Raw genomic sequence first — 144,179 nt, 5'->3', positions numbered from 1 at the left:
GAGGAATATCGCAGTTAGTGCACAGTAAGAAAGCGGTCGGGACGGAGTTTACACCTGGGAAGTTGGACTCTAGAATCCTTGTTTTTAGCCACTGTATGATAATGCCGCTAGAGAGACAGACTGTATTGATGAGGTAGGATTGACATTATTTGCCAATTAAAAAAGATAAATACTTGAGGGGAAAGAAATTTAAGATGATTCCAAAGTTTCTGACTTGGGTTGGAGGTTAGAGAGTAGAAGACTAATTTCACTGAGAACAGGTTGACTATAAAATGTACATGAGGCACCAAAATGAAATTTGTAGGAATGTGATCTATCGGTATATATCTAGCAGAGAAGTATGAGCTAGAGATTTAGAAGTTACAATTCCAAAGGCCAGGGCTTTGTGTGTGGCCATTCAGATGGTTGATAGCCTGAGAATGACCCATAACGAATGAGGCTTTCTAGAGCACGCAAAGCACGTAGCCGTTCTCTTGGTTAGGATGCTTTGGGCTGCAAATATCTGGAAGCCTCAAATTGGCTCAAAAACAAGAAAACAAAATTCCTCAAATAACAACTTGATAGTAGTTTTCTAGATTGTTGTAATATTTTAATCCTGTCATCAAGGGCTTGGATTTTCTTTTTTTTTTCTAATTATTATTATTTTTTAATGTTTATTTACTTTTGAGAGAGAGAGGGAGGGACAGAGTGTGAGCTGGCCAAGGGCAGAAAGAGGGGGACACAGAATCTGAAGCAGGCTCTAGGCTCCCAAGTTGTCAGCAAAAAGCCCAACGTGGTGCTCGAACCCACAAACCGTGAGATCATGACCGGAGCCAAGGACAGATGCTTAACTGACTGAGCCACACAGGCACTCCCAAGCTTGAATTTTCTTTTATGCCTGTGCTCCACTGTCAGAGTGCTTCTATCATGGTTACAAAATACTGCAACAGTGCAGGTATCATATTAAAATAAGGCAAAATCAGGGGGAAGAAAAACATTAATATTTATGACCTCAGATATGTTTTGAAATTTGATTGAATATGACCACAACACATGGCCACCTTTAAATCTGTTATTAGCCAGGAAATGGAAACACTACAATTGGCTCAGTCCACTTAGTGACTACCTCCCTGTCAAGGATGCAGTAAATCTCAATAAATGTGGGGAGAGATTAATATTTTAACAAAGTTTAAATTTAATTATCAGGTATGAAGAATGGGAATGATTGTTGGGTAAGCAACAAATGTTTTTTCTACTGCTGAAGAGCAGGCAAAAAATAAGAAAAGGAGTCAGCACGAAGACAGAGGTAAAAAGAAAATGATAGAATAAAAAGAAAATGATGGAATATAATGGTTCAAGGGAAAAAAATACTCTCATACAAAGCCTGAAAAAAAGATTAAGATTTTAATTTACACTGAAAAGATGATGTATTTTTATTTTCCTTTTCCTTTTCTCTCTTTTATTTCTCTCTCTCTCTCTCTCTCTCTCTCTCTCTCTCTCTCTCTTTTTTGCCTTGAAAAATTATGGTGAGATAAAGTACAAAGGGAAAACCTGGTTTGAGGAAGGAATGGAGGTGAAGAATCAAAGAAGAGTGAAAAATATTCTTTCAGTTTCAGTAAGAAGGAAGAGAGAAATAAGGTGGTGGCTAGTTCTTGAGGTCCTTAGGGAAATCAGTTTCTGATCTCAGAAGTAGTATAGGTAGTATATATATAGTATATATATAGTACATATATATATATATATATATATATATAGGTTTCTGATCTCAGAAGTAGTAGCTATAGCTTCAAAAATTCAATGATTACTAAAATGTATGTTATATAAAGTGATATTCCCCCCAGACTGCAACACTAAAAATGCAACTATTAAGAGTTGGTTGGAGTGTCTGGGTGGCTAAGTCAATTAAGCATCTGACTTAGGGTCGAGTCATTATCTCACAATTTGTGAGTCTGAACCCCATGTCGGGCTCTGCACTGATAGTACAGAGCCTGCTTGGGATTCTCTGCCTCCCTTTCTCTCTGCCCACCCCCCCTCAAAATACATAACTAAACTTAAAAAAAAAGAGTTGGTATAAATTCCTCTTGTCATGGTTATGTATACACTTATTTAAGTAAGTATAACCATAATCTTTGACGATTTGCTTCTTAATATATTCTGGATACCATTTTATATCAGTGTAGATACGTTTCACTAGTTCCTTTTGATAGATGAATAATGCACTATTGCCTGAGTATAGCATTCATTCTATAACCAAATCTTTCATAGTAGATATTTCTTATTTTTTAATGATCTATCCAGTGAGGCAATTACATACTTATAACTATCATAATATCCCCAGAAATTAATTTCTAGATGGAAAATTATTATTCAGGAAAAATAACTTTTACTATTTTTGAAGATTTCATCAAATATATCTCATTGAATATATTTAGAGATGGACAAGACTTGAAATCTTTCAATGTCAAGAAGCGACCCCTCCTCTACAATCTTCCCTAATATCACCAGAGAGAATTGATCTTTCTACGTTTGTCTTTTTGTTATTGTAGTTTTGCTTACCTACAGCATGCTGTTTATATCTCCTAAGTAACATGTGTTCTTCACTCAGCATTATAAGAAAAGTAGGATGAACTTGTCTGGTCCAGTCTGTCTCTTTCAACAGCTCACATATTAAAGACTGTGTAAATATCCATTGAATTGACTTCAGTACATGAGTGAGTAAAGCCAATAAAAGCATAAAGCGATGGTGGAAAAAATACATACCTTGGGGTAGAGTAAATAGCATAATTCTATCCTAATTTGATCACATAAAGATGTTAAAAATCACTCAAATGTGTATTCCATAGGTATAATATATTGCAATTTATATATAAAATTTTCTTGATCTCTGAACAAGTAGGCTCCATTGTAAAACTCATGCCATAAAAATAACCAAAATGTCCTGGGTTACTCAAGAAGCGGCATTGATCTTTTGATCGTAATGTGTTTAAAAGAGAAATAAATTAAGTTATAATTAGACACAAAGATGCCCTTTTACAGAAAACGTATACAGACATTAAGCATTTTCACTGTGAAGTATTTGTTAAAAAATTGCTTGTGGTAAACATGTTCCACTTAAAGCGGACATTCTCCCTTGATCTCTGTGACTGTGGATTTGATTACAACATGTCTTGATGAAACTAATGAAAGGTTTAATAAAATCAACTCAGTTGGAAAGTGTAATCCAGAGAAATGGTGTTTGTCTTCTATTATTAAAGCAGGTTGACCAATGTCTACTTTTTTTAGCCTGGGATGAGATCAGTACAGAGCATTCAAAAGGGCCTCACAGTGAAGCCTTTTGCTTTATGCTAATAAGTATACATCTTATAATTAAAATGAGGAACTTTTATCATTCCACAAATATTTAATTGTCACACTAAAATCAAAGTCAGCTTTGTTCAATTCCCCACAAGAAACCTTGAGTCATTGAGCCCAAGCTCCAGTTGAGACAACAAATTGTTGTTGCCGCTGGATTCAATCACACAATTGTAACAAATATGAACAAAACTGTGCAGGTTGTCAGGAAAGTTACAGACTAAACAAGCGTCTCTCTCCATTTTACATATTTTTGTATATTGCTTCTAATTAAAATAACATGAGTTACTAAAGGAAAGATGCCTAAAGGTAAAACGTACTATATTTTTGTACGGCTTCATTAGATACAACTTCAGATTGTCTGTTTGATCTATAAGATTATGTGAGCCCACCTGTACTTTCCTTTACCTGTGCGTTGCCATTTGCTCTTGTCCAGGCCTTCCTTATGCATCATAGCTGGAATTTGTAACTTGGATTTCCCCAATATTGCTTTGTCTGTTCTCTAATTTATTGAATATGAAAGTGCCAGTCTACAGAAGAGAGGGTCATATGTCCATCCTTGATCCTGTCCCTGTAGCCATGCTGTGACAAGCTAGCTTTCAGCTACACACTCACCTCTGTGAGTTGAGTCAACAAATTCTGCAAAACAAAAGACTGTTCTGTAGGGATATTCAAGTACTACTACTCCAAAAAGGGGAATGAATATTAGGTCAAAACAAAAAATGGCAACCCACCCCTTGAGGAATGCTGTAATATTCATGTTTCAGACATATATTTTGTTCATGTTTTCAACTTCTTATATTATGATGAAATATAATTAGTACACTTAAATGATAAAATGAGTAAATATGAAATTTTTGAGATATATGTTCATATATCTAATACATCTATCTACTCTTGGAACTTCCTTTTTTATTAAATCACATACTTATGGTTGGATTGATTATGCATTACATCATAAAGTTATCCATGAAATCCATTGATAGTATCTAATGATAGAGCACTTTTGATCCTTGGAGTACAAAGAACAAAAACTATATATTATTTGAAATTTAAATAGCACTTGACATTTCATCTCTGTTTTAGCGTCTTTAATTAGATATTTTCTGCCTAACAGCACAATTTTGATCAAAACAATATACTTTTAAAGATTAAAGTTATAGGAAGTTTGCTATCTTTCTTAAAACGATATTAAATATATTACTAAGACTTTATACAATAAGTTAATTTGTATGAAGTGCTTTACAAAGAACTTTCTCTCTCTCGCTCTCTCTTTTTTTTTTCTCATTTAGTACTTGTAATTACCCTGAGGGGATGCAAATGACATTTCTAAATGCAGTTTTTGAAAAACCATATCTAGGATGCTTAAAATTGTGGTTGAGGAAATAAACTAAATAAGGCATGAGACTCTATCTGACTCAATAGCCCAAATTGTTCACAAAGAATTCTTGAAATATTCAGTTGGGTTTTTTTAACTAATTTCAATTATAGAATAGCACAGTAGAGAAGCATCGAAGACTCTACCACAAGCTTCACTTCTAGAAAGTAATTCAAAGTCAGTCTACTTTGAGAACTTCATGATTCTCAACTTTGAATCGTTTCGTTAAAAATACTTTTAACAGGGCGCCTGGGTGGCTCAGTTGGTTGAGCTTCCGATTTTGGCTCAGGTCATGATCTGGCGGTTGAGCCCCTTGTCAGGCTCTGTGCTGACAGCTCAGAGCCAGGAGCCTGCTTCAGATTCTGTGTCTCCCTTTCCCTCTGCCTCTGCCCCATTTGTGTTCTCTCTCTCTCTCTCTCTCTCTCTCCCTCTCTCTCAGAAATAAATAAAACATTTTAAAAAGTTTTAATTAAAAAAATAAAAATACTTTATCACCTCTCTAGCTAATAAGAAAATAACACTATTTAAAAAAGACATTGTTTAATATTTTCCTTCAGACTACCAGTAAATTGTTAAAATATGTCCTATCTCATAAGGAATGCTATTTTTTTTTTGAGCAATCAAATCATACACCTTTTTTTCTTTGAATCAGAGAAGATATTAGGGGATCAAAAAGAATTTATTCATGTTGGTGTTCCCTCTCTTGATAGCCCAGACCATGTCGTCTTCCTTAAGATTGAGATCAGTCTCAGGAAGTAGTCAAAAGCTCCTCAACACAGGAAAACCATACTAATCATTTTGGAGTTGGGTCAAAGTATATTCAGTAAGAAAAATACATATTTCGTCCTGTGCGATAACATTTCATAGAATTTTGAGAAAAATCAATGCATTTATAGTGTTTTTTATTCTTCAGAAATTTATACAGAAAATAGATACAGCTTTCACCATTTCCCCTCTTCTCATTGGATCAATTTTCTGTCTTCCACGTTATTTTTAATGAATTCCGGGCAAAATAACCTTTCCACTAATAACTGCTTCAGGTTTGATGTGCCAGAGTTAGAGTTGGAGGATTTCCCCATGCGAAGATACAGAGGATCAGTCTCTGGTAGACGTGGATTCTTGGAGCCGGGTCGTGGGAGGAAGATGGCAGGCGCCCACGAGGTAGAAAACGAGAGCAAGAGAGCTGCCATCAGGCACACTCCCAACTTCAACACAGAATAGCATCCTTCCCGTCGTCCTCTTACTTCCCACAGAAATACATAATAAAATACAGAATAATAGATGGAATTAACATAGCAATATTTCTTTTCTTTCTGAATCTGTAGCAAAAAATTTTGAGAAGAAGTGTTATGATTGCTAAGGTTCAGTATTAAAAGCTTTGTTTAAAAGAAAAATAAGCCCTCGACGTTAGGGTATTCTACAGTTGTTAATGAGCTTATATTTTGGGTACAAAACAGTAGTTGACATGGCCTACTAAGCTGTGAAAAGTGTAGTTTTGCTATTTCACTACCATAAAAATAAAAAGTGCCTGCCTCAACATCCTTTATCATTTTCAGTGTACCTAAAAAACTGGATGCCATCACTTACCAGTCTGCAGGCAATGTGGGGATTAGGAAAGGTCTCTTTGAAAGGAGCAAACCTGCGGTTCTTCACCTCACTCTACTGCTCAGAACTGGATGTGAGTTTGAAGGAGTAACGGCCATCTTGGACTACAAAGGAAAGGACCAGGCGTCAAGTGTCACAGCAGAAAAGTGAAAGTAGCTTGTGTCCCTAATGGTTTTGGAGCTGCCTAGCAAGTTAAAGACGGCCCAACCACTAGACAGATTTAATGGGATAACTAAATAAGCCTTTCTCTTGTTTAGGCCAATTATTTGGGTTTTCTCTTATGTGTAGCCAAACCTAATCTTAATTAATTACCTTATCTGGAAATAGATAGCTACTATTTTTTTTTTTTTAAACGTGGCCATGTAGAGGTCCCAAGTGAATCTAAATTAATGATGTGTTTATAATATATCTTTAGTATCTTTCCAATTACACGTCTGTGAGTGTCTCTAAAACTTGAGTGTTATAAAAAGTTATTTTAATTTTGTTTCATTTTCAGTAACAATTATTTCCATTGCAAACTCATTTACACCACAAATTTGATCTGTAAATAAAAGAGTAACTTAGACATAAATTTCAAGACATGGGCCAAGCCAACTGTCACCAAATCAGAATTAGCAAAAATTGAGAATCACTAAGATTTTCTGAAATAATTATTTTCCTGTCCTTTCTCTAAAGCAATTTACTGTGGGATGCAGAGTCTACAATTATTTTTCTATATCGCTGAGTGTGGTGTTGATGAGAATTACTATTCAAATAGCTTGGTATGAATGCAAAATCTGCTATTTCTTCCACAGTGCTCTATACAATAGTCAGTGGAATAGATATTCTAATGAGGATCAGCACTGCTGGGATTCCAAAAGCTAAGTGGGGGGAAATGGGTTGGAATCAGTGAGTTTCCACTCGAATTCTTTTTGAGAAATTGCATCTTTGTCACTCATAGTAGTTATACTCTTATTTCTAAAATGATTTAAAATATTGAACAAGAAGCGATGCCCCGGTGGGGAGAGGGAAGTGTTGGTAGAATACGTCCAGGAACAGGAAACATATAGCTACTCTTTCCTTAGCGTTCTTCTGACTGCCAGGAACATTTAAGATATTGAAAACTTATTTTTTCTTTTTTAACATCATTATCTTATTTTCTTTAGTGTAAAAGGCAAGAAAACTTCATTCATTTTGCAGAAATGGCAGTCGCATACAAATTATGTACTTGATTCTAGAAATATTTAAATATTAAAATAATCTAAAATGTCTGAATTAGTTGAGAAAATTGTTTCTCTTTTTCAATACTCAGGTATACAAATTCCAGGTTAATACAAGCACAGTTTTACACCAGAGTTCTCTAAAAAGTTAATGACAAAAGGTAATTGAGCACCTTGTATGTGATGTTCTATGTACACAGCAAATAGATTGGGCAATTCTGAAAGTGAAGAAGATAAAATCAATGCTACAGCACCATATTTAATATGTTTGTTATACTAAGTCACATAGAAATCATATGTAATTGAGGAAACAAAGATATTCTCTTAGTTTTCAAGTTTGCACAGAGAAAGAAAATGGGAAGTAATGGCAAAGTCAGAGCATGATATCTATTTGTATAATATGTCACAAACTTCTTCAAATACATGATATTACTTCGTGCAAAAAAGGACTGTTTATATGAGCAGATTGAAAATTTTTTTACTATTATCAAATGTGTCATTGAAATATTTTTTCTAGTAGTATAGATAGAAGCTAGTAATAAATATACAGATTTATTTATTAGTGACAGTAGGGCCGACAGATGATTACTCCTATAGTTGTGACCACAGAAGCAGAACACTGGTGTGTAAACAAATGTTTAACACAATCATTTTTTTCTATTCTTTAATGTGTTTTTATTGAATTCTAACTATCAGAGAACGCAGAGATTTATTCTCTAATTTTTCTTAAAATTTTAGCATTTCTTTTGAAGAAGGGATTGAAGATCCTATGTTGGTTTCTTTCATTAAGGAAGAGTGTTTTTCAATTGTCTTTCACTAAATAAAAAGTAGGACCCATGATACAAGCAGGATATAATTTTAAATTTTTTTTAATGTTTATTTATTTTTGAGAGAGAGAGAGAGAGAGGTGTAGAGAGAGGGGGAGATACAGAATCTGAAGCAGGCCCGAGGCTCTGAGCTATCAGCATAGAGCCTGATGCGGGGCTCGAACCCACCAATCGTGAGATCATGACCTGAGTTGAAGTCTGGCGCTTAACCAAGTGAGCTACCCCAGGTGCCCCAAATTTTAAAAGACGATCATACAAAGCCACAAGATTCAAAATTGATGACTATTGGTGGGGGGAGCATTTCCAAGTTTTAGCTTTTATGAATAAAGCTCACATGGACATTCTTGTACTAGCCTTTGGTGATCATTAGCATTCACTTCTTTTGGGTGTAAGCTAGATTATTTTAAAACAAAATATACAACATATGACACTTAAAAAAGTGCTCCTTTTGGGGTGACTGGCTCAGTCGGTTAAGTGTATGACTCTTGATTTGGGACCAGGTCTTGATTTTATGGTTCTAACCCCATGTTGGGCTCCTGCTTGGGATTCTCTCTCACTCCCTCTCTCTCTGCCCATGCCCCCTCAAAATAAATAAAGTGCTTCTTCTTCTGTATCTATGTGCAATACTTCAGGAGAGAGATGCTAAATAGAAAGATACAAAATTTGAGCCTGTTAATGATATAGAGAAAAATACTTGAAACTTTAGGTTAAGATACATGGCAGAGCAATGCTTTAAATTTTAACTACTTGTCTTAAAATCTAAGAATAGAAAATTATGTAACTTTCATGGGTAAAGACCTAGAAAAGTAGGCAGAAACTAGTGTCAGGAGCCTGCAGAAAAGAAAGAAGCAGACCTTTGATTTGTGAGGATGATGGAGGCCAAAAATTTACATGCATGGGAGGGGCCAGAGATTCACTTCATAAACTAGGGACTGAGATGGGGCTCTGTCACCTGTGAAATAAGAGTGAATAAACAATTACTGCCAACTCTAAGGAAATACCCTATCTGTAAAGATGCATATCTGTAAAGGATAGAGAAAATAACCCTTTCAGCATCTGATTTAAGGCTCAGTATATCCTGATTTAGTCTAGGGCAAGAGCCTTGAACCACCAGTTTAAGAACAGTTTCTGGATGGGCAAATAAAGACTCTAGGTAGATTTTCTACAAGCCCACTAGTGAAGACGATGAACACACTGAGGAAAAAGTACAAAGACTTCTTATCAAGGTGACCCTAAAACCTAACAAATAAAGAACATGAGGAAAAATTTTAGCAAGAAATATTTTTAAAAAATTGATTATCAGGAGATTAAAAACACTCCCAATAAAGTTGTACCAACAGCAAAATGGTACTATATGCAATACATGTATCCCTTTAAAAAAAAACACTCTATAAAGAAAAATGTGTAAAAAACAAGGACTTATAAAAATGCCTATATATATCAAGAACATAAAGACAAGAAAACTATACCATTACAGACTGTATGTGTGTATATTTTTAATGGTAATTGATTTATAAAACTTAATGAATTGGGGGGCACCTAGGTAGCTCCATGGGGTAAGCACCCAACTTCGGCTCAGGTCATGATCTCACAGTTCATGGGTTCATGCCCCTTGTTGGGCTCTGTGCTGGCAGCTCAGAGCATGCTTTGGATTCTGTGTCTCCCTCTTTTTCTACTTCTCTCTCTCTCTCTCTCTCTCAAAAAGAAAAAATAAACATTAAAAATAAACTTAATGAATTGGGGTGCCTTGGTAGCTCAGTTGGTTAAATGTCCATCTCTTGATTTTGGCTCAGGACATGATCTCATAGTTTGTGGGTTTGAGCCCCTTGTGGGGCTCTGTGCTGACAGTGCAGAGCCTGCTTGGGATTCTCTCTCTCCACCCCCCTTCTCTCTGTCTCTCCCCCACTTGCATGCATGCTCTCTCTCTCTCTCTCTTAAAATAAATAAAGAAACTTAAAAAAAAAACAAAAATATTTTGGAAAAAAAACTTAATGAATTAATATGTGGTGCATTTTCTATTGAACAGAATAAATAAAACAATAGTGACTAAGGCGTTATTATTGAATATTTGATGACAAAACAAAACCGAGATAAACATATGAAGAATATGAAGACAACAAGCTGAAATCAAGAGGCCTCAAGTGGTTCTAAAGCACATTTTATAAATAATGATAAAAGAAAAAAGCAATAATCAAACATACAATCATTACGAGCTTTCTAGTACTGAAAAATTGCATTATTTGTGTTGAGAGTGCAGCAAGTACCAAGTGGTATAAAAAAATGAAGTCACAGAAATCGGTTGTATTCCTATACACCAATAATGATGCAACAGAGACATCAAGGAATCGATCCCATTTACAAAAAAACCATAAAATACCTGGGAATAAATCTAACCTAAGAGGAGAAAAATCTATACACTGAAAAGTATAGAGAGCTTATAGAAAGAAATTTCTTATAGAAAGAAATTGAATAAGACGCAAAAATATTCCATGCTCCTGGATAGGAGGAACAAATATTGTTAAAATGTCAATACTACCCAAAGCAATCTACATATTCAGTGCAATCCCTATCAAAATAACACTGGCATTCTTCACAGAGCTAGAACAAACAATCCTAAAATTTGTGTGGAACCAGAAAAGACCCAAATAGCCAAAGCAATCTTGAAAAAGAAAACCAAAGCTGGAGGCATCACAATCCCAGACTTCAAGCTATACTACAAAGCTGTAATCATCAAGACAGTATGGTACTGGCACCAGAATAGACACTCAGATCAATGGAACAGAATAGAGATCCCAGAAATGGACCCACAAACCTATGGCCAACTAATATTTGACAAAACAGGAAAGAATATCCAAAGGAATAGACAGTCTCTTTAGCAAGTGGTGCTGGGAAGACTGGACAGCGACATGCAGAAAAATTAACCTGGACCACTTTCTTACACCATACACAAAACTCAAAATGGATGAAAGACCTCAATGTAAGACAGGAAGCCATCAAAATCCTCGAGGAGAAAGCAGGCAAAAACATCTCTGACCTGGGCCGCAGCAACTTCTTACTCAACACATCTCCGGAGGCAAGGGAAACAAAAGCAAAAAAGAACTATTGAGACCTCATCAAAATAAAAAGCTTCTGCACAGCAAAGGAAACAATCAACAAAACTAAAAGGCAACAGACAGAATGGGATAAGATATTTGCAAATGACATATCAGAGGAAGGGTTAGTATCCAAAATCTGTAAAGAAGTTATCAAATTCAACACCCAAAAAACAAATAATCCAGTGAAGAAATGGGTAAAAGACATGACTAGACAGTTCTCCAAAGAAGACATCCAGATGGCCAACCGACACATGAAAAAATGCTCAACATCACTCATCATCAAGGAAATATAAATCAGAACCACAATGAGATAGCACCTCACGCCTGTCTTAATGGCTAACATTAACAACTCAGGCAACAACAGATGTTGGCGAGGATGCAGAGAAAGAGGATCTCTTTTGCACTGCTGGTGGGAATGCAAGCTGGTGCAGCCACTCTGGAAAACAGTATAGAGGTTCCTCAAAAAATTAAAAATAAAACTACCCTACGACTCAGCAATTGCACTACTAGGTATTTTTCTAAGGGATACAGGTATGCTGTTTTGAAGGGGCACATGCACCCCAATGTTTCTAGCAGCACTACCAACAATAGCCAAAGTATAGACAGAGGCCAAATGCCCATCAATGGATTAATGGATAAAGAAGATGTGGGATACACACACACACACACACACACACACACACACATACACATACAATGGAGTATTGCTCAGCAATCAAAAAGAATGAAATCTTGCCATTTGCAAGTATGTGGATGGAATTAGAGGGTATTATGCTAAGAGTAATTAGTCAGAGAAAGACAAATATCGTATGACTTCACTCATATGAGGACTTTAAGATACAGAAGAGCTGAACACAAGGGAAGGGAAACAAAAATAATATAAAAACAGAAAGGGGGACAAAACATAAGAGACTCTTAAATATGGAGAACAAACAGAGGGTTGCTGGAGGGGTCGTGGGAGGGGGGATGGGCTAAATGGGTAAGGGGCATTAAGGAATCTACTGAAATCATTGTTGCACTATATGCTAACTAACTTGGATGTAAATTTTTAAAAAATAAATAAAAATAATAAAGTATACTCTTAGAAACAGCTAAATTAAAAAACAAAGTACAGAGGGAATAAAAGGCAAACAAAACAAATTTCGTGTTTGATTTACTTCGTCATGTCGTCAACAAATGGATAAAGATTATTTTGCCATCCAGGTGAACAAAGTCCCCAAGATGGGGTGCAGAATTTACAAGTTCATGGTTGGATTAACTCATGCAGGAGGCCTCCGTGCCCCATTGAGACAATCCTTACTGAAAAAGAGCAGATTGTTCCTAATCCAGAAGAGAAGGTTGCACAGAAGGATATCCCAGAAAAAAAACTGAAGAAACAAAAACTTAAAAGCAGAAAAGAAAAGAAAAGCACCTACACAAACTGGAGGGTGATTGGATATCTGTCAATACCTGGTAAATGTTCAAAATGTTTACCTTTTATCCTCAGTTACTTCGTTTAATCTTCTCTTCTTTCCCAAGGGGTATAGTCCAACTAAAGTGCATTAAACATCTGGGGTAGGATTTGTAGAATCAGATGAAATATGTTTTCCTATTTCTTAATTGGTAGCAGAACAGACAATGTTGTTAACTTAATACTCTGTCACTTAAAATGCTTCTTTCCTGTTACAATATATTAAAGATGTTTTTCTGAAAATAAATATCAACAGATGTATTATATTCCAATAAAGTGTTATGCCATCATTTATTTTACCAGTTACTTGTGTTTGGACATTAGATTTGTTTAATTTTATTATTGCTAAAATTGCTGGGTAAACAAGCCTCAGAATTAACTCTCATCACATAATTGTGATGATTTAATAATAATGGATTCATAGAGGAATGATGAATAATAATTTGTGAATAATTAAGTAGAAGAAAATGGGAAGTAGGATTATAACCTATTATAAAAAACCTGATCATAATAGTAACTTATTTCAAGTTGAGTAAAGAAACAAGACCAATCGAGAAGTATGTATCTGACTAGTGCTTAGCATAAATGTTAGTGCATAATATGAACAACTAAAAAATTAAGAAATATCTATATAAGTATATTATTATTTAGAAATATGGAAATATATACTAGGGGGAGAAACTTAAAATAATGGAAAAAATCTGCCTCTGAGGTGTGGGAATCAGGAGTGAAAAGTGTTGGAACTGAGAAGCTCCATTTTTCTTACAGTCCTTTCAGCCTTTTGAGCTTAATTTGTTCCTTAATTAAATAAAATTAAGATCAAATAAAAAGTGGAACCATGTAACAGGGAGTCATGCATTTTAGAGTGCTCTGTTCTCCTAGAGCACGTTGAAAATATTCTAGAAATTAAAATGGGTTATGGTCTTGATATACCAGAGAGACAAGGAACTAATATCAGTACATTCGTCTTCTATTGTCGGTTGGATTCTTGAATAAGATTGCAAATTTATATTCAACTTTTAGTGTTTGGTTTTTGTTTTGGAGTCTACTGAAAATAAGTTAAAACTTCACTTTATAATTATGATTATGAGAAATATATTTTTTATTATATTCTAAACAATAAAGTTTGCCATGGACACTTTAAGTTCTTCCTTTTCAATAGCATCTCTCTCTCTCTCTCAGTCTCTCTCACACACTCACATAAGCACACATACACATGCACACCCACACCCTCACCACCTGTGTCTTCTGGTTTTGTTATTTATATGTTGTGATATAGTATAACATCAAAATTACTCTAGTATTAAAGAGAATGTTGTTCTTAGAGAATCAACCAGATGACAAAATAGATCAACAATGTTATTATTTTTGCTGATTTAAGATCATGCAAAAAATTCTAAGTGTCCTTTGTTTTAAAAATGCACTGAAATATTTATGCCTGTGTATTATATTAGTGGCCATGACTAAAAAGATCTTGAGATATTAAAAACCTGACTCTTGCCTTGTACCCACCTGCCCTACAACACTCAAATATGCAAGACTGTGTTTCCTATTGCTTCTTGACTCCAAGTCCTACTTTTATTTTTCAAAGTTTTCCTGTAGTGCTCTAATATCTGATTATTATTCAATATAGACACCTAAAGAAATATGTTTTAAAATGTGCATTTTTTAAACTTACATTTTGAACTTTTTATGCTAATATGATTAATCCAATCTCTATCCCAAGTGAGAAAGCAACAATAACCTTCTAAAGTGCAAAATACTTTAGGAAAATTCTTGATTATCTTTCTGCTATTCAGCTGAATTTTCATTTAAAGGATACAGCATTAGAAATCTATGATTTATTCAAACTTCAGTTAAGTTGCATTATATATATATATATATATATATATATATATATATATAGCAATATATTACCCTGAGGAACTACCCAAAAAATTAAAGGAAAAAAAAAGAGCCTGTCAGGAGTGGATGACAGAAATGAAATGCATCCTTTTCAGGAGAGGTATAATATTATTCACACTGTGAAGTGTTTATCACTGTCATCAAGATATCTTCAGGGAAAGTTTTTAAATATATTTTTGATACACATTTTCGAATGGAAATGAAAAATGATATATGTGGATTTTACTAGTAGTCATTTTAGTGAAAGAAAGACCTTCACAATTATTTATAATTTGTTGTTAATGAATATAAAATGAGAGCCGTCTGTGTTCCCAATCAGGTGACCTCTCTCCATTGTCATCCTATCTTACCACACTACAGTATTCAATTCTCTGATCACACATTTTGCTGGAAATTATGTCCTCTGTTTAATTCCAGAGACTACTTTCTTCTATTTTTTTCTACCATTCTGACAATTATTTTCATGGGTATTGTTAAAATTTCTAGTTTTTTACACATAAAATTCCTACATATATATAAAAAAATTACATCATAAGATTTTTCTTATATAACACTACATCAAATATTGTCTATGTTAATGTAAAAAATGAAGAGTCCAACAGCAAAATAAACTTGGAGAAAATGTGTCTAACTCAACTTACATGAGGTTTTCTATTGCAAGCCTTCTCAATGTCTTTGACATTTTGAATCATCAAAAGATGCACTTCTAAGTAAAATAATAAGCTGAGAGAAGTTCAGTACATCTAAAATAATAAGTTAATACAGTTACTTCATATAGTTATCTTATAAAAGTATGCATTTATAAACTCTGGTTGAAAATGGTTTTAAAAAGTATACAAATTTCCCAAGTCCAATATAATATTTAAAAATATTCCATTTCTCTAGTAATCAATATTATTATTAAACAGATGCCATTAGATGGAAAAATTAATAAAACAAAATCTATGGTGTCCATATTTTTAGAGAATAGGAATACTTAGGTATAAGTTTCATGCAGTGCCTTAGAGAGTCTAAATTGCTACTCAGGTGAGTAATTTTAAAGACAGATTAAGCTTTAAAATATGCATTCTAATTGGACAAATTACTCTGCTATAATTTAATAATATATCACAGCTATATGACAAAATTTAATTTGGAGGTTGCTTATCCAGAACTTTTAATAATAAAAATTAAACAGATCTAATGTCCCCCAAACAAATGATTGGTTAAATAAAATACAGCATCATATTACAGTGTAATGCAAGATATTAGTTACCATTTATTTTGTGAAAGAAATATTTATGATATATTACAGAGTAAGAGAAGCATTTTTTTAAGTTTATTTCCTTATTTTGAGAGAGAGCATGCATGCACAGGGGAGGAGCAGAGAGAGCGGGAGACAGAGAATCCCAGGTAGCCTCCATGCCCAAGTTGGCACAGAGCGCAATGCAGGGCTCAAACTCACGGACGGTGAGATCTTGACCTGAGCTGAAGTTGGACGCTTAACTGACTGAGACACCCAGGTGCCCCAAGAAGCATTTTTAAAGGAAGAGGTACAGTATTGTCTTAACTTAACAATATTTATATGTATATTAGTGTGCAGAGAACAAAGTGCCTATGTACCCTGAAATCATTAGCAGTCATCTCTGGGAGGAGGGCTAACAAGTGATTTGCACTTTCTTCCTTGTGCTTATCTGCATACTTCAAATTCTCTGTAATGAACATGAATTAATAGTCATCTGCTAAAATGTATCCACGGATATTGAACATTGTCATTCTTATGATTTCCTTTCCATATTTTCTCTCCAGTAAAGTTTAAGAAGCATTTGAGTACTTTATCTGTACCAGGCACTACAGTAATTACTGGTGACAAAACAATGAAAAAGACATAGTTTTCATATTTATGTACTATAAATATATCATGGTAGGTGCTAAGAGAAAACTGATCGCAGGTAGTATTGGAACACTAATGAGCAGGCCTTGTCTAACCCAGGAGCTCAGGAAAATATTGCTGCAGGAATGATCTCTGAGTTAAAATTTAAAGGTTCAATCATAGTTCACAGGGATACAGTGGAGATAAATCATTTCAGACTGAGAGAAAAGCACAAAGGTAGACAAGGAGCCACACAACAGAGGGCACTGTAGAAATATGAGAAGTTTCTTATTAAAAATTGAAAACAGAGAGGCAGTGACTGATGGGTAATAAGACCGGGGAGATACCTAAAAGTTAAGGTAACAGTGAGTCCCTTGACTTATGCAAAAAAATGGTAATGTAGTCTGTTTTGGAAAACAACATTTTAGAAGCAGAGATTTTCCTTTTAGTGCTTATTTCAGCATCTGTTCCATTTTTCCAATCTTATATTATAAAAAAGTTAAGATTTTAGTCTACAACTTGTATTTCTCTCCCCTGAGCTCTACGACTGCATATCGTAGCTAAATATACTGATCCCCAAATCCATGAAACATGTACATCTTATGGAAAGAATGGCAACAATTCTCTGCCTTCCACCCTCCTTTGTGCTCAGCTCCATCTTTGGTCATGGCATCTCCAAGTCACCTCATCTCCAAATAAGAAGTCTTAAATTCATTGCGTCTCAATGCCTTTTCACCTGTTCTGCCTATTTTCCTCTTCTTGACTTATGAATGATGTCTTCTTCTGATTCCCCATCACTGTCATCTACACCCTCATTAATCCTCGCCCAGGTAACATGAATGACATCTTAACTGGTGTCCACAACTCATCTCTTCGATTTTATTTCATTTTCCCAGTTGATGCTTCATTGTACCTATAGCTCCAAGCCTATTGCTTACTGTTTTTAAGTTACTTTCCAACTGATTACATTGTTACGATTTTTATTCGTATTATTATGCTTTTATTTTTATTTATGTTTTCACGGAATTGTGTACTGCCTTTACATTTCCTTATTATTTTTTGCTGTTATCGTTAGAGACATCTGTGTCTTCTTGTGCCATATTGAAAATTCAAGATAGATCAGTAACATTTTTTTTTCGGATCATCTACTTTAACCGTGTCCATAATCATGTCCACACTCATGCTCTTGCTGAAATGAGGTTTAAGGATAGCTTTTCACATCTCTTGTCACGCGAAAGTTTTTCATAAAGCACTTATTGCTGTTTCAGATGCGTAAAAGCAAAGAACATGTGCTCCTTATTCACGTTCGTTTTCTAAATGCAGAAGACAGTGCTTGGCACATAGTAGATGGTAACCAAATATTTGGTTAAAATGTAGAGGAAACATGATTTTTTTCTCTTACCATCCTTGAATGAAGAGAAACATCTCATCAAGAGGGAGCACTTGTAGGTTGATTGTTGATACCATTTTTTTTGTGTAGGTAACTTCATATTCGGTACAACAATGCAGCATGATTGAAGTAGAAAATGTCTACCAAATTCTGTGTTTCACGGTCTTTGCCTAATGCTGAGCTCAATCTATTTTTTTTTTAAGGAAATCTAATTTTCTAACAATTTGAAGATATAGGCCATATAAAAAATATTAAAATCCTGTGTGCTCCACCCTTATGACAATATAGCTACTTACCTTTCTGGTCCATCAGGACATAGGAAGAGAAGTACTTCAGGCAGTGAAGATGAAAGCAACATAAAGGAATTCCATTTTTCTCAAAAAAAAATAGAGATTGTAAACTAAAATAATTGATAAGCCATGTTTTGTTTGTTTGTTTTTAAAAAGCTATGTATAGACAAGGGAAGAGAAAGAGTATAGCTGCGGAAGGGATCAGTAATCCTTCTTAATAGCTTCAGAAGGGCAAGTCTGATTAGTTTTTATTAGCATAGCACACTTTAATCATGAGTTTTTCACTCAAGTTCTACCATCCTAGAATTTCGTGCAAATTATTCTTATGTTCTGGCAGAATATTAATTCCATCATTCATTTGCTTACTGAACACATATTTATAGACTGCGTGCAAACCACTGAATAAAATGCAGTCTTACAATTGTGAAATAGACAGGTTTCCTGGCTGAGGGTCCGTGGTGACACAAACAATAAATGGGTAAAACAAAGGTGAGATGTGCAAGTCCTTACACATAAAGAAGCCACAGAGGAGTAAAGTCAACAATTTCAAGATATAAGAGGGGCACGCGACTGGCTTAGTTGGTAGAGCATGTGACTCTGGATCTCAGGGCTGTGAGTTCAAGTCCCATGTTGGGCGTGGATCCAACTTAAAAAAAAATCAGAGATATAAGAAAGAGTGGAGGATCTTCTATGGATTTGAAAGTATTTCCTTCTTCATTGATACAGGTGGTACTCAATTCTGTGGAGTTCGTTTGTGAGAAGCATCAGGCCACTGGTGTGAGATTTTCTGAGGTTTAAGTAAAATCTGATATCAAGATTATTACGTGAAATGTCCTAACTTTAAAATACTGCCAGTAAATGATTTTTTAAAAAAGATGTTGTGCTACCTAACATTGACTATGGTCTAAGGAAACTCATTTTATGACCGTATTTGTCATGAAGGTCTGCAGCCTTTGAAAAAACACACAAGCATATAACACCATAGCAAATCAAGATACATGTCTCTGAATAGAGAAACAGAATGCAGTACCAGGTATACCTAATGAAAACAGAGCGTTTATAGAATGCTTCTTAAGAAGTTGACTATTATTCTGAAACTCCAAAGGGAAAAAAAAAGCCAAAATTGTAAAGGAATAGGAAGCCCCTTCCTCAGGTAGAGGAGAGAGCACTGCAAAAGGCTGGGCAATTAGAAAGAGCTTATGAACTAGTGGATGAAGGAGAGAGTCTCATGAGATAAAACTCAAGGTTGGAATAGGAACCAGGTTTTAATCAACGTTGTCACCCTTATTTGAGGCTGGGATTTATTCTACGTAGAGCGGAACTCATTGAACACCATAAACTGGGAAATGGCTCCAGACTGACTTTTACTTTAATTATCTGCATTACATGCTTTAACCTTTACCTATTCATTATAAACATTTTAAAGGGATGGTGGCAGAGGCTGTTTGAGGAATTAATAGCCAGATACTTTTTAAATGGGAGCCTCCAAAAAGTTCAAATGAGAAATTTACTCTTCAGAAATAAATGAAGTTGTGTAGAATTAAGAGCTGTGACATTTGATGTTACTCAAAATGTGGCCTCGGTCTATTTTTCTGTCCTCACGATACATATGAAATTCTCTCTCCAAGTAATGCATCATCTTGATTTTTTTTTTTTTTTTTTGCACATTGTGTAAGCCAATCAGAAACTCTGAGTAGAATGGGGTACTATTGCACCTGGGTAGAAAGAAATTATATGAGCATTTGGAGCCATTTCATGTACTGGGATAATATTTCCGATGGAGAAAATGCAACATTTTCTTCTGTTTAGTGAAAAACGAGAATGTGCCTTACAAAAAATGCTGTCTGCTTGCGAGTGGGCATGTTATCTTTACATTCTGAAGATGTGATAGAGTTAAAGTGAAGTTGTCTAAAACTGCTTAGGTAAGTTCTTTTGCAAGTATTAACAGCATATATCAGGGCAAGCGGCAGGCAGGATCAAATGAAAATTTATAGATAAAGAAAAAACGCCATCGATACTCACAGAAAGAGATGTGTGTAAGCCCATTATGCTGAAGGTTACTTATATCCTGCCCTAGACTCGGAATCTACTCTAAGTTTCCATGACTTCACCTTTTTAGATACAATGTTCCAGATATTAAGAAAATGACTCTTTATTTTAAGTGCTGATATCTGTATTAGCATATTTCCACTCTACTTCTCAATGCAATCTATACAGACAATTATCTAATTTGATTTTTGAATACTTTATGTTTTCCATTAGCTTATACTTATTACTAGTTTCCTAATTTTAGATCATGCCTCCTAATTTAGCATTCTTTTTAGGTTTTATGTGTGTTTTATTTGAGTCGGTTTTGTAGTCTTTCTGATCATATTCAAAGCTTTAAGTATGCCACCAAAAACACAAGACAGCTTTATTTTCAAAAGCTTTCAATGATGCCTATTCAGAAATATTTACACATCACAGTGAAAGAAATGTCTTGATTGAAGTGACAAATTGCATTTTTTTGCCACACTTTCTAAATGAAAGCACAGCTGTAAAGTATTATGTTACTGTCGAGAGAGTTTAATATTTTAAACAATTCTCAAAAAGTTTTTGAAGCTAAAATAAACATTATGCTATAATAATTTGAACAACATTGACCCTCTGGAAACAAATTTGATGTAGTCTCCCAGCTGAATATGTGTTTCAAGTATAAGGGAGAAATATTAAATAGAGATACTTATTTTATCATATGATAAATATTGCAATTGAGATGATAGCATCTTTGAAGAAAAACCTTAGATGGGTCTAATACCAACCACCCTCTCATTCTGTATACTCTCTCAATTTTATTTTATTTTATTTTTAAACTTTTTTAATGTTTCTTTCTTTCTTTCTTTATTTCTTGTGTTTTTTTGTTTTGTTTTGTTTTTGTTTTTGTTTTTTTGTTTTTTTAGAGAGAGAGAGGGAGAGAGTAGAGTGCAAGTGGAGGAGGGGCAGAGAGCAAGAGGGAGACCTAGAATCCGAAACAGGCTTCAGGCTCTGAGCTGTCAGCACAGAGCCCAATGTGGGGCTCAAACTCACTAGCTGAGCCGTGAGATCATGACCTGAGCAGAAATCTGATGCTTAACAGACTGAGCCACCCAGGCGCCCCAAGAGATGATCAATGTCAGCAACTTCAGAAATTGCGAATGTTTTTACTTTCCACAACTGCTCCGGGCTGAAGCACAGTGTCTTTTGTTATGTATCCTACAAACTACATATGAAGTCCCTCAGTGAGTCCTCACTGAGAAGTGGCTTGGAGAGACCCTCACCAGCTTCAGCCAGAGCAGTGTTAGGACTTCTATTTTTGAAGACAAGTTTCACATAGCATATACAAAATCAAACACATTGCTCTAGATGGCTTTTCAGCGATACAGGGAATTTAAATGCCAAAGAGTCCTATGTAATTAGAGATCACAAATTCTCTTTCATCTCCTCTTTAAGGGAGAATGGTATCCTTTATAGTCAATCTCTTTCAGTTAGGAGTTTTATATTATAATTACCAAACATGTAAAAACATGACTCATACATTAAGTGAACATGTGCAAAAATATCTTACAAAATTCATTTTCTAACGTGTAAATAGTAAGGGGTTAAAAGCAATTCCAGTGAGAATTTGACCTTCAAAGGTTTATTTTCTCTCCAGGGCAAGTTTCGTATGCAGTGCTACAGGTGAAAACATTTGCATTACAATCAGTTTTCTATACATTAATTTCTGTTCCCTACAGAGTTGTAAAATGGACTAGTCAGTCAAAATCAATCAAAGATACACAGCACCACAGAGTTAGAAAATGCCCAGAGGATGCATGGATGTGCTGAACAATCCTCAGATGTCACTTAAAGGATGCCATGATCTCTTTTGCCCATTTACAACTCTTTGACATTTTTTTTTTCCTGCCAGGAACTGTAAGAGAATCTCCCCTCAAGTCATGGGCAATAAATGTCTAAACATACATGAGGCTAATGCCTTAATCTTTATATTGTTATGTAATATATTGAAAGTTATAAACATATAATTCACAAGTTGATTGCTTTTATGTTCATTTCTCCTTTCTTAATATCACAAAGGTAAAAATGTCTTCTGATTGCTTCTGGGGTTTTGGTTTATCTTTCTAACATATTTATATTCTGCCACCTAATCTTGTTTTTAATGTTTATTTATTTACTTTTGTGGGTCTGTGTGTGTGTGTGTGTGTGTGAGAGAGAGAGAGAGAGAGAGAGAGAGAGAGTGGGAGGGGGCAGAGAGGGGGAGAGAGGAGACTCCAAAGCGGGCTTCAGGCTGTCAGCGCAGAGCCCAAACATGGGGCTTGAATTCATGAACCATGAGATCATGACCTGAGCCAGAGTTAGATGCTTAACTGACTGAGCCACCCAGGCATCCCTGCCATTTAGTATTTTCTAAAAAGGAATTAAGGAATTTTAAAAACCACTTTTTTGCTTCCGATTCTGTGTCATCTTCTCTCTTTGCCCCTTCCCTGCCCGCGCTCTGTCTCTCTCTTTCAAAATTAAATAAACATTAAAAAAATTTTTTTAAACCCACTTTTTTATACCCTTTGTATTTCTATAACTTACTCTCCCTTTCCTGCTCCAATGATGCTTTCATCATTGAGCAAACAAGAGGCAAGAAGCATCCTAAGACACAAGAGAATGAAGAAAGAGGGCAGGACTGTAAAACCATTCTTCTTATAGAATATTCACTATCAAATTTGGTGTTTTTTAGTTTAATAAATTAATGGAGCCAAAAGAAATAATATGCATACAACATTAAACAGAATACAATAAGAAAGTATTTGCAAAATGAGGAATTTCATGGATTAAGAATATTTAAAAATGGAAAAACAATTTCAGAAGCTCATATAACAAAACCTCCAGGGGGAGACTATAGATTTATTCTAGGCCATCGTCTAACATATTTGTTTTATTCAGTAGAACGATGATTAATTATAGTGATATTGTAAAAATAAAATAGTGAAACTGAGACCTTTATTTAGGCGGGAGATGGAACTCAAAGGAGAAAACAAAATGTTGGGCACAATTTTCCAAGAAATAACCTGGATTTTTGAATAAAATGTTTGCTTAAATGAAGTGAATTAGCTCATCCTGCTATAGGATATGGAATCCTGAGGCCCTGAAATGTTATCCAACATTCACATGGTCATTGAGAATAGTTGACTTGCTATAGAATCAGGCTCTTTCTGTTTTTATAACAACGTAAATTATTTTAATAGGATTACACAAAGAATTAGTATACTTACACTGTAAAAGAATTTATTTAAATAGGATTATTCACACTCCTGTAATTTATAATTCTGTACACTAGATTGTGTCCATACATTATAAAAATGCAAAGAAAAATTTTTTAATTGGTTGACATTATAAAACTTAATTCCTAAGAAATTGGTGAAGTCTGTTATATTTACTCAACAGACTATCAGTACTTTTCAAAAAGAAGTTCATTCAACTTTCATAAAAAATAAATTAAAATTCAAACAATGAAAATATGACTGCATTTATTCTAGAAGTATTGAAAGGAGTAATAATATAACATGGTCCTCAAAGTACAATGAAATTTTTTGATCACATAAAGGAACATCACCTTGCCACATAAATGAGAAAATCTGATGTTGCCAAGTGGTATTTAGGGTGTGGATCGTCACAACTCCCAAAAAAGGGATACTTTTCTGAAAGTTGATTTTTAACAATCAGTTTTTTTGGAACATGGGACTTATTTCATCATATGACCATTACTCAATATAGCATTGCAGTGCTCAGATTAGTCAGGGAGAGTTGGTATGTATGTATCAGAAATAGAGAACCAAAAATAGTTTCAACTGTAGGTAGTCAATATGGCCATCATTTTGCTTCTTGTGAAACAAAAATGCAAGACTGGTTACATTTTAGAATGCTAGCAATCTGTCTTATACTAGATTAGGTGGTTTCATTAGAGCACGAGGTTTCTCTTTTAAATACTAATAAACTTTATTTTTAAGAAAAGTTTTAGCTTTCCAGAAAAATTGAGCATATTGTGTAAAATGTTCTCATATATCCAGTACCCAATCTCCCCTATTATCTTATATTAATATATATTTTATTATAATTAATGAACCAATATGTATACACTGTAATCAACAAAGACCCATAGTTTATTCAGATTTTCTGCTTTCTATTTTTTTTTTTCTTTTCTGTTCCAGAATCCCATCCAGGATACTACAGTATATTTAGATATCACGTTCTATTAGGGTTCTCATGGCTCTGCCCGTTTTTCAGGCCTTCTTTGTTTTTGACAACCTTAAGAGTTTTGAGGAATATTAGTCAGATACCTTTCAGAATGTCCCTCTACTGGGATTTCTCAGATGTTTACAGGTTTTTTTTGGAGGAAGAACACAGGTGTGATGTGCCATTCCCTTCACATTATATCATTCTATCAACATGATTTATGATGATTGATGTTGACCTTGATCATCTACCTTGATCTCCACTGTAAATTTATATTCCATCTGCCCCTTCCATACTGTATTATTTGGAAGAAAGTCACTACGTACACTCCACACTTAAGGGTGGAGTATCTCCATAATTTATTTGGAATTCTCTACGTAAATTTATTTTGTTAGATAATTGTTTTATACTTTGGGTTCCAATATTACTCTGATATTTTTTTGCACAGTTTGCTTCAGCTTTGGCAATTGGGAGCTCTCTGAGTTGCCTCATGTGTCCCTCTGACCTATCTTATCAATGTAGGCTTTAGTTTTGTTATTTTTATTTTTTTTGAGCACCTCCTTTTCTTTTTTTTAATGTTTATTTATTTTAGAGAGAGAGAGACAGACAGAGCATGAGCAGGGGAGGGGCAGAAAGAGAAGGAGACACAGAATCCAAAGCAGGCTCCAGGCTCCAAGCTGCCAGCACAGAGCCCAAAACGGGGCTGGAACTCAAAAACCATGAGATCATGACCTGAGCTGATCATGACTTAACCAGCTGAGCCCCAGATTACCTCCTTAATTTCTGACACTATAAAATTACAAGATGCTCCCAACTCATCTTATATATTACCTCCCCAGTCTTAGAATCAGATATGTCTCTCAAGGAGCCCTGGTTCCTTATATTGGAGAATGATACTGGAAACCAAGTTCCAGATGCCAGGTGTGCTTGTTGCAACTGAAATGTTTCTTTTAGGACCTCTTACTGACAGAACAAATACACATATGTGTATATACATCTATAAACATACTTCTTTATTTTGTTTTACTTTTTTTGAGAGACTGAGAGAGCGCGTGTGCACCCATGAGTGGGGTGGAGGTGGGGGGGCAGGGAGATTGAGAATACCAAGCAGGCTCCAACTCAGCATGCAGCTCTACTTGGGGCTCCATCCTACGACCCTGGGATCATGGCTTGAGCCAAAATCAAGAGTCAGATGCTCAACTAAGTTACCCAGGCATCCCGTATATACACATTTCTATATGTAACCATCTATATCTATGTTAAGTTAAACAAGAGTTCGTACTCATGTCTTCTAGTATAATCCATTTCCACCTGGATCAATATAGCTTCTTCTCCCTGCCGATCTATGAATTCCCACTCCAACAATGAGAAACCTGGTATCTTCTCTCCCCATTCATATAATTAATCATTCAATTTTAGTATATATGTATACCAGAATCCTGTGTTGGTTAACCCATACCCCTGTTAGAAACAAGTTTAATAACTAGAGTATCATGCTTTTGCTTTAGAGTATCATCCTTTTTAAATGAGAATCCCTTCATTTCAGAAGTTACTTAGGTCAGTACCTCCCCTGCTCCCTCTCAGGAACTCTTTTTTTTTTTTTTTTTTTTTTTTTTTATGTCTACTTATTTATTTTGAGAGAGAAAGAGTGAGAGTGAGGGAGGAGCAGAGAGAAAGAGGGAGAGAGAGAATCCCAAGCAGGCTCCCTGCTGTGATCACAGAGACCCCACCCCCAACCCCCTACCATGTGGGGCTCGATTCCATGAACCTTGAGATCACGACCTGAGTGGAAATCAAGAATCAGATGCTTAACCGACTGAGCGACTCACGTGCCTCCCCTCCCCCACGGGGACTCTTTTAAAGAAACTTTAGCTATTCCTGGAGTACCAAAGGCACAAAAAAATAGGAAAATACATTTTCACGTTTATATTATGGCCATTGGAAAAGCAAAATACACTGAAATTAATTGGTTCAAATTCTATGAACACATGAGAGTCAGAAAATACCATTTTCTCCCCAATTCAAAATATGCTGGAAAATGGTGACAGAGAAATTTAGCTTCCACCGTGCATTAATTTCTAAGTGTGTTGTGAAAGTATATGAAACTTGAGTTTTTGATGCCCAGTCTATATTTCTACACAGCTAGAATCACCTGGAAATGTCTTCAATGATACTACAGAGGGTCAATCTAAGACTATTTTACAAATTAAAATTTTGAGTGCATTTCTCCATAGAAATAAAATTAAAACATTTTGGCATTAAAACATCTGGCATTTTGAAATAATGCCAGAAAAGTATTTTTTCACCAGTATAGAAATCATCAGAGTCAGAATATTAGAAAGGGTGTTTTGTTAGTCTGTTTTAAAGCAAATTGAAGCACAAAGCTTAAACAAATGTGTAAGGCATACTAACACACACACACAATTCATGCATTCATAGAGCTAGCCTGGATATTAAATCCATATTTTTAAGATAACCCTATTGAGAAAATGTTGAAAGAATCAACCAATTAATGCATAAGTTAATTTTTGACCCAAAAATCTCCTAAGAAGATTCAGTACTCTGTATCTGGATATTGCTATGTGGAAACAAAAAACAGTTCTGACAACTAAATTTTCATTCTGATAACTTGTTCAGTGTTGAATAAAAATGGCAGCAGTGAAAAATGTTGGTGATGGCAGAATGGCTATTTAGTAATGAATACACAGCAAGGCTACTTTTATTCTAGGCTCCTTGTTTTTCCTCCCTCAAGAAGACTCACCCCATTCACCTTTTTGTCTTTTCTGCCTAAATAACATCCATCAAATGGGGAAACACAGAGATACTTTTAAAAGAAGGGGACTGTTTTGACTAACAATGGAAGATGGTCACTCCAGGATTATGCAGAATTAAGAGAAGATCTATAATATAAATATCATTACTAATGGAATATAACGTCTTTTGCCTTTCCTAAATTTGTTTGGGATATACCTTCTGACTAGGAGATATATCAACATGTACATCCATAGACATTTTCGATGGTGGAAATACAAAGTTAATTAGAAATAGGATTTTGCTGTTTTTGTTATTTTAGAACCCACTTTTATTTTATTTTTTCTTAATTAATGAATTAATGAACTTTTAGAGAGAGGGAGAGCACAAGTGAGGGAGAGGGGCAGAGAAAGAGAGAGAGACAGAGAGAGAGAGAGAGAGACAGAGAGAGAGAGAGAGAGAGAGAGAGAGAGAGAATCTTAAGCAGGCTTCATACTCAGCACAAAACTTGACCCAGGGCTTGGTCCCATGACCCTCAGATTATGAGCTGAGCCGAAATCAAGAGTTGGGTGCTCAACTGACTAAGCCACCCAGGCACCCTTAGAACATATTTTTTAAGTTAATTTTTAGAAAAACGGTCTCTTGTGATTGTTATGAAATTCATTTTAGAATTATTAATAATAAAAATCCTCCTTACAGTTTTACAACCAAGTTTCTGTATAAGATAGACAACTCATTTCTCAGACACTACTATGGCGCTTTCAGAGTATATCATTCAGGATAGGCTGAGTTAGGCTGCTGTAACAAACCAACCTCAAATCTGAGTGGCTTATTAGAATATAAGTTTATTTCTTACCAACGCTATGTATCATATGGGGGTTGGCAGGCGGACTCAATTCTTGGCAGACTTTATGAAGATCCAGACCAATGGAGACATTATCTTGATGTATGCTTCTATGATCACCATAGCAAAGAGAATAGAGAGGAGCTAATGGTACACTGGCTCTTCCATGAAAAAGTTGTATGTGTTGTTTCTGATCTCATGTCATGTAACTTCAAAGGAACAGGGGATTACACTCCTGCCATGTTCCCAGAGCAGAAACCAGAAAATAGTGGTTATGACACCAGTTCTACCACAGTGATCAACTAGGTCACATTTTGGAGAGAAGAGAATGGTGGGGACCGATCATGAAGACTCTTCTCTCCTAATTTAATGCAACGAAATTTTGAGTTCCAGAATTTATGATTCTCCTTAAAAAATAGAGAAAATACATATAATCTGTATTCTGCAATTCCAAATCCCACATCTTTTCCACTTAAAAATTTCCCCCTTTTTCTACCTCCTTTGTCACATTTACCCATTGTGACTGATTTCTCTTCCCAAACTGGTTTCTGACCAAGAGAACTGATGGATTAATTAGTGTTGATTGGGAAAAAAATGACAAAGATGCTAACAGCCATTTTAAGAGGCGGCGTATTACCGTGATGACAAGTGTGGTCCCGTGTGTTAGACTTAATGAATTCTATTGCTTGTTCTGCCACTTATTTGCAGCGTGAATTTGGATAAGTTGCTAACCCTATCTATGCCTCAGTATCTTCTATAAAATGAGAGAAGACTCACTGTGAGTTAAACCATATAAAGTACTTGAAGTTGTGTATAGTATGCCCTAAATTAATGTCATCCTTGTTGGCCTACTGAACTTTTTGATTTAGGAACAAATCAGGCTTCCGTGTTTATCTGATAAATACGTTTATTAGAGTAAGCATTAAAATTGCTGTATTCTAAGTTTTTGGAAGTATTTAAGTATCCAGCAATAGAATGTGTATTTCTCCCAATTAACTCATATAATGCAACAAAAAAGGCATATTTTATAATTCTTTTGTAAGCTAAAAAAATTTAAAAGATGGATTATTTTTATCATTTTATAGATTCATGCATCCTCAACTGCATATAATATCTTCTTGCTGATTGGGTGAATATAATTACAAAACATATATAGAAAATAGCATATTTTAGTAAGTTAGTTAAACATCTTCCAAGGAATACATATATTTTTTATTTTAGAGAGAGAGAGAGGGAAAGAGTGCTTTAAGAGTGGGGGAGGGGCACAGGTAGAGAGAGAGAGAATCTTTTTTTTTAATTATTTTCTAATCTTTTTTTTTTTTTTTTTTTTTTGAGAGAGAGAGAGAAAGAGAAAGAGAGAAAGTCTTAAGCAGACTTCACACTCAGTTTGGACACCTAATGCAGGACTCAATCCCGTGATCCTGGGATCATTAACTGACCTGAAATCGAGATTGGATGCTCAACAGACTGAACCACCCAAGTGCCCCAGGAATATTTTTCATGTAAAGGAGAATCTACCTATTTTGCTTCCTAAACACCTAACTGTAAGAATTCCAAATTTTGCATCTATAGCATTTTAGTTAAAATAAAACTAGAAATAGTAAATATATTATAGGTCAATTAAAGGAAACAGCTGACACTTTATGACTTGAAAATTGTAATATTTTAGAAAATTCAAGATTATTCAATCAATAGTACAATTCAATATGCATATATATTTCAAATTTTCAAAAATATTGCTTAAATTTGCCAAAAGTTAAAATTGTATTGAGTATCCAAAACCAAATCCAAATACACATTCACCCAATGAGGATAAATAGCACTTCATTAGATAATTGGCATGTAAGTTGTCCAGAGAAATAGAAACCACTGATGTTATTTATATATGGATGAATATGCATTTTATTGCATCATATCCAGAACAAAAAGGGACTTGTACTATTACTTGTGATCATCGTTTGTTTTGTGAGCTACAAATAGCTAATCTAAGTTTTTAGAGTTAAAAAGATTAACGCTAATTATAGTTACTTAATTTGAAAGTAAAAACAATAAGGCTATTCAGTAAAATATAGATTTAAATACATTAAATTTGAAATATTGCTAAGAATGGGCCACATGTGGATATCTAAAGAATTGCAAATAGTTGTATTCACAAATGGAAAAAAAGACCTATTGAGTAAATTTTTAAGTGGAAGGGATGTCATTGTCCGGAAGGTAACTTTCAGAATGATGAAATTGATTAATTTGCAAAGTAAATGGCAATACATTATATTCTTTCATAGTTGTCTGCACTATGGGACTTTCACTCATATATTGGCATGCAATAATTCTATTTAATTAAATTCATCTCTGGTCCACACTTATTATCGGTTATATGTTACACTTCATTCCCTCCATCATTAATACTCATTATTTTTTACATATTTAATTATTAAAATTGTAGAAATGATGCGAAATTTCATTATATTTGCTTAAAATAATATTAATCACATTAATTTAGAAAATGTAAATTTATAATATGTTATTAAACAGAATATGTTTTCAGAATATCAGCAAGAAAACTATATTTTCATAGATGTGCTATAATTTGTATTATTTCTAATTTTTGGTTTTATTCCTAGAAATTATAATGTAATATGATTTTTAGGTATTTAAAAGTAGAAGAAGGCAAAAACAAACCAAAAGAAAAAACCAAAACAAAAAAACACATGAGGGAAGAAACCAAGCCATAATTTCTGAAAAATTTTGCTACCAACAGAAAGGAAAATTATGTTGAAGAAGAAATGCAAATTGATGTGTCTTAACAACTACTTATTAATATTTCATGAAAATCTGGTTTAGAGGACAAAGCTCAGTCCCATATCCCATTTAATAATTTAAAATCATAATAGTTTATTAAACATGTGCGTGCACACATGCATTTGTGCAGTGGTATTGAGGAAACAGATTATTTTCTTGCTTTGCTGTGGAGAATGATAGAGTGTTTCATTAGTTCAGTGTAAATGATCTCTTTTTTAGGGTTTATATTAACATTGCTGCTTATCAGCACCGTGTTCTACTCTGTTTATTGCAGGCCACAAAGTCTGTTCTGTAGGTTTAAAAAGTAAACTGTAATTTATGTTCTCTGAAAGATAGCAAGGATTTAAAATAATTTACTTGCAATTTGATGTGGATTTGCATTTCTAAATATAAAACCAAAAAGTGAAATTTCTTTCTGTATTTCTATTTGTAGGGAACGAGGGCAGGCCGCCCCAAAATGTTCGACATTGAATATTGATTGTTTCGAATGGAAGCTACGTGGAAACAGCTAGTACAAGGACACTCAGACCCTCCTCTATTCCCCTGAAAGCAGGAAAGAAAACCCCCATGTGAAAAATACCCTCCCTGTACTAAGAAGTCAAAAGACATCCTCATCAGTAGAGATAGGGACTTTAAAGTGGAGAACGCTGGAGAAACAAACCTTTTTTTTTTTTTTTTTAATCTAATACCTCTGCCTCCGTGCTGCTTTGAATTCTTTATTAGTTAAACCTTCCAAACACCTGTTTTCTTTATCCTGCCATATCACAAATTTATTGCCTCTGTGTCTAAAAGTGTATAAAAACTGGCTGCTTTGGTCATTTCTTTGGGTCTCAATTTCATTATTGGGCATCTGTGCGCACGTAATCAAATCCTGGGTTTTTTCTTCTGTTCATCGGTCTCCTATCAGTTTAATTCCTAACCCTGCTAAAAGAACCCTGGCATGGGGGTGTGGTGGGGAGAAGGAAATTTCTTCCTCTCCTACATATTCTACAGAGAGCTGTAGCAGAACAAAGTAATTCTACTTTTCTTAGTAGTTATGAAAATATTTAGTTTGTGGATATTCCAATTTGGTTTTGGCATTTCATGTGTTATTTTTCCTCCATGTTTTCAAAAAGGAAAAAGAAAATTTGCAACTTACAATTTTGCAGATGGGAATTTTTGCAGAGGTACTCTGGGAGCAGTAATTTATCATTGTTAAATCAAATATTACATAAAAGTGGAAATGTATTAGTGCAAAATTAGCCAGGTTTTGTTACATGTCTATCTTGATTTATCTGATCATTATCTCTGTCCTTGATTGTTCAGAGGCATTCATGCTAGTTTCCAAATTTGAGAGCAAATAGATAACCAAAGTGTTTCTGTGCATTTAAAGATGGAAAATTATTTTCTAATATAAAGTAAAATTTCAATTAGAATGTAATTCTTTACCCTTTAGCAGCACTGCCCACTATAACCCTCTGTGATAATGGAAATTACATGTCTGTTGAGCACTTGAAATATGGCCAGTGCAGCCAAGTAAGTGATTTTTAAAATTTATTTGATTTTAATTAATAAAATTTTTGTATTTAGATAGCTACATGTGAAATGTGTCTACCATGTTAGATAAGATAGCTTTGGAGTTTTATTACTCTTTTGTTTTATCTAAAATTTAAAAAGGATGTTTTAATATTTGATCTTCACATGAAATTAGTTTGCTTTACTTTTCATTTTTACACAATTTAATTTACTGTGCAGTTATGATAGAAAGATACAAGCAAGTGAGAATTTCTAAGGGCGATGTTTCTGTTTCTCATTTTCGTGGTGTTTTCAGACTTCTGGACCAATCAGCCACAAGTGCCAGTCAGCTGCTCGGTTTGAGGCACTAAGGTACTTCTCTTGCAAACCTTTCACTATGATCTGGCTCAAGTCCAAAGAGAAATAATGTGGTGATCTCCTGCATAGAGAATTTTCTGGAGAACTCTGGACTAATTTGGGAATTCTGGTGAAATTGAAGTCTCCTAATTTAGTAAGTAGAATATGGAAAATCTATCACAGGGGCAGGTAGGAGGGCAGGTGCAAGCTTTATCCATGACATTTAAACAATTTGACATGGAAGCAATCTTATAAGCATGACTATTGGTCCTATTTGAATTTGAACTTATTATGGAAGAAAATACAGCATAAAGAGTGTGCAATGATGACCTTAGCTCAGAAAGTCCATTAGTATAGTTTTGAGTTAAAATATAGATACAGAGATAAGTAAAGAAATAAGGTGTAATTAGAGAATTGCAGTTTTGTACGTGCAGGGAAATGAAATCAAACAGACTCTAGGGTATTAAGGAACAATGGCACAATCAGAAACAAGAGTATAGCTTTAAGCTATATTGAATTGGGTGGGGCAAAACTGAAACAGAAATAAAAGGCCCGAAATTCAATGTTACCTCAGTTACACTTCCTAAACGGTGGGGTAATTACTCCCAGAGCAGCATTTCGGGAAAAGATTGAGCTTAATACTTGATGCTTTCATCCACAAGCATGAACACAATAGAATAAAATGTAATCACTCTTTAGTGTAGGTAATTAAAAAAAATTTTTTTTGTTCAATGTTTTTGTTTTAAGCATAAATTTTGTGTATATAAAAATAGAAGAAAATTAGGAGAGGAATGTAGAATCATGTGGTTGAGGTGATCATGGTTTGGAAACCAAGGCTACATAGAAATGCTTCAACTTTAGAAAATGGAAGATAATAATTCCTAGTACAATCAAAATAAGGTTAATTATTAAATTACGGTTAATTTCTAAAATTAATTACAAATGTTCAAAAAGGATAAATAGAAAATTAATTCTTATTTATTTTAACAGCATTTTTAAAAAATGTTTATTTTTCTTTGAGACAGAGCATGAGTAGGGTAGGGGCAGAGAGACAGGAAGACGCAGAGTTCAAAGCAGACTCCAGGCTCCCAAGTTGTCAGCACAGAGCTCAATGTGGGGCACAAACCCATGAACCACAGGACCATGACTTGAGCTGCAGTTGAATGTTCAACCGAATGAGCCACCCAGGCACTCCTAACAGCATGGTTTTGAATTTCAAGACTGGCAATTATAATGGAAGGCTGAGTATGTAGATTAAGATTGGCGATTATTTGGGGCACCTGAGTGGCTCAGTAAATTAAGTGTCCAACTTTGGCTTAGGTCAAGATCTCACAGTTGGTGAATTTGAGCCTCAAGTCCTGCATCGGGCTCTGTCTGTGCTGATAGCTCAGAGCCTGGAGCCTGCTTCAGATTCTGTGTCTCCCTCTCTCTCTGCCCCTTCCCTGCTCACGCTCTCTCTTTCTCTCTCAAAAATAAACAAACAAACAAACATTAAAAAATATTTTTAAAAAAAGATTGACTGGCAATTGTGTAAATGAAAGTACACCAAAAACTCTGAGATTCTAGACATGAAAGGTTAATATTTTGAAATATACATAGAAATATTTAGCAAAGTAATGAAAGAAGGAAAATAAATTTGATACCTTATCACTTGTTAGCCAATTATAATACTCCAATAGAAGATATAAAAAATAATTAAGTTCCAAGTTTAGTATTTGTTAATAAAACATATCCAGATGTCCCCAAGAAGTGTTTTATCAGGTTAGAATCATGCAAAAGCTTACTAACGTACAGAGTTGATATAACTGTGAGGAAATTCTCTGTATACATTGCTGTTAGAAATGCACATTACTCAGGGCACTTGGGTGGTTCAATTGGCTAAGCGTCCGGCTTCAACTCAGGTCATGATCTCACTGTTAGTGGGTTCAAGCCCCATGTTGGACTCTCTGGTGACAGCTCAGAGCCTGGAGCCTGCTTCAGATACTATGTCTCCCTCTCTCTGTGCCCCTACCCCCCTCTCTCTCTCTCTCTCTCTCTCTCTCTCAAAAACAAATAAACATTAAAAAAAACTTAAAAAAAAGAAATGCAAGTTAGTTGCAAACATTAATGAGGGCAATGCTTTCAACTACTTCACTTATTTTTTTAAAATTAATTTCTCACCATTATGAAGATATTATTGACCTATAACATGTAAGTTTAAAGTGTACAAAGTGATGGTTTGATGCATGCACATATGTACATTGTGAAATGATTACCATGATAGGTTAGCTCATACCTCCATCCCCTCACAGAATTACCATTTTTTTGTAGAGCTAACTTCTCTCTAGTTGCTCCTCTCTTAACAACATTCAAGTACATGATACTGTATTATTCATTATAGTCCCCATGCTGTACATTAGGTCCCCACAGCTTATTCACCTTACATCTGGCAGTCTGTACCTTTTGACCAACATCTCCCCCATGACCCCGCCCCTGACAATCATCATTCTACTCTGTCTTCCTTTGAGTTCAGCTGTTTTAGATTCCACATTAGTGAAAACAGTCAGTATTTGTCTTTTCCTGGCTTAATTTTCATTTGGCATAATACTATCGGATTTCATCCATGGTGCTGCAAAGGCAGATTTCATTCTTTTTTTTTTTATTGCTGACTAATATTCCATTGTGTGCATATACCACATCTTCTTTATCCATTCATCCCTCATAGACACTTTGGCTATTTCCATATCTTGGCTGTTGTAAATAATGCTGCAGTGAACAAGGTGGGAAAGGGTAGACATCTTTTCCATACACTGGCCTCATTTGCTTTGGAAAAAATACGCAGATTTGGAATTACAGATCATACGGTAGTTTTTCATGTTTTGAGGAACCTCCATAGTGTTTTACCCAGCGGCTGCACCTGTTGACGTTCCCACCGTCAGTGCACAAGGGGGTGCAGCTGCCAGCAGGCACCTGGGTGAGCCTAGGGCCTGGGTTTGAGGGAGCTTGCTGTGAGCTGATGCCTGAAACAGCCTGGTGCCTCTTGAGCTGCCTGAGGGCAGGTGGACAGCGCTGCGGTGGAGGGGCAGGGGGACGGCCGAGGAAGGGGCGGGCCAGAACTCACAGCTTCCTTCCAGAAACCTCTAGTAGAGTACCTGCCTGGTGGGCTAGGAGCCTCCTGGGACTAAAGGAGTCAACAGGCACCGGGATGCCTGGGGGCCTATGTTCCCGGGAGCTCCGCCGGGAGCCTTGGTGACCCTGGTTCCGCCTGGGGTTGCCGGAGCCACCAAGTGCCTGGGTAAGTTTGTGACCCATTCTGTCAATTGCTGAGCCTACCAGAAGCCTCCCCGAGCCTGGCAGCTGCCCTGAGCCTCTGGGGTAGGCAGACACTGGGGTGATTGGGAGTCTAGGTTCATGGGAGCCTGCAGGGAGCTGCAAGGACGCCAATTGGGGCAGCTGGAGTTGGCTGCTCCAGAGCCAGAGGCCGGCGTGCACTGGAGCCTCCTGGCAGTCACCTAGGTCCCGTGGAGGGAGATGGGGGGGGGGGGGGGGGGAGGTCTGTGCTGAAGTCAGGTGTTCACACTATTCTTCCACGGAGTCTCGGCGCTGGGCTGCCCAGGTGCTGTGCTTCACCAGGTGCTGTAATCCCTGCCTCTAATCCTTAGGCCTTGTGAAAATGTTTCCCTTCATTCTTGCACAGATAGGTGTTCAGATTGATGTCTGACGGGTGGGGTGAGTCATATCAATTTTTATGCCACCATTTCACTGACGTCACTGGCAATCTCCAAGAAGCGTTAAATTCTGTTTGAATATTGTATTACAGCTATGAAACTTTATTTAAAAAAAAATCGCGGGGCGCCTGGGTGGCTCAGTCGGTTGAGCGGCCGACTTCGGCTCAGGTCATGATCTCGCGGTCTGTGGGTTCGAGCCCCGCGTCGGGCTCTGTGCTGACAGCTCAGAGCCTGGAGCCTGTTTCAGATTCTGTGTCCCCCTCTCTCTGACCCTCCCCCGTTCATGCTCTGTCTCTCTCTGTCTCAAAAATAAATAAATGTTAAAAAAAAAATCGCAAAATAGTCCTTTTTTGATTTTTTTACTCATTTTAGAGTGGGGGGAGGGACAGAGAGAGAGGAAGACAGAGGATCAGAAGCCTGCTCTGTGCTGACAGCAGAGCCCTGGGCTCGAACCCACAAACTGTGAGGTCATGATCTGAGCCCAAGTCAGATGCTCAACTGACTGAGCCACCCAGGTGCCCTGAAAAGTAGTCATTTTTGAGGATCAAGATACTCAAATGTCTTTTTTTTAAAGATTATTTAGCTACATGTAAGCAACAGATGGCCTATTTTTGGATGTTACAGTGAGAGGGAAATTCAGAACAAACTTCTTTCATAATTCAAATTTGTATACTTTGTAAAGAGTTTTGAAAATTTAATGTTGTATGGAGTTGAGTTTACAGAAAAATGAGCAGGGAGTTGGTGATGCTTAACAATTCAATTTTTAATGGAAAGGGAAAATAGGGTTTGCATATGGGAAACTTACCTTAAGTCAGAGATTCTAAAACTTGGATTCCTGAATAAATGTCCAAAAATTTACAGATAACATAGAATCTGGATGCAAACATGTTGAGGTGTTTCTCAGAGCCGTAGACTCTTAAAATGTCTGTGGAGCTTTTGAGTGAAAACCTAGGAATCATAGCTTTAGGCCACATCCTGGGTCAACCCTTCAATCTGCTGTAGTGGTAAAGATAAGTATGGATGGACTCTTCAAATTCATATGGTCAAATTGTTTAAGAACTACTTTTATAATGATTTGTCATGTTTTTTGCATTTTTCCAGTGTATCATAACAATATTTTCCAGGGTATTTTATGGTGTTAAATTCAGGGCGGGAGATATGGGATCGGTGAAATAGGAAAGGAGAGAAATAGCTGGGGTTTTTTTTGGCATAGATGTATTTTCATCTGACATGTTTTTATTTTTAAAAATCTCATTTATTTCTTGCGATATATATTTTTTTTTTTTGAAAATCCATGGCTATGACTCTGTGGTACAAAAATAGACTGGTTAATTCACTCAATTTTTACATATCTTTTTGGTATTATATAAATAATGAATATTATTTTTACACCTGCATATTAGACATTTCTTCTCAGATATTAAATAGTGAAATTATACTTAACATATTTAAAACAAAATTCATATTTTATAATAATCTCTATTCCTACCTGCTCTATTACAATTAACATTCTCCTAGTCATATGTATTCTCTATCTTACTGACTTTGTTCCTTTAGTTTTCTTTTTTCTTGGCCAAAATATCGTTAGAACGATTTTTCATATTCATACTTCTTTTCATTAATAACAGTGTCACTGCTGACTGTCCTTACCTTCCCACACTCCCCGTTTCAATCACCCCAATATCCCAACAAACTAATTTTCTAAAACAAGACTTTGATCCAGTTGTATAGCCCTTTAAGATTAGTTGATAAATTTCCACTGACACTGGGCATTAATCCCGATGACTTAGTTGTACTTTAAAATATTCTGTAATCGAACTTTAACATACATTTCTTGATTTAGCAATTCTCTACATCAGAATTCCAGTCATTATGGAGCTACATTCTTCAATTGAAATGCCCTCAACTCTTCTGCTTACCTATTTTCTGTTCTGTCTTTGAAAGTCTATGCCAAATAGGTCTGATGACCTTAATACAAAACAGTAGTAACAAAATCAAATTTCTTCCAATTCAGACAAGTAATGTGGCCTAGTTTAAGAGAATGGAATGGTGTTGGCCTCAGCAAACATGAAGAACAGGGGCGTTCCCCAGCTCCACCAAAAAATGTTCAATTCAGTAAGAACAAACCCAGCTGAACCACAATAAAACAGAAATACTGCTTTGGCTAAACAAAACTCATTAACAAGGATGGGTTTGGCTCCCAGAAGCAGTAGAAAGCTATTTCCAGCTTTCATGGTATGGCCTTACTTGTCTTAAAGTTGCAGTGATGTTTACACGGTGCCTGTCAAAGATGTGTTTTGTCCTTAAGAATGGAAAAAATGTACAAATTTTGGAAAGCAATGGGTAATGTTTGCTTTGTCTCTTATTTGTTTTTAGGATTAGTTTAGCACACCATATAAAGCAATATGTGTGTAAATAGACAACTGTGTTGATGGAGTTTTCCAAAGATTGTATTTTAAAGATAAATTAGCTTGAAAATCAATTCTTACAAGTGTGTATGGAGGTTAATTATTTTTCTCCCACGAATACATGTGCACACATCAATATACTAATTTATTGCTTTTGTTTTAAAATATACACATTTATTCTTATTTTCATATCTGTCTTGGATTAGTGCATGGTCAGTTTTGGAAAGAAAACATCTTGGCCATATCACTTCAATCACTAGTTTTTTACTTTGGACCAATGCCTGAGAACTTCTACCAAATATTTTCCTCTTTCTATCTTGTACAATACTAGGACAGTTCTCTCATTTTCAACAATATACAAGATATCAAAATCTTAACTTCTTGGTCCAGCAAATACTTGCTCCTGAAAAATCTGTGGACCTACTACAGTAGTTTGTTCAATAAGAAATCTTAAGGTGCGAAGTTCGACTTTGCACAGAAAATGTTAACAAATTTCTGAGGTTTGGACCTCTCTAAATTACAATCTGTATCGTGAGACTGTAGTTTAAAACATAAGCAAATTGGGGGTGCCTGGGTGGCTCAGTCGGTTAAGTATCTGACTTTGGCTCAAGTCATGATCTCGCAATTCATGAGTTGCATCCCCACATTGGGCTCTGTGCTGACAGAGCAGAGCCTGCTTGGGATTCATTTTCCCCCTTTCTCTCTGCCCCTCCCCTGCTTGCTCTCTCTCTCTCTCTTTCAAAAGATAAATAAACTAAAAAAAGAAAAAAAGAAAAGAAAAAGAGAATGCTCCTTCTAAGAGCTAGTTTTAGGTTTATTTTTTTATTTTTTAAAAAATGTTTACTTATTTTTGAGAGAGAGAGAGAGCAGGGGAGGGGCAGAGAGAGAGAGAGAGAGAGAGGGAGATAGAATCTGAATGCAGGCTCCAGGCTGTCAGCACAGACCCTGATGCGGGGCTCGAACTCATGAGGCATGAGATCATGACCTGAGCCTAAGTTGGATGCTTAACCAACTGAGCCACCCAGGTACCCCTAGTTTTAGGTTTAAATAAACCAATAGGAAGCAAGCTCCAACTTAGACCAAATGCAATAGAAGAATCAGGCTCTGTCCTAATAGATAGTAATGTGTTTGTCAAAAATCTCTCTAAAAGTACCAGACCTTTGCCTGGACATGGGACTGCTTTTGTGCTCATTTTGGGTGTTCAAATATTGCCCTGCTTTTGTGCTCATTTTTTCTGTTCAAATATAGCTCCACTCCATTACTACCTCTTAAAAATAAAAGCAATTGCAAATGGAAGGTACATCAGCAGTAAGTTATGGTCCAGCAGGGGTATATAACCTCACATCTCCTGCACTGTTTTCATCAAAGGAAAATAACCAGGTTGCCTTGTAAAAAGCATGGCCATTCATAGCTTAAACTGCTTCTCTTTTGTCTTCTGCTTCCAGTTAAACTGGCCTCTCTCCATTTTGTGTTTTTCATGCTGGAATGAGTGTTAAAATAACTCCGTTTGATTAAACAATATGAATGATTTAGGGAAGAGTGAAGTAATTCTTCCCTTTTACTCAGGTATCTCTTGCTTGCTCAAGAGCTAGTTTTAGGTTTAAATAAACCAATAGGAAGCAAGCCATTTTAAGGTGCTGCCACCTACTTACTAGGTGAGTTACTAAGTAGACCACATTATTTGTGCATATTCCTAATCATGAATCCATCCATTACCTTATTTAGTCATCATCTATTTCTAATTTACTCAGTGAACTAACTAGGTACCATGCTATGTTTTCACAGCTCTAGATTTTATTGTCACACTCAGAATATTGTTCTATAAAACATTAATATCCTATTCAACCTGGTTTGGGAAGGTGGCATTTTCTTGGGCTTTCCAGTACAGTTCCTGGAGATACTTATTTTCAAGATTAATATTTTGTACTTACGCTCACAAATTCCTTCCCAAACAGAGAGTGGGCATATTGACTCTTAAAGAAATGAATCCATTCCACAAAAACCAGACCTCCTTGTTAGGCATTGGCTTACTGTTGAGCTAGATTTTCTCCCCATTCCACATTCAACCGAGAGTCATTTTGTGTGAAAATAAACTAAATGATAAATCAGTTATCCTCTGCATAGCACTTTTTGTGCTTTTCCTGTGAAAATTACTCCCAAATCATGATGACTCATAAAAAGGGCCCTGAGGGACACATGGTACAGTGCTAAAACAACTATTTCTGGATTCACTCTGGTAACAAAGATCAAAAATGGGGAAACAACACCAATTATTCTGCCAGACCTGACAGGTGCTCGTTTTGAAATTCAGAACTTGATTTTGTTACACAAAGAGAAAAGCTGAGTTTGTATAGGGATTATAATAATAATTTAGAGGAAAGTGGAAGGATTAATAATGCAACTACTGCTGGTAGTTATTATAAAGCTTCTGGAAGGTTGGCTCTGCGTTAAAAACAATAGTAATCCAAATGTATCATTCAGAGCAATATAAATCACAGTGGGGTGGTTTGATTTTATTTAGAAACTTACATCCCATATTTCACCTAAATTCTAGAAAATCTTTTAATGTAGTGTTTTAAAAAATTGAGAGTTCTTGTATCATCCAACCTGAATTTATCATGGACACTCAAATCTCCTAATACCTAATCTTTGCTACTGTAAATAGCATATTCTCTTTCTCGTTTTGATATTATAAAAGTGGAAAGTAAATGTCTAAAAGAATTACATTTTCCAAGAGCTGTTAAGATACTTTTCTTCGTTTCAAATAGAAGAAAAATTCTTAAGTGGTTATTTATTCTATCCTTCACAGTTTTCAGATATTGGAAGAAATATTTGAAAGAAAAGCAAGAGGGAATTCTGAAACATCTCTGGCATCAATTCAATTCTGCTGTAGATAAATTTCACATTACTCGAGAGTCGTCATTTTGAAGCTTTCATAGATTTACATATTCATAAACTAAAAGTCAACCCAGTCTGAGTATCACCCATTTTCCCTCTTTGAATCTATACTTAAAAAAAAATCCTTTAGTTATGTTTTTTAAAAACATCATTAATACAGATGGTACTTACACTTGTGGTGAGCCTAGCATAAATATATAAACTTGTCTAATCACAGTGTTGTACACCTGAAACTAATTTGACGTTGTGTGTCAACTAAAAATCATTGATAGTCATTAAATCAGAATTCCAACTGGTAAAAATAATTTTACCTAGCACAAGTGATATCAGGTAAGAAATACATATCATATCATATAAGTATTTAGCTGCTAATACAAAATTTAATATTGTATGCTTTCAATAAACAAAGCTCAGACCATATCCTATTAGTAATTCAACAAGTTGGTATGTTGAATTCAACTCACAGTAGTCCATTTAGTAAATGATATTGTTCTACTAATTGCAGATACTTAAGGCAAAAATAGCCCCCTCTTACCAAAAAAGACTGAGTATATTGAAACTTGTAATTTATAATATCATACATACATTATTAATATTTTGTGGCATTTACAGATAGAGACTGCTTTTGTTTTTGAAACTCTTCAGAAGAGTTCTAGAAATGACTAAAATTCCTGTTGTGGAAATATGGGAATAAAATAAATATATGTCAATTTGGCAAATGAAATATAATTCATTGCATGTATAAAATCTACTACCAAATAATATGTTCTATTTAACAGATGTCTTTCTAAAATTGTAATGCTCAAGGGGTTCACATTTCTGCTGATACAGTCCATGCTTTGGCACAGGAGTTGGTAGGGGGATGACGGAATCAACATGTTGAGGACAGAACACCAAGAGAACATGAGAGAGAACTCTTTGACAATATGAGGGAGGGAGCGAATGTTTATAGATTGTGCAGAAGTAGTTATTAGGTGAGGCATCAGTACTGACAGTTGTAGTGAGTCTATTGTAAAACCCCCTTCAGTGTTTATGGAAGAATTTAGATTAAATATTGGATATTCTCATTTGGCCTCAGATTCTTTAAAAGCAGCACTGATTTGGGACTGAACTGTGCAGTATTTCATCCTTTAGTAAAGGTGATCACCATAGAGTGTTCTCATTATTGTCTTGTCAAGGCAGTGCACTGACTTGCATTTGGAGCTAAAACTTTGTCAAGGTGTATTTATTTGTTGAGGTCAAATGGAGGGGGGTTGTAAGACAGTTATTTTTCTATAACCTGAGATCTTTCTGTGTTAGAATAACAACAACTACATAAATAACCCTAAAATTTCAGAATCTTCAAACAATGAACATTCATTTCTTATTTTTGGAGAAGCACAATTCGGTATCTCCTGCCAGGCTGAGTTGAACTGCCACTTGTCATCCTGTGCTTGGCTATCCTGTGACACAGTTCAAAGCATGGGCTCTTTCTATTTTTTTGGTTTTGTTGTCTACTGTGATCTTGGAGTCTCCTGCTTCTACATAGGTGACAAGGCAGGAGGCGATGGAGGGAATCTACTTCTTAGAAAATTGGACCTGAAGTGCTACACCGCTTCCATCACGTTCTGTTAAGAAATAGAGGCACCCGGGTGGCTAGTCCATTAAGCATCTTACTCTTGATTTCAGCTCAGGTCATGGTGTCACAGTTTGTGAGGTCAAGCCCCACATTGGGCTCCACGATGACAGCATGGAGCCTGCTTGGGATTCTCTCTCTCCCTCCCTTTCTGCCCCTCCCTACTCACTCACTCTCTCTCCCTCAAAATAAATAAACTTTAAAAAAAGTTATATGGTCCTACCAGGATAAAAGGGAGACTCAGATTCACAGTCCCAGTTTTTGGAAGTCCCCATCAACAAATGTCTACCGTGGCAAGGGTCAGCAATTTGTGGAGAAGACTTGTCCACATGCAGCACAGTGACATTGGCTGCTTCTACTTTGATGAGACTTTTAAATGTAAATGTATTGTGATGATCTAAGTTTAGCTGTTTTAATACACCTTCATGAGGGTGCCATCTCAGGGTGGTGAGTTCAAAGCCCCACGTTGGGCATGGAGCCTATTTATACACACACACACACACACACCTTCATGAAGCTAGTATCAGGGTCCAGAAGGAAATTTGATTTTCTCTCTTAGACGTGGACCTGAATAGTTTTGAACCAAATCAGTCTCTGGTGGAAGGGTCATGGGGGGAGCTCTTGAGTCTTCCAGAAATTCTGCCAGAAACACTCTTAAGTACTATTTTCTACATTGTTTACATGAAAATTGTATTTTATTCATTTAATTTTGCCTGTACTCCAAGCCCTAATGCATTTCTCAAGTGGATTTTGTTGTTGTTTTTAATAAGTTTATTTATTTATTTTGAGAGAAAGTTGGGGAGGGGCACAGAGAGAGGGTGAGAGAGAGAATCCCAAGCAGGCTTTCCAGTGTCAGTGTGGAGTCCTACTCAGGACTCGAAGTCAGGATCCGTGAGATCGTGACCTCAGCCGAAATCAGAAGCTTAACCGACTCAGCCACCCAGGTGCTCCTCAAGTGGAAATAGTTTTATTAGAGAGATTTAAATTCAAATACAAATTTATTTAGTATCTAGAATATTCCTTGTTTCAGAGGTCTTCAAGACCATTTCATGGTTAGTGATTCACTAGATGGACTCAGAACTAAGGTGTATTTTAGTGAAAAGATATATGACAGTGTTAGGAAGAAGAAAAGACATAGGACAGACAGGATCTGTAGCAATCCATATACAGGTTTTCTTATTTTTTCTTCTTCCTCTGATGGGGCAAATTAAGTATGACCCTTTCTTCAGCAGTGAAAAATTCAATAAAATGTGTGCAATATTTCTTACCACATAAGCTCATTAGAGATTGAGCACCCAAGACTTTATTGTGCTGATCACATAGGTACTCTGTCCTTTGTATGTTCAAAATTCCATATTCCAAGAAGGAAAACAGGAGTTTACCATAAATCGCATTTTCTTTTTGTATAGTCTACACACAGTGATTTACCTTTAATCAGGGAACAGTCAAAAGCTAAGTTCCCAGGTACCAGACAAGGGCCAAACTTATAAGCAAACCCTTCTAAAAATAGCCGTTTCACATCTGCAGTGTTAACTCTTTCTGAACACTCACTAAAATGTTAATATGTTTTATCTCATTAAGGCCCCATAATGATTCTCTTCAATTGAGACAATTTGTGTAAAAGGAAGGAAACTTGAGATAAAGGAAACTGTTATGTTTTGAGTCCCATGTACATATCAGAGCCTTGACTAAGAAATTTAAATACATTAACTCAAAGAAGTTATGAATTTTGCCTATGGTCACATGGCTAGTAAGAGGGGAGCTGAGGGGCGCCTGGGTGGCGCAGTCGGTTAAGCGTCTGACTTCAGCCAGGTCACGATCTCGCGGTCTGTGGGTTCGAGCCCCGCGTCGGGCTCTGGGCTGATGTCTCGGAGCCTGGAGCCTGTTTCTGATTCTGTGTCTCCCTCTCTCTCTGCCCCTCCCCCGTTCATGCTCTGTCTCTCTCTGTCCCAAAAATAAATAAAAAACGTTGAAAAAAAAATTAAAAAAAAAAAAAAGAGGGGAGCTGAAACAAAACTAGGACTGCATGATTTTGGACTATACCTTTGTGCCTTTTTTCAAAGTACTTAGAGAAAGCCCTATATCTGCACTCTCCAGTATAAGCCAGGGACCACATTTGACTATGAAACACTTGAAGTATGGCTAGTCCCAGTTGAAATGTTCTATGAGTGTATATACACACCAGATTTTGAAACCTTAGCTGTGGGAAAAAAAGAGTGTAATATATCCCATTAATACTTTTAAAATATTTTGGTATTGAATACACTTGGAAATAACATTTTGGCTATGTGAGTTTAAATAAACCACATTATTAAAATGGATTTTATCTGGTTCTTTCTTTCTTTCTTTCTTTTTTTTTTTTGAATGTGGCTAGTAAAAAATCTCACATTATATTTCTTTTGGATAACACTGGTTCTGTCAGGCTGAAATCCTTTGTGTGATCTTTAAGGCCAAACCATGGGCAAATACAAGGTTTTGCCTGTCAGGCCTCATGGTAGAAGCTGTCATCCTCTCTCTGAACTTGGTGCTCAGCCAGTGCATTGCAGTCTTTGGAGGAAGTTGTATTCAACTTCTCAGCCCCTTCTCCACCGTAGGCCAACCATTCTCTTGCACATATCGGCATTACTAGCTCAGACACCTGCAATTTGAGGCTTTCTTACTGGGGGCAGGGGGCTTTGTTGATGTACTTTTCAGGCCCCTCCACCGAGACATCCTTTTCTGGGACTTTAACTAAGCTGACTCCTATTTTTCCACTCTTAGTCCTTTCTCTTTCCCATCCTGAAATGCTCTGGGTCCTCACTGCACATCACCTGATCCTCACTGATCCCAACCTGTGGGGAAAATGTAATAGGGAGAAGCCGGTACTATATTATTTTTTGGCCTCTTGCTTATACTATTTCAATTGGTGAATAAAGGCTTGATTATTATTTTCAGTTTAGGTCATTGTCCTAATTGACCACTTAAATGCCTGGCAGCTCTTACAAGCCCTCAATAAATATTAGGTCTTCTTTGTGAAAACTGTAGTTTTAAAGTTTGTTTGCTTGTTTGAGAGAGAGAGAGAGAGAGAGAGAGAGAGAGAGAGAGAGAATATGAGTTGGAGAGGAATGGGGGTGGGGAGAGAATCCCAAGCAGGCTCTTCACTGTCAGCATGGAGTCTGACCTGGGGATTGAACTCACAAACCATGAGATCGTCACTTGAGCTGAAATCAAGAGTTGGATGCTTAGCTGACTGAGCCACCCAGGTGCCCCAAACTGTAATTTTATGTGAAAAACCTTTGGGATTAGAAAAGTCGAAACACCCTTCTTGTGGGCTTCTATATCACAATTCTGAATATCAATATCTAGATCATTTCGCAGTGTTCTTTGTCTTGATTTTCTGCCTTCTCCAAAAGTAAAGCCACTTAAAAATAGCAGCTGTTTCTTGACTTGGTTTTCTGTCTTGACACATAGCATGTGGCCTTTTACATAGGATGGTCTCAAATGTTTCTCAATTAAATGAAATGTCTTTGTCTAAAATAATACAGGTAGTAAGTGGTTCATAAATGCTGATTTTCTGATATCAATTTTAAGGCTTTTGCTGCTATGATGGCTACCTATATACTTTTGTTTTTTGTTTCTTGGGGTTTTGTTTTTGTTTAATGGCATGTGGAGGGTCCACAAAGAACAGATAGGGATGTGCAATTCTGGCTGATAGAATTTTTAATTACTTATATTCATTTTCTGTTTTTACTGTAACAAGTCACCACAGATTAGTGCCTTAAAAAGAGGAATTTATTATCCTGTAGCTCTTTAGGTCAGTTTGACATGAGTCTCACTAGGCTAAACTTAAGGTGTTGGTGGGGCTGAGTTTCTTTCTGGGGGCTATACATGAAAATCTGTCTTTTCCAGCTTTAGAGGCCGCCTACATTCCTTGACTCATGGCACCTTTCCTTCCTGTTGCAAGCCAGTGTCATTTCACTGCTCTGACCATTCTTTTGCAGTCACATTGCCTTCTGTCTAATACAGCTAGGGAGTTTCTCTACTTTTATAGACCCATGTGAGTATATTGGGCCCCCCTTCATAACCTACAGGTATCTTCTCTCCTCAAGGCCCTTAGCTTTAATTACATCCAAAAAGTCTTATCTACCATGTAAGGTGACATATTCACAGCTGTAGGAGTTTAGGACGTGCACGTCTTTTGGGGACCGTTATTCTCCCCACCACAATATTTAAATCAGTAGTTCTCAATATAAATTTGTTAATGTCTAATATTTTTCAAAATGTGGAAACCTAGACTCACACTGTTTACATCACCTGAGAACCTATTGAATCAAAGACTATAGAGGTGGGTCCAGCAAACTCTGTTTCTAAGCCTTCCAGGTGTTTCTAATATACAATAAAGTTTGAGAACATTCTAAACCATCCTTATACTTAGCAAGTTTCCAGGAGTTAGCTGCATGAGTTTGAGGTAATCCAATTATTCTTCAACAGGAAGCACTACAGCTGGGTAGCAATCCTAGGAATCAGAGAAGGTCAGTGTACAAGTGCTTATTAAAGCTGGATGTCTGAGTATCCCTGTTATCATTATATTTTCAGAGACTATTGGAAACAACTGAAAAAGTCATCCTCTCCAATTGCAGCTTAGAGAGTTGTTGAAGGTAGGCTTTCAAAGAGGAGGGAGATAAAAATAATATATTCCATAAATTGCATTTTAAATCTATTTCAGAAGAAAATGCTTTCCTGAAGCTGGTGGCTAGTATTATGAATTAGAGTAGTTTGAAGAAGCCATTTCTCCTTTTAATCCATTTCTATTTTCCACTCTATAACCAACCACTTAAGTGTTTATTCATGTCAATGCTAAGACTATCACCAAGTGGGCAGTATGTAGAGGCTATGGGACAGTCACTGCCCTTAAAAAACTGAAAATATTTCATGGAAGGTATGACTAATACCTAACGAAAGACAGCATTTTAAGACAGTATTCTGCAGCGTATAATTATCTCAGATAAAATGTTTACTTGGTAATATAGTTGAAGTGTTTGTCATAACCTGAGATCTCACAAATATTTCCAGAGTTTAATACCTTTGTGAAATTCTCTGCCAGATAGGGGTAAATGCTTTAAGTGAATCCAGCTGATGTGCGAGATTTACAACTCACTCAAATGCCATCTTTATTTTTATTTCTACTTCTACGATCCTGTAGATAATTTTGCATATCTACCTTTGCATAGGAAAACAACCCCTGACAGCTGTGACCTGGCCTAGCACTAGCAGCTTGGCCTCGAAGTTGTTAGCCAGAGGTCCAGCTGTCATATTCTCCTGGCGAACATAATTTCATAGAACACTAATATCAGACAAGGCAACGCCGACTGCAAGGGGTCAAGACAAAAAAACAGAAGAGCCTTGTAAGCATATCCAAGCAGAGAGGAAAGCAACAATTATGTCCAAATCATAAAATTGATCATCCATTCTCCTATACTGTATGGCTATGACGGGGAGTATAATTTAGCTATAAAATCTAGACTATTGCCATTTAGGAAAGGCCAAGTAGTTTTACTTTGAATAAAATTTCTCTACTTACGTATTCCCTAATCTGTCCTATCTTTGTGTGACAAAAATCTAAAATATCTCATTGAATGGGTACAGGTTATTTAGACCTGAAAAAGACCTAGACATAAAATTAATGTCCTAACCAATCTTTGTCATAGTCATTATTTTGTGCATCAGATCCCAGTGACAAGGTCTTTAATCAATAGGAGAAATGGTCAGGTCAAAGTGTAAAGACACATTTTCAACTCAATTCACATATGGCACATTGAATTGATTGCTAAACTCAACACGAGTTCTAATACACAGCATACGTTGTTGCATTGCCAGAATGTAGTACGTAGATCTATAGATTTGGGTCAAAAATGTTGCACAGTCACATACTAAACCATTGCACATATAAATGCTATCTGATTTTTCTGTTTCCCCTTTAAATAATGTTTTCTCTTTTTATCTGTCATCTATCTTCTATGCATTTTCTACCTGTAATGTTTGTATATACACACATGTATTTAATGTCAGTTTATAGTTCTGTCTTTTCATATTGGGAGTCAATTTTCCAACTTAGTTTCCAGGATGACTTAGTCATCATATAACAAAAACACAGATACATTTAAAGGTTATATGTTTTCAAATGTGCATCATTTATTTTGCTGGGTGATTTTTTCTTAGTTAATTGAATGAAACAGAGATAACAAATGTTTACATTCTTTTTAAGTTGTTTGTATTTTCTTTATATATAATAGTTTCCCTTAGTAAATTTAATGTTTATTTATTTTTGAGAGAGAGAGACAGAACATGAGCTGGGAAGGGGCAGAAAGAGAGGGAGACACAGAATCCCAAGCAGGCTCCAGGCTCTGGGCTCCAATCCACGAGCCAGGAGATCATGACCTGAGCCGAGCCCACGTCAGCCGCTTAACCAACTGAACCACTCAGGCACCCCCCTTACTATATTTAAATGCAACTTTCTATCGACTTGTATGCCTATATGCATGTAGGCACACATATGCATGTATATATTTATACATCTATACATAACATTTATTTTACAGTTCATATCTATCTTCCCATAAGCATAAATCATGTCTTTGTTCAATCTCATTTTGGTAATGTATATGAAATTCTGAGACATTTGAGTATTAGGTCTTTCTTATCACTAATGTTTCTTATTTTGTTGGTCTGAACTTTTCTCTGTTATAGAACAGCGTACATTGGGGAGAATATTCTCCATTCTTTGTCAATAATATATTCCAGAAATGGGGTACCTGTTTTATTACCTTGCTCACTTGGCCCTGCGTTTACTCTCCAGAGCTAAAGTGAACTACATGATTCTAATATATGCTGATGACCATTATAATGACCAAAATTGAGAAAGCTAATCAGGGAGAATTAAGTCAGTATACAGAGAGAAATAAAAACGGGAGTGGAGACAAGTGCTGGATTGTAGTATAAATTATAGTTCTCAATACACTTAAGGTTAAGTTGTATACTTGTCTTTCCTAGAGTTCAGTTACAGGAAACAATATATTCTTCTCTATCCCTAAGCTATGTTGAGCTGATTTTTCCATCACAATTAATTTTTGTGAGAAATTGATTTGCATTTCAGAGGCATCTCTAGTTTTGTGGGAATTAAAGGGAAAAAATTATTAAGGACACTCTACTATGTGGAAAGTACTCTTCTAGGCATAAGATCTCATAATTTTTAATATTTGTGTGTTTGCATGCATGAATACAAACATACTTATTTTTCATAGTGTGTAGCTGTCAAAACACACACACACACACACACACACACACACACACACACACACACACAAATAGGGGAAAAGCCACAATAAATTTAGGACTGAAAGTAGACTTGACAAAAGCTACAGGGACTCAGAGGGGCGACTCATACTCCACAAAGACACTGTGAACTGTTCTCAGTCCTGGGCAGCAGGGAGGAAGTAGTGATCAGGATATTCTGACCCTCACAAGCCGTTGGCATTTCCAACGACTGAAATTCCTGGGTGGGCGGCTAAAATCTTACTTGATTTGCATGACCAGAAAATCTCTAGATTTCATGAACAGAGATCTGACCTGAATCACCGCAATAACAAGTTACAGGCCCACAGACAAGTTCAGACTGAACCAAGTTCACGACCTGAGAGTACCTTGAAATAAAGAAATGATGGCGCCACTTGAGGAAGCATCCTGCTTATAGATCGAGACATTCTGCATTTCTCCCCAACCTTCTCTAAAGAGACGTATAGCCATTTACTAGGGTCACTATGCATTGGGGAAAAGAAGGGGATAATGAGATATTTTGGATATTGCTATATGTATTGCTCTGAGCTGACAATTATTGGTGGCACTGTCATGGTCCATAGTCATTCTAGGGCCTTAGGGAGGTTATGTGGTTTTTAAAATTTTTTTTTAAATGTGCATATATTTTTTAGAGAGAGAAAGAGAGACATAGCACAAGTGGGTGAGGGGCAGAGAGAGAGGTAAACATAGTATATGAAGCAGGCTTCAGGCTCGGAGCTTTCATCAGAAGACCCTGACATGGGGCTAAAACTCATGAACTGTGAGATCGTGAACTGAACCTAAGTCAGACCCTTAATTGATGGAGTCACACAGGCACCTTTGGAGGTTATATTGTGAACAGAGTTTTGGCTTGAGCCCTTCTCACAGTCGACCCAGTGTGCGATGAATCCTCTGTGTGATTATCTTCCCAGTCCAGAATGCCTAATAGGGATAGACATACTTAGTAACTTACAGAATGCAGTATTTCCGACCTATGGAGTGAGGAATATGATGTTAGAGTCAGACAAATGGAGCCACCAGAAATTCCTCTCAACTACAAACATATTAAAATATATACCACATTACTGGAGGGATTGCAGAGATTAGTGCCACCATTAAAAACTTGAAAGATGCGGGGATAATGATTACTACCACATACTCATTCACTTACCTATTTGGTCTCTGTAGAAGACAGAAATTTTAGATACTAGTTGTAAAATTAACTGGGTCTTTATTCTCATTACGATTGCTCTTCCAGATGTGATTTCATTGCTGGAACAGATCAACACTTCTGCTGGGACCTGGTAAGTGGTTATTCATCTGGCAAATGTTTTTGTTTGTTTGTTTATTCTTGTTCGTTAAAAGATACCGGAAGCTATTTTCTTCCAGCTGCTAAGGCCAGCAATACAACCTCTCTGTCCTCCACTGGGGCTGTCTCAACTGTCCATTCTTGGTTACCTGTCTTTGCTACAGGACATTATGCTCCCCTATTACATTGATTATAACATGTTCTTTTCACCTAATAGCAAAAAGTAGCATATATTTTAGAATCAGTTGTAAGGTAAATGTATGCCGATGAGTGGGAAATAAATCTCATAAAATTTTAGGGGTCTTTCACCCAGGTAAAATATCGTGGGGTCCAGTTGTTCAAGACATGGAGATCTATTTCTTAAATGGACACATTTCTGCATCTGAGACCTTATACTACAAGAAAAAGAGACAGTGCTTAGTGGGCCTTTTGGATATCTCTGCCCCATTTACCAAGTAATCCTTGTTACCAGTTTTGAACAGGAATTAGAACAATAAACATCCCTGCAACAGTATGGTGATCCGTAAAAACTATTCTGCTACTTGGGCATATGGCCCAGAAGATGCAGTTTTCCTTGAAGTACTTTTGGCAAAATAGGAATATTACCTGGACCTTTGGGCTGCTCCCTAGAAATTTGTAGTAATGTATGCCTTACTCAGCAGATAATAATTCTCTTTTTGAGGGGCACTTGGGTGGCTCAGTCGGTTGAGTGTCCGACTTCAACTCAGGTCATGATCTCGCAGTCTGTGGGTTTGAGCCTTGCGTCGGGCTCTGTGCTGACAGCTCAGAGCCTGGAACCTGCTTCAGATTCTGTGTCTCCCTCTCTTTCTGCCCCTCCCCTGCTCATACTCTGTCTCTGTCTCTCTCTAAAGTAAATAAACATTAAAAAAATAAAAAAAATAATTCTTCTTTTGAAAAATGGTTTCTGACTATCTTCAGGGCTTTAGGAAAGGCAGAACACTTGACCATACAACCTAAAATTACCATGTGTCCTGACATCATGAATTGGGCGTTCTGTGACCTACCCATCCTTAAAGGCAGATATGCACAGTAATATTCCACGATCAAACAGAAATGGTAGATACAAGATTGGTCTTGAGTAGGTCCTCAAGTCTTAAGTAGGTGGCAAGACCTGTGGCCCAGATGTCCATGGCCCGTTCTTCTACTGTATTGCCTCTTTCTTATCAATCTACACCTGTGAGCTCAGTGGAATTCAGTTGAATATTGGGGGACAATTCTCCATGGCTCTCCGGTATTTCCATATACCTTGTGAAAAACGGCACTGACTAGTTTTTCAAAGGATGTTTGTAGAGCATAGAGCCTTGGAAGATAAAGGCTATCCATCGTGTGCAGGTAGCAACTAATCCCATTTGAATCACTTTTTAGGAATTGGGGTTCAGAGAACCTGCACAAATGCAGATACTCTGGCTACTACCATTTTTGTGACTAATAACTCATTTGTCCCTGACCTAGTATACTGACATTTCTCTCCACTATGTCTCAAAGTATGGGAGACTAACTTGTGAGCTTACAACCAGAGTAAAACTTCAGATCCTTCGTAGTTAATGAGAGATTTTGCATTGACAATAAAGTGCTCCCAGAGACGTGGCTTTGTGAAAGACAAAGGATGGAAGCCTTGTGAGCATGTGCAAGGAATATGAAAATTCTCATTCAGAGCCATTAGCAAATATTCTCACCTAAGTGGTGAGTGAGTGGGAATGTCCACCAGGGAGTGAGTGGGAGTGTTGATAAGGGTCCCCCACTTTGCCACCTGTTAATGAATGTTTCAAGGAAGAACAGTGAGAGGAAAAGTTTGCCCAAATGGTGTTTTGATCGTTGCGCACTCTCCTTCAGGCAGGAAGGAGGAGGTATGTTATTATGACAACAGGGAAGTAAGTCCTGCAACCCCAGATTAAGCACAATGTGGCTATACCAGTTGAATCAAGAAGTCCCCAAAGCTGAAATACATGGCGTTAGGAATGAAGATATAGAGCTTTAGGGGAATTGAAAACATGAGAGGTTGGTTTGGTTGAGCTATGTGGGCAGCTTCTTACAACAGAAATTAAATGTAATGCCTTGTTGACTGGCGTGAAGTGTTTCTCCCCCTTCACACCCTCTTTCCCTCCCACCCACTCTTATCTGATGTTTGCTACTTTAAGGAGGAAGATGCTTAAAAGTGAGGCCAAGGTTCACAGTTAGACTGTTTTCGGTTATGTTAGCTATAATACTATCATGTTATGTGGAATCAGGCTTTGGCTTTTGTCTTTATTTTGAGGTTGTGTATGGACGGCTGTGTATGTATGGATGCCAAGATAGATTTGTTTTGTGTCAGTGTAGCTCAACTGCAACAGAACTTCCTTCCTCATATGTAGCTTTTCTCAGATTGGTTATAAGAAATCTGCACAATATTTGGAAGGTGGAAATTTAAACAGTGGCCATTTTTATGCTTGGGAATCAAAGTTTAGCCACTGTTGCAATTCATGTATGCTATGGTCAGTCAGCTGACACTCGATGTTGGTACATGGTGGCAGGTCCTCCAGCCTCATCTAGGTCACTATTTTCTGCCTCTCGGACTCCTGGACCAGTTGAAACGTCACCATTTTCTCCTGCAGGTCACTCAGACCTTTGAAGTTGGAAGCTTAGATATATGGTGGGAGGCTAATGTGGGTTTCATTTTATCCTTGTGAGTTCCAACTAGTAGCGTGGGTTCCAGTGTGTGCTCCGTCTTCTCTGCCTTTCATGCATCTTCCTTCCCAAATGCCTGCACTGCAGATGCAGTTGCTACCCAGTGCTGGACCAGACATCAACTCGACATCAACTCAACAGAATTACATAAACTGCTTATCTAATTAACTATTTTAGGTCAAATTTATATAATAATCCCCTTAGTTGACATCACTTTTAGTAGTTCTCCTTCTCTAATCAAATTATGACCCATTCAAAGGAAGAGAAAAGAAATGATACTCTCAGTAGATGCATTTTATCGTGTGTGTGTGTGTGTGTGTGTGTGTGTGTGTGTGTGTAAGAGTTAGTAGTTAGTAGATATGGCAAAGGACTACCTTAATTTGTTAAGGAGTATTTCTAAAATATCTCCACTAAATACCATACATAACAGTGAAAGATTGAAAGTGTTCATCTTTTTTTTAAGTTGTATGTATGTATGTATGTATTTTGAGAGAGAGAGAGAGAGAGAGAGAGCACAAGAGGGGAGGGGCAGAGAGAGGGGGGAGAGAATTTCAAGCAGGTTCTGTGCCCTCAGAGCAGAGCCCCATGTGGAGCTCAAACTCACTAACTGTGAGATCATGACTTGAGCTGAAACCAAGTGTCAGATGATTAACCGACTGAGCCACCCAGGCTCCCTGAAAGTATTCATCTTAAGATCAGAAATAAGGCAAGTGTGCTTACTATTACCACTCGTGTTCATTATATTACTATAAATTCTAGCTTGCATAATAAGGCAGGAAAATATAAATTATAAGATTTAGAAAAGAAAAAAATAAAATGCTCCTTATTTGGAAATGACTTAGAGTATATGTAGAGAATCCAAGATAATCTAGAAATAAACTGTTACAGTTGAAGAGGATAAAATTTCCAGGGAACTGTATGCCAGGCCAATTAAAAATATGATTATATTTTTACAAATTGGCAATGAAAATTCAAACGTGAAATTTAAGGATTGATAGCATTTTAGTAGTAGTAAATAACTTCATTTAATTAAAAATAAAACTAATGCGATATTTGCAAAACCTCTATATTAAAATGAATATAAGAATTTTATAATATTTATATATGAGTGTTTATTAGTCTACCTGGGTTGCCATAACAAAATACCACAGACTGGGTGACTTAACTGACAAACATTTATTTTCTCACAGTTCTGGAGGCCAAGGTCTAAGCCCAAAGTGCCAGGGATGGTTTCTGGGTGAAACCTCTCTTTCTGGTGTGAATATGGCCACCTTTTTGAGGTGTCATCACCACATCTGTGGCACAGAGGCAGAGAGAAAGATGTCTTTGTCTCACTTTCTTTTCTTACAAGGATGTCTACCCCATGGAATTATAGCCCCACTCTTTTGGTTTCGTTTCACTTTAATTGCCTCCCTAAAGGCCCTATGTCCAAATACAGTCACATTTGGGGATTAGGACTTCAATATATGAATTTTGAGGAGACAGAGTTCAGTCCACAACAGACTGTTTATTTTTATACTATTTACAGTAGCCAAAAACAGGAGACAGCCCAAGTAACCACCAACAGTAAAATGGATAATTGTATTTTGTTTTCCTTCTTAGTATGGACTATAGGGCAACAATAAATAAGAAAGAAATTTTGGGGCACCTGAGTAGCTTAGTCGGTTAAGCATCCAACTTCGGCTCAGGTCATGATCTCACAGTTCGTGGGGCTCGAACCCACAATTCGTCAGGCTCTGTGCTGACAGCTCAGCACCTGGAGCCTGCTTTGGATTCTGTGCCTCCCTCTCTCTCTCTCTGCCACTCCCTTGCTCATACTCTGTCTCTCAAAAATAAATAAACATTAAAAAAATTAAAAAAAAAAGAAATTTTGCTACCCAAAGTATGAATATTACAAGCCTACTTAACAGATACTAATTAGTACAGAATATAGGTTTCCATGTATAAATAGACAAAAATAATCTGTCATGATAGAAGACAGTATACCAGTTACCTTTGTAGGAGATACAGTAACTAAAGGAGATTAAGCCAAGTATGGAATGTTGGAAATGTCATGTTTCATCACCTGTGCTGTGATTACACAAATGTGTTTATTTGGTTAACATTCGTTCAGCTGTATGCTCATGCTTTTTTTAATCTTTTTGATACCCGTGGTGAAATGTATTTCAATAAAAAGTTATTTTATCTATCTACCTATCTACCTACCTATCTATATCTATATCTATATCTATATCTATATCTATATCTATATCTATCTATATATTATCTATCTATCTATCTATCTATCTATATCTATGTCTATCAATCTATCTATCATTTATCATCTTATTTATTTTAGAGACAGAGAGACCACAAGAGGGAAAGAGGGGCAGAGAGACAGCAAGAGAGAATCTTAAGCAGGCTCCACATTGAGTGCAGGGCTCAGTCCCACAACCCTGGGATCATGATCTGAGCTGACATCAGGAGTCAGAAGCTCAACAGACTGAGCCACCCAGGTGCCCCAATAAGAAGTTATCTTAAAACGAACAGTAAAAATGAGGGAAATCTCACTCTTAGAGGCACTAGTTCTGCTGTCATTGAAATTTTGGTTTTAAGCGAGCCAAGTTACTAATAAAATAAAAGCTCTGCCTGAAAGCTTACATAATGAGTACATCAATTAAAAACAAATAAAAGCAGGGCACAGGGGTGGCGCAGTTGGTTAAATGACTAGCTCTTGATCTCAGCTCGGGTCATGATCTCACAGTTGGTGGGACTGAACCCCGTGTTGGGCTCCACTCTGACACACAGAGCCTGCTTGGGATCCTCTCTCTCCCTTTCTCATGACCACTCTCTTGCTCATGCTCTCTCTCTCAAATAAATAAATAAATGTTAAAAAAAAAAAGCAAGAAAAGCTTTATTTATTATTATTATTTTTAAAACAAAAACTTTAGTTTTATCATCCCCCACTGTCTCACTTAGCATGCTTCCCAGTACATTCTTCTTACGTATGTACATTCTTGCCTTGTTTACAACCCTTTTATAAAAAATGTCCTCTGTCTCCAAACTGCAATAGTATATTCTGTTATTCAAGAAATGCTTAATTTCCTGTATCATGTGTTTTTAAAAAAATTACTATGGAAAGTGTTCTTTCTCTGCATCCATGTTTTACAGAAGCCTTTTAACGTCATCTCTGCCCAAAGAGGACATTCACATCTCTCTGGGACACTTACTGGTTTTGTTTGATAGTCTAGGTGTTTTAAATGTGCCTTATATCTTTAATCATAGGCTGTATAAAACAAAAATATCATGAGCACATAATAATGTTTGGAAGAAAGAAAAGAGCTGAGTAAGAGTTGTTAAAGTAAATTAGTTAAATTTTGAATATAAATTAACTTAGTGGGGCGCCTGGGTGGCGCAGTCGGTTAAGCGTCCGACTTCAGCCAGGTCACGATCTCGCGGTCCGTGAGTTCGAGCCCCGCGTCAGGCTCTGGGCTGATGGCTCGGAGCCTGGAGCCTGTTTCCGATTCTGTGTCTCCCTCTCTCTCTGCCCCTCCCCCGTTCATGCTCTGTCTCTCTCTGTCCCAAAAATAAATAAAAATAAAAAATGTTGAAAAAAAAAATTTAAATTAACTTAGTTAAAATTAGGATAGAAAAAGTTTCCCAGGAAATGAAGCAGAAGGAAGATAAATTTTAATTGGGGGTTTCTATTGATAGTTTTTAAATATGTGGCAGCATTTTTTGAATGGTCTAGTGGACCCTAGACCTCTTAGAAGGATTCTCTGAAGTACAGAAATGTAGAAGTGAGAAAATGCTGAATATAACCTGGCCAGATAGATGCACACTTATTTTTGGAGCTTTCTTTGTTTCCACCTAATTCCACTTTGTATATTGCCCAAAATGATTAAGTCAGATTTGTTTCTTTAATCTTTTAAAGCATGTGTCAAATTTATTTTATCAGAATTACTTATAGTAAAAGAAAGATTCAGCGAGGTTAATGTAATGCTATATTAATACAGAAACTTGTCTAGCTCTACAGATTGGTTGTTAATCACTTTTTTCAAATGTCATACCTACATTAAATGAGAATGTTTATGTGTTCTTTGCTCACTAAATAAGGATAAATAGGTTATTTCTTAACTTTTAAACATATGGGACTCAAAGTTTAAAAGGTATTTCCAGAGTTACTGGAGAAACAGTCTAATGCACTAAAAAAATACTTGTGACTAATAAGAAAATTTCAAAAACCCTAGTACTTTGTGCCTAAGGTCCTTATTGTTAAGAGTACTGAACATTTTGTAAAGTAGTAATCCTGCGATAGTGTATCTCAATGAGGCTCCCAAGTGATTTTAAGAATCTCATTAATCAAAATAATATTTCTAGGGGCATTTTCTCATGAAAGAAATATAAACTATTTTTCAGAGGTATGGGGTAGAAGAAAAGCTTATCCCTTTTTCTAATTTGCAATCTCTCATGAACTCTTCAAAATCTGAATAGTCCTGATACCCAATGTAATACGGAACTACCTGTGAACTTCGTTTTCGTCTCTGTTGCCCCTGACAGTAGTAATGTAATATTTGGATGTATATTTTTGGTTTAGACTCGTCATAACTCCCCGAATAGTTTTCTGCCATTTGCATCATTTTACCTGTTGTCATTTCACGTGTCTTGTTTAATAATGCTGGCTACTTTTGCGCACATGGAGTCTTGTGTACAACCATACGTAAAACAGACTGAAAACACAGAATAATTTAATCCAAGTGGTGCAGTCTTAACAGACACCAACTCTTCTTTAACGTTAGCATCTTCTGTAATGTAAGAGAAAGCTTTTGAGAGAATTGACAGAGGAAGTGCATGTGCATCTATCGAAGGAAAAGTCTTTTAAATCCAACTAGAGAATGATCTGATCACCATTTAACAAGCTCTGTACCATATTCACAAAATAAAGTATAGTTTGAACAAAAGAGAGAAAGACAGGACATCTGCAGGGATTTGATATATGAACATACTTTCAGCTTTAGCAAATGAGTGGAAGATATTTTACAAGATTCCCTGGATTGCAACTCGAAGTGTTTGCAAAGGGGCAATCATCAGGATTGAAGCGGCTGGAGGAGGAACTAGTGGGGGCGGGGCCTATTTTTTTCCTCGGACTCAGCTTCTTAATTAGGAGAGATGAATCCTGGAGACAAGCCTGTTTGGCAGCTCAGAGCGGAGGTGAGTACCTGCAGAAAAATAAGCATTGACCTAGAAACAAAAAGAAAAAAACAAGGCCTGTGAGTTGAAGGATTTATTTTAGCTTGACTTCTAATCAAAGTGACTTACTCACCCAAAAGCAGGGAACAAACTGACATTTACATAGTAGACTTGGCATGAGGTACAGAAATAAATTCACATACACATATTCCCAGGTTATAAGTATTCATTTTCCCAGTTCCCTGTATAATACCCTCAGGGAGTTGAATTATAAAACTAAAATAAATACCATCAAAGCCCTACCTTTGAAATTATAAAGGAAATATTCAGTTATGGTTTAGAAAAATGAAAGAGCAAATAGATTGTATCCACATGAATAAAAGTTTATAGTAGGCCCAGAATTACCTGTAGTACAAGACAGATTCAATGAGATTTATGTAATGATATGTTAGCACGGAAAAGTGTCTAGTTCTACAGAGTGGTTATGCTCTTATATAAAATAAATCAACTTTTCATAGAACATACCAGTGTTAAGTACGTAAAGAAAATATTTGGTGATCTTGTCGCAGAAGGATCACCGATGGACCCTGTCAGAAATACAGATATGTTATAAATTCAGATGCTATAGATGCAGATATGCAGTCACATTAGGGACCTAATTACTGTGTCAAGGTTTTAAAAATTCATAAGTTTTGCTAAACCTTTTTCACGTTATGAATTAAAAAGTATTTTTAATTGTTAAATTTTAAAACACTCTAAGTAGTTCTGACACAGAGACACATGGCAAAAATTCATGGTAATTTCTTGCAAATGAACAGAAAAATGCTTGCAAAGTAGTTCATCTGTATATAGTAATTAAATTGGTTGATTGCGATGGTGATCTCACAACTTCCATTTCCTGAATGGGTATAATAATTTAGACCAAAGGTTGTCCTGGTAATAAAGCAAGTATATATGCTGTATCACCAAGATCACTATTTTTCTGCTCTAGTCCATCTCTTCCCTGCAATCTTCTTTCTTACCTACCTTCTCCCAAATACCTCACTTTCTCTCTACTTTTTTTTATTTTCCCGTATTCTTTGGAGAGTGGCATTTTTTTCCCCAATTCTCAGAATTTCCCAAGGAAGTATGAGACAGTAGAGACTTAGTATCAGAAGTTGGAATATCAAATAATGCTAGGTGTTTCTTTATGAGAATTAAAAAACCAAACAGATTTGCTAAAGCTGCTGTCTATAGAGCTGACAGAACCTCGCAGAAGACAACTATTTATTATTTCATAAAAAATCAGTAACATTCTCCTTATCTCCCCAGTTTCCCAAGTTTTAGGCTGTCCACTATAAATGCTGTCTATTTCAGGGGCACCTGGGTGGCTCTGTCAGTTAAGCAGCCAACTTAATTTTGGCTCAGGTTATGATCTCGCGGTTTGTGACTTTGAGCCCCAAGGGTGGGCCCTGCACTGACAGTGTGGAGCCTGCTTGCAATTCTCTGTCTCCCACTCTTGCTCTCTATTCCTCTCTCTCAAAAATTAGAAACAAACAAACAAACATTAAATAAATGAATAAATGAGATTTCAAAGTGCGTGTCCCCATTTTCATCCTTAGAAATTCATCCAAATAGTTATTGGGAAAATAACCATTACACCCATTAAGAGAATACAGTATGTTTACTTTTATCCCACGTAGTGTATCAGCTAGATGACTCTGCACAGGCCCTGTAGGTTCTGTGACAGTGAGTCATTTGTTAGTCACTTGGGTGCAAAATTTTTTTTTGAGGAATTTTGTATGGTTCACAGTGCAGGATAGTCATGCAGGGACAGAAGAAATCAACAATAATGTTTAAGGCACTGCTAATGCTTGAAAAGATTAAGTAACAGATATTTTCAAAAGTTTAAAGAAATTAATGTGACACCCCCCCGCACTACAGGTGATTATAGTGAATAAAAGAATAAAGTAAACATCACTGGCAATTGTTCCTAAAATCAGGTGCAAATTTGAAGGTCAAAATAGGATTTAAAAACATTTCTTAAACTTAATTAAAAGTCTCTAACTTTTATAAAATACCTAATATGTTTAATTTTTTTAACTTTTATTTTTTTAAAGTTTTTATTTATTTTGAGAGAGACTAGGGGAGGAGCAGAGAGAGAGAGAGAGAGAGAGAAAGAGAATCGCAGGCAGGCTCCATGTTCCCAGTACAGAGCCCAACGACATGGGACTTGATCTCATGAAATGTGAGATCATGACCTGAGCTTAAGTCAACAGTCAGACATTTAACCTACTGAGCCACCCAGGGGATATGTTTAATTTTCTATGTATGCCTAGATGAATTCTTCAGGAAATTTGTTCACCAGAGTAAATTTAAATATCCAGCTCTGAGTTTAAAAAGAATGTTAAGAATGAAAATTGAAAACAAAATATAAATAGAATACAAAACTGATTAAGGAATTATAAATGACTGAGAAAATTGTGACAAAAAACCTAGGAAATATTTCTTCTTCTTCTTCTTCTTCTTTTTCTTCTTCTTCTTCTTCTTCTTCTTCTTCTTCTTCTTCTTCTTTTTCTTCTTCTTCTTTTTTTAAATAAGAGTAGGACATTTCATTCCTGGGTACTTTGATATTTAGACATGAAAATCAGTTTTTCTCATAAGGTGCTGTTTGGTTTTTACAGTAATTATTTTGCTACTTGTCCTTATTGATAGACATAAGTTGGTGATTAATAAATGGGTCCTAATTAGTTTACTACCTAATGTAGAGTAGTGAATAGGTTCAAAGTTTAATGGTCTCCTAACTTCAAAAGACTAATAATGTATTACAGGGCTTTGTGAAATTTTTATGTTATATGTTTTTAAATAAGTCATGAAAATCATCTATGATTTAGTGATCCCTAAAAATCATATGATGTTACCTGGAGCAACAGTCACTCTTGTGGAAAACTAAATTAAAACTGTAGCTAGTGGGAAATTCATATTAGATTGAAATATTACACTAATATTTATTGTGAACTGTTTAATAAACAATTATTAAATCCTGAATGTTTTAAAGGCGTGGTAGTGAGTGTGGATGTTTTCTTCACTACACATATATCATTGTTGAAATGTGCCAGGTTGTAGCCTCTTGTATATTAGCAGTAGTTGTATGTTTTATTTTATCTAAACTTTCAACTGCATTATTGTTTGAGAAGCAAAGAGCAACTATCTTTCAACTAGTGGGGTTTAAATAATGAAGGGAAATCTCTGAGTCTAATGCTACTTTGTTTGAAATATATCTCTCTCAGATGATGGGTAAGTGTACCAGCTCATCAGGTGCTATTTTTACTTCTGTGCTTCCATGGTAACAAATTATCTTCACCTTAACCAGAATATCTCATACAAAGTCCTCTAAAGTAAATTGATCTGTTGGTAATAACACAGAACCAAATCAAATGATTTATCTTGGGGAGTAAATTAAAAATAGAAACACACACTTTGCCCAGAATCCAGGTAGAAAAAAGATAACTTAAAAAATCTAATAATAGGGGCACCTGGGTGGCTCAGTTGGTTGAGCCACTGACTCTTGAGTTTGGCTCAGGTCTTGATCCCAGGGTGTGGGAGAGAGCCGTGTGTTGAGTTCCACACTGAGCATGGAGGCTGCTTAAGATTCTCTCTCTCCCCCTCTGCTTCTGCCCCTCTCCTCCCCTCATGTCTCTCTTTTGCTCACTTTAAAATAAATTTTAAAAAGATCTAATAATAAATTAGATTGGTTGATGGCTGAATAGACCTAAATCAGACATTTCAACCTTTCATTTTCTATAGGTAACTATTTGTTGCCTATATAGTAAATAAACATATTTATGTTTCTTCAATGTATCTGAATGATGTAGGGACATTACTTTTCATAAAGGCTATATATAAAAAATAGAAATAAATCTAACAACATGCAAAAATTTCTTCATATTTAGAATTAAAGTATAAGAAAATGTTTTATGTGTGGACTTATCATGGCAATTTTTCAAGTTGAGTTCAAAATTAATTCAGATTTTTACAATAATGGGAGCCAAACTCTGTGAATTAAGTTTTAAATCAAATAAAGCAGTAGCAAGGCTGTCCTTTACTTAACATTACTTAATTTTGCTTTAATTTTTATTTTGTAATTTCTGAGAGTTGAGGTGGTAATTTATTTTTTTATTTTACATGTCAAAAATATAAAATTACAGTCTATATTAGTGGTTTTTTTAATGTTTGTATGTTATTTAATTATATATCTATACCTAATTAACTAAACCATTACTCTTCCTTTGGATGTGTAGGCTGTTTCAATATTTTTAACTTACTGACAAGATTGTGATGGCTTCTTCTTGAATATAGCTTATAATTACCAGTTTGCTATTATTTGTATGCCAGGATGTGGGGTCTCAGGGTCAGTTTATTTGAACATTTAACAAGTCTTTCCAAATGATAGTGCAATATACATTTTCAAAGTTGGGAGACAGTGTAAGATGTCTCACAAGTTTAAATGAGCCAACAAGTTCAGAGCAAGGTTTTTGTTCAGTGTGCTGGAGTCCAACTCCTTCATCAAGCTGGGTGCTATATGGTGTGATAAAACATGAAAAAAACTAGATGAACCAGGCTATTCCCCTCCATGGGTGTTCCTTTCAGCATTAGAATGCATACACGTCTAACTTTGGCCACAAGTTTTAGAAAATAAATGATCTTCAGATGGCAGAAGGCTAACCTGGGTAAAATAATTTTAAACTTTTTTTTTTTAATGTTTATTTTTTGAGAGAGAGAGAGAGACAGAGTGCAAGCAAGGGAGGGACAGAGAGGGAGACACAGGATCTGAAGCAGTCTCTGAGCCGTCAGCACAGAGCCCGATGTGGGGCTGGAACTCACGGACTGTGAGACCATGACCGGAGCCAAAATTGGACGCTCAACCGACTGAGCCACACGGGCACCCCTGACCTGGGTAAAATAATTTTAGAAAAATTAGATCAGAGCCATAATAAAACTGGAACTTCTATGACTTATTCACGGTTAACCAGAAGTAGGTTTGAAGAACCTCGTTTTCCCCGATAGGCATCCTTAGCAATGAGAGATGGTATAAATAATAGTACTCTGAGGCAATAGCACACATGACATGGATTGGACTTTGATCTCTTCAAGTAGTTGTCAATTATAGGGACACATGAAGAGCTACATGTTATATTTTATTTTACTTTACTTTATTTTATTTTATTTTATTTATTAATTTATTTTAACGTACATCCAAGTTAGTTAGCATATAGTGCAACAATGATTTCAGGAGTAGATTCCTTAATGCTCCTTACCCATTTAGCCCATCCCCCCTCCCACAACTCCTCCAGTAACCCTGTGTTTGTTCTCCATCTTTAAGAGTCTCTTATTTTTTTTGTCCTCCTCCCTGTTTTTATATTATTTTTGCTTCCCTTCCATGTGTTCGTCTGTTCTGTGTCCTAAAATCCTCATATGAGTGAAGTCCTATGATATTTATCTTTCTCTGACTAATTTTGCTTAGCATAATACCCGCCAGTTCCATCCACATAGTTGCAAATGGAAAGATTTCATTCTTTTTGATTGCTGAGTAATACTCCATTGTATATATATACCACATCTTCTTTATCCATTCATCCATCAATGGACATTTGGTGAAGAGCTACATATAAAACCTTCGCAGAAGGAAAAATCCTTAGACTTCCCTATTTTGAAATACTTTTGTATTTATAGAAGAGTTGCATAGATAGTACAGAGGAATCCCATATATCCTTCACCTACTATCTCCTAATGTTAACACCTTACACAACCATGGTACATTTATTGAAATTTAGATGTTAACATTGGTACAGTACTATAAAGGAAATTATAGACTTTTCTCAGACTTCACCAGTTTCTTTCAATGTCGTTTTTCCATTTTAGGATCCAATCCATGATACTATTGTTGCATTTAGTTGTCATGACTCATCTCCTACAAGCTGACTGTTTTTCCAGGTTTTTTCTTGTGCTTCATGACTTGGACACTTTTTGAAGAGCACTGGTCAGATATATTTTCAGATGGCCACCAATCTGCTGTTTTGTCATGATTAGATGAGGTTATGTATTTTGGATAAGGACACCCCCAAGCTGATGTGCCCTTCTTATCGCATCTTTTCAGGAGGTATATGATATCAACATGACTTATTGATGGTGGTGTATAACCCTGATCACTGATGTAGGAACTCTTATTTTTAAAGATAATTTTGTTCCAATGGAAACAGTTCATGTTTTATAATGAAGTCATACATTTTAATAATATGAATAGCATTTTAGCTAAAACCACAAATACTTCAGATAGTGATAGTTCTCTACTGTTAATGTACTGTTACCCTATAAGCACTGAAAAAAAATCAGAATAGAATCTACTAAAGGCTGACACATTTATATAACTGCTTATGGTATCTTTTAACTGCCCTATATCTTTTAAGTTTGAAATGTCTCCATAGCCTATTGAATAAAATAACAGAAGTCTACGAGCTGATATGCAGTTAACTGAATTACTAGATTAACTCTTATTCTTCACAGTCTGCAAAAACTACTGATTCCCAGAACATGATGTACATGTACATGGGCTGGCGATAGTACTCTGCTGTACTCATACACTACTTTTTCAACTCATTGAGTTGAATGCTTACTAACGTCTATCTTGTTTATTCCCAACTGAGTTCCTGCAACTGAATTTATTATAGTGTTACATAAATTAATTAAATATTCGGTACACATAAGATTTGTGATGAAGGTGATGATTAGAATACAAACAAGGCAACTGAAATAATTTAAAATTCAGTGTGGATAACTGTAAATGGTAAAATACCTTGTAAATTTTAGAATAATTCTAAGACTTCTAGGAAAATGTGTTCAATTTATATAGATGTATCTTAGAAGAAAGTGGGAAATCATAAGTCCGGTAAAAAAAAGATAAGGAATGCAACTGGTTATCAACAAAAAGGACTTAACCTCTATATCAAAAGATTGGCAGGTGAAAATACATTTAAGTAGTATAAGCTCAAATCACTAAAAATTCTTGCCCTGCTTAAGCAAAAGCTAAATATAGAAACATGCTTGAAATAATTAATACTTATTTATTCCCTCATTTACCCACCCATTTCTAAAAAAATTATTACTCATTGTCTGTAACCTGGCACTGTGTTCAACATTAGAAAAAAAAAATGTACTGGCCTGACCAATGTTCACATGAAACACATAGTTTAACTTCAAAAACATGAAATGATATAAGAACAAGGCAAACATAATATAGAATAACAAGGGAGAATATAAAGGGATGATGAAATTTACATCGTGGGGTCAAAATGGACTTTCATAGGAAGGCTCATTACATTTGAAACCAAAGGAATTGTATAATGCAATAATGAAGCAGAGAAGCTGAGAAAATAGCAGATAGACCCTGAATGAGAAGAAAACTTGGTACATTTGTGGACTTGGAAAAAGAGTTTTGTACATGAAGTAGTGCTTGGTGAAGATTGGAAGAGTACAACAACAACAACAACAAAAAACCAAACAAACAAAAACATTGCTTGTGAAGAAATATAGACAACCACTACAGAGGAACAATTGCCCAAGGTAGAGAATGGGGAAGCACTATGAATGAAGGACCGACCACAGAGCATAAGCACCAGGAATGAAACCCAGCCTTTGGTGAAGAATCAAAAGACACTATAGATGGCAATGGAAGAAAGAACACTAAGGACAAAACACTAACCAGGATGCAGAATGAAAAAGCATTGCAGATGGAGTGGTGCCAGTAGTGAAGAATGAAGAGCCTGTGGAAGGAGCAGAGCCTGATGTGAGCAGTGGGAAACCATTACAGATGGAGCTTGTCGTAACAAGTGCCAGAGCACTGCAGGAAAAGAGGTGTCTTTGGAAATAAATTGAAAGTGCTATAGATGAATCACTGCCTGTGGTGAAGAATGGAAAGGTGACATGGTGAAAAGCCTGTGGGGAAAAATGGAAGAATCCTAAGTTTGATGCTCTGCATTTGATGAGTACAATGGGCAAAGTGCTACCTGTGGTGATGAATGCAAGAACACTGTGGATAGGACATAAACCCTTATAGGAAAATGACAAATCCAATTACATAAGCTTAAGATGTTCTAGTCATCAATGTACACATTCTAAATGAAATGGGCAGCCAAAACTTATAAAGATTTGAAAATTTTTCAAGAACTGTGTTTCAATATCAGTCTAAGTACCAGGGGTTTCCAGAGTATTAAAGCAATTCTCATAACTCAACATAAAAAATAGGCAAACAAATGTTCTACAAACACTTTACCAAGTGGGAAATCTACATGGCCGTGAAACAAAAACCATTTAGTTTCACTAATAGTCAGTAAATGAAACCTAAATGATACAGACAAAAATCTCAAATGGCTTACAATACTAAATTATATCAAGGTTAGGGAGCCACCCTGAACTCTCTTGAACATGCCAGTGAAAGTCTATTTTGAAAAGAATTTGGCTTTAGGTAATAACAGTTGGTTAGTCTCATAAAATCTGCCTATTGCTATCCTGGGCATGTAACCTAGAGAGTCTCCTAGTTGTGATGAGCGAGCATGGGGCAGGCTAAGGACAGAGTGCAAGCTAGCACACACCCTCTCCCCCCAGGTGGGATGTGTGTGATATCCTTCAGGCACTCTTGGCTGCCCAAGGACAATGGAAAGGAAAGAAAAAAATGACTAACTGATAGAGATCACAGTCATACAGGACATGGATCTCCATCAGTTTGCAAATATCTTAGTAAATTACAAGAAAAAGGCCATCTGTAGCCTACTCTCCAGAAACCTATAGACTCAGTTTCCTGGAGCCCCAACATCACTCCTCATAGTGATATGGGAAACAAAGGCAAGAAGGAAATGGCAGGTAAAATTAAATTTCCTCATAACCTGCAGCCAAATACTTGAGACAAATAGAGTTTTCCAGGAACCCCCTAGTGTCCTAATGTTAATGTCTTACTAGAGGGAAAACAACCTTAGCTTGACAATAGCAAGGCCTCGGGCAGCTTAGGAGTCCTCTTTAGCAGATGAAAGTCCCTCTGGAGGCCTCCCTTTAGACTTTTCCTCCCCAACTTCTTACTATAGAACTAGCCACTCTTCACAACCCCAGTGCAGCTCTTTCTGCCCACGGCCCTGTCCCTGAGATCACCTTTTTGCGTCAAAGATGTCTTCAAGAATTCTTTCTTGGTCGTCGGCTCCAGACCTCCACACCATCACCCCAAAACCTCATCAGTTGTGCCTGAAGAGACATTGGCAGTAATATTCATAGGAACGTTTATTATATTGTAAAGCCCCATCAGTATTAGATCAGTGAAAAAATAATCATGGTGTAATCATAAAATGGAAAAATGCAAAAAAGTCACAATGAACACAACATGCTACATTTGCCAGTGTAGGTGAATACAGTCAATGTTGAGGAAAGGAAGAGAGTCATGAAAGAAAGCTTACAGATGAACAGTTTCCCAAAAGGCATTGTGAGGACTCCGTGGACTCTTTCCCCAGGCAGCCATGACTGATGAAAATTAAGCAATTATCTAAAGTCTCTGGAAATCGTCCTACGGGCATGCAGCACATGTGGAAACATTTATTTATTCGAGAACATCTACTAAATTTCGGGACGAATGGCAAGTGCGCGGCACTTGTCACACCCACTCCCACTCTATGTGCCCCCTCCCCAGTCAGCACTCTGGATGGCTGTGGCAAAGAATATAGAGCTTCGCTTCCCCAGCTCTCCTTCAGTGAGTGTGGTATCTCTCCCAGCTGTCAGCTTTTTTTCATCCTCCTCCAGCCCTGAGAGTTCAGGGCATTCACCTAGCCCACACTTGTAGTTTGGAAGTTCTACCCCAGTCATGGAAGATTGAAAATACTGAGATCCCATTCACCCTTGCCCTAGCTTGCTTGTATGACAGAGGTTCCACACCAGAAGAGACTAGAGGCTACCTCCTCTGGCTGCACCCAGCCCCCAGCTCTTAAAGCAGGGTGTCATTCAAGGAGAAGCAGGCAGCTGTTTGCATCTCCAGCTTCGGAGCAGTGATGCAGAAATTTAGCCCAGGGGGAGAGCCTGGCTATAAGAACAGAGAGCTCTGAAGCTCTCCCCAAGTTCACTGACTTTATTTTTTAAGCAATTATAGGAACCTGGTAGCTCCATGAGAGTAACAAACTAAACTGTAGGCCAGTTAATATACAAGAAAGAATCAGGGAGAGATACAGCTAAGAAGAGCCCTCCTGTAGTCACAACAAATTTTGAAGATTTGCCTCAAAACTACCCCTGAAAAGGTGCCTTAATTTAATTGGATCACAATGTGCTACAATTTATGCCCCTAGGACATTGTCAAAACAATAGTGCAATGAGCAAGCAATTAATGGAACCTAACTATTTGGTACCAAGAAAGGCCTACAGCTTAACAGATCCCATAAAGAGGCAGACCAAGATAGCCCTGCTAAAACCACTGTCATCCTTGAATGATTGTCATATGCCCAAGGCTACACCCTTTAGGGAGTGAGATGAGAGAGAGAGAAAAGGATTTAAAAAAATTGAAAACATAATGACTATTTCCCCAATTTGTGGAAAAACCTTAATCTACACATCTAAGAAGCACAACCAACTCCAAGTAGGATAACAGAAAATAAATCTATACTCAGATACAGAGTAAAACTGATGGAAGGTGAAATTTTTCAAGAATATCTTGAAAGCAGCAGTTCCTTTACTAATCCTGTACAAGGGAACTCCAATGAGATTAATTGTCAGAAATAGTGAAGGCCAGAATGCAGGGTGATGTCATATTCAAAGTGCTGAAAACAAACACCAAAAAAGCCAATTAGGATTCATATCCAGCAAGATTGTCTTTCAACATTTAATTTGAAATAAAGATGTCCTCAGATCCAAAAAAAAGAGGTTTCATATCTAGCCAAACATACTTATAAGAAGTACTAAAAGAATTTTTTTTTTTTTTAGGTGAAAGGAAATTACCCCAGATAGTAATTCAAGCCCATGACAAAAATTAAAAGCCCTGGTAAAGTTAATTAAAACAAAAACAGCCAGTAAAAATGCATATTTCTTTTCCTATCTTGTCTTACCTGACTTTAAAAAACAATTAGGTAAAGCAACATATATGTAATTAAGTGCATGGTAAAGCCTAACACCTTTTAGAAATGGAATAGATTTGACAATAACAGTACAGAGCGTGTGGGTGGGAGAAAAGCCGTATTAGAGTACAGAATGGTACCAGATAGTAAATTGAATCTATAGGAATAAACCCAGAAATGGTAAATAATAAGGCCATTATAACAAACTCTATGAATATATACTTCTTTATCTTTGTCTCAGCTTCTTTATTTTTTTTTTAATATTTATTTATTTATTTTGAGAGAGAGAGTAAGAGAGTGTGCACAAGCAGGGGAGGGGCAGAGAGAGAGAGGGGGAGAGAAAGAATCTCAAGCTGGCTTCATACTCAGCACAGAGCCAGATGCAGAGATGGATTTCACGACGGCGAGATCATGACCTGAGCTGAAATCAAGAGTCGAACGTTCAACCAACTGAGTCACCCAGGCACCACCCCGCTCTCAGCTTCTTTAAAAGACATAACATATAATGCAATAATTATAACAATGTCTTATTGGTTTTGTAACATATATAAATGAAATATTTGTAGCAATAATAACACAAAGGGGAAAAGGGAATAGCGTGAGATAGGATTGAGTCTCGCTGAAGTTAAATCAGTATACACTGAAGTAGATTCTGAGGAGATATATATAGTATGCCCTAGAATAGCCTCTAATGAATACATACATCTATGTATTATTAAAAAAAATCATTAAAGGAACTAAAATACTACACCAGAAAATATTTACTTGATTCAAAAGGAAGGGTAGAGAAATTAGTATCATGAGACATACAGAAAACTAAAGGTAAAATGGCAACTTAAATCTAACTATATAAATAACAACATTAGATATAAATGAATTAAACAGTGTAATTAAAAAGCAGAGATTGTCAGACTGAATGGAAACAAAACCAAACCAAGACCAAATATATGCTATGTACAGAAGACACACTTTAGACTCAAAGATGCAAACAGATCAAGTGTTGAGAAAGCTGAAATGGCTATATTAATACCAGACCAAAGTTAATTTTAAAACAAACTAAAGGACTAGAGATAAAGAGAGACATTGATTAAAGGTTTAATCTATCAGAAAGATCACAATTGTAAATATACACCTACCTAGCAGTGGAGCACTAGCATATATAAAGAAAAAACTGACAGAACTGAAGGGAGGTACAGACAATTCAACTATAATAGTTTGAGATTTCAATGCCTTGCTTTCACTAATGGTTAGAACAAGTAGGCAGAAGACCGATAAGAAAATAGAAGACTTAAACAGCACTATAAACCAACTAGACACAATAGACATCTGTGCAATAATACTCCACCTAACAAGATCTGTACATGTCTTGGAACATTCTCCAAGATAGAACATATGATAAGCCATAAACCAAGTCTAAATAAAGTTACAAAGATTGGGATCTTATAAATTACTTTCCTCTGACTACAGTGGAGTGAAATTAAATATAATAACAGAAGGAAATGGCAAGTTCAGAAAGCTGTGGAAATTAAGCATCACTTACTTAACATGGCTAATAGGTTAAAGATGAAATCACAAGGGAAATAAAAAAATACTTTGAGATGAGTGAACATGAATATACAACATGTAAAAACTTGTGGATTCATGTAATTACAGGGAAATTTGCAGCCTTAACATTTATAGTTTTAAAAGAGAAGAAAGATCTCAAATCAGTAGTCTATTATCTTTTTACGTTAAAGCAATGGAAAAAGAAGGGTAAACTAAATTTGAGCAAAGGAAGAATATAATGAAGACTAAAGTGGAAGTTTATGAAATTTAGAGTAGAAAAACAGAATCAACAAAACCAAAAATTGGTTTTTTGAAAAGATAAAAAAAAAATGTAACAAACTTCAGCTAGACTGACCCAAGAGAAAGAAAGAATGCACAAATAATTAAAATCAGATATGAGCAAGGCACAATTAATATTAATTTTACAGAAATAAAAATGGAACATTGTACACAATTTTATGACACAAATTAGATATTCTACTTGAAATTTAATAATTCCTGGGAAGCAGAAATTATTGAAACTGACTTTAGAAGTAAGAGAAAATTTGAATAGAACTATACGGAGCAAAGAGTCTGAATTAGCAATTTTTAAAAGTCCATTAAATAAACCTCAGGCCCATGGGGCTTCAGTGATGGTTTCTCAGAACACTAAAGCCACAGTTACCATACGATCCAGCAGTTTCACTTGAATCACAGGTGTGTGGCCAGGAGAAATGTGAATATATGTTCACATAAAAACCTGTGCATGAATGTTCACAGAAGCATTATTCACAACAGCCAAAAAGTGGAAACAACCCAAATGTCCATCAACTGAAGAATGGAGAAGCAAAAATGTGGTATGTCTGTACAATGGAATATTATTTGTTCATAGACAAAAAATGAAATCCTGATATGTGCTACAGTACGATTGAACCTTGAAAACATCATGCTACGTGAATAATGAGAACAACAAAAGACCACACCTTGTATGGCATTCTTTATATTAAATGTTTAGAATAGGTAGGTCCATAGGCACAGAAAATAGTTAATAGTTGCCAACGGTTAGGGAGGAGTGTTAGGGGGAAATGGTGAATGGCTGTAGGTGGCTATGAGTTTTTTCATGGGGGGAGAGGGGCTAGTGAAAATAAAATTGTGGTAATGGTTGCATAACTCTGTAAATATACTAAAAATACTTGAACTTTACTCTTTAAATGAGTAAATAGTATTGTTACAGGGTAAATGTGTCTCCCAAAATCTGTTATGTTGAAGCTCTAACCTTCATTTTGGCTGTATTGGGAGATGGGGCCTCTGAGGAAATAGTTAAGGTTCAATGAGGTCATAAGGGTAGGTAGGGTCCTGATTTGATAGGCTTGGTGTCCTCATAAGAAACACTAGGGTGATCACTCTCTCTCTTTCCCATCTCTCATGCACAAAGAAAAGGTCATGTGAGTACACAGCTAGCTGGTGGTTTTCTATATGAAAAGAGGCTCAAAATGAAACCTACCTTACCAGCAGTTTGATCTTGGACTTCGAGCCTTCAGAACTCTGAGAAATAAATTTCTGTTGTTTAAGTCACCCAGTCTATGGTATTTTGTTATGGCAGCTGTAGCTGACCAAGACATGTATGATTAGTGAATTAAATATGGCTGTTATTGTTTTAAGTGAGCAAATGATTTGAATAGAAATTTTCCCAAATATTATACAAATAACGAATATGCATATGCATATGAAAGGATAGTCATATCATAAGCCATTAGGTAAATGCAAATGAAAACCACAAGTCAGCATTCTTACCCGCTAGGAATTCTGATGTCCTCATAAAAATTATACATGAATTTTACAGCAGCATCATTCACAGCAACCAAAATGTGGAAACAATTCAATGTCCATCAACTAATAAATGGGTTAAAAAATATGATGTATCCATAGAATGGAATATAATTGGCCATAAGAATAATTAAAATGCTAATACATAATGCAACATGGATGAATCTTGTAAACATTATGCTAAGTGAAAGAGGTCAGACCCCAAATGACACATGTAGTGTGATCCTGTTGATGTGAAATGTTCAAAATAGGCAAGCCCATAGAGACAAGTAGAGTGGTGGTTGCCAGGGCCCAGGGGAAGGCAAAAATTGAAAATGATTGCTGATGGGCATGGGCTTTCTTTTTGACATGATGAAAATATTCTAATTCTAAAATTGGTGATGGTTGCACAACTCAGTGCATATACTACAAACACTTTATTTTTTTTAAGTTTATTTATTTGAGAGAGAAAGAGAGAGAGAGAGAGAGAGAGAGAGAGAGAGAGAGAATGAATCCCAAGCAGGCTCCACCGGTCTCGAAATGATGAACTGTGAGATTATGACATGAACTGAAAACAAGAGTCAGATGCTTAACTGACTAAGCCACCCAGGCACCTCTAAAAACACTTTAAAAGAGTGAATTTTATGAAGTGAAAGTTATATCTCAATAAAGGTGTTATGGAAAAACAAAACTAAATAAAATATACAAAATTTTCCGTTCCTATAAATCTAAAAAGGAGTCAGTGGTAGCCCCCCCATATATACATATATATATTACATATATATATATATGTAATATATATATATGTATATATGTATGTATATATGTAATATATATATATATATATGTAAATGTGAAAAGAGAGCAAGAGCATACTTACCAGGAAATTAGGAAAATGGCTCTTTTCAAGGAGAGAGGAGAATGTGATCGGCGAAGGGAACAGATGAAGCTTCCACAGCACCTTTTTCAAAATAACTGCTTGTCTAACTCATCTGGGTTAGGGTGCACTGCTGCAGTTCTAATGAGGGATACTTTAGGGTATCAAAGCAATAGGACCACTTTACCATTGAGACAATTATGACATGTCCATCTGTTGAGTTTTTCATTGTATACACCTCTTTTATTTATTTTGGTCAATCAGATCTTGCAGAGGGCATTCTATTGGCTATTCTCACCCCCAACCCCCTCCCCACACCTATGCTCCACCTCATTACCCTACTGTGTGCCTGTCAGATTTTTCTTTATGGAGTGCCACCCCCAGCCTCCCTGGCACACTGGTTCCCAGTGGGGTTTGACCAATTGAAGTTATCCACAAGAGATCAGAGTGTAGGAGGAAGGAGGACTTGGGATAATTAATCCTTTTGTTCCTTCTCCACGGCCTCACAGTCTTTACAGAAATTCTGTTCTGTCTACAGCTTCTGACAGGCAGCCCTTCTTTTAAGGTTCCAGCGCTAAAAAAAATCCTAGTAATGCCACTTCCTGTACCTGCACCTACAAGCAATATTGTCTTACTGCTATTGTTAGTCAGTAGGGGGCTCAGTATTGCCCGTTGCTTAATCCTGCTACCACATCTTTATTTAAGAGCCTTAAAAAAGAATCTCAGATGAATGTGTGATCTGGCCTCTGCTTGGTCCTTAATTGCTATGAGGTTATTCAGAATTTCCAAACTTCCATTCCAAATTCTATCAAATTTTAGAGCTATTTGTACACAATCGGTGAAGATTGAGAAATTATCCATGTAGCAAAATCACACATTATAAATAATTCACATCCCCCAAGTGCAGTGTTGTTATTCTTTTATTTCCACATTAACAACATAGCTGTGTACATTTTTGCATTTCTTTAGTTTTGAAAAAGTTTTATGCTTATATGATAGCCATTATTTAGTAGGGATGTATGTATGTTTATATAAATATTTTGGTAAGTTTTTCATCATCAGTAATTTTGAAGAACATATTATAACGTCTCTTTTTATACTTTTTCCATGCAAGAAAGACAGAAGAAAAGCTAAATCTTTAAAAAAAAATTTTTTTTAATGTTTATTTATTTTTGAGACAGAGAGAGACAGAGCATGAACGGGGGAGGGTCAGAGAGAGAGGGAGACACAGAATCTGAAACAGGCTCCAGGCTCTGAGCTGTCAGCACAGAGCCCGACGCGGGGCTCGAACTCACAGACCGTGAGATCATGACCTGAGCCGAAGTCGGACGCTTAACCGAACAAGCCACCCAGGCGCCCCAAGGAAAGCTAAATCTTTAAATCACATGCATTGGCTCTTCTCAAAATCTGACCTGTGCCTAACTACATTTTGTATAGCTCTCCTGCCATGGTATCTGGAGCCTGACCAGGGTCTCTGATATTCTATGATAGTTCTTGGCCCTGAAAGAGCCTCTAGATAATGCTGATTATCATTTAAATGAAATTACTGGTCAGTCGTAGATTTAACAACTTCTATTATTTCCTTTGGATGTTGTTATGTTTGGAACAGGTGCACATTTGCAGAACAATATACCATAAGCAGGTAAACCGGTAAGTCAGGAAATTGTGTATAGGACTCAGATAAAAGAACCATACAGATGTCAATAAAAAAAATGGTATGTTTTGAAAATAGAAATTTTCGTTTTCTATTGAGACTGCACTAATCACCCATTTGCCTCAAGTTTTCATAGAAAATAAAATACAAATTATAAGTATGTGTATTATAGCAAAATCTCCTGGACTCACAGGAAAATGTTTACAAATCCCCGGGGACTCAAGGATCACAGTAGGAGGAATAGACACAGAAGGAAAGATATGAACACAACTAACCAGATTCATGGATTTTGTATCGTTATTTCAATACTGCATTATTCTGTATACATTTATAATACTCATGCTACATTATTTCAATGTCATTATAACTAAGTGAAATAATACCAAACAGTGTAGACTTCATATTCAATGCATGTAATCCAATCCCCAGAGGCTTTAAAGTAAGAGTCAGTTAAAAAGAATTCAGACCTAATTATAAAATGGATAGGAGAGTTACTTTTTCTGGAGTTGAGTAGGCACAATCTTGGTATCCAAACATATTAAAAGGTAAAGACTGTTATTCTGACTCTTCTGGAAACCCATTTACTTTTAGTAAACAATCCAGTTAACTTGTCCTTGGGATGTTAGGAAAGAGTTAACTAAGAAGTCAGATAATTATGTTTTTAAACAATGCATATTCTAAACCTTAAACACTCCATTTAGCTATAGCCATAGAACTCCTGAAGATCTAAATGGAGTATGGAACTATCATATTAAAGAAATAAATTGGGGTGTTTTTTTGGGTTATTATTTCTAAATCCGTATCAGAATTTATGTACTGAAGCTTACATCAAAAGTCCTATAATTTTGTTCTGTGCAATGGAGTGGATAATTGAGGCAAATGGGTGATTAGCGCAGTCTCAAAGAACATGTTTTTACTATCTTTCAGTGTGTCAGAGTAATCTAATAGAGTTTAGTTAATTATGTCTCCATTATATATGTTTCAGAAGAGACTTTATACTTATTTGTAAGTCATTCGATAGTCATCAAAACTTTGTTTTTAATTATAAAACATGTTTCTGCTAGTGTCTGATAATTCAATCTACATTTTAAATATTTATTACACTCTTAAGAAAACTGATATCAGAATGTTAACTATATTTAAAATTTTTTAATGACTTAATACTAGAATATGGTCTTCTGTTACAGTAAGTTCTGTCATTGACTTGTCTTTTCATTTGTTCTTATACTATCGCTTCTAATGATACATGAACACACCCTAAAATATACTTATGAAAGAATTTTAGCAAACTTCCGACATTTCACATATGTAATGAATGGCACACTACATATACTAGAAAAATGTAGGAGATGTTTTATCAATTGTTTTTTATAAACACATGGACTTCACTATATATGGCTGTAATTTTAGAATCTGTTGCAAAATTTTCTGGAACTAGGTGATCCAGATGATTTTTAGGTTTTATGAAGGTGGGATTTTAATCTCACCTATTGCTCTATCTCCATTATTCTTAACAGTATATGTCATAGAAGAAGTGCTTAAAAATACTTTTTCAATGAACACCTATTTTTCACACTTGCTATATCTTTTTATTAAAAGCACATACAATTTGTTTCTGATTTATACAAATAAAACTAAAAATTCTTGAAGTTTTGTTATTCTCTTTTGACCTATTCTGTTATACAGAGGAAAATACAAGTTCTAATCATAACCTTTGTATACTACATTTAATACAAAACTGCCTTGATTAATGCAGCATGGATCATCAACGCTTTCAGTTTGGTACAACAGAATTAGCTAGCTTCCATCATAGACATCTATTAATTGCTCATTTGGAGCCAAATGCCTATCTTACGTTCCTCCGTTAGCTCTTCCCATATTTACCATGTTTTGTCTTCACTTAAAAATTTTACTCAGGAAAAAAATTATTCATGGTTCCTTAATATCTGAATTTTTCCTTGGAAAAATAAGGAAATACATGATTTTATATATTTTTATTTTTTTAATTTTTAATGTTTTTGTTTTTTTGTTTGTTTTTTTTTTTTTTTTTTGTTTTTTTTTTTTTTTTTTTTTTAGAGAGAGAGAGAGAGGGAGAGACAGAGAAAGAACGAATGAATAGGGGAGGGGCAGAGAGAGAGGGAAACAGAGAATCCAAAGCATGCTCCAGGCTCTGAACTGTCAGCATAGAGCCTGATGCAGGGCTCAAACCCACGAACTGTGAGATGGTGACCTGAGCCGAAGTCAGATGCTTAACCGACTGAACCACCCAGATGCCCCAAAAGTGCATGATTTTAAAGATCAGGACACAATAAAAACAACATCAAAACATCCAACTCTTCAAGTTTCTAATTATCAATTCTTATTAGGTCTCATTGGACTATTCATAGCAAGGGTGAAAGGAGTGTTTGATGTAGCATTTTGGGTATTGCTAGGCCAGAGAATAGATGTTAAAATACATATTTCTAATTTTTGTTTCCCAGTATTTGTCTGTGGCTTGCTAGATTCTGTGATAAAATTTTCTCTGGACAAAGACAAAATGGGAATAAGGAAGATAAGTTAGTGAGATTTTCATAAGCTAGATTTATTTAATTTAAATAAATACTTTATTTTGGGATTATTTCCCTTTCTAGATTTTAACATTAATTTATCCTTGTGTGAAAATATTGTGTTAATTTGATATGCTTTTATATCCATATGGCAAAACATTTTTAAGACAACTCTGTATGTTCTACTGATAAATGGTGGTATGTGTAAAATCTTGTCTTGGAAATCTAAAATCTCAAGACCATTGCTATTATTGATGAGCCTATTTTTAAGCTACTTTTAAAACATTTTTTCCTCTTGTTTCACATATTCTATACTAGTTATTCTTCATTTCATTAGATTTAGAAGATTTGCCACCCAAATTAATGCAAAATTAACTTCCAAAATTTATCTGCACATCCTCATTTTTTACCAGTTAATTTGTTTATGCGTTTCTAGGTTACTTAATAGGTTTGTATCCCTATCATCCCTGATAGGATATAAATGTAAGAGAGAACACTTTGTTTCTAAAAAGCTAGTTGAATATAAGGAAACTTTCACTAATGCTGCCACATCTTGGGCAGAGTCCAAGAATTCTTGGATAAACTATCCATGTCAGAGAATCTAAATGGAAGAAGATAGAGTTTGGGGCTTAATGCCTCAACAATTGCCCATTATCTCCATTATCCAATATTCTTGTGATTCCATCAACATTGTTTATGGAAAATAAAGTATGTAAGGTTTGTTCACTGATTTGTTTTTATTAATCCATAATTACTTATTAAAGATATGTCATATATAAACACAGCCTAGGTAATGAGAATACAAAGGAACCAGACAAAAGAGATTCCTGTATTTATGGCAAATAGTATCATTAAGTCCTAAAGATTCCCAATTCAAGATTTTATTTTAAACTAGATACTTATGAAAGGCTTATCACAGTCAAGAGGCTGTATTAGTGCCTGAAAAATCATTAGTGAATAAAACATAGTATTCCTTTTGGAGTTGAGATTCTAGGAGGGAAGGAAGAGAAAACACCCAAACAACTGAAATGAGGAGAATTGGTGTGAAGAAAATCAGCAGGATAGACAGTAAGTGTGGGGGTCTGGAATAACCTCTATGATTCATAAAATTTGAACAGAAACTAGTGAAACCCAGTGAAAAGACTCAAAAAGAACATTCCATGAGAGGCACATGAGAGATTTTAACAATAGAGCCCTCTTATAAAAGAGAATTCTTATAGAATTCATTTAGGCAGCATGAAAGTGATCACAACTGGTAATTTTGACTTGCAAAGAGGAATAAAAAGTTCAGCTGTGGATGTATATGAAGACATGATAATAAGAATGTCCTATGGAATTTTTAAAAAATCAAGAAAGAAGTAAAAGAATCCTCCCAAATAGTACCATGTTAATCATGAAGAGGCTATTGGCGTTAAGGCTTTTTAAAGTCCTTATATTATTTGGGAGGTTGATCTATTGATGGATTTGAACATTTGATATATTAATTATACATATTTATTATTTCTAGGATAACAAAATTAAAAAATGGAGTTTATAGCTTTCTAAATATAATAGCAGAAGAATAATGAGAAAAATAAAATGTTTAATCCAATGAAGTCAAGAAATGAGAGAAAAAAGAAAACACAAAAACAGATAAATAACAGCATAAAATAATAGCAAAAATAAGCTACCAGTTAAGACAATAAATGTAATTGGATTAAATATTTTTAAAAAACCCGCAAAAATGTTTCCACTTTATAGCCAAATCAGGCTATATGTTTTTTATAAAAGGTAATTTTTAAAATAATAAAAATATACAAACGATAAGGGTAAAAATTTAAAAATAGGAAAAATAATAACCAAGGGAAATCTGTGTTATTATATCAATATCAAAGTACTTTCTAATATAAAAGGCATTATTGAAGATAAAGTGTCACTGCATGATGTTAAAAAATTCAATTCATCCAAATTATATAAAAATTATATACTTGTATACCTTTACAAAAGAATTTCTAAAGTAAATAATATAAATATTTGAAAAACCACAAAAAGAAATAGAAAATATACACCTACATTTGGATATTTTCCTTATCTCAATAATTGATAAACAGGCCAAAAATCAGTAAGAATATTGGAGAATTAACACAGTCAAGGAACTAGATCTAATGAGCATATGAAAGACATTATACCCAACAGTAGAGATTCAACAATTTGCTTCAAACATACATGGACATTTCTGAAAATTGACTTCATTCTTTAAGACATGCCTCAGTCAGGGCACCTGGGTGGCTCAGTTGGTTAGGTGACCGACTTCGGCTCAGGTCATGATCTCACAGTTTGTGAGTTCGAGCCCCACGTCGGGCTCTGTGCTGACAGCTCAGAACCTGGAGCCTGCTTCGGATTCTGTGTCTCCCCCTCTCTCTGTCCCCTCCCCTGCTCACACTCTGTGCCTGCCTCTCTCTCAATGGTAAATAAACGTTACAAGAAATTTTTTTAAAAAAACAAAAAAAACATGCCTCCACCAATTTTACAAGGTGTGTCATATAAACCACATTGTCTGACAATAGTTCTGATTATGTTAGGAATCTAGTAATAAACAAGAAAAGCAAGAAACTTCCATGAGTTTAGAAATTTCAAAACATTGTTCTGAACAATGGGAAGATCAAATAAAAAAATCAAAATGGATATTAGAAAATGGGGCTGATTTGGGGCGCCTGGGTGGCTCAGTTGGTTGGGCGTCCGACTTCGGCTCAGGTCACGATCTCGCGGTCCGTGGGTTCGAGCCCCGCATCGGGCTCTGGGCTGATGGCTCAGAGCCTGGGGCCTGCTTCCGATTCTGTGTCTCCCTCTCTCTCTGCCCCTCCCCTGTTCATGCTCTGTCTCTCTCTGTCTCAAAAATGAATAAACGTTAAAAAAAAAAATTAAAAAAAAAAGAAAATGGGGCTGATTTAAAAAATTATTACATATCACAACTTATGTAATATAAATGGAGTCTAACCCAATTGGCAATATATAGTCTTAAATTTTTATATTAGACAAAAAAGAAAGGCTAAAATTAATGAGTTATATAGTCAGCTTTAAAGTTAAAAAACATTACCTGTAGAATAAAGCCAAAGAAGGAGATAGGTTTTAATAATGAGGCATTCATTGCCTCTGAAGCCAGACTGTCTACATAATGAATCTCTGCTTTCCCTCTTGATAGTTTTTTGACCTTGAGAAAGTAACATAAGCTCTTCTATTTTCTCATCTATAATGTATGGGTGATAGTTATAGCACCTGCCTTGCAGAATTGTGAGGATTGAATGAATCAAAATATATAAAAGATACAGGGCACCAGGACTTTGCTTAGAACTTTGTGGTTAGCCTTTATCATTATAAGGGCAGAAATGAATTAGGAAAAGATAAAACACATCTAAACCAAGTCAAAACTACTTCTTTTAAAAGAATAATAAAATCGGGGTGCCTGGGTGGCTTAGTCCGTTCGGCAACTGACTTCGGCCTAGGTCATGATCTCACAGTTCGTGAGTTCGAGCCCCGCGTGGGACTCTGTGCTGACAGCTCAGAGCCTGGACCTGCTTCGGATTCTGTGTCTCCACCTCTCTCTGCCCCTCCCATGCTCATGCTCTGTATCTCTCTGTCTCTCAATAATAAATAAATAAAAATTTTTTAAAAAAACATAAAAAAAAGAATAATAAAATCAACATACCCCTTCTACTACTGGTTGGGAAAACAGAGAGAAGGGCAAATTGACAATGTTTATAAAGAACAAATAGAACATGAAGAAGGAGTCATCATACACAACTATTTTGACAGCTTTGCTTTGAAGAGTGTCATATAAAATGGGGCAATATCTGGAGGAGGTATGTTGGAGCCAAGTGGAATTTTAAAACTGTCCTTATGTTTTTAGGGTGGGCTAAGTAAAGGCAAGTTTGTATGAAGGTGGCAAAAATCCAGCTGAACAAGAATGTACTGAGAGGTCAAGGGAAGCAGTGATTAACAGGAGAGTGGACCGAGGCCAGGAAAAATAAATTATTTATGAGTGAGCCTAAAGTTAAAAAAAAATCGTATTCTGCGAGCCTTTCTGTTTTAAAGAAAACACTGCTTTTGACAGAGAAAGAAAGTGTTAATTTGGGAGGTAGTGATTATTGGGAGCCAAATCTTCGACAGGTGCCCTGCTAGGAGAAACACAATGATTAACAAATTCTTCCAGACTTCTCGTCTGCTGTGGATCCTTCTAACCTCTCCTATATAATTTTCAAACAGTTTTACCCGTGCTCTTGCCTCATTCTAGCCATCTTGGTCTTCTGGCACCCAAACTCTTTCTCACCTTAGAACCCTTGGTTTTGATGCATACCTAGAACACTCCTATCTCATACTTCCAGTGGAAGACTCTTTCGTACATTTCATGTTCTAGTTTAAAAGTTACTAATTCAGAGATCTTTATTCCTCGCTATCCTACCCTCTATGTCTGCATTTATTCTCTCTCACAGCTCCCTGTTGCCTTCCCGTTATAGTACTTGTGTGAAACTGTAGTTACCACGGTCTTTATTATTTAAACGAGGTTTTGTTTTTCTCCCTCTGTAAAATGCAAACCTTATTGGAGGACAAGCATAGTGGTCACCCATCACTGTATTTATAGCACTGGAATCATATTGAACGTATTATTATCAAGAACTGTGAAGGGTGGGAGATTCTTCCCTGCTTGAAAACTTACAAACTAGTCTGCCTCCACGGCCTAGATGCTAGCAGAAGACATGAGGTTTCTGGGTCAGAAACAAGGGACTTTATTATATACAGTACACCAGGCAGCATGTGCTTCCAACTTTCGAGTCCTTACTACCCCCTCAAATACCATGAGAAGGATATGAGATAGCCTACATGAATTGTGCACATACAGTGTGTTTGTGGCATAACTGAGAAACTCTGATCTTTGGGAAATGCAATCCTCTAAAAAACGTCAGGCAAACCTGCTCAGCCTTTATCCCAGAGGGAAACATTTGCTTTACTATTCTGGACAGCAAATAAATCTACTCTCTTTTCCTCTGTAAGAAACTATCTCTATATATCAATGTTGTTTGCTTTGTAAACAACCTTGAAAGGATAATCCAGAACAAAAGGCTGCAATGCCTTCAACCAGAGGTATGCAGAAATATGAGACTCATGGGTAATTGTTTCACAACAATAATAGGAGTTCAGTCATGTTTCATTTGACTTAAAGTCAACCTGGTTGTGTAACTGTTTGGGGTAGGGGGTGTCAGCAAAAGTTTAGATGAGGCTCAAAGAGTGAGCAAGGTTAAGCTCAGCCACGTTGGAAGGATTTCATGGATGGTAGCCCTGGAAAAAGTAACTGAAGTTTCCAAGGTAATATAGGACAATAGGCTGATGGTACCAGTGGACAATTTAGGTAGGTGTGTCTAATGGAAATTGTTCTGCTTGTGATCTATTTCTCAGACTCTTCTTTGTTTGTTGTTTGTTTCCCAATGTGTCACTGGTCCTCAATGTACTTTTCTGTCCATGCTACTTTTTACCACGCTGGTCATTTGATTTTGTAATTTCTAACTACATAGAAATCTCAATATCTGATTTCTCATATTTCAGTCTTTGCCAATGATTTCAATATTGCTGTATTTATTTTTCTCATTATTTCAACCATACATTGCCTATTCAGAAACTAGATGCTAATGAGATTTGGTTTTCCTTCTACTTGGATTCCGCTTATACCTGTCCAGTTGCCAAGAAAGCTGTGTTTCTTTGAAGCCCTGGAAAAATAGATTTTGTGGGTAGCATAGAGGCCTGTAAAAGAACATGAATGGTATTCAATCTAAGCACAACTTCATAGTGTCTATACTATATTTAACATCATTCAACCAAAAGCTCTCCTTGTCCAGTGAAGTATGGGAATTTTGTATTTGAGCCATCACACTTGGTGACATACACTTTTCTTCCAGCTGCCAAGGAGCATTTCTTGTGTGTCCCCTCTGTGACAGCAGCCTTGTCAGGCACAGAGATTCAGCCATAAATAATATATTGTTCTTATTTAAGCTGATCTCACGATGAGAGGCAGTTTTTTTTAATTAATTGCAATTTAGGCTTAAATGTATCTTAGAATTACGGGCTTATATGTAGATGCTCAGTGAGGACAAATATAATGAGTGGGGACAGGCGTGGTAAAGAGAATTCCCCTTAACATTTTATTTGAATATTGGATGATGAAAAGGAACTCACTAGGCTGAGTCAGGGTGGTTTGGGTCAGCAAGTAGAGAAGAAACATTACAGGCAAAGGACATAATGATATTTAAGGAGTCACTTAGGAACATGGATTCTGAGTTAGGCCATTAACGAGCTCTCTGACCTTGCTATCTCAATTTCCTTGCTTGTGCTATGAGGTGATGGGATAGGTGATCTCTAAAATCCAATTGCAACTGTATCACTCTTATCAAGTCCAGATGTTATTGTTTTGTGTTCTGAAAATGACCATGGCTTCATGTATTTATTATTATGACAGGGGAACTATTGATAGGACTCTGGTTTACTGAGAAGATTCCTTCTTTAGAGTATAGGTCATGATCAATAGGAGTAAATCTCTGACTAGAAACACAGTATGATTTTACCATGTAGAAAAATTTAATACACTTTATTTTAATTTCCATTATCTCTTTGAGATAACGCACGTGGAATAAGTACATCATTAAAAAGGAAGATTTAAGTTGTGGGTGAGCTGAGAGTGTCAGAGACAAACTGCTCAGTCAACATTTGTTCAGAACCTTTTTCTTACTGTGAATGTGCAATAAGAAAAATGTATTTGCTCTCTGCCTATTAGTATGTATACAGAATAGTTCAGAGTAATTATTGAAATTGCTGATACCTCAAGAGCCTGTGAATTGCTCAGAATGGTAAGAGATGATAATTTCTTTAGTCAGTTTATAACGTTTTGATATTTTTTTCACCAAAATCCATTGCCACTTTATTATCGATGTAATGTAGTCATCATTAAGGAAATTGTAATGCCAAACACATAGTGAATCTATTGGCTTACACACATTAACAGGGACAATATTAAAGTCAAAATGATGTGCTTTATAGTTCATCTTTTGTCCTAGGTATTTATTTCTCCCTTTATGTCATCTCATTTCAAAAAGTCTCCTGCAAGTCTCCTCCTACCCTTTATATCTAAAGAAGAATATGAGGTTTCTGAAAAATATGAGTTACTTAAATAACGTTAGTAAACTGCTCCTACCTTTCATTTTTTCTAAGCTTGGATTCCTAGTTTCTTTATTCAAAAACAAGTGATTAAAATCAACAAATGGCCTGAACACTTTGCTAGGACCATCACAATCCTGAGTTACTGGCTTCACTGATACAAATTAGATAGCATTTCAGATTAGGTGAGGAGAATGCTAACCCGATGGTATTGCCATAGATATATATTCTTGTCCAGTTATCAGAACCAGGAAACTTAGTTGAACATGAAAATTAATGTTGGAGATTAAGTCCCTTCCCCCGACTTTACCTTCTTCTCCTCAACTCAGCTGCAGGAAGAATGAATGCTGTCATGGATTTGTCAAATCAAAGAACACTAGACTTGCACTTTTTCATTATCAAAGCAGTGAAAGTCCAAATTTCATCGATGGTTTCCGGGGAAGAAAAATCTCGTCTACTTCTCGTTTTTCCTGTCTCCTATCTTTATAACCTCTGAGGAAGTCAAATATAGTAAGTACCACATTAGAGTTTGAGGCAAAACCAATACAAACAAAATATGATCTTTTTCTTGCCTCACTCACGATAAGAGGTGACATTAAAGAAAGTGAGGGAGGTAGCAAACTGGTTTTTGAGGACAGGTACTCCAGTTAGAAAAAGCAGAAGTGCAAATGCTTCAAGTCAGGAGTCTACCTGGTAAGTCTAACAATAGCAAGAGGCCAGCTCCCCTGCCCCCAGCCAGCCCTGGTGCCTGGGGAGAGCAGGAGGCAGGGAGAGATGGGAGAGAGGGTAATGATGCTGGGTCACACAGGGTCATGCAGGCTATCCGAGGAGCTTTGCTTTTTTCATTTACCTCCATGTTCTGACTCTAAATTCAGAATACACTCTTTACATTAGTACACGTTGTATCCACCCCTCCCACATTTCTCTAAATGAAGAATTCTTCCAGGCCTTCTAAAACAACACTCAAGAGTCCATCATCTTAGTTCTTCACAGGGATGATAGCTGCTCAAATTGGCTATACATAATTAACCCAAATCTAAGTCTCCTTCTCTGGTCTTTTACGGAGGCAGAAAAAGAATGTTCTTAACTTTAGCTCACATGAGCGATCACGTTCTCAAATTTTTGGTCTGCTACAATTTGCTTTCCATTTATTTCCTAGAAATGACTCTTCCTGCTTTGTTTCAGAATGTAAAGAAGGTAATAAGAAGTGAGTGTTCTATATGAATAGCCTCCCAGTTTGAAGTCTGTTATCCTGAATGTAACTTAAGCTTTGTTTAAAAAAAAATTGATTTTTTAAATAGTATCCCTTTCCTTGTTTTTTTTTTTTTAAGTTTATATATTTACTTTGAGAGAGAGAGAGAGAGCAGGGGAGGGTGAAAGAGAAAGAGAGAGAGAGAGAATCCCAAGCAGGCTCCATGCTCAGAATGGAACCCAACACGGGGCTTATTCTCACAAACCATGAATCATGACCTGAGCCAAAATCAAGAGTAAGATGTTTGACTGACAGAGCCACCCAGGTACCCCCCAAATTGATTTCTTTAATATTGTTTATTATATAAGACTAATTTGTATATCACAAAGCATTCAGTAGGAGGTACCAATGATAGTAGAGTTGGTGAATACTTTTTTATGCCATATGTACATATACTTTTTCTTTAAAACCATTGTGTTTGGGTTTACAAACTTGGTAACTGCTTTTATTTCAAAATCTGTCCTTTAGTAACTATTGTTTTATTGATAGTGGAGTAATTTCACTTACCAGTGTATTCTAAATTACAGCCTCACCATCTTTACTTGGACTAGAAATGAAAATGTTCTAACATGGGATGTCCAATGTATCAGAAAGACATTTAAAGATGTAAACTTTGAGGTTTATAAATTAAAAAGAAATGTGTGTTATTGGGGTACTGCTATTCACACTTGCATGCATTATTTATCTGTTAAATAAGCCTATATGAAAAATATAAAACTTTGTTCCAATGTAATTTTTTCTAGGAAAAAAAAAGACAAATTCAAAGTAATGTACACTTCACATGACAGTCTAAAAAGAATACATTGCTATGATTGCTAGGCTAGGACTTACCCTGTAGCCTTTCAGACTTCTGTGTTTACAAAATACTTTTCCAGAATTTGAACATTACCCTCTTTCCTAACACATATTCTCATAGACACAATTTCTGCAATTTACAGTAACAGGATAATATTACCCAGACTTTGCTATTAATTAGAATGTTGCTTAGTAGAAAAGGTACATGACAAGCAGATTTTCTAAATTACAGTTAGAAGCCCCATTTATACAATTTTCCTTGAAAAAGTTATGCATGCTTTTTCTCTACCCATTAACTGTCATTCTTTCCATAAAGGCATGAAAGAAGTCAGGGTTTTTGTCTCACCTCTTTTAGCTGTCATGCTCACTTCTTTTGCAACAAAAGCAATTTAGGTGACTGTGCCTTACTAAAATTAGATGAACAAATAAGCATCTTTATAATCCTGAGATTCCTCATGAAAGCTTTCAGTAAAAGCCTTAGTATCTTCAATACTTACAATATCCAATGAAAAGCATCTATAGGAAATATCACTGCCCAGAATAACTCATTAACTACAAAAATATATAATCAGAAGAAACAGTACACCAGTACCTCTCAATTGTTTAAAGTAGTCTGTGTATAAACTGTAATCTATGTATAAAAGGTGGTTACATATTATGCAGCTGCTCAAAAACAAAATGGAGACTTGTCACCTCCAAGTTCAACTGGTATGGTGACTATGGACTTTCTATCCTGTGCATCTTTGTGGAATGATTTTCTTATATACATCATCAAAGGGTTCATAGTCTAATAAGTCTACAGCATAGAAGAAGAAAGAGGTCACAGAAAAACATTCACAGGGGCGCCTGGGTAGCTCAGGCCGTTAGCCCTGGGACTTCGGCTCAGATCACAGTCTTGCAGTTCATGCGTTGGAACCCCACATCGGGCTCTGTGCTGACAGCTCAGAGCCTAGAGCTTGCTTCTGATGCTGTGTGTCCCTCTCCCTCTCTCTGCCCCTCCCCACTCACACTCTCTCTGTGTCTCTCAAAAATAAACAAACATTAAAAAATTTATTTTAAAAAAACCCATTGTATTAGATATTCTGTTCTGAAAAGCTGTGCATATTGAATTTTAAGTTAGTTCTCAATTCCCCAATATAAATTAAGACATATTAATTTTCCAGTGTATATCTTTAACAAGAATCATATGCATCTTATTTTCTCAAAATTTCTATCCAGTTATTTCAGTATTTTGTTATTTGAAGTGTTTTCTTTATACTGGATTCTTCTTTAAGAAGTCCTTTCCTATCCCAAGATAATAAAGATACTACCGTATTCTTATTTCCCCATAGTTTTTAAAATTTTTACTGCTGATATTTAAATCTTAAATCCATCTACAATTTGCTTCAATGTTTGGCATGTATTATATAGTTAACTTTATGTTTTCTACATAAGGTGAGTGGCTTCCCCAAAGTCTTCTACTGATTGGTGGTTCAACCTCTATCATATGCCTTTCATTATCTTTTCTTTCTTTCAACAAATATTTAATAATCACTGTTAGAAGTCCTGGACATATACCTAGGGTCAAAGTCCCTGCCCTAACCCCACATTTTTTATGATAATAATATAGTAATAATCAGCAATATTTTTTCTAGCAGAAGGGTGAAACACTAATCAAATAAAAGAAGCTATGAGAATTAAAAGCTCAATAACAATATACAGGAAAGTAAGGGTATTTCTAAAATATAGTTTATTGATTTACCTCTTCTTCTGTATATAATTATTGCTATATTTATGCCAGACAAAATTCATGACATATAGGGCATCTATTCTATCTTTGAACCTCTTTTCAATTTGTTTTGGTATTTATTGATATTTATTCTTCCATATGAATTTTAGTATGAGTTTCATGAAATATAAAAATAAATATTTGGAATTCCATTTGAAATTGTATTAAATTTATAGTTTATGCTGAGGAACATTAACATATTTTTAAGTTTTTCCATCTATGAACTTGACATGTCTTCCTTTTTATCTAGATCCTTTAAAATTTACATCTAATAGTTTTGAAATCTTTTACAAAAATATCTCTTATTAGTTGCTACCTGAAGTTATTTCTACATTTTCTAGTTACTATTGCTCATGTGCCCAAACTATTTTATTTTTCAAAGAGATCTCCTCTATCTGGCAAATTTTATGAACACTCTTACTAGTTCTGGTGATTTGTTAACTCAAATAGGATTTTTACCTGAGTGAGGACATGTCCTATTGTGGGTTGATAATTTAGGTATTAAGTTGAGCAGTAAAAATGAGACCAAGTTAATGATGTTTGTGTGCCTTATTGTGTCTCAGATGTTCCATTATGGCTCTTCAAATTTCTAAGTATTTCTTATGTCAGTTTTGATCATTTGTGGTTTCAAGTTATTTATCTACTTCATTTAGATTGTCAGATTTATAGGCAGAAATATTATGTTATCATTTTGATTGGTATAGGATATTGAAGAGTGCCTCTTTTCTTTGTCTGATCTTGGTAATTTATCTTCACTCCCATTTTAAGTTGATCAGTCAAATTAAAGGTTTATAAACATTATTGATCTTTTTAATGTAACCACTTTGGTTTCATTGATTTTCTCCATTGATAGGCCATCTTCTGTTTCATTGATCTCTGTTCTTATGTCTAATTCTTCCTTTTGGGTATAATTTTCTCTTCTTTCTCTAGACATTTATAGTGGAGGCTTAGATTTCTGATTCTAGACTTTTCTTGTTTTCTAATATAAACTTTAAAAGCTGTAAGTATCCCTCTGGAAATGCTTCAGCTGCACTACACAAATTTTGATATATATATTATATATATTATATAATATATATAATATATATTATTATACATATGTATTATATATTATATATATACATTATATATTATATATATATAATAATATGTATTATTAATAGAATTATTAACATGATTCTATTGTGATCCAATACTATAATGTGTATAATTTAATATTCTTTAAATTTACTGTGATTTCTTTTTTTTTTTTTTTAACGTTTATTTATTTTTGAGACAGAGAGAGACAGAGCATGAACAGGGGAGAGGCAGAGAGAGAGGGAGACATAGAATCTGAAACAGGCTCCAGACTCTGAGCGGTCAGCACAGAGGCCAACGCAGGGCTCAAACTCACAGACCGTGAGATCATGACCTGAGCCGAAGTCGGACGCTTAACCGACCGAGCCACCCAGGCGCCCCAAATTTACTGTGATTTCTATTATGACCCATCATATTTGTCTCCATTGATAAAGTTCCATGTTCCTTGGGAAAGAATAAATGTTTATGTTTAGTGTAATTCTGGATGTGGTTGTGCAATTTAGTTGTAATATCTTGGTAAGTGTTTTTGTCTCATTCTTTGTTTTTTTTCTCTTTTTCTGCCATCTTTTGGACGGAGTATTTCTAGCATTCATCTTATTATCTCTATTTGTTTATTTTATCTTTCTGGGTTTTTGTGTGTGTGGGGGGGTTCTCTAAGGCAGTGATACATATGAGAACATTCAATGATAATGGAAATGTTTTAAAACGCAAGTGTCCAGTTCAGGATTGTAATTTAATTAATTTAAATTAAATTTACATTCCTACATGTAGCTAGTGACTATTGCATAGAGTGCAACTCCAGGGTTTATAAGTATGTATCTTTTAACTCATTATAGTCTCCCATAAAGTATATTATATACTTTACCTATCATTAAGACTCTTAAAATTGTATAAGTGCATTTTTCCCATGCCCCATGTGTTAAGGTTCTCTAGACAAGCAGAATCAATAGGAGATCCACACATATACATGTGTGTTTATATACATATATATACATTTATTGTAATATATAAAATTCTATATATATATTTATTATATATACATATATATATTTTTTAAGAGAGATTGGGAGTGAGCAGGGGAGGGGGAGAGAGAATCTTAAGTAGCCTCCATGCCTAGCACTGAGCCTGACATGGGGCTCATTCGATCTCATAACCTTGAGATTATGACCTGAGTCAAAATCAAGAGTTGGATGTTTAACCAACTGAGCCAGCTAGCCACCCCTATTATATATGCTTTTAATGTTAAGTATTCTTTTTGTTGTATGATATAAATAGTTACACTTCTAAATTTTAAGATGAATGCTTTAGATATATTCCACAATAAAAACATTATAAAATATGCACAGTTTTTCTTGATTCATTATTAATCTCAACAGTATGATTTTAAGGTAAATACATATATTTCCATATAGTAAAATACCTATAAAATGCACATATATGTACATATTGGGTTACTGTGATGTTTTGAATTCAATATTTATCAATTCTAAGTGCTAGAAAAAATTTGTTCCACTATAAATCTGTCAACACACTCTATATATATGAGAGAGATTTATATATTATGAGGAATTCACTCACACTGTTATGGAGTCTAAGAAGTCTCACAATCTGCCATCTGCAAATTGGTGACCCAGGAAACCCAATGGTGTAATTCAGTCTGAGTCTGAAGGCAAGAAAAGAGGAGAGGAGATGAAATGTTCCAGCTCAAGTAGAAAGGCAGGGGGGAAAAAAAAAGAGGTGAATTCCTCTTTCCTTTTCCTTTTGTTCTATTCAGATCATCAATGGATTACATGATGCCCCTCCCCCACAGTGGGGAGAGCACTCTACCTAGACCGCTGATTCAAATGCTAATCTCATCCAGAAACAGCCTCACAGATATATCCAGAAATAATTTTTAATCTAGGCACCCTGTGGCCAATCAAACTGACACGTAGAATTAACTATCACATTCATCTTTTGTGCTATAATTTTAATTCATTTTATTTCCGCATATCTTTAAAAAGTCCACAATGCATCGGTGTTCTTTTTTGTAAAAAATATAAAATTATCGATTGTAGAAATTAATAGAAGGGAAAATATCATCTATATTCACCCATAAATACTATTTCTGTTACTGGTGAATATTTTTGATTAGTTTGGAATTCTTGTTTTAGATTTTGTTTTCTTTTAGTATACTAATGCCTGTGATAGGGTTGGGTACAGGTTACAAGTATAGATGATACAGGTAGGGAGGATTTTAATAGAGACTTGAGTTTGGTCAAAAGTTTGACACATAGTCATTTAAAGAAAGGGAGCTGTAGATAGAGGGGACATTTAGAATGGATATCTAGGGGAAGAATTGACTAGGCAAAGGAAAAACCTAGAGCAAATAGCAGGGATGACAATTCACCTAAAATTGAATGAGTAAAGCAGTGTCAGAAGAGGAAGTCAGGGCACCGCAGGTCATTCAGAGACCTGTCAGCTTTTTTAAAACATTAGCTTTTATTCTGAGTGAAATGGGGAACTGTTTCAGACTTTAAAGCAGAGTTAAACACAGACACAGACACACATGAAATGATAAATTTCAAAATAAATACTTGTTAACACAAAACTGTTAAGGTCCGGGAATGGAAGGAAGGAGACCATTAGGACAAGAGATGATGGTGACTCAGACAAGGGTGATAGCAATGGACATAGTGAGCAGTGGTTAGATTTCGGATATACACTTAAGGATTTCCTGGTAGATTTTATGTGAGGTGTGGAAGGAGAGAAGCAAGTGGAAGGATGGAGTATCCATCAAGTTGGGTAAGATAAGAGAATAAGGAGTTTTGGGGAAATCAGATGATCAGTTTGGACATAAGTTTAAGATGTGTATTGACGGCTTAGGAAATACGTAGTTAGCAGGTAAGTGTGGCGTTTGGGAGGGGAGTGTCTGATGGTATAAATGTAGGTGTAACTGTATAAATTGTATTTAAGCTCTGAGGATGAATTCTGCCTTGGACTTTGGCATAGACAGAAAAGCAAAGAATATCAAAGACTAATACCTGGGAGCACTCTGACTTAAAAAGAAAAGTTAGTAGCAGCAAAGGAGTTTAAGGAGAGACCAGTGAGTTAGGAGTTCAACCACAAGCTGCAGCTTGGTCAAAAATAAGGACTGACTGGGGCGCCTGGGTGGCGCAGTCGGTTAAGCGTCCGACTTCAGCCAGGTCACGATCTCGCGGTCCGTGAGTTCGAGCCCCGCGTCAGGCTCTGGGCTGATGGCTCAGAGCCTGGAGCCTGTTTCCGCTTCTGTGTCTCCCTCTGTCTCTGCCCCTCCCCCGTTCATGCTCTGTCTCTCTCTGTCCCAAAAATAAAAAATTAAAAACGTTGAAAAAAAAAAAAAAATTTAAAAAAAAAAAATTTAAAAAAAAAAATAAGGACTGAGGGTTGACTCTGAGATTTGGCATCTAGGAAATGTATTTTGAAAAGGTGAAATTAATTAGAGCAATTTCAGAGAAACAGTAAGGGTGAAACCTGATTGGCATGGATTTAAGAGGGAATGAGAGGAAGGATGTTGTAAATCATAAGTGATGCCAACTCTGTAGGACTTTTGCTCAAACAGGGAGGAGAATTGGATTTGGAAAAGCTGAGGAATATGCTGTTAAGGTTTTTGTTTAAAGATGGGAAAAATATCAGCATTTTAAATGTTCATTTATTTATTTTGAAAGAGAGAGAGAGAAAGAATAAGTGGGAGAGAGGCAGAGGGAGAAAATACCAAGCAGGCTCCATGCTCACAGCTCCAGACACGGGGCTCGAACTCATGAACTGTGATATCATGACCTGAGCCAAAATCAAGATTTGGATGCTTAACCAACTGAGTCACCCAGGCACCCCAAAGTATCATCATTTTGAATGCTTTATGGGTAATGTTTATGGGCAAAAACATGATGGTGCAGGAAAGAGAAGAGTAATTGTCAGAGATATGTCTTCAAGTAGTGAAGAAGGAATGTGATCTAATGCACAAGTGGTGTACTTTGAGGGAGGTTTAAAAGCCCACACCTAAGCCTCTGTCCTAATTTGAATTCAGTTTGTTGGTTGGGGTGGTGCCTCAGGGCAAAGTCCTTTGAATATTACAGTCTGTTCCAGTTGGACCCCATTCCCACAAGGTATTCTTTTTTTAGGGGGGGGGGGGAGTTTCTTGGTACTACTAATTTATAATAACCACCTTTTAATTTTTTATCACCTTTTGTTTAAATCAGCTATAAGTAAATGTGTGATGAGAGGATTAAGTGAGACTATATCCAGTGGCTAGCCCATCTGACTAGACCCACCTATTCCACTCTGCCTGCCACCCTAGTAAGGTCTGGCATGAACTTGCATTACGTTTACACTATGACTCTGGTGGACTTTTTAAAAACTGTTTTCTGACTTGCAGGAGAGGTAGGATATTAATCATCCATTCAAGAAAATGGGCACACTAAGAAAATTCTCCCCATGTCTATTCATGACCTGCTAACCAGACCTTCTTTAGAATAACTGCAAGTAATTTTTGCCAGAAATTTGCCTGTTTGTATTCTAGTTGCTTGGATTCTTAATCTTCCTATAATTCTTGAAGCACCTCCATGCTGAGTTGTGGATAATTCAGCAATAGCTTATGTATTTTCTTTTATCATACGTACATAAATTTTAAACACTGGAGAGGGATCCTTAAATCCTTAGTTCCCATTCCAATATATTCAGAATAATTTATATTTCCCTGTTAAATATAAAATAAATTAATTAAGCAAAATCATGTCTCATTTTTATTCAAATTTGTGATAATAAAGATTTCTGGTACATAATAATTTCATTCCATTTCCTTTCATCAAGCTTGCACAAGTGATATTCAAATAAACAGTGCTAAACCTTTGGAAAGTACCCAGTCACACCTACAACGTTTTGGAGAAAGTGAAAATAAAGTGAAAATTCTAATGTTATATGAAAATGCTAGATTTTTTAGTATTGCTAATTTGATTCTACTTCCTGTAAAACTTCCTTATTAGTTATTACAGCTTCTAAGTGATGCGACTTTCAAAGTATTTTCCTGGAACTTCATCTAAGCTGGATGATAAAGAACGGAAATTGTTTAGTATGACTATTCAAACGGGCTTTGGATCTTTTCATTTGGGTGGACTATGAAACCAAACAAACAATCTGTGAAAGAATACGCCAGAATTAAGGGAAGGTGGTAGGTGCAGCACCAGTGCTTCCTCGATCTGCTCAAGGGATTTATAGAGCAGTCACAAATGCAATCACATTTTCTGCCTTCCCTTTCTTACACTAAGGCTAGCCATTGCTGGAGGCTGTTCCTTCGCCATGGTAACTGTTACCTTGGAGACTGCCAATATCATCCCTGATGGAACCTCCATCTGCTGGCACCGTCCCTCCAGTCTGAGCCTTCACAGGAGCTCACTTATGAGGGAGGAGATTTTGACTGGTGATCATTGAAAACTCTTTTAGGGAATGTTAAGTAGAATACAACCGGGTGATCCTAGTACCTAAAATCTAGATTCACATGTTCCAGTTATTTTTCATTTTTTTTTTTTTTACTAGGAGATTTTGGGGGTTTAGTTTTATTTTGCAAATACATATATCTAAGCTTCATACCTGGTATATCGGGGTTTGCTGTTGTTGGGCTGAGGATTTTTTTTACTTTGAAACAACCCATATATTGTTCTAGAGTATGTTAGAGGTATAAACAACTGAATAATGTCGTTGGTTATACTTAATAACTTTCTAGAGCAATATTCCTTAAACTGTCTCTCATAAAGTACTAGTTACCCCCATTCATTACAAATAAAAACTTTTGTAAAATGCAATATTATATATATATCATATATATTTATGTTATATATATTTATACATAATATATAATTATATTCTATAATATATATGTAATTACTAGAAAAATGAAAAAAGGCATAGAAAATATAAACACTGTTTTTACTGTTAAATTCAAAAAATATGCAATTGCTTTGACATATTGCTCTAAAGTTTCTAAACACTTTTAATTAATGTACTATCTCCTCTTAAACTATTATTCAACAGCTCAGGGATGAAAACTGGTCTTCTGGCCTTACTATGGCTAGTCCTGTTCTAAATGTGTGTTTACTTATCCATCAAATAGATAGAATATTACTGTTCCTCCCTATTCAGGGGCTCAAAGAGATAATAGTAAGCTAGAGAGAGATGTGAAGCCTTTAAGATAAAAATAGGTATTCATCTTTGCATTTCTTCAATGACTAGCAAAGTGACAAGTATATGGAATGAAACAGGCACTGTTTTTGAAATTTAAATTAGAAACATTCAAGGGTATTCTGGAGCATTTTGTTTATCTGTGTAAAGAATTTTCAGTGATTTTTTTTCCAAACTGTCAGATGTCACACTGGAGTTCTGCCATCAACATGTAACACTCAGCAAGCTAGCGATGACAATCCAAGATGTTAACCACAAAGCAGACCTGACTGGCATAAAAATATTGACCTCCCAGTATACTTTCTAAGAAGAATGAATAGAATTACCCCTGAATTGCTGTGTTATATCATCCATAGTTAAGTGGAAGGCAGGGAAATAAAAAAAAAAAATTTAATTATTTTTTTAGAGGAGGAAAGCTATAATTTATTTTTACATAAGAAGAAAATAGAGCTTTATTTAATGAAAGTTTATGCAAGGAAATGCTGAATTCGTCTATCATTCTGAATGAAAATTTAAAAGCTTTTCAAATCAAAGAAACCTATAGAAGGCTGAAATATAGGTAGTGATTTAATTTTTGATCCTTAAAAATGCTAAAATAGAAACATGACTTAAAAAATGAATTTAAGTGTTTTTACATTTGAAAAAATAGCCTAGAGATTTATTAATTTTTAATAAATAATAAAATAAAAATTTTTATTTATTTTTGAGAGAGACAGAGCACAAGCAGGGAAGAGGGCAGAAGAGGGAGACACAGAATCCGAAGCAGACTCCAGGCTCTCAGCTGTCAGCACAGAGCCTGACACAGGAATCAAAACCACGGACTGTGAGACCATGACCTGAGCTGAAGTTGGATGCTCAACAGACTGAGCCAATAACCTAGAAATTTAAAAGATTTCATTCCTACACCAAATTTGTATAATTTTATTAGAGCAGAATTCAAATCACAATATAAATCTCCTGATAGGAAACTTCATGTATTTTTCTAAATTACATTTAAAAATTAAAAATTTATCAATGAAAATATGTAAAATAATTTTTAAAATTCAAAATTATTTTTAAATTGATTGAACACCTGATATTTCTCATCAGGAAAAATGTGGCAAAAATCATTATGTGCATATTAATGAAGCAAAAATATTCAGGTTGAAAGTTTTACTGATTTCATTAGCATGGAATAAAGGGCAGTCATATTGCAGTAAACATTCTAATATGTGAAATATGTATATGAGGAAATGGTGAGGAAGAAGGTTTGAATAATGAGAGGAAGAACAAATATAAAAAAAAACAGAAAATACTTGCAAATCACATACCTGATAAAAATTTATCTAAAAAATACACAAGGAACTCATACAAACTAATAGCAAAAAAAAAAAAAAAAAAAAAAGACCAAAAACCTGATTAAAACATCAACAAAGGCTTAAATACACATTTCTCCAAAGAAAACATCAAGTGGCTAACAATTTGAAAAGGTGGTCAACATCATTAATCATCAGGGAAATAAATGCAAATCAAAATCATAATGAGATATTAGATCACACTTATTAGGATGGTTAGTGTTGAAAAAACAAAGATAACTGTGTTGGTAAAGATTTGGAGAAATTGGAACCCTTATATGCTGTGAGGATGTAAATCAACGCAGCCCCTATGGAAAATGGCATGGAGCTTCCTCAAAAAATTAAGAATAGAACTATCATGTGACCCTGCAATCCCACATTTGAATACATATGTAATGGAAGTGAAATCAGAATCTCTAAGAAATATCTGTACTCCCATGTTCAGTGCAGCATTATTCATAACAGCTAAGCAATCTAAATTTCCAATGATGAACAAATAAAGAAAAGGTGATATGAAATGTTATTTAGCCATAAAGAAAAAGGAAGTCCTGCTATATGCCACAACTTGGAGGAGCCTGGAGGTCATTATGAAAACTGAAAGAACCTAAATACAGCGGGATACTACATGATACCTCTTAGATGAGGAATCCAAAACAGTCCAATTCATAGAAACAGAGAGTAAAATGGTAGCTGTCAGGTGCTGAAGGGTGGGGAACAAAGAGTGGCTTTAGACAAAGGTACAAAGTTTCACTTATGCAAATGGAAAAGGCCTAGAAATTTACTGTTATAGCATAATGCTTAGAGTTAACTATACTGAATTGTAGGGGCACCTGGGTGGCTCAGTTGGTTAAGCATCTGACTCTCGATATTGGCTCAGGTCATGATCTCATGGTTTGTGAGATTGAGCCCCCTGTTGGTCTCTGTGCTATGTTGGTCTCCAGCATGGAGCCTGCTTGGGATTCTCTCGTTACGTCTCCTGTTGCTCCTCCCCCCCCCAAATAAATAAACATTAAAAAAACAAAACAAACAATTAGCAGGTGCCTGAATTACTCAGTTGGTTAAGTGTCCGGCTTCAGCCCAGTTGGTGATCTCATGGTTCAATTCCTGAGTTTGAGCCCTGCATCGGGCTCTCTGCTGTCAGCACAGAGCCCACTTCAGATCCTCTGATCCCCTCCCCACCTCCCCGACTTGTGCTTTCTCCCTCTCGCTCAAAAATAAATAAACATCAATAAATAAATAAACTGTTAAAAAAACCAACTATATTGAATTGTATACTTAAAATTCTGCTAAGTGGGTAGATCTTATGTTAAGGTTCTTTTTTTTTTTTTTTTAAGTTTATTTTTGAGAGCGAAAGCGGGAGCATGGGGGAGGGAGGGACAGAGAGAGACCGAGAGAGAGAATCCCAAGCAGGCTCTGCTTTGTCAGCAAGCAGCTCAATGTGGGGCTCCATCCCATGAACCAGGAGATCATGACCTGAGCCAAAACCAAGTGTCAGAGGTTTAACTGACTGAGCCACCCAGGCACCCCAAGGGGTCTTATAAAATAATATAGTGATAATAACTAAGAAGTTGGAAGGAAACTTTTGGAGGTGATAGATATGTTTATGGCATGGATTGTAATAATGGTTTCATGGATATATACTTATCTCCAAACTCATTAAGTTTTATACATTAAATATGTACAGCTTTGTATGATAATCCTATGTATGTATAGCAATCATACCTCTATAAAGTAGTTAAAAAAGGAAGGGAGGGTTTGACATTAGTGTTTCTATTTCTTCTGATATTTCCTTGAATTATATTTCATAATAAGTTAAGATATGCTTAGCAAGAATAATTTTTGTATGAATAAAATGATATTTATTGAAAGCCTGCTTTCCATAATACCTGATGTCAGTCCTTCTGGTAGCAAAGATGGGTAATTGTCAACTTATCCTTTCACACTATCAAAGACTACATGTAGCTTCTAGTTGGCCTGTTAATAATGTGTTTGAAAAAGCCTTTTGAATCAAAATGTTGGAGAATTTAGTGTTAATCTTTGGACTACTCAGTATTTATAGCTGAAAATGTTTTCTCCAAGTTAAATATTAGAGATATATATGTTTTGTAGAAGTGTGCCTACTTTCTGACCTTCTAAAATTTTTTAGTCTGTATCTTAATAAAATCTCTTCACCAACATTGTTTAAAGCTATATAAGTATAACATATTGAAGAAAAAATTTTCATACATATTAGGTATTTTTAACTGGTTCAAAGTTTTTAAACATTTGTCCTCAAATGGAGGCAATACAATTTTGAAAGCATTAAAAAAAGCCATCAAGTTCAAATATCGGTGTCAACATTATATGGGATTTTTAAAGGCATTTTATTTTTTTTATTTTATTTTAAATGTTTATTTATTTACTTTTGAGAGAGAGAGAGCAGAGTGGGAGAGGGACAGAGAGAGAGAGAGAGGGAGACACAGAATCTGAAGCAGGCTTCAAGCAAGCTCTAAGCTGTCAGCACGGAGCCTGATGCAGGGCTAGAACTCATGAACTGTGAGATCATGACCTGAGCTTAGTCGGACACTTAACCGACGGAGCCACCCAGGTGCCCCTAAAGGCATTTTAATATTTGATGTACTAAAAAGAAGAACTAAGGCTTAATAGAATAAGATTCTGTAGAGCACCTTCCTTATCTGAATAAAAGAATCTGGGCTTGAGACTTCAATGTAACACTTAGGAGATTCCCTAATTCAAAATTTTATGAAACCAACAAAAAGATTGTTTTTAATATAAACAACATTACTATGGAATTTTTATTATACTTTTTTTTTTTTTTACTATAGAACTTACTTAAAAGCATACGATGTAATCTTTAAAAGATGTAGTGTTTGCTTCAGGAACTATTTTCTGTCTACTACCTTTAGAGAAAAACAAAAATATACCTACCTGAAAATTCATTTTATTTTCTGACCTCAATTTTTCTTTTCACTTGTTTTGCTTAGCAGCTGTTTTTCTTCATGTCTTGTACATCTGTTTGGCAAAAAGATATTTTTATCAATGCCAAGTTCCACATTGTCGATTTCTGTTGAACCATGTGTTCATAGTTGAAGTACATAAGTATTTTTGGCATTTTTACTAACAAAGCAAGTTTGATTTTGGTAATGGTCCTCACAAAATGGCAAACGTTCTTTATTGTTAGAGGATGATTTTGTTAATATGACTGTGTTCCTGGCTTTACCCTCAATTTGGTAATTATCTCATCCATGCAGTGTCACTTATTTCAGAATGTTGAGTGTGTCTTCCTCTTGTCTTCAAAGGGAGGATAGCTTCCTGATAGGGAAGAAAGCCTCATTTAACAGAAATGCAAAGGTTAGGAAGCATTCCATTCAACATCACCAAGCATGTCCTAGCTACACCATTAGATATTTATTCCTTTGACTGTGGTAGCTCATGATTGTTATTATTTTATAGCTTGTTTATACTCAGATTTATGTAGTAGATCTAATGATACAGGAAAATATATTTAAATGAAGTTTTATATATTGGACAGATATATTACAGAATACTTATATTGCTAAATATTTTAGATTAGTATCTTTCCCATTTTATTTAGATCAGCATATTAATATCTTTATTACAAAAGTACAAATTAAAGTTCAGGAATCTATTATGAAGAGTTTGTTATGTTAACGTATTAGTTTTCTATTGGCGATATAACAAACTTCACAACTTATGTGGCTTGAAATAACACCCGTTTGTTATCTCAGTTCATGGGGCACAAAACAAGGGTAGACAGCAACAAGCTGGGTCCTCTGCTTGCCGTTTCACAAGGATGAAATCAAAGTGTTAAGAGAGCTGTGTTCTTTTTGGGAGGCTTTGGGGCTGCATCTGCGTCCAAATTCATTGAGATTATGGTCCAAATTCAGCTCCTTGCAGTTGTAGGACTGAAGTTTCAATTCTTTGAGGTCTATAAGCTAGAAGCCTTTCTCGGATTCTTAAGGCATTCCTCATCATATTACCTCATCCATTTTCAAACCAAAATTGGTGGATTGAGTCCTTCTCACTCTTTACGTTAAATCTCTCTGACTTCTCTTGCTACCTCTTTCTGACCCCAGTCAAAAAAGTTCTCTGCTTTTAAAGACTTAATGTGATTAGATTGGGCCAGCCTGAATGATGGGTAATGCAGAATAATCTCCCTATTTTAAAGTATGTAAACTTGGGGCGTCTGGGTGCCTCAGTGGTTGAGCGTCCGACTTTGGCTCAGGTCATGATCTCGAGGTTCATGAGTTCAGCATGAGTTCAAGCCCTGTGTCAGGCTCTGTGCTGGCAGCTCGGAGCCTGGAGCCTGCTTCAGATTCTGTCCCCCTCTCTCTCCGCCCCACCCCTGCTTGTGCTCTGTCTCTCTGTGTCTTTCAAAAATGAATAAACATAAAAAAATTGTTTAAGTGTGTAAACTTAACTACATTTGCAAAATCCTTTTTACCATGTAACACTACATATTCATAGGTTCCAGGGATCAGCACGTAGACATTTTTCAGTCATTCTGTCTACTACACTTAGTACATATCTTAGCTGAAATTTTATCCAGATTTTAGTGACTTTACTTTATTCTTAATATTAAATGGATGCTTTCCTAAATTTTAAGGGACCTCTAACATTGCCCATTATCCTGAATTAACCGATTCTTTGCCTTAAATTTTTGAAATTGACCAGAGTGACAATGTTACAAAATGACTTTGCGGCTAGTTATATTTATCTACCTATTTTCATTCTCCTTGGCTCACCACAATGATTCAAGCAAATTATCCTTGTACTGAAACAGTACAAGAGGCCAGTTGGATAAATGCATGAGGGAAAAAAAAGATGAAATGGAAATAGAATCCAAATTTTACCATGTCTTACCACCTTTAATTTAGAGTAAAAAAAAAAAAAAAAAGAAATTACTTTAAAACATTGCCTTCCACTAAGGATAGACATCATTCACAATGGAGATAATGATAATTGTTCATCCTCGACCTTGGATTAGTTTTGTTATCTTCATCATTACATTTAGAAACACAGCAATAAAATTGAGTCTGAAGTTCCACCTTTCTAGACTTGATGGAATAAAGCAGTAGCCCCAATGTCTGAGTCAGTTCAACCATTTTATGGTGTTCTGTGCTTTAGCACTTGTAGGTAAGATAGAATTTTCCTATTTAAATTGTAAATTAGGGATACTTATTTATTTAGCTCTTTTGAATTTTTTCTTCCTGAGACACACTCATAGAAGGAATAGTCCATCACTTTATTAAAATTAAAATTGAACCCAGGAAAAGAAGATTAATAATTAGAATATGCTTTGGCTAAATCTTTTTAATCAATAGAAGATTATATTTTATTTATTTATTTTTTTTTAAGTTTATTTATTTTGAGGAGGCGGAAGGGCAGAGAGAGAGGGAGAGAGAGAATCCCAAGCAGGCTTGTGCTGTCAGCACAGAGCCCATGCGGGGCTCGATCCCACGAACTGTGAGATCATGACCTAAGCCGAAATCAAGAGTCAGATGCTCAACTGACTGAGTTATCCAGGTTCCCCTATTTTATTTATTTTCTATATTAGAATGAAAATATATACATCTTTGAATCCCCCATGTTAATATTGATGTTTTAAGAGATGACTGTAACAGTGTTCTGCAGAGGTGTATTTCAGTTTATAGCAGTCACTTTTTTTATACTTAAGCTTCCAAATTAAGATAAACTTTAACAACTATTTCAGATATAAAGTATGGCTTTCAGTGAAAGAACATTTGCTTAATCTATAATAATCGTGGCATCAATAAAAAATTGGCAAAGAATTTTCTTTTGTTAGTCATTTGAGTTAAATCACTCTATATTTCAGGAAGTGATCTCTATGCTATGCTGTTTATGTGTTTACTTTCTGATATTAATCTACTTTAATATACTCTTCCAAGATCTTTTTGCTATACTGTGATTTTACTTTTGATATATACTCCATATATATCAAAATATATATAGTTCACATGTTTATGTCAACATGCTTATCTATAATACTTTTCAAAATGACTGAAATCTTTGCTGTCACCACCCTGTCCCCATACTGATATTTTCAAACTTCAGGAATTCCAGCAGAATACTTTATCTAGAAGTAAGAATCTTGAGTTGAATGTCTTTAAGGTTGATCAAAATGGAAATATCACAGTGGTCTATTTGTATCTTGTCCCTTGAACATGACAGATATCTCAGTAGTGAATCATCTTGGTTTAGATATATGGTTTTTAATTTACACAACAAAAACGAGGAAAGTCAATGTAACTGAGAATTTTGGCAAAGTACTTTTTTTCCCTCTCAAAAATTTTGAGCTAGTATCTGTTATTTAAGCACTAGGAATCTAACTTTGAGCTATTGGACATTTTAAAAAATAAGAACCTTCTATGAATGCACAAATGTATTTTTTTCATAAGTTAGGATAAATGTTGAAATTTTGGGTTTCTTTTACTTTGGATGGTTTTGACAGAAACTATGGCTTCATTGGAGATATGAATGATTAAGCTGACACATGAAAGATAAATACTTATTATTTTAGTGAAGGAAGTTGGGGATGAATATTTTATAAAGAAGTAGTAGCTCTTTCAAAGAGTAGATGGTGAGAAAAGTAGAGCAGTTTTTCAAAAACTTAGATACATTCAGTAAAGCTATATTGAAAAAAAATAGGAAAAGGTAATTTGTGGCAAAGTGAGCCAGAAAATTTAAGTAGACACCAGGAAAAGGAGATTTTATTTTGACTGACCTAAAACCTATGATATGCTATGAGTGAATTCTGTCACATATTAAAATGGAATCTGGAAGAAGAAGAGAAAGAAGCTAGAAGTAAAATATTTGAAAACATAATGTCAAATTTCTCAAATGAGAAAAAATCATTACTTATACATCCAAGAAGCTCAAGTAGGATAATCACACAAAACACACATACACATATATACTTTTTAATTTTACACACACACACACACACACACACACACACACACACTATATTATCTATCAAGTTGATGATAGCAAAGTATAAAGACAAAATCATGGAAGAACCAAAAGAAAAGCAACACATCCCTTAGTGGGAAACAACAGCATGATAAACATCTGATTATGACCAAAAAAAAAAAAAAAGTATGAAGACAATTGAATGACAAATTGAAAGGAAAATAACAAGCAAAACAAACAAATGAACAAAGCTGCTATCAAAGGATTCTATATCCAGTGAAACTATCCTTCAGAAATAAAATGAAATTAATACATTTAAAGATAAATAAAAATGGGAATAATCCAGCTTTATCAGCCTTGTGTTATACAAACTATGAAAGTCAGAAGTAAAGTAGATGGTAACAGTGATCTATGGGAAGGAAAGAACAACCCCAGAAGTTATAATTTGTTAGTACACGCACACACACAAACCTACACACAAACACACGCACAAGCACGTGTATATATGCATGTTTTTTTCTATTAACTTCTTTAAATGACATGTTTGTTTAAAAATAAGAATATAAAGATCTTGTTGGATATATAACATAAATAAGTAGACATAATACATATGCCAATATTAGCAAATAAGGTGTTAAAGGGAATTGAGCTCTATTAGTAAAATTTTTCTATATCTACCAAATTTAAATCAGGACTAACCTGAAATATGTTGCAATAAATTAAAGATGTGTAATACAATTCCTAGAGAAATCACTGAAACACACACTTACATGCACTCTTTTTTTTTTTAAATCTTTTATTTTAATTCCGGTTAGTTAACATACTGTTAGTATCAGCTGTACAATATAGTGATTCAACGATTCTATACATTACCTAGTGCTCAGCTCATGACAACTGCACTGTGGGTTCGGCTCTCGGCTTTGTCCAGCAAAGGCAGGGATGGCAGTAAGTATTACTCAAGACTCCATGCAAGTCAAGGGAGGTGAGAAGGGAGTCTAAGGGAGGTCTCCCTGAGATGCTCTCAAGCTCCTGTATTTGTTGAGCATACATTTAGGGTAACATCGCACAATATTCAGTGGGCCACGTGCCAGTAAGAATGCATAGATATGTGCAGAAAAACGAGACAGGGTAAAATATCCCAAGCGATAACATGGTCTAAGGAATTTCTGAGCACAGGCTATCTAACCCCTAGATATACATTAACTAGATAAGCAAAGCCCCCTAGGTATACATTAACTAGGTAAGTGAACCATGACTACTGTTTTCAGCAAGACCAGAAAGCAGTTTTCTGCTTTGCAATGCGTTCTCTATAATCTCCTAACCCAGGATATAGCTATTTGATTTCCCTCACTGGACTCCTTACTGTCCATCACCTATTTAACCCATCCACCCACATACCTCCCCTTTGGTAAAAGTTGTTACCAGTTTGGCAAACAGTTTGTTCTTTATAATCAAGAATATGTTTCTTGATTTGTCTCTCTCCTCTTGTCTGTCTCTTTTCCCTTTCCTCATTTGTTTTGTTTCTTAAATTCCACATATGAGTGAAATCATATGGTATTTGTCTTTCTCTGACTTAACTTTGCTTAGCATTATACTCTCTATCTCTATCCATGTCCTAGAAAATGGCAAGATTTCATTCTTTTTATGATGGATGCTTGGGCTGTTTCCATAATTTGGCTATTGTAAACAATGCTGCTATAAGCATAGTGGTGCATATATCCCTTTGAGTTAGTGTTTTTATATTTTCTGGGTAAATACCCAGTAGTGTGATTGTTGCATCACAGGGTAGTTCTATTTTTAATTTTTTTAAAAAAGTGTTTATTTATTTTGAGAGAGAGAGAGAGAGTACATGTACATGAACACACATGAGCTATTAAGGGAGGGGCAGAGAGAGGGGAGAATCCTAAGCAGTCTCCACACCATCAGCACAGAGCCCAATGCAGAGCTAAATCCCATGAACCAGGAGATCATGACCTGAGCTGAAGTCAAGTTTCAGATGCTTAATGGACTAAGCCACCCAGGCGTCCCTATTTTTAACTCTATGAGGAATCTCCATACTGTTTTCCATAGCGAGTGCACCAGTTTGCATTCCCACCAATGATGTACGAAGGTTCCTTTTTCTGCACATCTTTGTCAACATCTGTTGCTTCTCGTGTTGTTGATTTTAGCCATTCTGACAGGTGTGAGGTATCTTGTACTTTTGATTTGTGTTTCCCTGATGATCAGTGATGTTGGGCATCTTTTCATGTGTCTATTGGACATCTGGAGGTCTTCTTTTCAGGAATGTCTGTTCATGTCTTCTGCCCACTTTTAATCAGATTATTCATTTTTTAGATGTTGAATTGTATCTGTTATATTTTGGATACCAATCCTTTATCGGAGATGTTATTTGCAAATATCTTCTCCCATTCCATAGGTTACCTTTTAATTTAGTTGATTGTTTAGTTCACTGTGTAGAAGCTTTTTATTTTCATGTAGTCCCAACAATTTATTTTTGCTATTGTTTCCCTTGCTTTAGGAGACATATCTAGAAAACAGTTTACAGCCTATGTCAAAGAAGTTACTGCCTGTGTTTTCTTCTAGGATTTTTTATGGTTTCAGGTCTCACTTTTAGATCTTTAATCCATTTTGAATTTATTTTTGTGTTGGTGTAAGGAAGTGGTCCAGCTTCATTCTTCTCCATGTCACTGTCTAGTTTTCCTAACACCATTTTTTTGAAGAGATTGTTTTTTTTTCCCCATTGGATATTCTTTCCTGCTTTGTCAAAGATGAATTGGCCATATGTTACGGATTTATTTCTGGATTTTCTGTTCTGCTCCATTGATCTATGTGTCTATTCTTGTGCCAGTAGTGTTTTGATTAATACAGCTTTGTAATATAACTTGAAGAGTGGAATTATGTTGCCTCCAGCTTTGCTTTTCTTTTTCAAGATTGCTTTAGTTATTTGAGGTCTTTTGTGATTCCTTATAAATTTTGAGATTGTTCTAGTTCTGTGAAAAATGTTGGTATTTTGATGAGGATTGCATTAAATGTGTGGATCGCATTGTGTAGTATAGATATTTTAACAATATTTGTTCTTCTGATCCATGAGTGTGGAGGGTCTTTCCATTTCTTTGGGTTGTCTTCAATATTTTTCATCATTGTTTTATAGTTTTCAGAGTATAGGTCTTGCACCTGTTTGGCTGAGTTTATTCCTAGGTATCTTATTATTTTTGGTGCAAGAGTTTTCTTAATTTCTCTTTCTGCTGTTTGATTATTATTTATTATACTGCAACAGATTTCCATATATTGATTTTGCACCCTGAGATTTTACTGAATTTATCAGTTCTAGCAGTTTTTTTGGTGGAGTCTTTTGGGTTTTCTGTATGTAGTACCATGTCATCTGTAAATAGTGAAGGTTTAACTTTTTCCTTATCAATTTGGATGCTTTTAAGGTCTTTTTTGTTGTTTGATTGCTCTGACTAGGACTTCCAGTACTATGTTGAATAAAATTGGTGACAGTGGACATCCTTGTCTTTTTCCTGACCTTAGGGGAAAAAATCTCTCAGTTTTTTTAGGAGGATGTTAGCAATGCACTTTTTGTAAACGGTCTTTATTATGTTGAAGTATGCTCCCTTTGTCAGATGCTTTTTCTTCATCTTTTGAGGGGATCATATGGTTCTTATCCTTTCTGTTATTGATATGACGTATCACATTGATTGAAATGTGAATATTCAACCACCCTTGCAATCTAGGAATAAATCCCTCTTGATCATGGTGAATATTTTTAATTAATTAATTAATTAAACTTATTTATTTTGAGAGAGAGTATCATCAGGGCAGGGCAGAGAGGGAGGGATACAGAGAGAATCCCAAACAGGCTCCACACTGTCAGTACGGACCCCATTGTGGGGCTCGAACTCAAACTGTGACCTCATGACCTGAGCTGAAACTAAGAGTCAGATGCCTAACCAACTAAGCCACCCAGGTGATCCAAAGAACAATTTTTTAAATGTATTGTTGGATTTGGTTTGCTAGTATTTATGGAAGATTTTTGCTTCTATAGTCATCAGAGATATGGGCCTGTAGGTCTCTTTTATTGATGTCTTTGTCTGGTTTTGCTATCAGGGTAATGCTGTCCTCATGGAATGAATTTGGAAGTTTACTTTTCTTTTCTATTTTTTTGGAATAGTTTGCGAAGAATAGGTTAATTCTTTAAATGTTCAGTAGAATTTTCCTGTGAAGCCATCTGTTCCTAGACCTTTGTTTTTTGGGGAGTCTTTTGTTTACTGATTCCATTTCTTTACTGGTTATTAGTATGTTTGAAATTTCTATTCCTGTTTCAATGTTGGTAGTATATATGTTTCTAGGAAGTTTCAACGTTGGTAGTATATATGTTTCTAGGAATTTATACATTGTTTTTAGATTGTTCAACTTATTGGCATATAGTTTTTCATAATATTCTCTTATAAAAATTTTGTTTTAACATTTATTCAGTTTTGAGAGGCAGAGACAGAGTGTGAGCCAGGGAGGGTCAGAGAGAGAGAGAAAGAGAGACAGAATCTGAAGCAGACTCTGGGCTCTGGGCTGTCAATGCAGAGCCTGACACGGGGCTTGAACTCATGAACCATGAGATCATGACCTGAGCTGAAGTCAGCTGCTTAACCGACTGAGCCACCCAGGCACCCCTTGAATATTCTCTTATAACAGTTTGTATTTCTATGGTTTGGGTTGTTATTTCTCCTCTATCATTTGTGATTTTATGTGTTTGAATCCTTTCTCTTTTTTTTTTTTTTTTTTTTTTTGCTTGATAAGTCTGAGTAGGGATTATCAATTTTATTGAAAAATTTTTAGAGTAAATCTTTTTATTTTAGAGAGAGAGGGGGAAAGGGGCAGAGGGAGGGAGAGAGAATATTAAATAGGCTCCTTGCTGAGCATGGAGCCTGACACAGGACTCAATCTCACAACCCTGGGATCGTGACCTGAGCCGAAATCAAGAGTTGGATGCTCAACAGAGTGAGCCACCCAGATGCCACGATTATGTTGATTTTGTTTTTAAAAGACCCTGCTCCTGGTTTCACTGATATGTTCTATTGGTTGTTTGTTTGTTTGAGTTTCTATTTCATTTCTTTCTGATGTATTCTTTATCATTCCCTTCCTTCTGCTGGTTTTAGGTTTTGTTTGCTGTTCTTTTTCTAGATGATTTAGGTGTAAGGTTAGGTTATTTGAGATTTTTCTAGATTCTTGAGGTAGGTTTGTATTGCTACTTCCCTTTTAGAACTGCTTTTCTGCATCCCAATGGTTTTGGAATGTTGTGTTTTCATTTTCACTCATTTCCGTGGGCTTTTTAATTTATTCTTTTATTTCCTGGTTGATCCATTCATTGTTTAGTAGCATGTTATTTAACCTCCATGTATTTATGGTCTTTACAGATTTTTTCTTTTGTTTTGTTTTTTTGTGCTTGACTTTTAGTTTCATAGCATTGTGGTCAGAAAAGATGCATGGTATGAATTTCATCTTGATTTTGTTGAGGCTTATTTTGTGGGCTAGTATGTGATCTCTTCTGGAGAATATTCCATGTGCACTTAAAAAGAATGTATATTCTTCTCTTTTACAATTAAGTGTTCTGTATATGTCTATTAAATCCATCTGTTCCAGTGTGTCATTAAAAACCTTTGTTTCTTTGTTCATTTTCTCTTTAGATGATCTTAAGTTGGGTTTTAAAGTCCCTTACTATTATTGTATTATCAATTAGTTCCTTCCATTTTTTACTAACTCTTTTATGTATTTGGGTGCTTTATGTTGGGTGCATAAATACTTACAATTGTCATATATTCTTATTGCATTTCCCCCTTTATTATTATATAGTGTCCTTCTTTGGACATTTGTTTCTTCTTGTTTTCAAGTCTATTTTGTCCAATATAAGTATTGCTAATTTGGTTTTCTTTTGACATCTATTTGCATGATAAATGTTTTTATAACCCCTCACTTTCAGGCTGAGGGTATCTTTAGGTCTAAAATGGGTATTTTGTAGGAAACATAAATGATTATTATTTTTGTTATCCATTCTAACATCCTGTGTCTTTTTATTGGAGTGTTTTGTCCATTTACATTCAAAGTAACTATTGATAGAAATGTATTTAGTGCCATTTTATTACTTGTCTTGTTTCTGGATCTTTTCTTGTCTTTTATGGTTTGATGATTTTATTTAGTGATATATTTGGGATTTCTTTCTCTTTATTCTTTACACTTTATTTGTGGCTTTTGATATAAACCAAACATTAGGTTTGTGTCTAACTTCTTCTGCATATAGCAGTTTATATTAAGTTCATGGTTGTTTACATTTAAATTTATTCCTTACTCCTCTCCTGTCCACATTTTAGGTATATGTTGTCAAAACTGCATCCTTTTATTTTGTGAATTCTTTGACTGATTTTTTAAAGAAATATTAATTTTTACTGCTTTTGTATTTCCTACTTTCATACTTTCACGTTTGGTTCTTCCTTTCCACTCACAGTCTCTTTTAATATTTCTTGCTTGTCTGGTTGAGTGGTTATGAACTTCTTTAGTTGTGATTTCACTGGGAAACTCTTTGTCTTTCCCTCTATTTTGAATGATAGCCTTGCTGGATAGAGTATTCTGGGCTGCAAATTTTTCTTATTCAGAACTTTGTATAGGTCATGGCATTCCTTTCTGGCTTGGAAAATTTCTGCTGAAAAATCCGCTGGTAGCAGGGTTTTCCCTTATATGTTATTGACTTATTTTGTCATGAGGCCTTACATTTTTTTTTTAATCACTGTATTTTACCAGTTTAATTACAGCAACTTGGTTGGATCTGCTTTTATTGATTTCTTGGGTGTTCTCTGTGCCTTGTAAATCTGCATATATGTTTCCTTACCCAGATTAGGAAAGTTTTTAGCTATTATTTCCACAAATAAATTTCCTAGCCCCTTTTCTCTCTCTTCTCCTTTTTCTGGGACTCCTGTAATACAGATATTATTATGTTTGATGGAGTCACTGAATTCCCTAAATCTATTCTCATTTTGCATAGTTCTTTTCTCTCTTTTGTTCTGCTTGATTACTTTTCATCACTGTGTCTTCTAGGTCATTAATTCCTTCCTCTGTTTTTTCCAGCCTGCTGTTCATTCCATTAAGAGTGTTTCTCACTTCATTTATTGAGCCCTTTTCTCTGCTGTGTTATTTCTTATCTTTGTGTTAAAGGTTTCACTCATGTCTTCCACCATTTTCTTAAGTTCAGTGAGTATCCTTATGATTATTTGCTTTAAATTCTCCATCAGATATGTTAATTATATCTATTCATTTAGATCTCTGGCCATGGCCTTGTCCTATTCTTTCAGGGATAAATTTGCCTTCTCATTTTATCTAAGTCTCCATGCCTGATTTTCTGTGTTAGGAAAGTTAGCTTTGTTTCCTGTTCTTGAGGGTAATGGCCTTATGAAGAAGTGGTCCTATAATGACCTGTTGTGTAGTGTCCTCTGTTCTCTGTGACCTGGGGCCAAGAGTTTCTTCAATGTGTTTTGTGTGTGTTCTGCTGTTTTCTCTTGGTTGCTTTATTTTTAGACCAGTCATCTTCATAGGCTATTGTGGCCAGTGTTTAGTCCCTGGCTTGAATGTGATGCTTTTTAACTAGGAGTGCTTTGGTCTGCTTGCTACATGAGACCTATCACCGCTGCTGTTGGAACTAAGACTCTGCAAAACCCATGAGTAGGGAGACATATTGAGAGCAGAAGTTTGGGCTGGTCTTCTGTGGGAGGTCACCTGCAGTTCTAGGAAGGAATCAAGCAAGACTTGGAAGGCTAGTTCCACTGGAGCATGGGAGAGGGGACAGGGCTTGGTGTAAGTGAGGTAGCCAGTATGGGTGCCCTGCTGGTTCCTGAAGATGGCCCTGTGCTCATTCTGATGGGTGGGAGTGGTAAATGACACTTGCCATTTCCTTTGTTCTCAGAGTTGTCTCTCTCTGAACACTGCCTCTCTGTGTTGTGCTCCAAAATGAGAAAATAACCTCCCCACTGTGTGCCCCAGGTGCTCTTCAGATTGCTAATTCCATGCTCTGTGACTGCAGGTAGTTTGCATGCCTTCTCTCCAAATTCAGAGCAATGCCCTCCAGGCTGTATCCCAGTCAAGCCTGTTGAACTGTAAAACTTCAGACTTTAAGCACTGTTGATTGCCAGAAGTCCCAAAATTCAGCTCTTCTCACTTTCCACGCCAGTTGTTGTGGGGATTCACTTTCCCTATGTACTCCCCCCTTGTTAGTCTGTCTCTACCCTGCTCAGTGACTGCAGTCACACCACAGTGGCCATGATTCTATTCTCTTCCAGACTGTGTCTCCATACTTTCTACCTTTCTCGATGTGGCCTTTTTTCTACATTTAGTTGTGGAGTTTGTTCTGCCAGTCTCAAGTCAATTTCTGGGGTACTTAGAATGATTTGGTAGTTATCTGGTTATATATATGAGACAAGGTAAGCCTAGGATCCTCCTCTCCCTCTGCCATCTTCTATTGAAAGAACTACATGCACTCTTAATGGTAGAAGAATACACAGAATAGGATGATATAACATTTGTAAATATATGTGCACATAATTGTGGAGTTCCAAAATCCTTGAAGTAGACCTTACAGAATAGAAAGGAGAAATAGAAAATTCAATAATGATAAACGAATATTTTGGTAATTTTCTTTAGTAATTGAAAGCACAAGGAGGTGAAATATCTCTAAGAATATAGAAAATAGGGAAGCATTGGGGTACCTGGGTGACTCAGTCAGTTAACTGTCTGACTCTTGGTTTTGGCTTAGGTCATGATCTCACAGTTTCATGGGTTCAAGCCATGCTTCAGGCTCTGTGCTGGCAGCACGGAGCCAGCTTGGGATTCTCTCTCTTTCCCTCTCTCTCTGCCCTTCCTCTACTCATACTGTCTCTGTCTCTCAAAATAAATAAACTTTAAAAAAAGAAAAAGAAAATAAGGCAACACTGTCAGCAAACCTGACCTAATTAGCATCTACAGAATACTCTATCAAACATGTCTAAGATATGTATTTGTTTATGTGTAGAGAGTCTATCAAGTAGTATATACCACTGGATGAATCATAAAATAAGTTCCCTTAAGTTTAAAGGATTGGAATTATTTGATCTCTTACCACAGTTGATTCATATTGCAAATTGGTAACAGAAAGAAATTCAGCCAACTCACAGATATGTAGAAATTAACACATTTCTAAGTAAATCGTAAGTCAAGGGGAAAGCCTCATAGTAGCAAATAGAAAATACCTCAAATTAACTAACAATGGACTACATACAAAAAAATCTCTGGGATGCTGCTAAAGTAGTGCTTAGAGGGAAATTTACATTTAATGTTTGTATTATGAAAGAACAGTGATTTAATGTCGGTGCTCTAGATTTTGCCATGAGAAGCTAGAAAAAATGAGAATATTAAACCCTAATGTAAGCAGACAGAAGGAAAAAAAATGAAAAAGATCAGAGCAGAAAATGATAAAATAGAAAAAGATAAAGCAATATATAAAAGCGACAAAAAATCATGAAACAAAGGATAAAACTTTGGGTAAATGATTAATTTTTAAAAATGCCAATTCTGAAATAAAAGCCAGGACCTCAGTGCATAACTTACAGACATTAAGATGATAATAAATAAGTATGATAAACAGCTATATGCTAGTAAATATGCCAATTTAGATGAAATGAACACATTCTATGAAAAACAACTGCTTTAAGACAATGAGAAAATATAAATAATCCTATATCAATGAAATAAATTTAAATGAGTTTAATTGTTAAATTAAACTCACCCCACAAAGTAAAATTTAGTCCTAATTGCTCACTAGTGATTTTTTTTTAAATCTTTAAGAAATTTTATCAATATCCCTTAATTTTTATCAATCTCCCTTAATTTAATTTTTTGAGAAGGAATACTTTTCAACTTATTTTAATGGGAAAGCATTACCCTGATGTGAGAGCCAAAGACATCACATTAAAAGGAAATTTGAGTCCAATATCCCTTGTGAAGACCGATATAGGCATCTTAACAAAATGTTAAATTGAATACATTCGTGTATATATGAGGACAATACCTGACCAATGGCATAAAGGAATATTTTTTTGGCAAAGGAAGTGTTGTAATATCTAGTTTTGGTATTGTTCGATCACTGTATAAATTTGTCAAATCCATCAAACTATTCCCTGAGAATATGTGACTTTTGTTTTATATATAATTAAACCAAGTTGCAATAAAATTCTGTATTCACTACGCACAGTAACTTAACCACCCCAAATTTAAAGAACTTATAATTTTATTAACAATTCTTATAAATACCTAAGACTTTTAAGATAAAGTCACAGTTCTTCCCAGTCTCATGTGTGGTATCGCTTATGTAACATAATAATAGATAAGCCCTTGTCATTTAATGAAATAAGTGCTTTAATTAAAAGACACAATTTTAGGCTAGAGGAAAAAAGGTAAGATGTGCTGCTCATAAGAGACAAACTTAAAGTATAAAGAAATTATTAAAAGTATTAAGTATTCAATAGCAATATTAAAAGTAAAAGAATGGTGGATAGATTATAATATTTTTCAGCAGGTATTTATTCTCCTTCTCCCTAACTTTATGAGAATGTTATACTTCTTACTTCATTGATGTTGAGCTTGTGATATTCCTTGCAATGACCAATATGAGGTGCATAGATACGACTTGTGGTGCATTCAGGCAGAGGCTTTTAATATGTTTTTAGGGCTTCTCTTGATATTTTACATTCCTTCTCATCACCATAAGAAGTGCACATACCACACAGGAGCTGCTCTTCTAGCAAGATTGCTGGCATGAAAAGACTTGTGAAAGACCTACCCCTAGCCTGGATGGAGCCTGGAGCAATGGCGTCACACCTGACTCACAGAATTTATGAAACATATTTGTATAATAAGTCATTGAAACCCCAGGCATTGCATTTTATTCATGTAAAAACCAACCAAAGCAAATCTTAGGCTGTGGGTTGAATTGTGTCCTCCCCAAATTCATGTTGAAGTCCTAACAGTCCATAACCTCATAAACTGGTCTTATTTGAAGATAGCTTATTGCAGATGTTATTAATCAACATGAGGTTATACTGGAATAGATCGGCCTCCTAATACAGTGTGACTGATGTCTTTATAAAAGGGGAAATTGAACACAGACGTGGCCTGGGGGAGCATGTCATATGAAGAGGAAGGTAGAGATTGGGGTTATGCTTCTACAAGGTAACAAACACAAGACTAGCAGCAAACCACCAGATGCTAAGCAAGAGGCATGGAACGGATTCTTTCTCCCAGCCCTCAGAAGAAACCACCCTGCCAACACCTAGATCTTAGACTCCTAATCTCTGGGACTATGAAACAATTTCTGTTGTTTATGCCAACCAGTTTGTAGTTCTTTGTTACAGAAGCCCCAGCTAATATTAGTTAAAGTAGACTTTAAGCGAAAACTATTCGAGATGAAGAGAGAATAACTCACAATTATTAAAAGTTCTTATACAACTAAATATAAAATTGTATATTTGTATCACCTAATTCCATAGCTTCAATATATATGAAGCAAATTAAGAAATTAAGAATTAATAAGCAGACTCTATATTCATAGTAGATGGAATCAGCACAAACCTTTCAGTTAATGATAGAAGAAAGCAGAACAAAATTAAATAAGGATAGGAAAGGTTTCACATGCATTATTAAGAATATTGATCTTTTGATATAGATTAATAAAACAGAGCATTCAGCAAAAACCAAATACTTGTTTCTTTCAACTTGATATGGATTATTTACCAAAACTGATTGTTAGTGATATTTTCTGGATCACAAAGCAAGACTTGGCATATCTCAAAGGATGTACATAGTTTATGGTATATTTTCTGATTATAGTTGAAATTAACAGTAGAGAAGAAATAAAGAAATAACAGGAAAACAATACACTCTTAAATGGCCTATTGGTCAAAGTAGAAATCTAATGGGAATTAGAATATTTTTTAAGTCAGTAAAATAAAAATATAATTCACAAACTTTTGAAATATCATTAAAAGCTGTTTTTAGAGTGACTAGAGAGAAAAATATAGTGATAAATGCATATATTAAAAGTGAGAATACATGAAAATCCATCTTGAGAAGACGGAATGTGACTAGAATATTAAACCAAAGAAATATGAGTAAAGGACATGTTTTAGATAAAAGAATAAATGAATGAAAAAGAAACAAAATGGGCCATAATGAAAAAAATCACCAAATCTTGAAGCAAGCTTTTTGAGCAATTAATACAGTTTTCAGACATTTAATAAGATGAAAAGAAACATAGAAAAACTGCAAACTAGCAATATTATGAATGAAAGAGGAGTCATCATTACAAATCATACAGATATTAAAATATGTTGAAGTATACCATTAACTGTTTTCTGCCAATATATTTGACAATGTTTTAAATGGAAAACTTCATAGAAAAAACACAAATTTTAAGTGACACAAGATGAAATTGAAAATAAAGCTAGTTCTAAATGTATTAAATATATAATGAATATCTTCACGCAGATAACTTTCCAGGATTAAATAGATTTACCAAATATTCCCAAATGTCCAAGGAAAAAGTAACACAAAACTTTGAACAACTTTCCCAGATACACGAAAAGAAAGAACACTGCAAGCTCACTTATGATGCCAGTATAAATTTTATACCAAAACTTGACAAGGAAACATTCTAAGAACAAGATTATGGCATAATATCTTTCATGAATATAGGTGCAAAACAAACTAAACAAAATATTATTAATCAAATCCAACAACACATAAAAGTATAATGTATCATGATCAAGTTGGATTCATCTTTCAAGTATGAGGTTAGTTTAATATTAAATATATATATATAAGTCACCATATTAAAAAAGAGACAAATCATATGAATTTGTGGTGGCCAAAAAATTCAACCAAAAGTTATTCATGTAAAGTCAATGGAATCTGTGAGTATTAGTTGATATGGCTAAATATAAGATTAAGTTTAGGATCTTGAGAGAAGGAGCTTATCCTGGATTATCTAGGTAAGCTCTGAATCCAATCACATGCATTCTTTCTTTTTGTTGTTGTTGTTGTTGTTGTTAATTTTGAGAAGACAGCAGACAACATGGGTATGCGAGAGGCAGGGGGAGGCAGAGAATCCCAAACAGGCTCCACGCTGCCAGCTCAGAGCCCAATATGGGGCTTGAATTCATGAAACCACAGGATAATGACCTGAGCTAAAACCAAGAGTTGGACGCTTAGCCAGCTGAGCCACTCAGACTCCCCCAGTCACATGCATTCTTATAAAACACAGGGAGGGGGAGATTTATGAAAGACACCCAGAGGAGAAGATCATGTGAAGAAGGAGGCAGGGACTGGAGTAATAAAGCCACAAGTCACAGAATGCCTGGAGCCCCAGGACCTGGAATTGGCAAGGAGAGATTCTCCTTCAGAGCTTTTGTATAACTCTGATGACAGCTTGGTTTTTTAGGACTTCCAGTCTCCAGAACTGTGAGACAGTAAACTTCTATTGTTTTAAGCTGCAGAGTTTGTGGAAATTTAGTATGACAGCCCTGGGAAAATAATAGTGTTTGCAGAGACAAAAACAACATCTGATAAAATTTAACACCAATTTATGACCCAAATAAGTGCACAGAGCACTAGGAAAACAGTCAATCTCTTTTTGATGAGTATCTACAAGAATCCTTCAGCAAGCAATATATTTAGTAATAAAATATTGAATGCTTTATTCCAAAGTCAGTATTGATTCAAATTGCTTGTTAAAACAATTTTTAGTCAACATTTTTATCGAACATTAAATTGGTTGTCCTAGCAAGTGAAATAATAATTTTAAAAATGAGAATTAGAATAGAAGAAATAAATTATAAGCATTTGCTCTTAAAATGATTGTGTACATAGAAAGTCCAAAATATTTGACTGGCATTCTATTAAAATAGATACGTGTACCCAGCAATGTCACTATAAAGCAATCAGACATAATTGTATCTAGCAGCAAATAAGTATGAGAACAAACAATTGAAAAATAAAACTGATAAAATTACTTTGGAAAAATCTTAACAGTATCCAATAAAGCTGAACAAATACATACAACCTTGGGTTCAGCATTCCACTTTTATGCATGCATACAACAGAAATGTATACATACATTTACCAAATACGTAATAATTTTCATAGGAGCACTATTTGCAGTAGCTAATAATTAGTAATAAACCAAATATCCACACACTGTAGAAGAAATATATTGTGATGCATGTATAAAATAGACTATCTGAAAGTTATAAAGAATTATCTCTTGCTACCTACAATAATGTGTATTTTATTGAAGAAGAGAGGCCCCTACATAGAATAGTACATACTATTTGATTCCATTTATATTATGTTCAAAAGCAGACAAAATTAATTTATGGTGACAAATATCAGGAATGTGGCTACTTATGAGCTTAGTAGGTACTAGAAGGCATCAGGGAGCTTCTGAGTTCCTAAAGATACTCTTTTGATGCGTGTGTATTTAAATGGACTTTCACTTTATGAAAATCCTGTGTCTTTAACAAATCAGAGCATAAGAGATGATGTGACCAAAAAGGACCTACATTAACTCCCCAACAACTAGAAAATGTATAACAAAAAATTAGGCAGTGAAATAAACTAAGAGGGAAGTTTTGTGTTTGTTCATTGCTGTTCTACCTTGGGCTGAGGACTGTGAAATTGAGGGTAATGAACAATTCTATAACATAAAGCACAGGGAGAATCTCTCTTCCCAGATAGAGTTCAAGTGGTTTGTAGAATCATGAAGCATAAATGGCTGTGTAGGTTGTGGAGTCACAGTATGGAGTTTCCTACATAGTTTGGTGGAGAAGAGAAGCCAGAGCAGCATGATTCCCCTAAGCTGAAAAATTACAGGGATAAGACAAATGTCAGGTGTTGCATAAATGTACCAAATGTAATCAAATTGTTGATGTTCAGAATTGTTTAGACTTGTCTGCTATTATAAATTCCATACACTTCATGAGGAATCAATGTTTGTCTTACGAACTATTTTCATTCCAGAATCTGGCTTGCAGCTTTGCATCAAGTAAAAGAGCTGACCCTTCTGATGTCTGCTCTATATCTCATTAGTTCACTTAAGTTTATCTGAAGTTACTGACAGTTCACAGCCATCTGATGGCTGCCAATAACGAGGGCTTATGTATGTCTTTCTTCTCTGCCAAGAGGTTTTCTCTAGCAGAGAGTGGGCTTGCTGGGCTATGTACAGGCACAACCAAAGGACAGAAAAGAAGATCATGTGGTTGAGGCAGTCTTCAACCAGTGGATGATGGAATCAGAACATAAATGATTTAGCCTTCTGTCCCTGATTAGGCTGATGCTGAAGCATGTTCACACATTATCTTAGAGAGTGCATGATGAAATTGAGTCCCAATTGCCCATATTGGAAATGAACTTTGGCATACACTTTATGGTTTATTTCACTTTCCCTAATTCTTCACTTATATTTCTCAGTTAAAATACCTGGACTTACATCCTTGCCTTAGGATCTATGCTAAGGAGGCATCCAACCAAGGCAGTACATATGATGGTACTTAAACAACGAAACTGTTGTTATTACTGTCGCTAGTACTCCTTCAGTACTTCCTATGAGAGAGGCCAGCATTAGAACTTCAGTTATAAATGGGAGAGGGAGAGGCAAGGAATGTATGTAAAATAACACAAAGGGGTGCTTAACTAAAGCAGACTTCTGCTCAGGACTAAAGAAGAAATCCACAGTGAATAAAAAGGGAACATAAGGGAAGGAGTGAAAAGAAAGGTTGCTTTAAAGTTTGTCATTAACCGATCATAAAAGTGTTTACTAATAGAATGCTTAACAATGATCAATAATTTCCCTTTTTGTCTAAATTTTGCTCTTTGTCTCTTCCTGGAGGAATGAGGAGAAAGGAGGGGAAAAATCTGTACATTTTTGCAGTTTTCTGAATCAGTGCATTCTCTTACATTTGCACACTGTTAGTTAATTGCATATTGAGATTATTAGTTTTAAGTTGGATAATTTTAATTGTAATATTGCCATGGTAACACTGGCAAAGGTGAAATATTAATCATCGTGGTTGGTATCCAAATGTGCATATTTAATCTGGACATAGCTATGATTATGACGACTTCTAATTGCTAATGAAAATTAGTTAGTTTGTTTTTTTCCTTAACTCTGTGCAGTCTGAAAATTATTTACTTGGGCTCCTTGAAAAAGTGATAAATAGTGAGGGGATTCATTTTACTACATCAGAAATTATGTTCCCTAAGAAGGCAGAAAATATTAATGACCATGTAAAGTTGCTTTATCCTGTTTTGACCAAGAGACTAGTTTTTAATAAATATTTTTTTCTTACCATTTAACTGGAGGACTGAAGGAAGCCAGGTACTCAAGATATTTCTTCTGAAATCATCAACATATTTTACTGAAATCTGACATTTTTTCTGCTGGTTTCAAGATGTGCTGAACTTGCAAACTGTTGTTTGTCCTTCACAGAAGAACAACAGAATCTTCAGAATATTTTAATTATTTTTTCCTACATTTGAAGAAAATTGATTTGATGCTTGAAATAATTGATCCAGTGATTTAAAATTTGAAAATAAAATCTATCAAATTCATGCTGATATTTGTTTTCATTCATTGCTTGATTACCGTCTCTTTCTTCTCTTTAGATGCAGGGGTGAAAAGTCACATTGGAGGTTTATTTTACTCTTTGGCCCCTGAGATTGAAACTCAAACATCTCTTCTCCATGCTGCTTAAGGAGTTTCTAGGCCAGGCCTAATCCTTGCTCCCACAAGCATTTAACGGTTGAGATACAATTGTTTGGACTAGAAAAAAGTGGATTGTAGAACATTTGATTCATTGGTGCTCAGTTGGTAGAATGGGAGGGAAGAAGAGGGAAACGTGTCTTCGTGTGTGATTCTGGAACTCTAGCCCAAATGCTTTCCTGGCTATGTCTGTGGTTCCATCTCTACTTTCTTCAATAAATCCATCATCATTTTTCAACAAGAGCATTAAATCCTCTTCAAAATTTGGTTCACAGATTCAAATCTTAGAACTTTAATAGTCCATTTTTCAGAATGTTATGGGAGTGTCTTTTTTTTTTTTTTTAATCTGGGTCTTTTTCTTAAATGGGCCCTAGATTTTATTAATTAAATGTCTGTTCTTTATTGCCATTAATGAGTTTTCTATTGTTTTTTTTTCCATTTCCTGAGGCATTTTCCTATTTCATGTTCTTCTTTCCTTATTATAGCATCTCTTACGTATGTTTTTTTACAGAGAATCTAGGTGAGGCATTTTCCTCTTTCCTTTTTGTTACAGAAAAATTCATATTATACTAATTAACAAATATAAAACATAAAAATATGGCAACTGAAAACATGTTTAAAGATATTTATTTCTGATCAGAACATTCTATGTGTACCCATAGTTGGAGGATGGTTATGTACGTATGTAATACAGGATTTACCTGGCCAATGATTATTCTCTGAGTATCATTTTTATCAGGTTTATAAATACATTAAAACATATATAAATTATATCTTCCAGAATAGAAGAACATTTTTTCTCAGCTTCCTAAGGATCTGTTGAAAATTTTGAACTCAAAGTAGCTAACAACTCCTTCCCATATTGCAACTGCCAAATATCTTCCAGTTACTTTAACAGTATTTTCAGATCCTGAAGAACACAGGAGTCTATTTGATTTTTCATTATTTTATAATTCAGTTTTACCAGGTGTTTGTATATGCATACATACTCAGCATTCACTCATGTGTTTTGTGGTATGAAAGTAAAGAACCGTAACTATGTTTTTAGGCTGCATGATAGCTGGAATTCTGGATGCCAGTTAGATATTATAATATGGATTCCTTCATATGACATTAGGGTAATGCACCTGAGTCGGAACCCTGCTGTTCTAGGTGATTTTTTTCTTCTGGCACTGAAAGTTATGATGATGTAGGGTTTTTCTTCAAAAGTGTTTCAATGTCTAGTCTCCCGTTTTGTGGTATTTTAGCTTCTGGATCCCTGAATTGCTTATTGTTACTTTGGTGATTATGGGTTTGTAATATTCATCTTTATTTATTTTATTCTGAATGCACACAGGAGGCCTTCTGGGTCAGAGACAGATATCTTATTTATCACTTCATGATAAATAAGTGTGTTGGTTCCCTTTTTGCACTGGTTCCTATCCCTAGGGTGACGTGATGAGAGCCAGTAGAGATTTTCCTACACAAGGATCCAGACATTCTGTAGGTGAAGGGCAAAGAAACATGATCTCTTCCAGCTTATGAAAGGAGAGAGGCAGCTGTCCTGCTCTCCTGAAAGGAAATGCAAGAGGAGCCTGAATACCTTAGACAGATAGCACTTCATCCTGGGCCATAACCTAGAGACCTAGTCAGAGCTATAACCATTTAGAACTCTCAGAGAACTAAAATCTTCAATTACCTGTTTAGATCTAAACCATTATCCAGAGAAAAAGCTATAAATCTAATTCTTAGGATATACAAAGAATCTCAGGAGGCTAGTTGGAGCTTTTTATTTTTTTTAAGTTTTTATTTAAATTTCAGTTAACATATAGTGTGATATTAGTTTCTGGTGTACAATATAGTGATTCAACACTTCTATACGACACCAGGTGCTCATCACAAAAAGTGCCCTCCTTAATCCCCATCACCTATTTCACCCATCCCCCACCTACCTCCCCTCTGGTAACCATCAGTTTGTTCTCTATAGTTAAGAGTCTGTTTCTTGATTTCTCTCTCTCTCTCTCTCTCTCTCTTTTCCCCTTTGCTCATTTGTTTTGTTCTTAAATTCCATACGCGAGTGAAGTCATATGGTATTTATCTTTCCCTGACTGATTTCACTTACTCTCTGCAGCTACCCATGTCATTGCAAGATTTCATTCTTTTTTATGGCTGAGTAATACTCCATTGTATATAGTTCTTCTTTATCCATTCCTCAGCCAAAGGACACTTGTGCTGTTTTCATAATTTGGCTATTGTAGATAATGCTGTATTAACATTGGGGTGTGTGTATCCCTTTCAGTTGGTGTTTTTGCATCATTTAGGTAAATATTTTGTAGTGCAATTGCTGGATTGTAGGTTAGTTCTGGTTTTAAGTTTTTGAGGAACCCCCATGCAATTTCATAGAATGGCTGTGCCAGTTTGCATTCCAATCAACAGTGCAAGAGAGTCCCTTTCTCCAGAGAAACTTGTATTTCCCTGATAATGAGTGATGTTGAACATCTTTTCATCTGTCTGTTGGCCATCTGTATGTCTTCTTGGAAAAATATCTAATCATGTCTTCTGCCCATTTATTAATTGGATTATTTGCTTTTTGGGTGTTGAGTTTTATAATTTCTTTATATATTTTGGATACCAATGCTTTATCATATATGTCATTCACATATATCTTCTCCTATTCCTTAGGCTGCCTTTTAGTTTTGTTGATGATTTCCTTCACTGTGCAGAAGTGTTTTTTTTGTTTTTTTTTTAATGTTTATTTATTTTTGAAAGAGAGAGTGTGAGTGGTGGAGGGGCAGAGAGAGAGGGAAACACAGAATCTGAAGCAGACTCCAGGCTCCGAGACGTCAGCACAGAGCCCCACGCAGGGCTCGAACTCACGAACTGCAAGATCATGACCTGAGCCCAAGTTGGACACTTAACTGACTGAGTCACGCGGGCGCCCATAGAAGCTTTTTATTTTGATGAAGTCCCAATAGTTTATTTTTGCTTTTGTTTTCCTTGCCTCAAGAGACATATCTAGAAAGAAGTTGTGGCAACTGATGTCAAAGAGATTTCTGCCTGTGTTCTTAGAAGCTAGAGTTTTTTTAAAAGAATACTTACAGATGTCTCTATGGTAGTTCATTTTATTATTTTACTATTTATTTACTATTTTATTTATGTTACTGTGATGGCAGTGACCTCATATCCCTTTCTCATTGTTCCAGTGGTGTGAGCTCTCTGGATGTTCATTTCTGCTAGGTACTGGAATGTATTCTGGAGACCTGATCTAGAGGCTTTTTATTTTGTAGCCTGTATTGCAAAGGTTTTATAAACACAAGTTTCCTATATTAAATCCTGGTAAAAATTGGCCATTTTTTCCACTAATTTGGATACTTTGAGTGAAGATATTTGGTCTTCTGAGGACTTCCACCTCCGTCTTTTTCTGTTTCTTTCTCTCTCACTTTCATCAGGTGAGGCTTTTCTTTGGGAGTCAGATGACAGGGTACGGCTCAGAGAAGAGCAAACAACATTTAACTCAGTTACTGCTGATACAGTTAGGGAGAACTTTAGGTTCAAAAGACTCAAAACAGGAGACCTGACAATTTGATTCCAGGGTATCTATCTGTCTTAGTGAGATATGGAAGGAGCGTAAAGATATAGAAGCCTTTGTCACTTAATGGTTTGATTTTGCTTAAGCATTCTGATTCACAATGACATGGGCCAGAGCACTTCACAAAGAGGCCAGGCAAATGGGGGCCATTGGCCAAATGCTTTCTCCTACACGACCAAAGGCAAACTGATATTAGAGTATTTCGAATGTTTGTTGTTTATCAAATTGCAATTGACTTATTTTTTTAAAAAATAATGTTTATTTTTGAGAGAGAGAGAGAGAGAGAGAGCGAGCATGAGTGGGGGAAGGACAGAGAGAGAAGGAGACATAGAGTTTGAAGCAGGCTCCAGGCTCTGAGCTGTCAGCACAGAGCCCCAAGCGGGGCTCGAACTAGTGAACAGCAAGATCATGACCTGAGCTGAAGTCAGTCACTTAACTGACTGAGCCACCCAGGAACCCCTCAATTGACTTATTTAAATAATGATTGGTGACATATTTTTTCCTCTTTTTTCTACTGTTTTTTAATTTTTCTTTTGAGCTAAGTGGGATTCGATGGCTGATGTTTTTCTTTTTCTATATATTTTTTGGAGTATAAGAAGTAGGAAAAAATATTTAGAAGGTACAAAAATGTGTGAACAAAAGATATGTTAAAAATCACCTGGAATGTCACAGCTAAAAGAAAAACCACTATAAATATTTGGTATCTATTGTATTTCTTTTTACTTTTTTCTCCTTTTTCCTTTTTCTACATGTTCCTATATGCACAAGTGCACAAAATTATGTCATAAAATTTACTTTGTCTACTTTTAACTTTATACTGTGATGACTTTTATATGTCATTTTCTTCAAACATATGTTCTATGTCTAAATAATATTCAACTTTTTGTAATGAACATTATCAGTTTCATATTTTTCACAAAGAAGAATATTTAAGCTATTTCTTTTCTTCATGAAAACAGTACGGTGAATTTTATAGTACATAAAATTCTGATATCTTCTCTGAATGTTCCCTTAGGATAATTTTCCAAAGTTGAATTGCCAAGTTAAAATGTACATATTTTAAAATGTTTAATTTATATTGCTAAATTTTCTTCTGAAATGTCATAATATTTTATATAAATGCTTAACAAAAATCGTAGAATATAAAAACACACGTTTTATCAAATCCTTCACAATAATGAGTACTATAATTCTTTATAAATGTTGCAATTTACTATGCAAAAATGCTATTACATAGTTTCATTTTTTCTTATTTTTTTGATTTTGGGGGCAGTTAAATTTTATGAATTTAATTTTTTTTCTCTGAGATTTGACTATTTAGATCATATAACCATTTTTATTGGTCTCTTGCTCTCTAGTCTTTCTAAATAGATAGTGCTCTTTTTATAGTCAAGTTATTTAAGCTGAGATTTTAATATATGTGAAATTATTTCCCTGACTGTCTCTCTAATTTTACTACGTACAATCATTATCGATACATAGGCTATTTTAATTTTTGTTATATCCAATCTATTAATTTTTATGGTTTTCAAATTTACTTTAATGTTTGCATTTTAAAATCTATTGTGAAATATTTTATTACTGTTCAACTAGCATGTTTGACATTTTAGTTAGCTTCTGTATCCATCTGACATTTATTTTATTGTGTATCAACAGATAAGAGATTCACTGTTGTGTTTTGAATATTTCATCCCTTTCTCAAGATTTTGAAATTTAAACTGTCTGAGATTCTCTTGTATTTTCCTGTTCACCTAGTGTTCTGCTGATACCTCAGTTTTAAATTTTGTTCTTCGAGAATCTGTTTTTGAGGATAACAGTAGGATCGCAGCATCTCCAGGAAGTATATAAACAGAAATACTACATACAAGACTGTATATAGCCTATCGTATATGTACTACATACAATACTATATAACAAGATTAAAATCATCCAGGTTGAGTTTGTGAAAAGGTAACCTGTGGAATGGGAGAAAATATTTGCAAATCATATATCTGATAAGGGATTAATATCAAAAATACATAAAGAACTCATACAACTCGATGTGAAAAACAAAAACAAACCTAAAAAAGCCAATGTAATTTACAAAAGGCAGAGGAACTGAATGGACGTATTTCTCGGAAGACATCCTAATGGCTAACAGGTACGGGGAAAAGTGCTCAACGTCACTAATTACCAGAGAAATGCAATTAAGAGCCACAATGAGATATCATCGCCCACTTGATACAATGTCTTTATCAAAAAGACAGAAAATAACAAATGGTGAGGATGAGAAAAGGGAATGCTTGTACACTCTGGGTGGGAATGTAAATTGGAGCACCTTCTAATAAAAACGGTATGAAGGTTTCTCAAAAAATTAAAAATAGAACTACCAAATGTTTTAGAAATTCAACTTCTGGATATTTACCTGAAGGAAATGAAATCATTTTCTTGAGACGATATTGGCACTCCCACCTTTACTGCTGCATTAACTGCAACGTCCAAGACATGGAAACAACCAAAGGGTCTGTCGGTGGATGAACGAAGAAGAGGCGGTGTTAATATATAATGGAATGTTGTTCAGTCATAAAAAAGAAGGAAATCCGACCATTTGCGACAACATGGATGGATCTCGAGGGCATTATGCCAAGTGAAATAAGTCAGAGAGATAAAAACAAATACTGTTTGGTTTCATGTATATGTGGAATCTAAAAAAAAAAAAAAAAAGGTGAACTCATATATACAAAAACAGAGTGATGGTTCCCAGAGGCAGGGGCTGGGAGTGGGAGAAATGAGTGAAGGTGGTAAAAGGTAAAAACTTCCAGTTACAAGATATTTAAGTCCTGGCAGTGTAAAGTACAGAATGGTGACTATAGTTAGTGATATTCTATTGCATATTTGAAAGTTGGTAAGAGTAGGTCTTAAAATGTTTTATCATGGGAGAAAAGAACTTGTAACTACGTGTGCTGATAGATGTTAACTAAACTTACTATGGTAATCATTTCCCAGTCTATACATATATCAAATCACTATGTTGTACACTTAAAGTGAATTCAATGTTATATATTAATTATGTACCAATAAAATAAAATAAATAACAGATTCTTAAAAGTATAAGTTGAACATCTTGGTAGCCTTACACAAAGTATACCACTCCCTGCCTCTCAATACTCTCTTTCTTTGTCTTCCCAGCTTCAATTTCCTCCTTCTCTATTCTTCCAACCGCAGGTCCTGTAAATGTTGGATTTCCCAGGAAAGCATTTCTGGTTTTTATCTCAATTTATTCTCTCTTACTAAGCAGTCCGTCATCCACTCTCACAGTTTCAAATGCCATCTATGTGAAAAACTCCCAATGTTATATTTCTAACATAAATCTCTCCACTGAACTATAAAAGCATGAATAGTGGCTTTAAAATATGTTCACAAATTATTTGCTAGCCCTCCACTCAAGAGGCAAAGCTTAACCTTCCTTCTCCATGAGTGTGGGCAGGATTTGGTAACTCATTTCTAGCAAATGGAATATGGCAGAAGTGATCATGTGGGACTTCTGAGACTATGTAGAGGTATTGCAGCTCCCTCCTTGCATTCTCTAGTATCACTCATTCTAGGAGAAGCCAGCTGCCGTGTCATGAAGACACTTAAGCAGACCTGTGGAGAGGTTTATTTGGGGAGGAAGTATGGCCTTCTCCAAACAGCCAGCAAGGAACTGAGGCTTCTGCCAAAAGCCATGTGCATAAGCCATCTTGGAGTCAAATCTCCAGCCTCACTCAAGCGTTCAGCTCTGGCTGAAACCTTACCTGAAACCTCATGAGAGATCCTGGGCCATAAAGCTGTTCCCAATTTCCTTACCCAGGAAACTGCACGAGAAGTTGTTTTATGCTGCTAAATGCTGGATTAATGTGTTGTACAGCAATAGATTGCTAATATAGATTTGCTGCTAAGTTTCACAGTGATTTGTTATGCAGCAAGAGATAAATAACATACATGTTATTGAGCCACCTACCTGACATCTTCACCTGCACTGAAATATCTCTCAGACTCATTTCAAAATTAACACACCTAAAGCTGAACTCTTGGTCCTCGCTCAAATCTATTGTCTCAAGTCTTTTTGCAACTTAGTACACAGCACCTTCATCTACTTGCTTTAGGTCCCTAAAAACAATCCTTGGCATATCCCCATTCTGATACCACAATCTATCACCAAATTCTATTGGTTACAATTCTTAAATGAACATTGAATCCATCTACAACTCTTCATGTCTCAATCATGCCCCTGTCCAAGCTACTGTTACATCTTAATTGGAGCCCACTAACCTAAGGTCAATGAACTAACATTGTCTCATTTCTGTTTTTATTCCTTTCTAGTCTGTAAGTGATAGCCAGATTGACATGAACTTTGGAATAATTAAATTAATGTGGTTTACAAAGCTCTGAATCATCTGACTCCTATGTACACCAAGCCTTTTGGTGTTCTCCCTGCCTCTCAAAATGCTCCAGTCACACTGGCCTTTCCTGCCCCAGGATATTTGCTCAGGCTGCCATGTCTGCCTACATTACTTACTCTTCATTCCATTCTCAACCTGCATAATTACTCTGGATATATTAGGTCCGATTTTAAACATTTTTTTTTTGTAACAGCAGACTTCTGGACTTTCCCATCTTTTCAAGGCATCCTGTTTTTCCTAGCACCCTAGTACTTATCTCAGTTTGAATACATATTGATTTGTATAAGTCAATACAAATCAAGGTAGACATATTGATTTGTATAAGTCAATACAAATCAAGGTAGACATTGTCTACCTTGATTGTCATAGTATACCTAGTTCCCAATACAGGTTGTCAAAATTATTGAATGAATTTATTTAATGAGTTCATTAAGAAAAAAAATTTTTTTAAGTTTGTGATGACTTAGACCAGTATGGTTGCAATGAAGTAATTAAGAAGTGGTAAGATACCTTATATATTCTAAAGGTAGAGATGAGAGGTTATCCTTATAGATTGTTTCAGGTATGAAAGAAAGAAAAGAATCATGGGTATATCAAATATCTTTGGTCTGAACAATTGGAAGAATGGTGTTGTAATGGACTGAGATGTGGAAACCTGTAGGAGGGGTCTGTGTGTGTGTGTGTGTGTGTGTGTGTGTGTGTGTAGAACAGGAGTCCCTTTGAATACATAAAATTTGGCCTTTTAGACCCCCGTCATGAAGCTGTTGAATACAGAGTTGGATATCACATTTGGGATTTAGAGAAAGCTGAAAGTATAAATTTAGGAGTTTGAAGACACAGATGTTTTCTAAAACCATGAGACCTTAGGACAACACCAAAGGAGTAAATATAAAGAGTGAAAAAAGAAAAGGAACAAGGATCAGATTCCAGATAACCAAAGAGCATGAACAACATTTTCAGGGGACTTTTCTGTAAAGGAGAGGAGAGAAATGTTGTAGAAGTTATATGGAAAAGCGAACATGAGAGAGAGATTTTTAAAAAGATGGATGTAATAACAGGGTATTTGAAAATGGAATGCCTTTCTTTACCCACATGCCATGGAAAATTGTCTTGACTGCATTTAATTATACATCTGAGTTTCTTAATTTTCACCTCATGAATATATTTTTTGAAAGAATGTATTGGCAGTGGAAACTTCACTTAGATTTTTTCTCTCTTTGTCCTCATAGCTTCATCTGTGGATGGCTTTGTTAATATTCATATATTATTATGTGGCTACTGAGTGTTGTAAGGTAAAAAACTTCTATTTAGAAGATGTTTTTAACATTACATTGACAGTGTTATAGATTTATACACTTTATTTTTTTTTCCAGTTAATTACAGTGTCTCTTTGCAAACTATTTACTTAATACTGATGGTGTTACTGCTTTAATGGGGAGAAAAACATGTCATGGTAGCCATGGTAACGATTAAATTGTGAACAATGTATGCAACTCAATTTCAATGTTCAACCTGAATGTTATTGACATTTTTCTTTATATTTTACCTTTATTTATTAATTTAATTTAATTTAATTTAATTTAATTTAATTTTTACATGTTTATTTATTTTTGAGAGAGAGAGAGCGTGAGCAGGGGGTGGGGAACAGAGAGAGAGAGAGGAACAGAGGATCCAAAGCAGCCTATGTTCTGACAGCAGAGAGCCTGATGCAGGACTGAAACTCACAAGCCACCCATGAGATCAGGAACTGAGCTAAAGTTGAACACTCAACTGACTGAGCCACCTAGGCACCCCTATATTTTACCTTTTAAAAAATACCAAGTCAGAGGGATGCTCTGTCAGTTAAGTGGCTCAGTCAGTTAAGCGACTGATTCTTGGTTTCAGCTCAGGTCATGAGCTCACAGCTATGTGGGTTCGAGCCCACGCTGCATTTTGCTGGCAGCTGGAAGCCTGTTTGGGATTCTCCCTCTCTCCTCTCTCTCTGCCCCTACCCCACTCGTGCTGTCTCTGTCTCTCTCATAATAAATAAATAAACTTAAAAAATACTAAATTAGAAGTTACTGTATATATAGAATTATAGTAAATGTAACGTATGAAAAGTAGACTTATATAGGTGTATTTTGTTGGTGACTCAAATATCATTACTGGTGTTGTCGGTAATGAAATTTTCTAAAATGGTAACATTTATTTTGAATAAAGCAAGATACAGTTCCCACATGATTTATACTATAGTTGCACTTACGAAAAATTGATATAAAAATAGTTTCCATGTAATATTCAGTCCATTAAAACCATGCAAAAACTTATTTTGTGTTACATGTAAAATGTATATAGGTTCTAGTCTCAGATAAATAAAAACACATTATTCAAACTATGCTAATTTCAGAAGGGACAGTTTTTTTTCTCTGTGTAAAACTGATATTTGGGTTGTAGAATATCTAACACCACTGCCTACTATACACTGAATTAAACTAGTGAACACCAGTCATTGTGTCAACAACCTTTACAAATTTCCAAAATACCCCTTTAATATGAACCACTCCCCAATCACGGACTCGTTCTTTGTCCTCTTCAATCAATTCTCTCAACATCATCTTGAGTCATCATGTAAAGGGACAACTCCCATTACATTGACAACCTACCTAAAATATATTCATGTTATCCTATTCTTTTTTTTTTTTTTAACGTTTATTTATTTTTGAGACAGAGAGAGACAGAGCATGAACGGGGGAGGGTCAGAGAGAGGGAGACATAGAATCTGAAACAGGCTCCAGGCTCCGAGCTGTCAGCACAGAGCCCGACGTGGGGCTTGAACTCACGGACCGTGAGATCATGACCTGAGCCGAAGTCGGCCGCTCAACCTACTGAGCCACCCAGGCGCCCCCATGTTATCCTATTCTTAAGATAAAGATTTAACTCTTCCAAACTGGTCTGGATGCTGTAGCCTTTCATGCTTATTTCCCCTAGCTGTATTTGTCCTATTTCCAAATTTTATATTTTACAAGCAAATTTCTACCATGGAGACTTTGCACATGCTTTTTCTTCTGCTTGGAATTCCCTCTGTTCCTCTTTTCTTGTAGCCAACCCCTACTTAGGTTTGCTTTTGATTTAATTATTATTTCCTCTGGAAAGGCTTTATACACTCAGTGATTTGGTAATCTCTATAATTTATATCCTGTCATAATCCCATGCTCCTTTTCTTTATAGCACTGTTCACTATGTTATGTCTTTATACGAGGTACTGATTTCTATTTCACAACAGGCTTGTAATGACCATTCGGGTCTTGCCATACTATCCAACACGTTGTCATTTCTTAATAAATACGTTCAGTAAGTTACAAAATTAGTGAAGACAGAACCTAACAATTGAAAGAACTGGTTCATAAAAGAAACCAAAAAGTTTCTTCAGTAATAAGGAGATGGAAAAAGTCATTTCAGATGTAGAAAAGATTATATGTGGAGGCATATAAATCAAGACATTTTGGCACAAGCACAAATAATGCAATATAGCCGGACTGCTAACGAAGGGATTTAAGGATTGAAAACATTTACAGGTTCATAATCAGAAACCAATGATGACTTTCAAACCGGGTAATGATAAGATTATATTAGAAGTCAGAAGGATTATTCTGCCTGTAATAAATGAATTGAAACATGGCATGTCTAGATAGAGAAATGATTTACTTCTCAATTAACATAGTCTAAGAGAGTAAATTGGGGTCCGGGCTAAAGGAACTTCTACTGATCTGTGTTTGGGTGACGTAGCCCATAGGATGATTTTGTTTTCTTCAAGTTGAATTGTCCTTTCAGTTTGTCTCCTTCTGTGTCTTATAAGAGACAGAAATGCTTACATTCTTTAGAAAAAGATCATATAAGTAGACCAATTTATTATTGAATTATAAACTCAATTTTAAGTTTCATATTTGTATGAAAGACTTCTAATAGGATCCTAACTGACACAAAAGAAAAGCAATCAAATTATCTTTAACTGAAGCATATAAACTGGAAATGAAGGCTACACCACAGGATCCTGTTCCATGCAGCATATAAAAAAGGTATTTAAGAGGAAATTAAATTGAAGTATATTCAGTATAATGTTAATTGATATAGAAAATGTCAATTCAAGTTGCTCATAATAGTTAGAGATGAGCAAATGATTCAAAGTAATTTGGGCTATGAAGATATTGATCACTCCATTTTTTTTCACTCCAATTCACTTTACACTGTGTCCTTGGGAATGCAGTAAAATAATAATAATAAAAAAGTAATTTAAAACATAGCTAATCAAGCCTTTACTTTAGATGTTCTGGATTTCTTCTGACCTTATTAGAAAGAAATATACTTATCATAACCTTTGAAAAGTTTACAGAGGTACCACTGTCAATTCTGCAAAAATAGATAATGGTTTTTACACACTAATCCACACTTAATATTTTTTGTGCTTTCCCTTGATGGAAATCATAACATGTAGTGCAAACAATAAATGAAAAGAAAGGCATACATTATGTAAATATTTATCGTATATTAAATCTAAATTATAGTCCTCAAGTTTCACCTGAATGCTAACATATTCATTTGGCTGAGTATTTCTTACGGAAGCCCAACACACTATTCAAGGTACTGACAAAAATAGATAAAACAACAGCTAGAGGAAATGAACACAAGGGTTTTTTTTAGTAAAGTTAAAGCGAAAAAACAATGATTAATTTGCCTTACTCTTCAGTAAAGCTACAGCAGCTGACCCATGAGAGCAGCATGTAGAATGCATGAGAAAAAAACCAAAAACTTTATTGTTGAAAGTTTGACACTCTTTGCTACTGCAGCACAGCAAACTAATACACCTAGTGAGAAATTGCATGAAGGTAGGAAGCAGAGATATGTTTCAGGCAGAAGAAAAAGAATATATGACACCCTGGAAATATGAGACCTTCAATATCTGGGGAACAAAAGGCAATTAGGATACATACAAAATAGTATAAGAGGTGTTTAGGATTATGGAGAATTAAAGAGCCAGATTTAAATATTAAAATGCCAGTTAGAGAATTTTCTAGAAAGAGGACATGCCTGATGCCAGACAGGCTATTATAAACTAGATGGGAGATAATGGACTTGAAGTGGAACAGGAGCAATCAAAATAGAGAAAAATGTATGGATTTAAGACAGTTTAGCATTTAGAAATTACATTATTTGGTATTTGAGTTGAAATGAGTCGAAGAGAGAAAGACATGTCTGAAGCCCAGATTTCCATTAGGTAAAGGATACCATCTATGAAAAGGGTGGGGGGTGCCTGGGTAGCTCAGTCGGTTAAGCATCGGACTCTTGGTCAGCCTAGGTCATGATCTCACTTGTTGGGCTCTGCGCTGACAGTGAGGAGCCTGCTCGGGACTCTCTTTCTCTCTCTCTCTCTCTCTCTCTCCCTCCCTCCCTCCCTCCCTCCCTCCCTCTTTCTCTGCCCCTCCCAACCCCCCCAATTAAAAAAAAAACTTAAATTTGTTTTTAAATAATAAAAAATAAATTTAAAAAGGAGGGGTAAATACAAGACCAACATTGGGGATAGGAGAGTAAAGTTGGTAAGTTCAGTTTGGGATGGGCTAGTTGTGTACTATATGCACAGTGAAATGTTACGTTTTATGTGTGGTCAGAAACTCAAGAGGACTTTGTAGAGCAGAAACACCTAGTCAGAAGTTATCAGCCCATCAACATTAGCAGAAGTGGATGCAGTTTGCTAGAGAGAGTGGTGTATGGATGAAAAGAAGGTTAAGGACATGGTTCTTGTAGTGCCAGCAGTTAATAAAAGGGCAGAGGGAAACATTCTGTGAAGAAAACAAAGAATCCCTGAACCTTCAGGATAAAATGAGGAAATTATAGTATAGTGGTAGCTAAGTCAGTATTGAAGCAGACAGTATGTTCAGTACACACAGATGCTCCTGAAATATCAAGAGTAAAAGGAATCATAAGATGGCCATTGCTTGTTGTTATAAAAGCTTTATGAAAGTAACGTGGAGAAAATATAATGAGTGAATGGGTAGGAAATAAAGACTAGGGACCAGTGATTTTACCAAAATTTTCTTTTATTTATTTTTTAAAAAAAAAAATTTTTTTTTCAACGTTTTTTATTTATTTTTGGGACAGAGAGAGACAGAGCATGAACGGGGGAGGGGCAGAGAGAGAGGGAGACACAGAATCGGAAACAGGCTCCAGGCTCCGAGCCATCAGCCCAGAGCCTGACGCGGGGCTCGAACTCACGGACCGCGAGATCGTGACCTGGCTGAAGTCGGACGCTTAACCGACTGCGCCACCCAGGCGCCCCCCAAAATTTTCAATACATTTGACTTTAAAGAGAAGCTGAATAGGATAAGACAAAAGTGATTTGGAGCCAAGGGATTGTAGTGTTTTGCCGCTGCTGTTCTGGAAATGACCTGATACTAAGGGAACGAGCAAGAAGAGACTAATTGACCAGTTAAAGATGCAAAAGGCAATGAGAGAACCTAAAGTTTACCAAGAAAACCAAGGGGATGCCGTGCAAGGTGCAGAGAAAGGGGCTTGGATTGCATGAGTGGAACTGGATAAGGAAAATAATTTCTCTAGGGGAATCAGAGGTGTGCTGAAAGGCTATGTAAAGTAAAGTGTCATTAAGGGAGAGTGAGGGGTATGACCAAGGTCTTAAAGTTTCCCTCAGCCTGACCAAGATTTGGACATATATATATTTTTTGACCCTGACCTCCCTATTCTGAGATGATTTACTTTAGAAACCTTTACCTCATAAATACTCTCCATGTCCCTTTGAGATGTAAGTTTCTTCCCAGCTTCTTGAAAGTTTTACTAGAGGAATGTCTTTTTCATGAACATGGGAGACTTCACTTTGAAATGTGATCATCAAGGGAGATATCACCTCTGGATATCATCCAGAGTCTGAAAGAGAGCAGGAGCCTTTCACTTCATGCCAGTGAGAAAACTCGGGTGGCCCAATCACATCGACTAATGTCCCCCCTAAGGTCCTCCAGTGCTTTTCCTCTAGCTCACCACAGTTAAATGCACTCTCTCTCCTAAAGCAACAAAGTGAGTATTGGATCTTTGAATTGTAGGAATTTCTGCCAGTGGACGGAACAATCGAGTAACATTGCTGGAAAGAAAGAAAGTTGGCCCCGGTGTAAAATCCTATGATTTTATCTTACACCCATTTGTTATTTCCAAGGTCCTTCATGTCTCCTTAAACATGTGTTGTTTAGCTGTGCTTTGTTTTGTTTTTGATAACTATAAAATATGTTTTATGACTCAAGCCCTTTGCCTCTAACAAGTCAACTTTCCTTTTGAAGTTTCAGTTGCTGTCCTAATCCTTTAACAGAAAGGATCATTTTGTTCAAGTTTAGCAATATCACTTGGTACTCAGTACATTGCTGTCTTTCAGTCATATTTCCTCTTTTATCTGTTTGGAGTAGGAAACATTCTTGCATTTTTTACCATTGCTGGGATTTACCTAAATGTCTGCTTGATTTTTTTTTCTTCTTTTATAATGTTGTGGCACTTTAAGTGGACATAGATGTGTATTTTTGGGTAAACTCAATTGTCCTGATGGTAGTGTTATTGTTATTGTTGTTTATGCTTTGTTTCTTTGTTGTCTGTGATGTAGTAGCCAATGGAGGTGGGGAGAAATTATTTCTGAAATCTGGTGAACTGGAAGAACTCAACTTGTCAACGGATGGTATTGTTATAATAGTTCGGTGAAAATCTGTCATATTTGCTCATATGGAATAATTGGAGGGTGTGGATGAGCAGTGTGTAGTTTGGTTATAAGCCATGGGGCTGCTTTTAACAGTCTTAGTGAATTTTATAGCCAAGATTGGCTTTCGGGACAGTGACAGTTTCCTACGGGCAGGATTTGCAAGTCCAGATTTTCAAATGGAAGGCCCCACATAAATCTAAGAAATAAACGCTATCCCATAATCCGCCCACACATGCAAATGTCACATGTGATCGAAAAGTTCAAGCACAGAAAAGTAGAACCTCTAAGCAAGGTGGAATTTTTAAACCTATAATCTTCTCAGAATAGCCAGTTTGGTCAAAATTTCTCCAGGAGCTGGGCCAGTTATATAATTTTCAGGGCTCAGGGCAAAATACAAATGATGGGCTCCTTGTTAATAATGTGGGGCAAAAAGTGGCGTGAAAGATATTGAAATGTGAAGTAAGCTCTCTCTGCAATCTCTAAACTTACCATGTTGTTTTTTATTTGCCAAAAAATTCTGTTGAAAGTAAAAAAAAAATAAAATTTTGCTTATTATCATGACATTTGCTATTCATTATTATATGGTACATTGCCAGTTTTCATTGCAAATACAGTAAAACCTTGGGTGGCGAGTAACTTGTTCTGTGAGTATTCCTTAAGATGAGCAAACATTTCTAATAAATTTTAACTCTATAAACAAGCGATATTTTGCAATATGAGCAGTATGTGATGCTGAAGGTCACACAACTAAGTCAGTGGTTCCTCTCTCTCTCTGCAGGATTATGGGTGATCATTTCCAATGCTTGGATGCTTGGTCTCAGTCCGTGGTGTTTGGCAGAAATTAGTGACTTTTCACAACATTGGAAGGTGCCCACAATTGGCACTAGTGTATTTTTTGTCACTTTAGAGCACCTATGGACAGTCCTTTGCTTTTCCATACAAGAGTAAGCTTAGGAATGCTTTACTTTCTTCTAGGTCAGGCTGCTTGCAGATATAGACCCTTTCCTCTGCTGCCTTATTGCCAGTTACATTAAATACAGCTTATGACAAGTTTATTAATGCTGTACTGTAGTCAACATCTGTGTGAGTGTATACAGTGGCCCCCATGCAGAAAAGGTTGAAAAGAAAGGTGGTAAGAAGGAGATGATTACAGTGGAAGTTAAGAAGAAAACCATTGAGAAGTACAGACGAGGTATGCAAGTGGCCAAAATTGCAAGATTTTATAAGACTACATCAACCATCTGTGCAATATTAAAGAAGAAAAAAGAAGTAAGGGGGCTAGATGCAGCAAAAGGAGTCATGAGAATATCAAAGTAATGGCCACATGTTCTGGAAGATGTAGAAAAGTTGCTTCTGGTTTGTATAAACAAGAAGCAACTAGCAGGTGATACTGTGCCTGAGAGCTTTATCTATGAGAAGGCAAAGGCCTTGTACACTGACCTCATAAGTAAACTGCCAGGAACATCAACAGAAGATAGAGAAGTCTTCAAGGCAAGCAGGGGATTATTTGATAACTTTAACAAGAGAAATGGCTTCCATAGTGCTATGAGGCACAGAAAGGCTGCAAGTTGGGACGCTAAGGGAGCTGAGGCATTTGCTACTGTGTTCCAGAAACTCGTGGTTTCTGAATCTTACCTGCTGGAGCAAGTTTTTAACTGCAATGCTTTGTTGGAAAAAGATGCCAAAGAGGACCTACATTACTGAAGAAGAGAATGCAGTGGCCGGTCATAAGCCCATGGAAGACCTTCTACCTTCTTGTTTTGTTTTAATGCAAGTGGGGATTTCAAAGTCAAGCCCCTGCTCATGTATCATTCTGAGAACCCATGAGCCTTCAAAAAATGCAAGGTGTAGAAGAGCCAGTTAAAGTTATATGGAGGTCCAACAGCAAGGCTTGGGTCACTTGTATCTTGTTCATTAGGTGGATCAGTGAGGTCTTGGGTCCTGGGGTGAAGAAACATCTTTTAGAAAAGAATCTGTCACTCAAAGTCTTGCTGGTTATGGATAATGTTCTTGTTCATCCTCCAGGATTTGAGGATGACTTACTGGAAGAATTTGAGTCCATTAAGGTCAAGTTCCTTCCTCCCAACACCACGCCAATCCTCCAGCCCATGGATCAGCCAGTCATTTCAAATTTTAAAAAGCTTTACACCAAAGCACTATTTCAGCAATGCTTTGAGGTGACTGAAGAGAGTTTGGGAAAAATCATTCCCATATCATGAACTGCCTCAAGATCATTGATAAAGTCTGGGATGGGGTCACCAAGAGAACCCTCAATTCTGCCTGGAGAAAACTGTGGCCCGATTACATTCTTGGACATGACTTAGAGAGGCTTGTTCCTTAATAGGAGCCTCCAGTTGTTGATGAAATTTTGTACTTGGGGAAGACCATGGGACTGGAGGTAAATGGGATGACATTCAAAAGCTGGTGGAAGAACATGGCCAGGAGCTGACCACCCAGGAACTGATGGATCTGCATCGTGAGCAACACAAAGGTTATGGAGGAAATCTTGTCTGCAGAGAAGGAGGAGAAAAAGGCGGATATTAGGGAGATGGGTAAAATGTGGGAAACAGTACAACATTTTGTAGAAAAGCACTACACAAATAAGGCTGTAGCAGTGCGATGAATCTATTTAACGACAGGGCAATGTCACATTTTTGCAAAATCCTCAAAAGGAGGCAAAAGCAAGTGTCATTGGATAGATTCCTTGTTAAAGTTGCACAAAAAGAAAAAGATTCCACTGAACCTATAGATAGCAGTGATTCCATTAGTGGTTAGTGATAGTGAAAGTCATCCTACACAGTAACCCTCCTCTCTCTTATCTCCCTCACACCAGCCATGAGAGTTTTCAAAGTTAAGTACAGGTTAATTTCTTTGTTTGTCTTTGTATTTTCTTTATGATTTTGTATTATATTACAGTATTATGATCATTTTATATGACTATTTTTTAGTTGTGGAACGAATCATCTGAGTTTTCATTATTTCTTATGGGGAAATTTGCTTTGATATGCAAGTGCTTTGGATTACAAGCATGTTTCCAGAATGAACTATGCTCACAAACCAAGGTTTTACTGTGTATGGGCATTTAACTTGCATGTAGAATTGCTGAAGTTATGCAGTTTTATTTTATAGTTACCAAACAGTGGAAATGCTACACGAAACTAACTCAACTGGGCACCTGAGTGGCTCAGTTGGTTAAGCCTCCGACTTCGGCTCAGGTCATGATCTCTCGGTTTTTGAGTTCGAGCCCTGCGTCAGGCTCTGTGCTGACAGCTCAGAGCCTGGAGCCTGCTTCAGATTCTGTGTCTCCTCTCTCCACCCCTCCCCGACTTGTGCTCTGTCTCTCTCTGTCTCTCAAAAATAAATCAATGTAAAAAAATTTTTTTAACTAACTCAGCTGTCTTTCACTTTTTGATATGCCCATATACCACCAACACTTTACCTTCAGCTTACTGACGAATGTGGAAAGACTTAAAGAAAAGGGTTGCCTTATCTTTTCTATTCCTTCTGCATCATCAATGTCAGTGTAAGTTGTTCACTGATACAAGGAAATAGCATGAGTAAGAGAGTTTGTGATACAATTTCTTGGTCATTCATGTGTCTGAGAACACAATCAATCCAATCCTTTTATCTCTTCACATTATTACTGTATGCTGGTGTGACGGTCTTTTACCAACTGCCCATGGTCCTTATTCTAGAAGGCTCTTTGCTGCCCTGCATCCTGGCCTGCATGTTCTTACTTAGCCTAGATCCTTCCTTTTCTCCAGGTCATTACTCCATTTTCACCTACCCTGAGAGGCACCTACATAAAGGAACTTGCTGCACCTCTATTATCTTTATTTTTACTACATCTGTATAATTGTTCAACCCTCACCACAATCCAGTGGGGGAATTTCTCTGGTGATCATTTGCAGTTAATCCAATCTCACACTCATCCCTCAGTCTTCTTTCTTTTTTTTTTTTTTTTAATATTTTTTAAGTTTATTTATTTATTTTGAGAGAGAGAGAGAGAGAGGAGAACTCAGGGGAAAGACAGACAGAGAGAGAGAGGGAAAGAGAGCAAATCCCAAGCAGGATCCACACTGATATGGGGCCCAAACCCACAAAATGTGAGATCATGACCTGAGTTGAAATTAAGAATCAGACACTTCACCATATGAGCCACCCAGGTGCCCCATCTGCTTTCTTTCTCTGTCAATTTGCTTTTATATAGTTTATAGAATTGGAACCCAACATGGTAGAGTCTTTTGCATATGCTTTTCTTAGTGTGATTTTGAGGCTCACCTATGTTGCCCCATCAATGTTTTTTTCTCCTTTTTATTACTGAATAGTATCCCAATATTTGGATATATCACATTTATTCATCATTTGATGGCATTTTTTTTCAGTTTTTCAGTATAATTAATAATACTTCTCCAAATACTGTGCACATGCCTTGTGCGAACATGGTTTTATTTGCTCTTGAGTAAATTCTTAGTGGTAGAACTATTGTGTCAGGGGGTGATTTTACATTAAACTTTTTGAGAAATTGCCAAACTGTTTTCCAAAATGTACCATCTTACATTCTTACCAGCAATATATGATAGTCCCAAGTTCTCTACATCTTTGCCAAAGCATGTTACTGTCTCTCTCTCTAAGAGCCTTCTAGTGGGTATATATTGGTATCTCCTAGGGGACTTAGTTCATATTTCCCTGATAAATAGTGTTGTTGAACATCTTTTAATGTGCTTTTTAGCTATTCATGTATCTTCTTTGGTTAAATGTCTTTTCAATTCTTTGCACATTTTCAAATTGGGATGTTTATTTTCATCTTATTATCATATTATAGAGTTCTTTAAACATTCTGTTAAAGTCTTTTTACCAGATATATGATGTGCAAAAGGTCTTTCCACTGTGGCTTGTCTTTTCATTTTTTTAATAGGGGCTTTTGAAATATAGTATTTTTTTTATTTTGATAAAACTCAAATCAATCATGTTTTTTCTTTTATGGAACATACTTTTGATGTCATATTTAACTTTTTAGACTAATCCAAGGTCCCCAAAATTTTCTTTTGTATTTTCTTCAGGTTTTAGGGATGTGGTCCATTGTTTACATATGGTGTGAGGTAAGTGTCTAAATCTATTCTCTTTAATATGCCCAAGCACAATTTGCTGAAAAGAGTATATTCTGTATTAAATTGTTTTGGTACACTTATTGAAAATGAATGTTAGGGATTATTTCTGGACTGTCAATTTTATTATATTGATCTTTTTCCTTTTTTTAGTTTTATGTCTTTAATGTTTATTTTTGAGAGAAGAAAGCACAAATAGGGGAGGGACAGAGAGAGAGGAAGATAGAGAAGCCACAGCTCAGAATCCTGAGCTGTCAGCACAGAGTACAAAGTGGGGCTCGAACTGGTGAGCCGCGAGATCATGACCTGAGCCAAATTTGGAGTCTCAATTGACTGAGCCACTCAGGTGCCCCTGATCTCATACATATCTTTATGCCAGTATCACATTGTCTTAATTCCTGTAGTTTTGTAGTGAGTTTGGAAATCAGAGTTTAAGTCCTCTAAATTTTTTTCTTATTTTACAAGCTTATTTTTGCTGTTCTAATATTTCAGATTTCTATATAAATATTAGCGTCAATTTGGCAATTTTAAAAAAGAATCTGCTGTCTATTTGA

At 35.8% G+C, this 144,179-nt stretch overlaps 1 long non-coding RNA gene across 1 annotated transcript; it reads right to left on the bottom strand.

Annotated features, from left to right (window-relative positions):
- Nucleotides 1–69,086: 69,086 nt before the first annotated feature.
- LOC131497300 (uncharacterized) lies at nucleotides 69,087–106,989 on the bottom strand. Its single transcript, XR_009254897.1, has 3 exons — nucleotides 106,854–106,989; nucleotides 101,955–102,038; nucleotides 69,087–69,175 (listed from the first exon to the last, which is right to left on the bottom strand). It is a non-coding gene; the product is annotated as an uncharacterized LOC131497300 (long non-coding RNA).
- Nucleotides 106,990–144,179: the final 37,190 nt, after the last annotated feature.

This window comes from Neofelis nebulosa, chromosome 1, assembly GCF_028018385.1.
Source record: "Neofelis nebulosa isolate mNeoNeb1 chromosome 1, mNeoNeb1.pri, whole genome shotgun sequence".
NCBI classification, from domain to species: Eukaryota; Metazoa; Chordata; class Mammalia; order Carnivora; family Felidae; genus Neofelis; species Neofelis nebulosa.
Note: the sequence above shows the minus strand (reverse complement) of the source record. Positions and strands in the feature narration are given on the sequence as shown.